The following is a 134508-nucleotide window of genomic DNA, read 5'->3' on the forward strand; positions in this document are numbered from 1 at the left end:
CAGATTACTCATGGTTCACAGCCAAGCTTCCCACAGACCCGATGATAACAGGATTTTTGAGTCTGTTGCACTCAGACTCTACAAGCAGGTAGTGCGCGTGCCTCACAGCAAGAAGGTCGCTGGTTTGATCCCCGGGTCGGGTGGGGGCCTTTCTGTGTGAAGTTTGCATGTTCTTCCCCTGCATGTGTGGGTTCTCTCCGGGCACGCTTCCTCGCACAGACCAAAAACATGCTTATTAGGTTAATTGGTGACTCTAAATTGTCCCTAGGTATGAGTGTGAATGGTCACCCATTGACAGCTGCAACCCCGCAACCCCGAAAGGGATAGTCGATATAGAAAATGGATGGATGGATGGACTTATTGTCATATTAAACACCTATTTGAGGACTGCAAAGAAATACTGGACAACCGCAACCTGGTACTAGTGACCATAAACAACACCAGCTGTAAAAATTAATTCCTCCTGGTGAATTAATTTTTACAGCTTCATACATTCACTTGAATCTGAAAACATGTAAAATAAGTTCCAAAAAAAAAAATTTCCCCTCTAGGCAGCAGGAACCGACTGTGAGTCATTACCTCAAGGGGTGCAGCTTCCTCAGCAGGTCCATTTGGCAGAATAATCCCTCCTAGAGGCCCAGGACCTACCATCTGAGCCTGTTGGACATGGACATACAGTTATGGAGTTCCAGGAACCTGAAAACCATGAGGGTGAAGTTTAACCACCTGTGGTTGAGCTGATGGACTAGAAATCCATTGGGGTCTCCCTGCATAGGTTCGAGTCCGACTGACAACTACAGACAATTTTGAACGGTGCACAGTTCCCACCAGGCAAACGGTGATGATATCAGAAGTTTATGACTGCCTGTACAAACACAATGCTGTTTGGAAGAACTGGCTCTCTGTCAAGTTATTTGTCACATGACCTAGAAAACTTTCTTTTCTCTGCTCCTCCTTGGTTCATATTCTCCTCCCTCTCCCAGTGTTACAGTGACATAGACTGCTGAGTTGGCAGTCAACATCAAGGACAGTGATGGTGGTATAGTGGTAAGCATAGCTGCCTTCCAAGCAGTTGACCTGGGTTCGATTCCTGGCTATCGCAGCATTAGACAATGCCTTGGGAAAAAATGACCCCATAGTGGTTTTAGTTGTATATTAGCCAGTATTGTGGCTTATAGCTTATTGTGCTATTTTCATCATTATTGTTTACCAAAAAAAGAAGCTCAATCAGAACAAAAATATAAGCTAAACAACAAATTGGAAACTTACCATGGGGAGTGTGGTACAACAAAGGGCTGTATTTATGGTTATTAAGTCATTCGGGATCCCAGCCAGATGTTCTGTGTTTAGCTGTATTTTTTATTTCTTTTGAAATTTGCGTGTAAAGGTTCCGAAACGTCACAACATGCGACTGATCTTTTCCTGTTGTGCCTGTGCACACCTAGGCCGGGCTTAACAACTGCCATACTGACTTTCCCTGTTTTATCGACAATTTCTTCATTCGCTGCAGCACAACCGATGGCACAACCGAACATGTTACTGTTACATGATTGGCGTGTTAGCGTGTCACTCCCACTGATCAGTGATTACTTCCTACATTGCTTGGTTACCTAAGAGCGAGTGCCTTTGTTCATGCAACCAACCTTGCTTTGCAACTTCTGATTTCTTCCGTAGTTAATCTTGCAGTCATTGTTTAGAGATCATCTGTCTTGGAGTGGTGCTGAGGATGGGGCAGGGTGATGTTGAACAGCATTGTGTTTGTACAGGCAGTAGAACTCTTCAATGGTGTTGTGTGACTGTATGACTTCAATGAGTCAATTAATTGTTTAGTCTACACAGTGTGTACAATTACAATGATTCACGATGATGTTGAACAAAGAGAAGCAGCAAATCACAGCACAGCTGAGCAGATAGAGAGAGAAAATATTGAGCACTTTGCTCTATAAATGCCTTCAACATATAATCACTATAATAATAAAGGGGTGATTCCTTTACAGTGATGGGAGCCATCATTCGGCCTGGCAAGAAGTCCCTCCAACAGCTCCACCTTTCACACATCACACTGATTTAAACATGGCAGCATTTGATTTGTTCTTTATATGAAATTTTGCTCGGAGGCGTGGAATCACCACAACACCAAGATAAGCGCTCATTATCCAAAATTGTCAATCGTTGTCGGCAGGATTCGAACCTGCGCGGGGAGACCCCAATGGATTTCTAGTCCATCGCCTTAACCACTCGGCCACGACAACTTGTGGAACGTTGGCCACGACAACTTTGTGGAAAGTCCAACAAAAGTCCTTCCAGTAGCACCACCACCCTCCACTCATTACATTGATTTAATTTAATCCGACACAAGCAATTGTACTTATACTATGAACTTTGCCTGCAAATAGCTAATCCATCTGCAATGGCCAAGAACCGACTGTGAGCTGCCTGCAAGCCAACTATACTCACCACTACCTACCTACATACAAAGTCTGAACTACCAACAAACTAATAACAGGAGTACTTCTGGTGTAGTCCTACTACTCGTACTGGCAGAAAGGTAATCCTTCTGAACAGCATTGTGTTAGTACAGGCAGTCGATCTCTTCAGCTTTGTTGTGTGACTGTATGACTTCAGTTAATCAACTGCTCATTTAGTCTATACAGGGTCATAACATAGAATGTCCACACTGCTTGTCATATGGAACACAACTGTGAAAATCAGAAGGTATTTCATTCACAATGACATCAAACAAAGAGAAGCCGGATATCCTCACAACTGAGCCAGATAGAAATCGAAAATATTTTGCAGTTTATTCGATAAATGACAATTGATCACCTTCCAAATTAATTGTTGATCAGCCATCTTCAAGTTAGCCTGAGGGCAGTCATGGGAGTTGTTGAAAGCACATAAACTGAGGTATAAATTGCTGTAAAATTGGAATGTGAATCAAATTGTCATCTTACACAAATTTTGAGAATTTACCATTGTTGCATGAAAAGAAAAGGAAAGCCTTCTGCGATGGCCGGGAATCGAACCCGGGTCAACTGCTTGGAAGGCAGCTATGCTCACCACTATACCACCATCGCTGTGGAAAACACTGAGATTCCACTGCGCACTCAGCAGTTTATGTCAGGAATTCTACAAGGAGAGGAGGGAGGGAGAAGAGGAGGAGGAGTGGAGGAGAGGAAAGAGGAGGTTATATCAGAAAGAAAACTCTAACTAACAGTAAAAACTGTTATACTGTATGACTGTTAACTAAACTGTTTTCTACATAGTCCAACCTCTACTTAATTGAATTGAGTCAGCTGGGGCTTAGCAGAAACATACATTTCTCTTCCTGCTCCTCTCCCTCTTCTCTTATGTAATATAGCTACACAAGAAGCATTCCAGTGATATGTTGGCAACCTTTGGAAAGTGCGAAATCTCTGGGTTTTCTGACATTTGCCCTGATATTGGTAGAAATGACAAGGACAGTTAAATCCAATGCATAGCAGGTAAATATCCTGTACCAGTGTGCCCAGGGCAAGTAATGGGTTAACAAGTGGAAAGATGCTGGGGCACAAGAGATGAAGAAAACACTCACTCACCCCTCGAGGAGTTTATAATCATCAAGTGCCAGCCAGAAAAGAAAACTGTAACTGCTGTTCACTCTCTGGTAACTAACAGTAACAATACCACTGAGTGTATAAACCAACAATATCCCCAGTTATCCCCAGGCAGCAGTTCCCCTCCCCCACTGTAAACAGTGTGAGCGAGTTCTTCAGCCTGACGGCTCTCCTCACCCCTGGTGTCCACCAGCAGGTTCAGGGGTTACTGTCCCAACGAGCCCCAGCAAGTAGTTCTGTAGTTCTGAAAAGAACCTTGTGCTTTATTTGGAAGGGTTTGTTTTATGCAGCGGAGTGCTGTCTATTCACACTCCTTAAAAGTAGGTACCAATAATGCCATGTAATGCTAATAGACACCCGCCATTTCACCTCATAGAAGAAAACCCATTAAGTTTGTTTTCATATGCTAATTGAGCATGGCGAAATGCAAGTACGACACAGACTACATGGAATATGGATCTTGTCAGCAAAAAACATCCTCAGGTCTATGATGTCAGTGTTACACCTAAGGTTGAAGTGAGTGCTGCTTAATTTTCTTCAAAGCACAATGTTTCAGTATTTACCTACTGAAAAGCTAATCAGTTAACTTTGTATACTTTTTTTAAATTGCACTTTTCGTTTAATTTGTCTTGAGTTTGTGGATAAAAACTGCTACTCAAGACACTGATTTTTTTCCATAGTGCAGTGTTCATTGTCACTGATTCAGTATTCTCAGTTAAAGCTTGAAAATACTTCTCAGTCGTTGGACTTTTCTATTTCATGTTTGTGCATGAAAGCACTGTTGAGTGTGTTAAAAAAAAGGCTGAAGTTACTGACTTGTTATGTTGTCTTATCTTGTGTCCCTGAGATGCACTTCTTGGTTTTTAATGAAAATGCAGCTAATTTTTGTGTTGGCATATCATGATATTCTGTACTATCTCGGGTTCAAACTGCATCATTTTTTCATTAAATAAATTTGAGAAGTTGAAAATTTTCCTTGAGTTGGGTCACGGCTTGACTGTCCTAGGGTCATTTGGGCCCTCAAATTGCTCCACCATGTTAAGGTGGCAGCTCAGGGTGGAGGTTTGTACTACCGACACACAAAGAACAGGAGTACTTCTAGTGTGGACCTACTACTCGACTGGCAGAAAGTTAATCCTTTCGAACAGCATTGTGTTGGTACAGGAAGTCATAATCATCAGATACATAAACCTGTACTCACCACCGTATGTCTACTGTATAGTACTACTAGTATATGACTACTTTAATACCACTACTTGTACTGGTGGAAAGCTAATCCTTCCGAACAGCATTGTGTTGGTACAAGCAGTAGAACTCTTCAGTTTTGATGTGTGACTTGACTTCAATTAGTCAACTGATCATTTCTGCACAGGGTCATAACATAGAATGTCCACACCGCTTGTCATATGGAACACAACTATGAAACTCAGAGGGTATTTCATTCACAATGATATCAAACAAAGAGAAGCAGGAGATCCTCACAACTGAGCAGACAGAGACAGAATATTTAGCAGTTTACTCTATAAATGACTTCAGCAATTAATCACCTTAAAAATAATTGCTGATGCCATTACAGCCATCTTCACGATAGTCAGAGGGGAGTCAAAGGAGTCATTGGAGGCATATAAACTGAGTTGTAAATTGCTGTAAAACATGAATGTGAATCACGTTGTCATCTTACACAAGGGATACTCATTTTGCTACAAAAACTGCATGAAAAAAAAAGGTGCACTTTCTGCGATGGCCGGGAATCGAACCCGGGTCAACTGCTTGGAAGGCAGCTATGCTCACCACTATACCACCATCGCTGTGGAAAACATAGAGATTCCACTGCACACTCAGCAGTTTATGTCAGGAATTCTACAAGGAGAGGAGGGAGGGAGAAGAGGAGGAGGAGTGGAGGAGAGGAAGGGGGAGGTACATCAGCAAGAAAAGAAAACTGTAACTCCTGTTCACTTTCTGGTAATTAACAGTAGCAATACCACTAAGTGTATTAACTGTTTTCTACATAGTTCAACCTCTACTTTATTGAGTCAAGGCGGCTGGTGTTTAACAGAAACATACATTATTCACAATTTTGCAGTGTCTGTTAGTATTCAAATTCCTTCTGGCCCTCACAAACAACTTGACTGAATGCAAATTCCCCAAAATAGCCTTGTGTCTGTGTCAACTGATCATTTAGTCAACTCACTGTCATAAAACAAAATGTCCACTCTTCTTGTTATGTGTCAGGCAAATTTCCAAAAGATATTTAATTAAAAACGGCATCAAACAAAGAGAAGCTGCAAATCCTCACAACTGAGCAGTTACAAAAAGAACGAATTTAGCACTTTGCTCTGTAAATGCCTTCAACAATTAATCACTATAAAAAAAACAGCCATCTTCACTTGTCAGAGGGAAGTGATTGGACCCATTATGAGGTGTAAACTCCTACACAATGAATTGTACTCGTGCTGGAAGATTACCTAATTACTCTGAGATGGCCAGGAATCAAACCCAGGTCAACTGCTTGAGGCAGCTATGCTCACCGCCATACCAACATTACTGTTCAAACACAGATGTTGACTGCCACCTCAGCAGTTTACGTCACTGTAACACTGGGAAAGGGAGGAGAGTGTGAAACAAGGAGGAGCAGAGAAAAGGAAGAGGGAGGTGCACCAGAGGGAGGAAAGATGAAGCTTTCACCCTACAGCTCTGTAAATGCTGATTATTCACTGATCACCTCATTGAGGGAGGATCATTCAGGAAAGGTTTTGTGGAAGAATGATTCTTCTGTTATTAAAGTCTGACAAAGTTAAAAAACAAAAGACCCAAACAATTTATAGTCAAATCAACACCATTAGATAGCATTTTACAGATGAGATCACCTCCAAGAGCAGATGGGTTTCATAAGAGCAACAATGTTTTTGATATGATTAAAGGCTGCTGTCTCTCATTTCCTCCATCAATGCTTGATCTTTTCAGATGCTTATAATTTTCGTAATTACAACAGAAAGTTCATCAGCACGAAATAAAAATGGTCTTTAAATTTTAAACATTTTTCCTCCACCAGTACTATACTATAGTCCCTCTAGGTCACATGTGTCAAACTCAAGGCCTGCGGGCCACATCTGGCCTGTGAATGAATTATCTTTGGCCTGCATGACAAAATTTATTTACTATTAGAGCTGGCCCAGCAGTATATCGCAAGCACCACCATAAAATCACAAATCCAACAATGCACTGCCCGTGCGTCGGCACGTCATGGGCCCGGGAAAGCATGCCCCACTCATTCATCAGGAGTCCTACAGTATTACACACCGCTTGTGTCAACTTTCAACTAACCCTCTCCCCAAAAAATGGCTAAATGAAAGGTGGACTTGGAAAACAGGGGTTTTTAAGACAGGTAGGAGGCACAGTTTGCGGATATAAAGGGCAAAGCTGTGTGTCTCCTGCGCAGAGACAGTGTGGCTGTAATGAAAAAATACAACATAAGAAGACACTATGAAACAAAGCACCACGACAAATATAAGCATCTGGAGACGACACAAAGGCTACAGAAGGTAGAAAAGTTAAAAAGAAGTCTGGTGTCACAGCAGGCTATGTTCACTAAAGCCAAGTCACAAAGCGAGGCTGCTGTTAAGGCCAGTTTTATTGTGATAGCAGAAGTTGCAAAATCAGCCTGGCCTTTTGACAGAAGAGTTTTTGGGATTACACTCAATGCATGGCACAACTACGGGGAAAGATCTCTTTGAAGAGGTGTCCAGATTCCATTTGCAGCTGACATGGAAAGCTCACCATCAAACCTCCAAATGGAGCTGATTGAGCTCCAATACAGTGACACACTTAAGGCAAAATGTGAGTCTGTAGGCGCTGCAGAGTTTCCACGATTCATCCCCGACACAATGCCCCAGCTGCGCTCCCAGGCTGCTCAAACGCTCTCTATGTTTGGCAGCACATACTTTTGTGAACATGTTCTCTTTGATAAAGAGAAACAAAACTTCACACAGGAGTCGTCTTACTGATGAACTGATGAGGATTTCCTCAGCTCAGAGCCTGACCTCAGACATTGATGAACTTGTATCCATGATGAGACACCAAGCATCTGGCTTCGACTAGTGAGCGTCACAGAGCAGCAAACAGTGCTTTGACGCATTTCCAGTTTTTAATGCAGTTTAATTTTGGCATTTTTTTCTCTTGCTACTACAGGACATTTGATTTTTCTTTGAAGTAAGTTACTTTTGGCTGTTGTTCGCCTGTAGAAAATGTTTTCACTTGAAATTACTCTAGAACAACTGCAGATAGAGCCATAAGAAATTAATGAAACTGATTTTATTTGTTTTATTTTTATTTATTTATTTATTATTTTTATTTCATAATTAATGTTTTATAGGCAATAATCTATAGGCCTTGTTAGTTTCAGGTTCAATATGTGCAATAAGTTTTCAATAAATGTTGAACTTGTCCGGCCCTTGACTTGTAGCAATTTTTTAATCTCGGCCCACTGTGTATTTGAGTTTGACAACCCTGCTCTAGGTTTTCATGTCACAAACAACTTCACAGACAGCCAGTTCTTCAAAAACAGCATTGTGTTTGTACAGGCAGTACAACTCTTCAATGGTGTTGTGTGACTGTATAACTTCAATGAATCAATTAATTGTGCAGTCTACACAGTGTCATTTTACAATGATTCACAATGATATCAAACAAAGAGGAAATCAAATCCTCACAGCTGAGCAGACAAAAACAGAAAACATTTAGCACTCTGATGATATCTTCACCTTATTTAGAGCACAGTGATGGGAGTCATCAGACATGAACCTAGGTACAAATTGGAATGTCTATTAAGCACTAATCCCATTCAAGGAATTGCCATTGTGCTAAAATCATTGCATGAGAAGAAAAGGTGCACCTTCTGCGATGGCCGGGAATCGAACCCGGGTCAACTGCTTGGAAGGCAGCTATGCTCACCACTATACCACCATCGCTGTGGAAAACATAGAGATTCCACTGCACACTCAGCAGTTTATGTCAGGAATTCTACAAGGAGAGGAGGGAGGGAGAAGAGGAGGAGGAGTGGAGGAGAGGAAGGGGGAGGTTATATCAGAAAGAAAAGAAAAGTGTAACTGCTATTCACTCTCTGGTAACTAACAATAACAATACCACCGACTGTATAAACTGTTTTTCAGGCCAGTGTGACCTTTTTGTTCCTGAAATGCAGCACAAACAAATTCAAATTCATCATATTGTTTTTCAGTATGGACTGCCTTCAGTTTGATTGTATAATGATAAATGTTGTTGTGGGCAGGTATGAACCTACACAGAGACCTAAATGGGTTTCCAGTCCATCTGACAACTGCAGAAAAAAAGAATTCCTCACTTTAGTTTGAGTGTATGACCTCACGAGTAATAAAAGACCCTGTTGAAAATATGACTTTGATGATGACTTTTAGAAGTTTAGGACATTAGAGTGAATGACTTTTCTGTAAACTGGAACATATGAAGTTGATCAAATGATTTTGAACTATGAATTGCTGAACTCAAACATATTTCAAGTTTGCTATGATTTAGAAACTAGCACAAGAGAGGGTGAGTTGTCGTTTTTATCTAGAAAATTCTAACCTACATAGGTAAACACACATACAGCTGTTCCTTCCTCTTGTTAACCAGACAGGAACAGTCACTTCAACAAAATCCCAATGAAATCTTAATTCAAACCCCCACTTTGTCATGTAGAAAGTTAGATTTCCCACAGTTCTGCCATGTCTATTAATTCAATGAAATTCCTTCCAGGCCTCACAAACAACTTCACAGAAAGAAAGAAATATTCCAGGCCTGTGCTGCTAGCTCTGCTTACTTTAGCTCTTGTTAATGGTAGACACTGACTCTGTAGTTACCATATACAGCTAATAATAACTGCAGACTGCGCAGCCGAAATGATCATACTCTCAAATGTACTCTTAAGAGGCACGTGATTGGCTACAGATCATTCCCCTTTGAAAAAGTACAGGAATCCTATAGATGAAACACAAGGCAACAGTGACACCAAGTGGTCAATAGGAGGTAGACAACTGATCAAATTGAATTAACAAAGACATGAACGTAACTGAACTGAAACAACTGCTCATTATATGAGAATACGTAGCATGGCAAATTCAGTTTTCTTCATTAAGCACCACCACGGCCCGTCCTCAACACCTGTGCAAGAGAGCTGATCTCGGATAAACATTGCAACATAAACTACGTGTACGCCAAAAGGGTCAAAGCTTCGTTATACAGAAACTTTGCATTCCTGACCTGTGCAAATTCCTTCTCACTGTTCAAAACAGACTGCCGTTGTCGGCAGGATTCGAACCTGCGCGGGGAGACCCCAATGGATTTCTAGTCCATCGCCTTAACCACTCGGCCACGACAACTCTCTCTCTCTCTCTCTCTCTCTCTCTCTCTCTCTCTCTCTCTCTCTCTCTCTCTCTCTCTCTCTCTCTGTACAATAATGTTAATAATGCATAACTGTTATTATCCATGATTTCCATCACTCAGCCATGACCATGTCCTAGAACTAGAAGCTGTTTCTGTGATAAAAATGCATAGTCCTTATTTATTCTTCACTGAAGTTCAGCCTTGTTTCTTCTTCAGATCATAAAAAAACCTCATGGAAAAGAACTTCTTCCACTCGAAAAAGGTCTATATTTGGAGATGTCATAATCATAAAGCCTGATGGAGATGCCGGGGATTGAACCCGGGGCCTCATACATGCAAAGCATGCGCTCTACCACTGAGCTACATCCCCTACACAAACTGTGTCCAAAACACAGAGATATGATGAACACACATGAGAACAGAACCATCTCATCTAAAAAAAACTTGAGCTGGAGCTGTGATTGAAATTTGTTACTTCTCACAACATACAAGGTCATTAAAAATAAATAAATACACCCATAGCTTTAAGTTCCATAACTTCACCACGAGATGGCAGTGGTTCGCATTCTTCTGTAAGTCACTTTGAGGTCTCCCATCAAAACATGAAACGGGAAAATATGACGTGTAATGAAGTGTACCTTGCAAGGCCCATGGAATGAAGCAGTTACATGTCTTCCACAGGCTTCATTAGTGTGTTGATCCCTCTCCTCTCCAAACAAAGTCAGAGTCTTCCCTCAAAAGTCTCTCCCATGCTGACATTACTGTCCTGCAAAAAAAAAAACATAAGCAAAATGTAAATTAATTCATTAGTAACGGTGCATTTTAGAGAGCTTCTCCTGGTGATCATGAGTGTGCTTATACTTGTATACAGTATACCAATGCATTGGCTAACCTATGAGACGGGAGATAAAATTTTGATTTTACTGCTAATGAGGAGATTATCAACCTGGACTCATGTCAACAAGGTCAACTCCAACCTGTATGGATGGGACGGATAAACATTAACTAAACCTTGTTTACACTTCTTCCTTCTCTCAACTGATTCCTTAACTAATTTTCAACAACGCAGTTAATCGCCTCTGAATTAAAGTCTGGGCTTGAGAGCAAAAGATAGAGGAGATCGCTGACTGAAGCATGCACAAGTCGAACTTTAGCTAGCTTAAGTTAGGTTAGGTTAGGTTAGGTTAGGCTATTTAGCTCGCTAACTTCGATTATGGGGTCATTGCTTACCTTTGGACACGCCGCGGTTTAACAGTCTCAGACAGTCTGCAGCCTTTAGGACAAAACAGTCGCCTGCCTGTTGTTTCGCTGTCAACTTTCGTTTATATTCATTTATTTGAGTTTCGCCGCTACTACATATCCTGTCCGCGTGCGTCGCTCTGTCAGGGGCACAGAGTTGAACCAAACCACGTGACCTCAAAATGTCTTAATTGACCAATAGGTGACATTGTTTCATGGTAGCGTTGAAGATGGTTTTTTGTTTTTTTTTTTACTTATAACACTGCATCACTGCGTATTTATAAGGCAATTCCAGTTTGAAATCGCACAGTAATCCTGCCCCCAGGTGAATGTGGTTTTAATGTATCTTATTTTCCTATGGTTGATATTGTTCGGGGACTGGTTAGGGTTTGGCTAAAAAGGAGGAAATAGAAAAAAAAAAAAAAAAAAAAGGTCAAGAGGACCGACAAATAGGCTCCTGTCTAAAACCAAAACATGATTCTGTATATTATAGTCTGTAATCAAATTGGCCAACAGATGCTGAGAGTCTGTGGGATTGATTACAAACTGGAGAACAGTGTGCTGCTGTCAGGAGCAGCAAACTGCTCCATCTAGGAAGCGAAATGTAGATAAATGTATTCAGAGCAGCTCTTTCATGGAGGACAGCTGACCTGGGTATGCAAAGGATAAGCAAATCTGAGAAGTAATCATTGTACTGTAATTTGGCAAAAATTACAACATCTAATTTGAATTTATGAAACTAAGAAAGGGCTTAAGACTCTGCAGTGCAAATTATCATAACCCCTCATCCTGCACAGATTTGTGCTCAAAAACAGCTTTGTCCTATCCTAAAACACTCGTCTATGGGCATGGAATGATGGGTTCCACCCATCTGTCCATGCAGGTGTTGGCAATGTGTTTCCAGATGTAAACACACATGTCTTCTGTGGCCTAAGTAAGTAGCCTGTGGTGAGAACACATACTGACTGCCAAACACCTGGACAACAAGCAGCTGGCTTTAAGTCCCGTTTTCACTTGATGCTGAGGCCACTGCAGGAAGTTTGTATTTCTGTTTACAAAGGATGATGTTTTTCAGCCAGTAGCAGGATAAATCCATTCTCTACTGAAAGAAGTTCGTCAGTGTTGCACAATCTGTCTCTCTACACAGTGTTTCAGCTCCTGACCACTGAGATCCAGCTGTTGTTAAACCACTGTGGTCTTTCCACTGAGGAATTTGACAGAATGTTTCCAGCATCTCAATAAAAGGGGTCGAGGGCTTGATGAAGAGGTTATCCAACCCCTGTAACTGACATCACCATCCTGCCCTCCACCCTTTCTCTTGCATGTGGCCAAAAATCAGAAAACTTGTTTTTGTTTGGTCTCCATCATGGCTAAGCAACGTGACACAGAGTCGGTTGCTCTGGTGAGAAGGCCTCAGAGCGAGCAGAAAGCTGCATTTTTTATTAGCTAGACTGACTGAGCAGAGGAGAAAATGCAGAATGAGGGCAACATCTGGCACAGATCAAATGAAGAAAACGAAGGACAGAGTTTTGATTTTCTGGAATGAAAGCTCGCAAAACAACCCTGGTTGAAATGATATTGCAAAATCATTTGCTCTGAGAGTTTTGGGAGAGTGGATTGCAAAACATTACCTCACTTAGGGAAAGTACACCCAGATGAGCAACATGAATTCCTGGCCAGCTTGGGAACTTTACATAACATACCTACAACAGCTGCCACATTCTTAAGAAAACAGTGTATGGTGGCCTCCACGTCCTGCATAGCCAGCTGCTATTTTTTAAGAGCCCTCCCTTTTGTATCTCCAGCTGACTGATTATGCAAAGGTACATGCTGTATGGCAATGTAGAATGTATGAATGGCAATGAAACCTCAGTCTGTAATTATTCATCTTAGCTAACAGTGGACCACAAACAGCACAGGGCCTTGCAGCCTTCCAGCACAGGCGTAACCATGAATTATGAGTGAACTGGAGAGTCCTTAGTGGCAGCAGAGTCTTGTTTAGGGAAACAAACCACTCAGGTTTGTCCTGTCAATACTTTAGATCTCAGTCATAATCTGCAAATACTTATAGTTCCAAATCAAGTTCAAATCCAACTTATTCATGTTTTATCATTCATGTTGGCCTTTCTCACATCTGTTGTAATTTTAGGGCATGCATATGTCACAGCTAAAGGAATTTCCCTTAAAGAAAATACTGTGGTTTCCCAACATACCATAGCTTTGTAAATTAGTGCACATTGCATTTGTTATTCCCAAAGGAGCAAGTCCCGCAGCACCATCCTCCCATAACCACACTAGATCTTGAGTTTGGAAAAAGAAAAAACAAGATACTTTATTGCATCAATGTCATGTTGCACACCATTTCACATCTTTTAGGTTTGTCACATTAACCAGGATTATAGCGATGTTCTGCTTACGACGTCTGTTTTTCCTAAACCCAGAGTTAGATGTACAGATAGATAAGTCTTATCCTAAACTTCAAATAAGAAAAGCATTTCATTTCTTACAAGTGTCCATACTGTCAGCTTCTGTCACTTCCAAGTTTTCACAAGCCGTTCCACAAAAACTTAAAGCAGATAGAGATTTTAATGTCATCTGAACACAGTCAAAATATTTAAATTGAAAAAATTACAATTTTGAAAATTATTTCAGTTTGTATTTTCTTTTTCCTTTGCAATGTTTTTTGTTTGTTTGTTTGTTTGTTTGTTTGTTTTTTGTTTCATACTGTCATTTTCTCATCTTTCAATTCAAACAGGGTAGAGCCATAACTTCCCTTTTTGTCTGGAAAGACTTGACGAAAAGAGAAAAAAATCACTGGAAAATAAAAGTGACTAGAAATAAATAATATATTATCTCAAAGGATATAACATAATAATTATAGAAAATAAAATAATTCTAACAATGAGCCTTTAAGTTTGTGCAAAGTTTTTAAAATATATGGATATTAATTCACATTTTCATGGATATGTATTTTTGTCTGTATCTATATCATTTTTTATTTATTCAATATTGACCACTTTAAGTCTCCATACAGGCCCTGTGTCTTGGTGTTGATTCATTCAGCATTCAGTCAGAATGTGTTATTTCTGTGAAGTCCCTTCTGCTAGACACTACTGCTCGCTGCCCATTCAGAGCTCCAATCTGCTGCATGGACACTGATTCCATTCAAATGAATTCTTCTTCACAGCATCCATACTATACACATACTATATAGTAAGTACAGCATGTACTGTGCAGTATTCTATTTGTGATGTACATTGTGTGCTCATGTGGGTTGTATGCATTGGAAACTGAGCTGTATTGACCATACTCTACTATAAGCAAATTCCAGCCATGGCAGTGTGGTCATCAAACTTGACTTCTTTCCACATAACTGGCCAATAACTGGGTTGACTGTCTGTGTGCTTCTCAGGTTGATCACGCCACTTGTTCCTGTCTGCTGCACTCGAGGAGCAACTCAAATAAAGCACCAAGGCCTGAAAATCCTCCAGTATGATCCTGTTCAGTTAAATGAAAATGAATAGATGTAAACCTGAAAATAGTTATTTTGACTGATAAGATGAATTTAGGGAACTCTTGAAGAACATCAAGAGGTAAGAGAACTGTTTTCTCTTGCGGTTTAATTTCATCTAAAAGGTCTCTCACTGGCAGATTCGAGTGTTGTCTGTGTCTGGCCTCAGTAAGTTGGCTAAGTTACAATTAAGTTACCATAACAACCGTGACCTCCAGTCTCTGGCTTCTCAGCCAGAGAAACAGACCAGCCACAAGATTGTAATTTTTCCCAAACCCCAAAATCTTTCCTTTACCTAAAATAATTTTTGTGCTTTTGGCTGCCCCATACATGAATTCTAGCTCTATTGCATGTAAGATCTGACACACCCAAATGAATAAATAAAGTCAAGTACAATACACAGTATTATATCTATTTCCTGTGTATGAAATATAAGATTCAGACATAATTCGTTGAAAAACGAATGTTAAATGCCAATTATTAAAGAAAGAAAGCTAAGTAAATGCCCTTTTAATATGTCTTTATGACATATTTATTATGACAGTGAACCATACATGAAAGAGAAATACATACAACAATGTGTATTATATTTCACTTTATTTAAGGATTTTAAATCTTCCATATGCTTGCACAGTAACACTGACTACAAATGATGTGTTCAGCAGTGGCAACAGTTAGATGGCACTACAAGTCTATGGAACTAGAGGCATATCTCAACATTTTGCCTTGTTCTTCTCACATTACATTCCTGGACTGTTGCAGTGTGTCTGCTGAGGAAAGAAGCATCTCACGCATACAATATGTTTGACATTTCTTGCAGGCAGAGAGAAAACATTATCTCTTTGTGAAGAGCCAGCTGCTCAGACATTAGTGGAAAGGGCATTTCCACGGCTGGCGTAAGTGGCAACAGAGAGATGAGAAGAGGAGAGTGAAGAGATAATGGATGGTTGGACTGAGGAGGAGGGAAGGAGTGAGGTAGTGCTCCTAAATCTGCATAATCCCCCTGACAACAAGGGCAGACAGGGCGGGATGAGTGCGGTGGTACGGACCACCCTGGATCTGGCAACAAACAGAAAGCAAGTGACCAGACAGGCCAAGCTGCTGCTGTGCTGCTGACAAGATCTGACAGTGACAGAGAAGCTATGGAGCCAGAGTGGTTGGATTTGTGTGGACTGCTGTCTGTTTGACAAACCCACACAGTCATACACTCACACAGACAGACACCAATAGTCGCACAAAATATATCCATTTAAACGTTCAGATACTGAGAAAAGGAGACATTAGTGCAAATTAATGTGACAAACACACACACACACACACACACACACACACACACACACACACACACACACACACACACACAAAACTGAGCCAATCAGAGGCTTGTAGGTGGGATTGATGCAGCTTTATAGTTGCTTCCAAATCAGCTTACAGAAACAATGCTAGTTACGCACTGTACCTCAATATTCTATGAGTATAGGTATAGTCCTCTAAGAGCTGTAGCTATGCATGTATGCGCCATCATGAAGATTTTCTTTCCCAACACAGTACACTGTACAGTTGCCTTTCGCAGGTACTCATAGATAATTAACACTGGCAGGCCCTGAGCTCTGCTCCCACAAGTCTTAGAGGGCTAGGCCTGTACTCATAGAACCTGGAGGTACAGTGCATAACTAAGACTCTATTTTGTATGGGCTTTGCCCTCTAAGAGCTGTCTCTAATGGATCAGGGGTGAAGCTGATGTAGTCAATGCCCACTGTGAAAACAACTTCCACAAGCAGATAACATACACCAGTTCACAACCCTGCAAGAGCGAAGTGTAATAAGACAAGGAGGGACCAGCCTATGCTAACATATTATGGCAAACATGTTAGCAAACAGCTGACTGAGCAATATTAGCATACAATTGGGGCTGAGTCTCAAGCCACCTGATGATCGCAAGTCCAGTATTCACTCTCCTTTAAGCTCTGTTTCATCCCCACTAACCGATGATGGAAAGTGTGGTTCTTTAGCTGCTACATGATCACCTATATTGACTATGACAATAGTGCATAATACGTACAGTGCTGGGCAGGTAGTGTAGGATTTATAGCTATGTTGTTCAGTGGAAATGGAATTGATTAGAGCTGTGAGACTGTATGAATATAGTAGTCTGTAAAACAAAACAATAAGCTGAAAGACGCTAAAACACTGTAGCGCTGAAGGGCATTGCAGAGTTCAGTAATAATTCATCACTATGAGCAACACCTTACACATTTCACATAAACACATGGTCTATTACAATACAAAAATATGGTTTAGTGCAGCTCTAAGTTACCTGCCTCTAGCTTACTGTCACTGTACTGACTGAAAATGACGTCAGCATCAGGAAGACACGCTGATGATTTGATTAGAGCAAAATAGCTACCCCTCCCTGACAGAAAGAGGCTCAGATGAATGTCAGAATGTCAGACAGAATAGCAAAAACAGCAAGTCAGTGTGATTATTCAGTCCGCTACACACCCACTTGCAGGGGAGCATTGCTATATTTGTGAGGAGTTTTCTTTGACAGTGAAAGTTAACCCCATGCACTGTGACATTAACCCTCACTAATACTGCACAAGCCCAAACTCCACCTTTACCCTTTGAAAAGGTTAGAAAAGAACAAGAAGGCCTCACATTTGATTTGTGTAATCTCAGGTTTGGTCCTCCCAATTGTAGAAATAACAGTGAACACACACACACACACACACACACACACACACACACACACACACACACACACACTGTTTTTGATCATCAGCTCACACAGCCACCTCTCGTGTCTTCTCCCCACTTTTTATGTTCTCATCTTGTTATCCCCCCATTCTTTCATGTTTTCTCCTGTCGTGTCTCTCTCGCGTGCAAAGCCTTCCATCAACACAAGTCTGACATGTGAGCAACGAGCAGATTGTTTTCTGTTTCTCTGTAATCTGCACAGCCTGCTGAGCCGATGCATTATTTATGTTTGTCATTATTCTTCCTTTGAACCGCAGAGGCACATGCTTTCCCAAATATTGTTCGCTTTTCCATGTGACTGTACTTTTGCTGGGGAGGATCACAAGGTGTGGTCAGATAGACACTGATACACCATGGCATGTCTGCAGGGTCTCAAAGGCTGCAAAGGTTGAGAATAATGCAGAAATGGCACAGTTAATTAATGCCATACTGCCATTTGCATTAGATCAGATGGAAAGTATATTCAGCTGCATCACATTAAAGACAAAAAGCAGCTCATTTTTTTCCTGTAACTTCTGATGGAGCCAAAGTTTATCGTTTTCCTCCACCCTGCTTTATTTGTGAATATGCTTAATATTAAAATGTATTAACTGTTGAAAGGTATGAGCAGGTTTTCTGCTATAATCACTGCTCAAAAGTCTATGATTATCCACGAACCATGACCTTATTAAAAATTACTGTGTGTTATATCACTCGCACTGGCCTGCAGCCAAGCCGTCTCATATAATTTGTTGTTACCTCACAATAATCAGTTGCAGATGTGAATATCTCATTGGTTGGCCTAGGTAATCTTAGAAAAACAGAGCCAAGAAAAAAATCTCTCTGACATACAGTTTCCCTAATTCAATAACACACAGTTTTTACACCTGTTTTTCATTTCTACTTCCACTCAAGGATGACTGTACAACAAAACCATGTCACATGGTGAGGTCGCGTGGTGCTGCTCGTGACATTGCTGTCAAACTTCGAGTATTTCTCAAGTCACAATATGAACAGAATATGAATGAAATGCATTGATGGCTTTGAATATAACCAAAAAAACATGTATACTCCATGTCCACATCTAAAAACATTTGTATATTGCTACCACATGTCTTTTCACAGTCTACATTAAATATCTTACTGAAAACACATCAGAGATAAACACTGTTGAAGTGCAGTATTGAGTTTAGACTTATTTTCTGCATTTGCTAATATTTGATATATTATGACATAAATTGCCTTTCCTGTTTAATTTTATTATTCAGTGTCATATGACTCAAAAGAAAACAGTGATGATTACCATGGAAACAAGTCAAATAATCCTGCTTGTTAAGCTGAAGATATTTTACAGTTCAGCCCTACCTCTAGCCATGCCTGCCTCCCATTGTCTACGCATTGTATATATTGTATGTATATGTTTATGATTAGAATTATTGTTCTTACTGGATATACAGTTTATGGCCTTTATCCAGATGTCTGTGTTGTATTAAACTAGCTTGCACCATCTATGTTTTCACTGTGGACTGAAAGTCTGAAAGAACTGGCTCTGCTTCTGTTAATTTGGTGTACACCCTCTGCTGATGATCCACTACACTTGTTTTGAGTCATGTAACATTGCGAGTGATGCCAGCCTCTTGAGAGATTTGCATGTTTTGTTAAGTCATTTTAATGCCTCACTTTAGCCAGTGTCTGGCTAGCTTGGTTTCAGCAGGTGCATCACACTACAAGAATCGGCTATTGCCAACTATAAGCCACCAACCGCGGCAGAAGTGCAGCCACCACTGTGCCATCGCTCCTCCACCACTGCCAGGGCCTGGGTTGCCTTGTCCACCACCAGCAGCTACCTCAGAACCGGAGGGCAGTGGTGCGTCTGTCAGTACCCTTACCAATCATCCTCATAACCCTCATCTTGGAGAATCAAGCAGCGTAATTCCACGTGTCCACAGGGTGCATAAACTGTTGTTTGATGTGTATTGCTTTCCATGGTGCTGATGCAACTGTCATCATGTTGCAGAGACTTTATTTTGCCCTAATAACAGACTTAGGCCTTGGACTAAATTCCAAGTTTAATAATGAAGTGAGACTGGAGGACTTAAGCATATATTGCCATTGCCATAAGTAACAGGCTGCACTATCAGGTCACACATCATATCAACTGAACTGAATTTCAAAGTGTCATCAAAATATACAGTAAATAAGCACATCATTCCATAGCTGACTTTTAATATATGCACATACATTATATTGAACTATTCAACATGAACCTGTTGTCGCATTAAAAAAAAGCCTAAAAAAAAGTGCCTTTCATTGTTAGGGCCAGCCCATAAAAACCAAGTGCCCGGCCAGTGACTCTGCTCTGGCAGCTGGACTGGGCCGTTTCCACAGGCCACTTCAAGCATGCACATGTAATTAGCAAGGATTTAATATGTAGAGGAAATTTATGGGGTCAGGCGGGAATTAAATTGAACCATCCAGGATCACATCCATCCTGGAATAGGTCACCCCCCACTCTGACACGCGCGCGCACACACACACACACACACACACACACACACACACACACACACACACACACACACACAGATTGTTATACTGTCTGTCCTCCAGTGAGCATTCCAGGATATGGCCATTAAAAGCATCACAGTGAGGGATACATAAATACAGCAGATTGGCAGTATGTATGTTTGTTTTCTTACTGAGCATTAGATGAGAAGATTGTTGCAAAGTACAGAGTACAGAGAGTACAGAGCTGGAGTTAGGAACCAATTAGCGTAGCTACACATAAAGACTTAAAGTCTGCTGCCTCTAAAGTTAAGAAAATGTGCAATGTCCACCAGCACCTCCAAAGTTTGTCACCCTGTTTTATCTTTTTTTGCTTAATCCAAAAAATAAAAAATAAAACACAAACCAAAATGTAAAAATAAGAATTTGTGTTTTACTGAGATTTTTCTTCTGTAAAAATGTCTTGGAAAACCGAAGCCAGGCCCCAAATTTTGACGTTTGCAGTTCCATTTGTGTTCAAAGTAAACAAATGACATACATGTTAATCAGTGAGCTTTACAGCTGTTGGTAGGTTTCTTTTTTTAACACTGGACTGAGCCTGGCTAGCTGTTTCCAGTTGTTCCACTGTTAACTGAACCGCTAAAGCAACACAGGACTTCTTTACAAACCTTTACACACGATTCACTCAAACTACGATTTCAACTCCCTTCACTGCTGAAACAAAACTCACACACTCACAAACGATAACCTGACACTTCAACTTTTCATTTCTAAATACACGCATGGTAAGACATGTTTTTATACTTTAAAACACTGTTTAACTGTTCATGGTATGAATCAAAGTGTGGCAGAGTTCTCCTGGCTCAGTGTTTGTCCAGGGTTATAGGACACTGCTCACACCCAGCAGCTTCTCTCAGAGATGTACGAGCCCTGGTGAGAGAATGCTATATGATTGCTGTGGGAAACCTTTCGCCTTTCTGGCGTTAAGAATTATACCAATTAGAGCACCTTGTTGGCCTCAGATAACATCTCATTTAGCTCTCCTGGGCATCCACTGTAATTAAAATTCAAGATATAGATTGCACTGGGTGAGGATTCTCTCACAGTTCAATGGAGCATCGTTGACAACTCTGTAATTTTCAGCAGGCTAGTTTGTCTCGCAGGTCATTTCCTGCTCTGAGGTTGATGGACTCCATCACCATCATTAGCCGTGTGGATGATGAAGAATGTTTTTCCACAGCCTTTTTCTCCTGTCTGTCTCTCACATGTGGTGATTATGAGCAGTTGCTGGCATGCACTGCGTCTCTCTCATGAACTCAAACAAAAGACAGTGCTACTTATAATCAATACTGGTAACGTAATTAAAAGTAATGACAGGGAGAGATCTGAAATATCAGCTCTGCAGAGGGAAACATGGTTACAAGGAAAACAGCCTCAGAGTCCAGTTCAGTCTTTGCAGAGATATAAAGAACAATGGAATAAAAGAGGGCTTGTTAGTGTATCCAGAGCTGCCAGAGTACACTGCAAGTTTGACCTCATTACTGGGCTTATGCTAGTCACAGAGTTGACGAGGGGCGGAGCGGCACAGTTAAATTCCCTCTGCAGACAAGACAACCCCGGTCCAAGAATGCACACTCATTTGCCATGCAGCAATGAGACAGACCCACACAAACTCAGCTCATTGCTCTGGATCCACACAAACATTGGCATGTTCATGAAGGAAATGACATCTTACAGAATATTTTGCAAGACTGGAACCAAGGTAGTAACCAGAACAGGCAGGGGGAGTATTTGCATGTCAAATATGTACAACTTCCTTGCAATAACCTTTCGCTTAACAATATTCTTTGCCTTCTTTGATTTGTACGTATGAAATACAGCCATTCTGAAAACCAGAAACAGAGACACAGAGGTTGCTGAAAACTCTGCAACAGGTGATAATAGTTTCTGGGCAACAAAGTAATTGTCCAGAAAAAAGTGGTAAAAAGTGATGTCATAGCTTTATGTAAAAGTTATGAAATTATTGCTATTTCTCTCCAGCATTTTTGTGAAATGTCAAACGAGTTTCACAGAAAAACAACCTGCTTAGAGTGAGAGATGTTGGATGATTTTGGATGGAAAAAAGAAACTTTGTAACTAAGACTCATTGTGAACTTTTATATGCCAGCAAACGGCCTGGATGTTGACAGCATGTTTCTTGGAAGACATTCAGTCCACCTTATGTAAGTGCTCAGTGAATAAAATAGCTCATGTAACTAAAATGATCTTAGATGAAGTTCCACCTTCTAGCTTACAACTGCATCTCTTGGTCTTCATTCAGCAAAGAGCGTTGGCTCTGCTCTCACTGTGTGACCTAAGTGTGGAACACTGGTCACATAATACCAGGAAATCAGAAAAATATGCATGAATTAACTCCATATTGGATAATTACATAAACTCACCTTACACTGTATGTCCAGTGCTAACGCTCAGTGCCAATACAGGAAGTAGTGAGGCATTAAGTACGGGTGTAGACTGCTGAGGTCAGCATGGTGGATGGGCATGTAGCATACTTGTCTTTTATACAGGATTTTCTGAACACAGATCTTTCTGTCACCCTACACAAGTGTTTTAGTTGCCTAACTTTAACCATATCTTAACTGCAGTTTACTTTCATAACCATAAATCTAATCTTAACCATCCCACGTTCCCATTGGCTGTTACTGCAGTGAGCAAGGAATTTTAAAGTGTTGACTTTGAATGTAATCTGGAATATTTCAGAACTGCCCTTTGAGCTTAAATGGTTTTGTTTATATATACAGTTCCCAAAGCACACTGACATAAAATCATTTTTCTTTGAATGAAAAATAGAACATTGAGCCATTAATCATTATGATTACATAAAGTGGTGGATGGATAAAATTAAAGCATTGCAGTTATAAGTCTATGGGTGGAGTGCAGTTATTAGACATGATGGATGGACCATCTGGTAAAACTGTAATATAGGCTACTTTCCTCTGCTAGCTGTAGGGACTGAGCATGGGTCTGTCCAACTATTGCATGGATTGCCATGAAATTTGGTCCAAATATCCATAGTGCCCAGAGGATGAATCTCTTTTTTCTCTTATACAGTAAAATAATTTGACTGTTTGAGAGGTTGCCATAAAATGTTACATAGAAATTTAATTGCTCCAGAGGATAAAGCCTACTGACTTTGGTGACCCCTACATTTTTCATCTAGCGTAGCCATCATCAGGTCAACATTTCCCTTTGGTTTATGACTAAATATACACTGATGAAACTAAAATAAAACTGACATTTCCATCAACTTTTGCTGTACCTGTTTTTAGAGCTAATTAGTGCATGTTAACATGCTAAACATGATCACATTGATACTGTAAGCATGCTAGCATATGGACATGTGTACTATGACAAAGTACAGATCTGGTTGGAGCGTAGCTGGATGCTCTTAGTCTTGTTTTTACCTTTTTACCTTAAGGCCACAATTTCCACTTACACGTGAGAAATACCAAAATATAATTGGTAGGTTGCCAAGAAATGCAGTGAAAATGTCTTTGGAAAATGAACCTTGTCTGTTTTGGATTCTCCATGTGCGTTACTCCTGTGCCACCTTCAGGCCAAAACATCACACAGTATGATCACATGATGGCATTGGTAGGTTGCCTTGAAATCTGTTGAGCAGATTCATAATGTAAGGTTGACAAATCCTTTTGACATTTATGAGCCAGTGGTATTTCCTCTAGAGACACCCTCAGGAAAAATGTTATATTTTTAGCCACGCTGCTGATTAAGTATGTAAAAATCATTGTTCACTGCATCCGTTCATAACCCCACATCCCATTGTCCCATTGGGGGCTGTAATAAAATGGCAGCCTGTGGGAGCCACTAGGTGGGCTTTAGATTTGAGAAACTCTTTGAATATTTATCTGCCCCCTAACTAATTGGCTAATAACCCTGAATAATAAAGGTTAAACTGATATGTCATATGGAAATCTTCAGTGGAAGCATTACCACCCCAGACTGACTCATAATTCTTATACTTTGACACGTCTGCGCACTTCGATGATGATGTTTTTCAGATGGCTTTCCCTCAGCCTGTCTCTGTTCTCTGTGATGTTTGAAAACCTCATTGTTGCCATTGCTGTTCAGTATATGCCAAACCCATGTGTGCAACGTCACAACCTCAAAGGCCTGCTGGAGCCACATGTGTTTCTCGTGCATCGAGCGTCTAATGGAATTGCCATCAAACCGCTCCTGAAGTGCTGGAGAACCTGGTCCTGTTTAGACAGCATAACAGATTGTATTTCTGTCAGAGGGGCTACGTTCAGCAACAACGTGGATCTTCTCACACACATGATCCCAGAGTCAAGAAAGTGAAATTACTATTACTGGCCTTCATCGTACTCCAAGAAACCATTATGGGATATCTGTCCAAACGCTGACCTTGGAGTCATGCAAACATAAAGTGTTGGATTGAAATGTGCCACAAGGGGAAAGTGAAATGAACCCCATATGACCTTCTGTGATAATATTTTGTTAAAACTGCTTCAAAGCCTGTTGTAAAGCCACTGGTAAAGTTAGTTTTGTTCATACAGGTCAATATCACAAATCACACATTTGTTTCAGAAGGCATTATAAGCTATACCGCGCACAACATGCTCCACCCACAGACCCCTGATTTAAAAGGAACAAAGCATTTAAAAGAAATAATGAGAAACTTAAAGCTGCTAAAATCAATATTTTTATATTAATAATGGTTCGAATGACTGCATGTAATGTGGAGGTGTGACTAACATTGTCGCTAACTATCAGATTCATTTCTCAGGAGTAGGAAACCAACTGACACAAAGCTCTGTGTAAAGGAAGGGGAAAAGGGGGAGAGGTAAACAGAGAGGAAAAAGAAGCAGACAGATTCCAGAATGGTTGTTGGACCTCTCCGAATGGGAATCTGGTTGGACGCAAGCTGGTCGACTCACTCAGGATTTCCAGTGACATAGACAAAGTCAGCTTGCGGCTTCAGGAGGATGTGGTTCCTCACTGTGGTTTTTGTCTGAGTGCTCAATGCTCTGTGGACAGAAGAGCTAATACAAATTTGTTGTTTTAAAAACTGCATGTTTCTATCATTTATTTCTGAATCAGACATTTATATGAAGTACTCCTGTAAGAGAATGCAGCTCCTCTTCCTCCTCCTATTCTGACTGGGGAGCATATATGCAAGTAGCTATCCCCTCTGCCAACCTTGCAGTCAGCTTCTTTTGTTGCGTTAAATATTTGTTGTGATTCATTAACAAGTGTCTGATTTACTACTTTCATACAGTAGCTGATGGTATTTATGGAATGCACTATTCAACAACATAACTGTCATCCTTTCAGCATTGCTAAAGGTATTTGGTAGCAGCTCAGCAGCAACAAAGCATTGTGTATGAGATTCCTCTTTTGTGAACAAAGAGTCCTTTATCTTTCATGGTTAACACATGATTGAGATACCAAGATCAGGAATACATTTGCAACCACAATGCTGCATAACTTAGGATATCATCACACTGGAGAATGGGTCGACTGAGATGTGTGGGCCTTGTTACCAACCTACAGGTCCAGCCCCTTCTCCTCCCAATTAACTACTCCTCTTTGTTTTCCATATGGCTGCTGGTGAGTTTCATGTTCACTACAGGCTCATCAGCTATTCTGACTGCGGCCGGGGATCATTTGTTTGCCATTGGCTTGTTTCCCTTGGCAACATGCCGTGAAAGTCACCACTGCGAAGACTACTCAAAGGAGGCGAAGTGAACAAAGAGCAGAGGTGACAAGCCAGTCCAGCAAAGTCACATGGTTACATGTCCTCCTCAGTGGCTCACATCTGATCGAAGACTGGGCCCTAAACCTCCAAATGATGCATCCATTCTTCACAGGCTTTGACAGCAACCGAGTGCGATCTATTCACCTCCAGTATTTTGCATTTTACAAGCACTGCAGTCATGGAGATAGAGGCAGCTTGAGCTGTGGTCAAATTGGATGTTTATCTGGGCTTGTTTTTAATGGACAGGAAATGTGGACTGTTAACTCTGCCATTAGAGCAGACTGAGAATTGATTGTCTATTGCACTGAGGATGACCCCATAAGTCACAGCAGGAAAAACACTTTTTGTGTGTGTGCATGCGTATAGGAGAGATGACTGTCAGGCTTGAGAACATTTTACAGACAGGTGAAAGCGCTGTGCTGATGAAAGCATGTTCAAATACACACCTGTAGCAGAGAGAGAGGACCTGCAGTACACATGGCTGATTTATTATGAAGAGACGAGTAAAGGTTTAGCAGACGTGACTCAGGTTTGTCTGACCACAGGTGAACACAATGTGGCTGAAAAGAGAGGATTCAGTTCCTTTAAGAGGAAAGAGCTGAGTCAAGCCAGACCAGAGGGCAACCAGAGTATCGAGATCAATACTAATGGGATCATGCCTTCAAAATAAAAGCCTGGATTAAATTACTGAAAATAGAGGCAACCTTTGTATACAGAATCGGAATTAGTGAAATATTGGGAGCTGTGTATAAGATTGAAGCTCACATAGTAAACTACCTGTAATGATCAGCTGTGTCAAGTACTGAGCTGAGACTGACAAGAACCAAAACTGGACAATCTCCAGAATCAGTCGAAAGTAAACGACTGTAACTTTGCATGGAAACTTCATGAAGATTTGTTATTCATTTTTCTTGGGATAAAAATTGTAGTTTATAAACCTTGATCCGGGGAAATCTTAGATTTGGTTTTTTCAAGGTTGGATTTTTTTTAACGATGGATGCATCACTGCATGCTTGAGCACAGCCAGTGGACAGAGAGCTATTCACAAGAGATTAAATCATGGGACCAAAAGGGTCAAAAACCACCTTCAGAAATCTGACAGGTGTCACATCTAAAGGACTCGATGAAAGCTTTGTATTGGCAATTGTGTCCCTTACAGTGCACAGTGAAAGGGCTTTGAAATGATTGAGGAAGGCAAAGGGGTCACAGTGTGGAAAATGGTTACCAGTGACATGACCAATCTGGAGTTTGATTTCATGTATTATGTTTGGAAAAGAAGAACAAAAAATTGCCCACAGTTCATGGAGGAGGCTTCAGCTTGTTGGTTTGGAGGAGGATTCATTGTGGATTCACTGGTTTTGAAAAGAATGAGTATCTGGCTTCTTTTACTACTTTTTCACAAATGGACATTAGTTCTTTCAAGATTGCGTATGGTATCACCAGATGGTCCTTTTGTCATTTTCATTCAGATTATCTGCACTTTCACTTTATTTCTTTGGTGTTGTTATTTCGCCAGAGCTATGAGTCAGTTTGGCCTTCCTGGATTTTAGGTGCAATGTAATCAAATACAACTTTACATGTAATATTGAGGGTATTTTGATCAGTAATGCAATAATTTTCATTGTATTTAGTACATATTATTCAATGCTTGTCTGTTTTTTGTTTACATGTTCAAGATAAGATATTGTGTGACTTCTATTGTTAGAGGCATACACTGTATAAGCTATGCCTTCAGGCTACACTTTTTCCATCACTCTGATCTCTTTTGACATTGATTATTTTTTGGTTGTGTAAGCATTTGGTTCCATCTCTGTTTTCAGTTTTTGTTCTATTTGTGAACTTCAAGACTGCAATAATGATCAATCAATGAATCAATAAGATAACATGAAATGGGATGCTGGGAGTTAACAGGAAAGAAGAAGTAGAAATATATGGATAAATAAACTGCATGGTATTGCATATGAATCAACATATAAACCACGCTGTGCTAAAAACACAAAAAGTCAGTTTCGGTGAGTTTGTTCATCAAGGAAGTCTGCTCTAAACCTAATTCAAGTAGGCTTTTATTTTGAAATTTCTAGCCGGCAGCTCGATGTGTTCTTTTAGTCGAGCTTGACAGAAGTGGAGAAGTTTACAGCGGTCGGCGGATCTCTGTGAATGACAGAGGAGCGTACGAGCTCGTGTGTGTCCATCGGCTATTACAAGAGTTTGTGTTCGGTGGTGGGTTCACAGCCATCAGAGGTTGTTTCCTGCAGGACAGCGGCGGTAAGTTCATTTGCCTGACTGTTTGTGCATGAAAATTCAGGTTCCACGTTGTTTAGTCAACTTAGTGGGTTTTCGCACACGGACAGAAAAAGAGGAGAAAAGAAGAGAAAAGTGTGAACAACCTGCAACAAAACATGTTGGTATTGTTTCAACTCACTGTGCGGCGTTTAAGTGGTGCTTTTAAGGACGGTTTGTCTTTTATAGAATTCTTAAAACATTAAGAACTAGTATGCTGTCACGTGAGCATGGAGATATTCAGCAGTGTCCATCCAGGTGAGCCCAGCCTCCCGACAGGTGGACACCATTCATATTGGGCGACAGCATGCACAACGGCTGACATCACCTCAACCAGAAAAGTAAAAGGTGGAGTAATGGGTCCGCGTTTAGACAAGCTGGGAAACAGGAGACGCAAGCCGAAGGCCACAATACACTGTTTTATTGTCTCTGAACGTAGGCCACAGCGCAAGATATATATTATGTTACACTGTGCATGACATCCAATACTACAGTAGAGAGGATAGGACATTGGTCTGCGTCGGTGTGTGCGTAGTTGTGGAGAGAACGCTCCGACAAACCGCATTGAAAAATCTGTTAATTGAAAGTTACCATACTCCTCGGCAAAAATACATTGCAAATAGTATATGACTGACAGATCTTGCTTAACTCAATACAATATGTCTTCATTTCGGCATGTATTTTACACACAATGCAATGTTTATTGGAGAGAAATTTAGACTTTTTGAATTGCCACGCAGGTTTCCCCACAGTGTTTTGTCCACTGAGCACCTCAGGGATGGGCTTTCATCAGCGTCTATCCAAATGCTACAACTGGGAATATTCTGAAGTGAAATGCTTGTGAGGGGGTTTTTCTGACCGCCGAACCTGCCATAGGATGCTAGTGAAGCCTTAAAAGTCTTAAGTCATCTGTCATAATCACCAGATAGTGATGATGAACAAAGCAACTTAAAAGCGCGTTTGTTTAAATGGTGTTTGGCACGGTGGATGTTTTACTGATACTTCTTTCTTTATATTTAATGCAAACTGCACATTGCCATAATTTGCAGAGTGTATGGCAAACACATCACTACACTGCAAGTGTGTACAGTAAATCAATGTATCTGTTACAGCTTATGTAGAATATGCCTGCAGCTGAGAAGTTGAGTAAATGCACATTTTGTGAAATTATATCACACACTTTATACAAACACACAACCACATGCATACACAGAGCACTGTCCAAGTGTTTTTCCTATCCTTCTTATTTGGCAGGTAGTCTGCTGCTTAGAATCTGCCAAAATAAATAACCTGTGGATAAATAAGAAGGCTGCTTCTGTGTTTTCCTCCACACTTGGAAGTGCATAAGGAAGCTAATTAGCAGCCTGTCCCCTCCAACCAAACTTTCAAGATGTGAGGTCAGTGAACCCAGACGGACTGTGACGACACTGGACGACACTTTTTCCTTTGTTCATGCTCCTCTTCTTGGAGGCCGTTGTCTTAGTCAAGTTATATCCACATCCAATCAGGGCTTGGCACAGTTTTTGACACTTGCTTGGAATTTGTAACCTCATGAATTGTGCATTCTGCTTTTGTCCTTTCTTACATGTGACATGGCTGCTCATTCTTAATGAAAACACACGTTTCCTTTTCCAAGTTGAACGTTGACTTATCAGCCTGACCTTTAGGCCAACGTAGCCTGCAGAAGAAGGAATGACATTCTGTTTTCAACATTCTTCAGTGCAGGACAGCGGACAAAACATTAACAGAACAACGTGAAGAAGGCTGGAACAGTTAATACAAGCCAGTTAATGGAATTTTGTCAGGGGATAATGAACCTTGGTGTGTGTGTGTGTGTGTGTGTGTGTGTGTGTGTGTGTGTGTGTGTGTGTGTGTGTGTGTGTGTGTGTGTGTGTGTGTGTGTGTGTGTGTGTGTGTGTGTGTGTGTGTGTGTGTGTGTGTGTGTGTGTGTGTGTGTGTGTGCGTGTGTGTGTGTGTGTTAGAAGGAGATGGGATCACTGTGGTCTTTATCCCTTTAAAAAAAAAAGCTGCTCCCCAACCCTGAGGAGGGACTGTGTTTGTTAGGAATGGACAATCAGTTCAGTCGATGTGGTGTTGGTTGAAAGGGGGAAGAAGCTGACCCAGTCTTCCTTCCTCATGCTTCCCGTTCCAGACAGAACCATCAGAGTGCTCTGAATGAGCCACCAGGGACAGAGCGGAGCATGGCTCCAGCAGTTCTTATATACCTTCGTAATGTGGTTGTGGAACAGTAGAACGGCATTCTAAAACCTTCCTCGTAGAGGACAGATACTGTCCATTGTCCTTTTCATTGCAGTATCCGGTGATATGCTGATAGAGGTGGTGATTAGTGTCTGCACATTTTTGGACAATGAAATAATAATGGATGATCCCAGCAGAGTGATGATTAAATCTTCAACCTTTCTGCTCCTTTCTAATTGTCTGCGGCGATTTGCTGTGCAGTGATGGCATTAAGATGTGGCGACACATTATATCCACTCCAGAAAACTGCCTGTCTATGAAGCTTGTCTGGTGTCCATCTTCACTTTAGGAGCCTTATTCTAGTGTGTGTGCATACATGCATGTATGATGGTGGTGGTGTTACACTAAAAATGTTGGTCAGCTACTATTTATTAAATACGCTTTCAGCTGAGAAGGTGACATGCCATGTTGGTAGTTCCACTAGCAACATATTAAGTGTCCCTTCCAAAGGCATGAGGCATTGAAATTATTATGAATAGTTATAGGTTACCTTGTAAAAATCCCCATTAAGGACTGAAACATCCACTGTGCCAGAGCCAAGATGCTCGTATATCAGTTTAGAGCAGGGGTGCTCCAACTTTTCCCCTCAGAGGGTCAGAACTGAAGCTTAATGGTGGGCCCTGGGCCAAAAGCAAAGCATCTATTGTATTATTAAATGCAAAATTGTCCTTGGGTTCTGCAATTATATTATAATTTTTTAGAATTACTTTTTTTTTTTTTGTCTTTTTTCTTTTTCACTAGTAAAACAACTTTGGCCCGCGGCCCCACTCTGGGCAGCCCTGGTTTAGTGTAACAATAGTGGCTCTGTGCAGCTCTTTGTTTTGAAGAAATTTACACTTAAGCAACCTCTACTATAGTATAATACTGTGGCGAACTTGCTCTATCTGCACTACAAAAACAATGCTGTTGTTGTTTTCAGCATTACCTTAATAGCACACCAGTAAGCTACTACACTAGCTAGCTACAGCTGATGGAGGAAACAACAGACACATCCATTCTGAATGAATGGAGCCCCGCCTCCAACGCTGTACCCACTTTTACTAATACATCCATGACCTCCTCTCAAACACTGTGTAATTTTTGCCATTGACAGTCTTTAGAGAAACTCTAAATGTCTGAAATATTTGCTTGTAATCTTAAATGATGGTCTCTTTTTGGCACAGTGAGCTTTCGGTGACATCTACAAACCAATCAATCGGTGTTCGTCAGAATAAACAGTGACACTGTTAGCTCCCATAGCTATCGGCACACAGATAACATTGGCCTGTATACAGGCTATCTAGTGTAAGTTAGAAAAAACAGCAAATGTGCCTTTTTTTGACAAAATAAAATTCCCTTCCCACATTTTATAATCACGTTGTATCACCTCTTAGACATGATCCATCCACTGTGTCACTGTATGTGTGTGCAAGTGCAGTCTTAGTGTATGTTTGCACACTCTGACTCACAGTCCAGTGTAGCTTTTTTGTTGTGTGTTCCCAGGGTCTCCACCTTCTTTGTTTAATGGTGAGAAACTGCCAGCAGAGGTTAGTTACATAAGCCTGTAGGGTGTTACATCATTGTTTTGGGGGTCCCGGTCCTGGAGTGCTGTGGCTCAGGCTTCAGATGGGTCCGATGGGTCCGCTGCCTCCCACAGACCCCCTCTGAGGAGGAGGAGTGTGGAGGCAGGGAAGCTATTGGAAGCAGATGCTCAGAGAGTCTCTCCTGCTGGGAGTCGTGGCTCAGCACCGGTGATGAGACCAGGTCCCACCTGTAACACAGTCTTTGCACACATTGTGTGGTTTTTGTCTGATGGTGTTTGCTGATTAGCTGACGTACGTTGGAGGTATGGTTTGGGTGGGCTTGGTTGCCATGACATCAAAGGGAAAACATACAAAACAGGAATGATTTATAGGTCTGAAGTCCTCAAAACAACCCCACCTCTTAGCTCTAGTAAATCAGCCTCAAGAAAAGTCATGAATATTCCTGATTTGTAGTAAACGCAGAATTGCTTACGCAGAAAAACAAAAGTAGATTCTCCTAAATGTCAAATTCAAAGAATTCTGTAGATTCTGTTTTGCACTTTGTTTCTTCTCTGGTCTGGATCAACAGAGAGACCGTGACGTTATAAAGCCCATCAGCCTGGAACAGCATGCTTTTTAGTGGCTGTGTGGACGTGTAGATCTGACTGCACTCATATTGAGTTCCAGATCACTAGATTGTGAAAACAAGCTCTTGCGTTGCCCTCGAGTTCCCCTCTCTACCCATAAAGGTCCCCCAAATTGCTGTTTTAAGAGCATGTGTGAGGTTCAGTGGTCTAAGGTGTGTGCTGTGTAAAATCAACAGTCTGGGCCTGAATCTGATGCAGGATCTCTCTTAGAGGGCTTCCAATTTAGCTCTCAGTCTTGTAGGATTCTTTTCTTTGAACTGTGTAATAATAAAGGCAAAAGGCATTTTTGAGTACTTTAAAACCTATTATCAGCCTCTATTGGCAGATAGAAGGAACTGCACCATTTCAGATTCAGTGTTTGAAGTGAAAATGTAAATGATCTGAGGATGAAGATGCTCATTTTGTGTCACCAACACAGGGGTGGAGCCCCTCTTACCACAGTTTCAAGGTAGTTAGTTGTCTTATTAGCATTTTTGGTGGGATTACTGAACAGGCCTACTGGGTAAAAGACACAAAATGACCACAAAGGGAGGCACAAAGACATAATTTTATCTCTCTTTCAGTCTGGGTCTTTTTACATGTCTTTGTCCAGTGGCTCGATGTCTCATAATCTTTCCATGGCTGTTTAGAATAAGAAATAGAGTTTGACATTTTTAATTTTAAAATATTTGATGTTGTATATTTGGCCTTAATTTCTAACCAGGGCTTTAAATGTGAGTTTTAACACATGTTTAGACATTTTAAAAATGTCAAAACGCTGTCCTAATCATGACGGACTGGTAACACCGCCACGTGGGACTTGAACGGAAAAAAGTCGAGAAAAAACAAAAAAACCCAAAGCGGCTCTCGCTCCGGCTCCCAGGCAGGAGGCTCCAATCGTCCACTTCAAAGAGCGGCTCTAAGAGCCGTTTCGTTCACGACACATCATACTAATATTTGAACAAGCTCATCTGAAAATGCAGTCAGCAGTTACATCATGGCGTGTAGATATTAGCTTAATGCTATCAATCAGTTTACTCACGTTAGCCAGGACTGAGTTGGCACCGGGCCCAATTAACTTAAAGCTACCAATATGTTACGTAACGTTAGCTGGCCATCAATATTTTGCGAATGTCTATTTAACTTGTAAAGCTCTTAGGAGTTATCTTAAGCTAATAAGTCTACCTTTTCTCCAGTAAGTCTCAGCCCTATTTTCCAAGACGACACTCCTCTGATTCTGTGACCTGGTGCCTGGGTGCTTGACCTGATGTCACTTTCAAGGCCGCGCTCTCGCGACTAATTAACGTCGGACTCTGCTGTGAAGGTGGAGACATGCGGTGGTGGTGTATTTGCGACAATAAAAAAAAAAAGAAGAAAGAAATTTGAAGGAGCGGCGGCTAGGATTTAGGAATGGCAGCCCGCCACTCCTAAATGAATGTACACTGAAGTGTACTATAGTACTAGTACTAGCACTAACTTATACTTTTGATAGTAATAAAGTGTGTGATGAAAAGTCTAGTTATATTTAAGTCCTTTGTAATACATTATAAGCATGCTTGATTAAAGTGCACTTTAATTTCCCTTCATTTTAAGTATACTTCCAACATATTGGTGATATAATACAATTGTTCTGCAAGTGTGTTTTGAATGCTCAGGAATCCTGATTTTCACCGGTGTACTACTATTTACACTTCAAGTATAATCAAGTATTACCCAAGAGGTACTCAAGGACTGCTTAAGTACACTTAAGAATACTTGAAGGGGACAAAAATGGCTTGTATTGGCTAATTTATGCCTGGAGCCGATAAGCTCAAGCAGAGCTGAGGTGTGGGCTGCAGACCTCCAGATTATTTACATTTGTAAACTTGCAGCCTTCATCTCCAACTGACTCTGACTCAACTGACATCACTTGAGGACCTTTATCAGATTTTGAGCAGCTCCCTGTGGAGCGAGAAAAAACAAAACAGACGTGCTGTCAAATTGCCCACCTGTAATTCCTGAGGTGACTTCATTGCAACAGGGCCACAGGGCCCCCGGGTTCACAGACCTTACATGGTATGTCATCTGTCGAGTGTAGGATGACTGTAGGCTGATATAGGTCACAGAGACAATGCTGCAGTGTTGCCCGCTAATTGACAAGCATTTTGCGTGTGACTAGCATTTGTGAAAGTTCGGCTCACTCGTTCATATTCGGTTTTTTGATGTGAAGATAATTTGTAGTAGTTGTTGATATAATTGGAATGTAATTCCTTCCTGGACCCCAGGAAGAATAAGAATGGGGATCCTTAATAAACCAAACCAAACCAAACCAAACCAAACCAAACCAAACCAAACCAAAGGCCATCCATTTGTTTGTTAATGAACAGTTAATGGAGGTATGCAGCCTGTTGTCCAACACCTGTCTGCATGCAGTCAAAAGTTACAATGGTTTTGTTGGTTTATTCCTTCAAGAAACTATCCCGGGGGACTAGTCTACATGTTGGATTTCTCTGCATGATATGCTCAGTTTCCAAAGTGTTGTTCTATCTTATGGGAAAAGGAGAATCTGTCACAGTTTTAATATTAAGATGAAATCCCCAACACACTGTGGTGACTTAGTGAATTTGTTTTTAGGACCAGGTGGTGTTCAAGGACTCGGACACTGGAGGAAGAAAGCTGAACTGTTCTGTCTCATTGGCCATGTTGTAAGTCAGTCCATTTGTTCCCCTGATAAAAGCAGATTATTCTGTCATTGTTTCTGAATGTTTCACGGGACAGAGCGACACATCGCCTGCGGCCAGGAGGACATAGTGTACATTGACATGCAGCGTGGCTCATTGGTCACAGTAGGAAGGTGGATGTAAGCCTTTTCCTTTCCCGGGGTATGTTGGGCATGAGCTGACCTTTACAAGGCCTCTCTCTGTTCTGCTGGTTCACTCATGGTGGCGACTGTCTGTCAGTGACATCATCTGTAGCTCTGATGAGGTGAATCAACAACAGACCTTGGCAGTGCAGACAATGTCTGCCTTTCCCTCATTGCTATAGTAACAGCTTCTTGTTTAGTTTGCGTGTTGGTGTCTTTTGTGTTTATAGTTATGACAGTTTTTGCATTAGTTGTTATTTTTAAGTACTTTTGGTCTCTTCTTGGTATTTTATGTCCAGTGTGGTTTTGGAAGCATGACTTTCACAAATGTTTATTTAAAGTAATGACTCCATTCTAGTTTTAGTGTTTTTAGTAGGGGTCATATATTTTTATGATTATAATGAAAGAACCTCAGATCATTAAGTATTTTAAAAATACTTTTATCCACACAAATTCAACATCCATCGCTATATCCAGACATCATTTTCTAGTTTTATCCCACTCACACAAAAAGTAACAAAAAAATCGACATTTTTATTTACAGTTGTCAGTCCTACAAAGATGTTTTTTTCCTGCATCTTATTTGTTTGGAACAGCTTTTGAAACTCTTCAGGTTTATTTCCTTCAGCATGCCAGTTTGTGCATTTAATATCAAAGCCAGCTGCTGTCCTAATGAGCTCCAGTATGGTAGGCAAAGAGTTAATTTATCTATTTCAAAGCACTTTGGGCCAAATTGGCGAAGTAAGATGCTCAAGTACCATTTAGTGCTGTCTTTAAAGGAGCAGTGTGACGTGTTTTAATATAGACTTACAGCGAAGAGGTTAGGTGAGGTTTAGATGAGAAGATTAATACCATTCTCATATCTGTATGTTAAGTGGTAAAGGAAGTACTCAAATCCTTACAGTGAAAAAATGTGCCAGTGCAAGTCACAAGCCAAAAAGGTTGAAAACCACCAGTTTTATGTTTAACTGTGTTAAACATAGGGTTATATATATATATATATATATATATATATATATATATATATATATATATATATATATAAAATCTTAATCTGAAAGGTAATGAGTAATAAGTATCTAACTTTCATTAAAACCACAAAGCTTTGAACAGAGCCAGGCTAGTGTCCTTCTCCTTCCAGTATTTATGCTAAACTAAGATAAACTAAGCTAATCAACTCTAGCTCCCCAGTTAAAGCTTCAATATGAGAGTGGTATTATGTTCTCATCTAACTATCAACAAGAAAGGGAATAAGTCCATCTCCAAAAGGCCAAACTATTACTTAGATGGTGGAGTGGCAGCTCAGTGTGTGGTCGTATATCAGTATTTCCTCATAAGGTCCCATCAGTTGTTTTTACTGTAGTTTCTTCGCCTGAGGGGAGCAGAGTTTACTCTGGAGGGCAGTCTTCTGCCAGAAGACCTCCATATTTCTCTCCCTGTTTGCTAAAGGTCTGGTAGTCTTTAACAGTCAGGGGGAACTGGAACCAGCAGCCTGTGTGTTTTTTTTATTGTTGGCCATTGGCCGGTCTACTCCGTCAGTTTGTTCTGAGGGCAGCTTGGCGCACACACACACACACACACACACACACACACACACACACACACACACACACACACACACACACACACACACACACACACACACACACACACACACACACACACACACAGAACCCCTCCCACCGCAGAGCTGGCATTCTTTCTTGTCTACATGGATACCTGGGTCATGCAAATCACATCAGCCAGTTACATGTATTCGCATTATCTCACACAGCTGCTAGCAGTGGATGGGATTGTGTTAGGTTTGCTGTGGCTATATTGAGCATCTGTGCAACTATATGAGCCATTTGTGATCATATCTGCTGCTCCAGGCAGTTCACGCTGGCATCATGGTCTTCTAATATTAATACACCAACACCTTCACAGGCACTGATGGACACACTTTCCTCTGTTTCTAGATGCTACAAAGATTAGACCTCAGCTGCTATGTTGACACAATAGGCAGTGTGTTGCCAAGCACACACACACACACACACACACACACACACACACACACAGGATTGAGTGGCCTTATTGTGTCAGTGAGTGCTTTAGTGGAGGCCCTGATGGACTTTGAACTGCTCACCAACATATTTATTTCTACTTCACTAACTCTGATATTCTCACACCAAGAAGCTTTACCAGCCTCTTCATCTGTGCTTCTCATAGATCTTGTGCTCAGCTGAGTATCCACAGGTCAAGCAGGTCTGCCAGTATTTTTTCAGTGTTTATCCTCAAAACGAGAAGAAGACTGGCATTTATGAAATGAAGAGGTGGTGGGTGAAAGGCCCTGGACACACATGATAAATCCACAATGGCTATTTCACTTATTTAGACTGATAAGTGCTCTTCTGAGGATCGTGTGTGCGTGTGTCCAGTGACCCCTTGTAGCTTTGTTCATCTTTCCTATCTGCACTCTTGCTCTGGTAACATCACTAAAGAGAATTCAGAAGGGCTGAAAAACACAAGCGGTCAGATGATCACTCTGAAACCGTCCTGTTATCTCTGTGTTGGATGATTCTCGAGCCAAGCAACGAGGTTAGCCAAACTTGTTTGGGAGAAAAGACAAAGGCGAAGTTATTTCTTCAACTGTGCACACATTTTTTTTAAAATGAGCCATTATTACTGTTATTTCTGTTGTGCTAACTTTACATTTTATCTCCAAATAAAATAGTTAACAGTTAAATCTGTGACCTCTCAAACCAAAGTTATGTCTCATGGACATGAGTGTCAGGCAGTTCTACCAAAGAGTGATTTTTTTTTTTTTTCTTTCTTGGATTCTTTCATCTGACACATTTTATAAGGCCACAGAAATGTTTCCTGTGTTTCACAAGAACCAAAACTTGGAGATTAGTCAGAAAAACAGTTTTTTGTACCAGAAATTAAGGCTTTTCACATCCCTTCAATCATCTTGTGACCACTTGCGTGGTCCTGATCCCCAAGTTGGGAACCACTTCTTCAGTCTAGCTAAACTGATTTACAACCTGGCTGATGGTTTCTTCTTCATGGACTCCTTTTTTTTGTTCCCAGATCTCAGCAAGGGTGTCATTTCAGCTGGCAAGCCTATTTTTGTCCCCACCACTTTTACAGTTGTAGTTAGATTTCTGCAGTAAAATGTCTGTAAACAGTACCCTTATACTGTCTAACCACCACAAAAGCTTGAGTTTATTGAAGAAAATGTTAGCAATAAGCTTTATGAGCAACACACACTTTTGTTTTTTCAAGTAAAAGTAAATCATTTACTCTATATATTGATTTACTGCTAACATTCCCATCAGAAATTGCTTGAGATCAGTCAAATATAAAGGACAATGCTCTTTTTAGTATACAAAAGCATAATCTAACAATTAAATTTAATTTGGTTACAGCAGGGATAGTGAATTGAAATTCAGTAATTTAACCAATTTCATACTTATTATGCTTGATTTGTATACATTGATATCATTATACAGAAATTCATTCCCATATTTTTTCTTTTTTTGTCTACTTCACAGTGTGCAGTCCTCCTCCTCACATCTGAAATGAAACTTAATAGGTTCTGAGTGAGTGAGTTCAATTTTATCAGAGCCGACAGAAATGATGACCAAAAGTCCAAAAATAAACTCGATGCACGTTTGAGCAGAGTAACATCTGCTGACGAGTTTCTTACAGCTTCCTGCTGTTTGCCCAAACTGTAATTAATCGTCATCCCTCTGAGCTCCTCACGACACTCTGTACATACTCTGACACACCTCCAGCACAAATAAACACTCCATCACCGAATCCACCCACTTTGTTCCCTCTATAAATTAGGATCATGTGTGTGCTGTGTTTCTGCTCTACAGTCTTATAACCTAGCAATTTCTGGCTTTTACCCATCAATCTTGCACCAAACTCTGTTTTTGCTTCATCCTGTCTTGTATATGTCAGCGAAGGCTTCATCGTTGACTCCTGGTGAAGCTCGTTGCTCTCAGAACGAGATAGATGTGACTCATGCTGAAACAGGATACGTCCAATGACAGCAGGACTGAATCAAATCCAGGTTGCTTATCGGTTGTGCCTGTTGTTTCCGTTCAGTTATTTGAAATTCACTTACTGAGTCACGTCTGATTGACAGCCTGCTGCTCTTTTGCTTGTTCTGTGCTGGGAAGGGAAACCCCACCCTTCTGGTACTCCACATGAGTTTACTCATCCATTGAAAAATAACAGCAACATACCGTTGAACCCATGTCTGATTCAAGTAACGCACCCTGATGCAGCCCACTGTGTGAGGTCACCGCGTTGGATGTTATCAGGTGGTTCCAGGTGCTGTTAATTCCCCCTCATGTCTAGCCAGTTAGTACTTATCAGAGGTTGGTGATGACTTAAAGCGGAGTCATCGTGAAGTCTGACTGGGTTTCAACTGTTTCGAGTTGACAGACGTGCATGAACACACACCTACACCTGGTGCTGCTCATCACTGCCCCTGGGCTGATGCCATGCGCGAGCTCAGAGCTTGCCTTTTATAGGAAAGTATTCGCACAGAATGCCAGGGATGGTCGGAGTGTGTGGCTGTGGGTGTTTACACGTGTACATGATGTACACACCCCCTAGCCCTGCACTTCTATGTGCAGTAACCTCGATGCACGCTCACATAGTTGCTGGATACTTCTCAATACATCACCAATGCCAATGTATCTATTATTGACCTGATTAGCTTAAAGCGTATCCTGCTGCAGGGACTCATGTCAAAGCCTGATTAGGCTGCAGCGTCTATAAACATGACAGTATAACTCAACCAAAGTGCTGAGAAAGCTCAATATTGTATGTAATTATATAGTTTTTTTAATGGTTACTAACCAGTCTTTGGCCCTGTTTTGCCTTTTTCCTGCCACTGACTCTTCTCCTGAATGGTTAACCTCTCTCCACCTGAGACTGTTGGTCGTCTAATTTGACTGAGATGATAAACTGCTCTGCTTCCATGTTTTCCAACTCAGTCATCACTTATGCTCTTAAAAGTATTGGACTCATTTTGGTTCTCTGCTGCTGCATCTGGTCGATATTTCTCATTTAAGCATCAGATATCAGCTGCGCACTGCTCTCCAATTCCTCTACATTGGAGGCTCCTTCCTGACCACAGCTATTGATATTCAGCTACAAGGAAGTGCTCTATTTTGTCCGTTAACCCCATCTAAACGGCAGCTGTTTGTAGCCCAAAAAGCTCATTTAAAGCTACTTTACACAGCCTGAGAGTTTTGTGTCAATATTGGCCTTTGCATATCAACTGTAGTATCACTTGCAGGTATTTTAAAACAAATAGCCTTCAGCTGCTTTTAGTCAGCCTTGCAGTCTGATATATATCACAGCATCAGCTCAGTCTAGTTAACCTCTGACCTGGGGGGAAGCTGTCAGAGGGAGTGATGCAGCACACTTGCGTATCTCTTGCAGGAACTGAAATGCTGTTTGTGTCTGCGTTTGTCAGTTACGGCCGTTGCTCTTCAGCCACGTGGGAAAGTTGTTCCCTCTGCCTCGAAGTTGTTGCTTTTTCTGGTTTACTGTCCCTCTGTTTGACTCATCAGGGCCGCTGGAAGGAATAAAAAGGAATTCCACCCCTTCCTATCTCTGCTCGCTGACTCGCTCCAACCCCCTCCCATCTCTTCGTCCTCATTCCTCGTTTGAGCTCATTAGGACCAGTTCCCATGTCTATTCATTGCTGTCATAATGTCCGTTAGCGCTGTTCAACACACTCCAGGTCTCTCAGTGATAAATTGTTGCCTGGGGTTCTGGTGACCCACTCCCAGATGCCAGCCTGACTCCCTGACTGCGCCTGTCGCTGCCTAAACGGGCCAACGCTCTTGTCACCGCCAAACCCACCCTGTGGTTTTGTGGGCCGTGGTTAGTGTTGAGCCGCCAGTCGCTTCCATGTGACTCCCAGTCCCTGCAGTCCTACCCTCGGGCGGTCTCGCTCTTCCTCTGTCTTCTTCTTCTCTGCTTTGTCCTTGCTATCTCTTTCTGCCTTCTTGCTGATTCTCATGTGTTCTGACTGTGGAGACTGACTTTTTGGAGAGAATCTATTCTACAAATAACAACAGCAGAAGCAGAGGAGCTATGAAAGGTAGAGTCCCCTGTTCATCCATCATCAAGTCTCCACCTCTGTTTTTCTCGTTTTGCCTGTATGTTTGCTCTCACGGCTCTCCGCGGTGGATGTATCCGCTCATTGATGTGCTTTGAAAGCCTATTTATCTGCTGGGAGTCTGGCTGGCAGGCTTTGGTAGAAAAGGAGGTCTGGTTTGTGTAACAGCAATTTTGCTGCTGTTGAGTACACATGTAGGTCATGGCAGTGTAGGATGAAGACTGGAGAGGCTGGATAGCTCCAGCCCCTCCGGTCCCTCCAACCATCCCCTGGTGCTGTCATCGATGAGGGCTGTCGAGATAATGCACTCGGAATATGAACAGAGCCTCCGTGTCCGAAAAGAAAACCCTTTTATTGTCTTCACTTTCTCTCTTTTCACTCTCTTTATTTCTGGTGCGGTGCTTTTATGACACTAATGTGACCTCTTCTACTCCCTGTTTCTTTTTTTCCTCTCTCCTTCACCCATTAACCTCTTCATCTGCCATCTCTGAAGCTCTTATCTGCTCTTGTGCTCGCTATTTGTGGCCACAGAATGACACCTTGAAATCTCGTGCTGATGGGAAAACTTTCCCCTGAGGCCTCGTCTTGTGTGTCAGCCTGGTGTGTGCTGCATCAGAAGTGGAAAGAGCAGTTTGTAGAATGTTTAGTAAAAGGAAGATGCTTCGATCAAAACCACTCCTGTACATCTTGAAGCGTACAATGCAGTCTGGAAGAGCACAGCTTGGTTGAATTGACTTTGTTGGGGTACTAATGGGAGGGAAAGAGCTGCAAGGTCAAGGTGAGGTTTTTACCTTTGGCTGTCAATCGCTGCTCAAGATGTGATTAGCAGAACAAGCTTGAGAGGCTTTTACACTTGGAAGCCACTCTAAAAGTTAACTGTATGAATAACATAGTGTGTCTTTGTTATTCTATAAAAACTACAAGTTTGAAATGAATTTAAACTTGAGGATTGTTATATCTGATACTAGGGCTGCCACAAACATTCATTTGTCTCTTTTCTCAATGAATCATCATTTCTGCACAGAAACCTTCAGACATCAGAAAACCGTGAAAATGTCACAATGTCCTGTAGCCATGAGTGACGTCTTCAGATGTTTTGTTTCATCCAACCAACAGTCCAAAACCAAAGACATTAAATTTACAGTGAGGTAAGACAAGGAAAAGAAGCATGAAACCAACCAGGAAGTGAAATGCAAGAGTTTCTATTGGCCAACCAATGCGATGGCAAAAACATTTGGATTGTTGTTTCATCTAAAATGAGCATTTGCTGCGCATACAGCTTGGCCACGGTACTGAGTTTACACTGATAGCTGGAGAGACAGTAGTTCACCTCCTGGGCATGCCGAGGTGCCCCTGACCAAGGCACTTAACCTCTTAGTCTGACATCTTTGCACTGTTGCACGTCTATACGTCTTGTTTGTGTTGGTGTGTATTTCCGACCAGTGTGTGCACGATGAAAACAAATTATTTAAAAATGTAATTTCCACAAGAGACATTAATAAAGTATGCCTTCTTCATTTCTTTATGAAACAACAATTGAAAACAATATGACAGTGTGAAAGGGGTAACTGTGATGACCGATATCACCTGAATCTGTAGCTCCCCTTGACTTAACTGAGCTTTAAAGTGAGTTTTATCTCACTGTTTAGCTGTCCAGTTGCAATTTTACTCTTTTAGTTCGCTCTCACTGAGCATAGTGTTGTTTACAGTTGAAACGGGCAGCTGTTTACAGAGAAGAAAGCTCTAAAAACCACTGCACACTACCTGTTCAGCACCAAACAGCAGACTGACACAGTTAGAGACCAGCTGGTGAACATACTGAAGCATTTAGCAGCTAAAGAGGCAGATATTCCTCTCAGAAGTTGGTGGAGACTAAAAACGGAGATAAAAGAGTGAACAGAGAGTGTACGAGTTTTAGCCTGAAATGTTGCTATTGTGTAAAACTGTGTGAAAATCAACAGAAAATTTGTCTGCAACTAAATTGCTAAGTGATCCCTCATTTAATTTTTTAAGAAAACATGAAACAGTTGATTCACTTGATCGTCCCTCTTATCAAATGTGAGAATTTGCTGCTTTTTCTTGTCTTACATTATCGTAAATTGAACACTGAATGTGTCACCTGATGTTTCCTAGACCAAATGATACATCAATAAATCAAGAAAATAATCATTTGATGAATCAGTATGAAAATATTAGTTGCAGACTTCGTATTAGTCTTAGCTGTGGAAAAAAAGACGTTATGAATAAACCATGGAACTACTAACAACCTTTTATTACAAATTCAACACTGCTGCTTCTGTACATGCGTGAGTGCCCTGAAGTTTGCTTCTGTGTAGGTATGATGAGTGTTTTTACATCCAAGATGTGCATTCTAAAGTGTACCCAGCATTTGAACCCATAAATCTACTATTGACCCTGAAATATACAGTAGTTATATAATGTAAAACTTAATGTAATGATGAGATGAATTTGTTTTAAATAACCAGATTGTTTTCTTTTGACTTTCTCTCTCTAACCTGTTGTTGTGTAGTTGTTCTCTTTCCCCATCTGTTATTTCTCTTCACAACACTTTAGCCGCTCTTTTATTGTGTGTGTTTAATTGGCGCTGGTGTTTCATGCTCAGTGCTCAGTGTGAATGGTGTCTCATGCTGCTGGATGGTTTCAGGGCTGAACAATCCCAGTCTTGTCTGTTCTGTTCAGTTCTGTCTCAGGGGTCGTCCATCATTCCCACGTTCATGGCTGTCAGGGCTCTGCATGTGATACAGAATATTCTTTTTAACGAAAGCTGCTGAGTGTGAGTTTGCCTGCATGGCTGACCCTCTTCAAAGGCAGTGAAAGAGGGGAGAGGACTTAATGGTACACATATTTCCAGTTTTTCTGCATCCCAGGACATTGTTGTGGTCTATCTGCAACTGTTTATGGAAAAACAGGAGGCAAGTTCTTTTGCCCTCAGTTTTCTGTGTTGTGCTGACAGTTCAGTGTGGTCTGGGCATGTTAGCAATCAGCATTCAGCTCTCGCCTAACAAGGGGCTAAATTGAAATCACATTTGCTCCGACATTTCTCTGCTGGCTTTGGAAGAGCTAATGTTTCTGCCCTGCTAATTAGCTCTGGAGTGGCTGAACCCCGTCGCTTTCAAAGCCTATTCAAAGTACAAAGGCACTGCTGAGGAACCTCAAAGCTTGGCGCCGTGCCCAGCCCTGCTTTCTCCATCAGATGAAAAATCATGAATCAGTTTTAGGGTTTACCTTTTCACACAGCCATAAACAAATCAGTTGGTGTGATATCTTGAAGAAAGAAGTGGTGTTAAGACTTAACAAAGCCAACAATGCAGACCAGAGGCCACTGAGGCCGGAGTGAACATTGTGGTTGTACCTTGTTGTCAACACTAGATGGTGCTCTCTGCTGTGAAGCTCCAAACCAGAGTGGAAGTCAATGTTTGTCCCGAATGACTGCAAGTACATGCCAGTTCAAGGGATTTTGTAGCCTATTTGTTTAATAGACTACTCTCCACAAAAAAACACATGTAATGAACAATCTCTCCCTCGTCCTTTTATGTTTTATGCTCTCTCTTTTCCGTCAGACTGGCAGTGTCCCAGTGTCCTCTTCTTTGCCTGGTGTGTCCTTTGTTCAGTGGCCAGCTGAAACAGAGCCCTGTCCTTATCATTGGGTCTTTGTGTGTGTTCGATTCCCTTCCTTCCTCTCCATCTGTCCGGTGTTGTCCTTCATTGTGCTTTTGAACTTCAAATGTGTAATCAGCATGATGAATGAGACATTTGTCTGCTAGTTGAACTGACTGTTCAAGTATTTTATGTCACTTTTTAGCATTTGGGAACTTTGATGTCTTTGTTTGATGCCCACTGTGAGAAAGGATCATACGCCGCATTCCACATATCAGGCGGTGAGGCGGTGTTTTGTTTTTTACGAGGACGTGCTAATGTCATTGCTAATGGTCAATGGTACTACTTCCTGTTGGTAGACTGTGACCCATGAGGTACGTGTCATGATGGAATAAAAGACCTGATATATCTGTTAATGCCAACCTGTGATGGGAGCAAAGTAAACTGTTAATAATGTCTTGGGGGTCCAGTAAGATGACCTGAGCTCTCTGGATGGCTGTGGCAAAGATCACTTTCATTTACACCAGTGACTTCATGTTTTATAGACTGATGTTTCCAAACCAGTAGATCAGAGCAAATAGAGCTGCCCCAATGAAAGAAATGTAGAACACTACCTAGTACTGATGGTTGTTAGAGACTGAGGAACCATACCATTATTTGTACAGCTGGACTGCAGTCACCATCATGTGTGCAGTCACGTGATGGTAGGAACAAGATACATAAACCTCCTACGAAAGTCAGTGAGCATCTCTTGTCTTAGAAGCATTCAGTTGTAAAAACGCCCGGTAACACAAACCCATTCTTCTGCCACTGGATCATGACTGTTTCCTGTCATGCGAAAGGAACACAGTCGCAGTCGTCCTCATTATTGTGCTGTATATCAAGCATCAATTACAGCTTTCTGTCTGTAATTGGCACACAGCATGTTAGTGTGTGTCCAGGTTGTGTGCATTTTGGAGAGATTGAGTGCTATCAAAACTTTAATGTCTAAGTCCTTGAAAGGACTCTGGCAATTTGGATTCAATTTGGTACACCTTTCATGTAAAGCAAGTTACATTTCAGGGACGCAGGTACACCTTAAACATGCAAGGCGCCCTCCACCTATTTTCCACAATATACTCATCATGGGGAGTTCTGTACAGCCTGTGACAAGAGTTATATAATGTCTCTGTTGCTCAGGGGGGAACTTTCTTGAATGATGCAGCTTGGCCCATACTAGGGACTGAGAGTAAGAACATCTCAGCCTTAGCTGCATGGATTTTGGCCATTTTTTTTAATCTGAAGAAGTGCAATACTACTGTGCTGTAGTACCTCTTACTGTTTTGGATAAATCTACAGTGCATTAAATACACTTATTAAGGCATATAGCTACATTGTGGTATTCTGTAATGTATTTAGGGCCTATAATAGGATTTCCTTTGTAGTCTTAAGCTCTTTAAACTGAAAACTTCAAATAATGTATTAATTTCATTATACTATATAGATAAATACATTTATTGAGATATTTGAGAAGTTGTAATGAGCTGCCATAGTAGGATGAAAAACAGTAATCAATTATCACATTTTTAATTGACTACATTTGGATGATAGACGTATCATTTCAGCACTTATCTAAAGTGTGTTGTGACTGCAGCACTTGAATTTGGGCAGATTAATAAAATATCCATTGTTCTCTGTGCAGAAATGCCAGAATACTCTGGAGCATTAAAGTAGCTTTTAATGGATAGACTACTTTCATTTCTAGCTTTTGAATGTAACTGAATTTTGAGGCCATCTTCCTTCATCTTGGCTCCCCACTGCCCCCGGCCTGATTGACCTAATGACTGTCACTTGTCACATTCGTCATTGGATTGATCTGGCCTGGCGGTCAGAGTGGGAAAGCACCGTTCTAAATTTATCACTCAACTGCCCACCCCTCTGGTTCATGCTTGCCGTGGATCTTGCCACAACACATGCGCCTCTAAAGGAAGGCTGCAGATAGAAAGTGGGTGGGGGGTGGCTTGTGTTGGCTGGCAGGGCCTGAGGACCTGTCAGTCTGTCTTTACGTCCCAGTAGTCCTGTCCCACAAGCCTCCAGAGCTCTGACCTTCTCAGGGACGGTGGAACCAGTAGACTGGACAAAACTGGAAAGTCTTTTAGCTAACTCCTTACTGTACCCACCTGAAACACTTCAGCTCTAAGACTCAGTGGCTCTATAAGAAGATTCGCTAAATTAAGAAGGTATGTGGCTTTCATTTGGTGACTGTGTGAGTTGTTGGATGACTTTGGTGGTTTAACATTTTTGCCTCAGTTTACCTTTTTTATGATTTTATCCATTAGATTAAAGGTTTGATGGTTTTTGGATTGATGCCCATGCAGGTAGATCCTAATGTTTAAGAAAAGCGGTTTGAATTTACTTTTTTATAATGTGCTTTCAGGAAAATCCACTCTGGATCATGCTAATGATTTATGTAATTACAGTCTAGTTCATTTAACTGTTTCTGATGAGGCTTTCAGATCCATGTTGGATTCTGCATTGACCTAGAAGCAGCTCAGCAGCAACTTACAGCAAACTCTTCTTGTATCAGTGGCTCATTACACCTTCAGATATTTATGTTAAAATGCGGAGTTTGTTCCAATCTCTCACCTGGAAGTGATTCACTGGATATCCGTACCTCCGTAAGTGCGTTTATCTGTATGTATGTGAGTTGAGGAAATGAAGAGTCTAAGTGAGATTTGGATTTTGGGGCTGCTGAGCTCCACCATCTGTGATTCATTCAACAGTGAGTGACTGGCTGGGGAGGCTACAGTTGTTCATTGTGCTGCACCTGCTCCCGCTCTGTCAGGACACACAGACATAAATAGAGTGCTGCCTAACAGGGCAACACACACACACACACACACACACACACACACACACACACACACACACACACACACACACACACACAAATTTTTCCACTGATGCAAGCCCTGTCTTTAATCATTACTCATATAAACTTAAGTTTTAACACCATACTCAACACCTGACAATCTAAATACATGTTAGAATTACTCCACTTAATGTGCAACAACTTTTTTTTGTAATTTAAGGACCTGTAATTGATTGTTAACAGGAAACAAACACTAAAACATGTGCTGCTGTTGAAGTGTCTATAATACATCAAGTTTTATTCACATGCTCTAGTATGCATCATTTAATCATGATGCCCTGAGCGATAGGTTTATTTTTACCATCTGCTCCGAATATAAATGAGCCCTAGTTCACAGTTACTTAATTGGCTGAGGTCTGATCTGATTTCCGGCTCTGGGGGAGTGGAAGCAGAGCGGTGATGTTGTGACTGTCTTCTGTTACACATCGGCAGCGGTTGACTTGCCTCTCTGACTGTGTGACTGTCACTTTTCTCAGCTGTTTGTCGTGGTGTCAGACTGCCGTGGAGGGAATTGCTGTGGCACAGATCCAGAAGAACCGATCACTTACTGGGGCTGAGAGAAAGTGCACTGTGTTCACATGTCATGTGTAGTGATGTGTCTGTGTTGTGTCTGGGGTCCAGGTAATCATTTGGAGAGCTGCAGTTAGTGCTTTATGTTCCTCTGGGGGGCTGAGCTCAGCCTCTGATGGCTTATTCACCTGTCAAGGTGGAGAGTTAGCCCTTGTTAGTTTACCGGGAGCTGCTCCATCAAAGGGCACATTACTATGATGAAGGCCTGCAGCGGTGTCTTTGCAGCATCCACAGAACACAGACAACAGAGAGACATGGTTGAGCCTATGTGTGGATTAATGTGCCACTGTTCGAAGCACCATGACTGAACATGTCTCATACTGCTGTTCAAAGCCTTATTTTAGCCTGAACGCCCTCTTCTCTTGACCAAACACAGGGTGGACAAGTTAAATAGGGCTTAGACTGACCTAAGGCTTTGTTTTGTTTACTGTTGTCGCCATAGCTGGACATGCACAGTGTGTCTCTGCTCTGTAGTAGACCTCACATCCTGTCAATGGAATCCTTTTTGTCAGACTTTTGTTTGTACCAGCTGGCTGCATTTCATGTGAACTGAAGGGGCTCAACTAACAAATACTTTCATTATTGATCAATCTCTTAATTATTTTTTTTTAATTATTTGGATAAGCAAATGCCCATCCCACCTTCACAGAAAGGGACTTTGAGGGGACTTCTTCAGATTCCATCAATCGAATTCCACATTTCATTCCAGATTATATAATGAATAAATAATAAATAAATTAATAAATGAATAAGCCGTCGTGTGTAGGATGCAGTGTTACAAAGTTAAGACATTACTGCAGTCCTGTCTTTAACATCTTAATTTCCCCAGTGTGGGATCAATAAAGTTATAGCTTATCATCTAATAAAATGTTTTAGGAACTACTGTAGCAAAGCTTGGCTAACATGTACATCTAGCACCATGTGGGATTTCTACTGCCAAATCCTACTGTCTAACCAAGACAATACAAGAGAGCTTACAGGTTGCTGCCCTCTGGCTGGGGGTATTAAGAAGTCCTATCACTACAGTGAACATGGATACTGTATAAAACAGAAAATGTTTGACATTTTTGTTTATTAAATGGCAGAAACAGTTAATTGATTATCACAATTATACTGCACTGGTGGAGTGACTAAACAAGTACAGAACAGTAATGACTTATCTGTCTGCTTGAAAGACAGATGAGGCCAAAGTGTCCCTGTCTACAGACCCACATAGACCTGCTCCAGGCTTTATGCGGGGGCTTAGTCCTGGTGGGCTCACGTGGTAGGTCTTAAGTGCATATTTGCTCCTCCATGACAGCTTTTCTTTATTTTAAACCCACCTGCCTCAGTTTAAAATCTAATTAGTGGTGATTTATAATGAACTGCTAATAGCAAGTAGTACTTTGAGCTGGGGTCTCTGCCCTTGGCATTGACCTCAGACTTAGGCTCTGACACAAGCTGCTGTGACTGAGATGCATCACAGACTGTGGATGGGCATTCCTGTTTTTGTTACCCCCAAAAATGCAAAGAAATGAGAGACATGAGTGATGCAAATACGGTACTTTAGAAACAAAGCCACAAGCCTTGTCCAAACCAAGCTCTGGTATTGGAAACTACTACTTTAATATCTTATTTACTACTTTAATATCTTATTTTTTACTAGATGTGTCATGCACCAACTTCACCAAAGCAAATTCCTTGCATGTGTAAAATCATACTTGGCAATAAACGCTTTTCTGATTCTGATTCTGAAACAGCCACAGCAAAGTGACATGCTTTATGTTGGCTGTTGTTTGGGCCGTCTTGAAGAATTGCCTGTATTTTGCATGATGTTGGCCTGGACTGTCTTGTTATTTTCTATTCAGATGTTGGATGTTATCTGCAGCACTGAGCTTCATCATTGGTTTGAGTAGATGAAAAGTAGCTGGAACGAAAGGACAAAAAGTGAGGGAGAACAGACCAGCTCATGTGACGCTGTGGGACCATACAGCTAGCTGTGTGACGACAGTCTGTTGACAAGTCTTTGGAGAGCAATTTATACAGCCTTTGGTAGGATGTACAGTAACTTCAGAAAGGAGGAATCAGCCTGGTTTGGATTGTTCTGTGAAAAAAATATCTCAGGAAATTGTGTAAATTTGAGGAGAAAAAAAGTACCATAAATGATTGTACGTACCATAGTTTTTGAAACAGTGGGATTTTGATTTGAGGTAGACAAAAGCAGCTTCTCAATTCTGGCAACAACTATCGATTTCATGGCTGAAATTACGACAACCGTTGCAGGGAAACTTATTAAACTAATTAAGCTATCGTTAGCTCAGCAGTAGATCGGCCCATAAGGTTTGGGGACTGAAGGCTGGCTTTTTTTTTTTTAAATCCCTCCACATCAACTAATTGCCATCTTGTCTGACTTTTTATTGCTTCAAGCTGACTTGAAGTACAATCCTGTAAATTGAAAGGATAGAGCTAGTTAGTCCTATGAGTATGACTAAAGAAAACATAATCCTGTTTGGCTGCTCATCTTACACACTTTTAATATTAATGTTACAACAGAGAAGGCTTCAGGAGTAAAGAGCATGTGTTGGTCATGATTCAGGCTTTTTTCATGTAACCTGTAGCCTCACAAACTAATGTAGTTTGTTTATGATACGCCCTTTGGCTTTGGAGGTAAGGCTCGTTTACTTGTACTGTAGGTAGCAAGCTAGTTAGCTGGATATGCTAAAGATTGCAACTTAAGTGGATACATTATCAATGGCATTAGTATTCATCCATGGTTGATCAGTTAAGAACATATTATTAGCCTTATATATAAATTTCACTCAACCTCTCCCCTGAACAGCGATCATCAGGGCAACAGTAACTAGGCACAACAGGCAAATTGCTTAAGAGTGATATTGTGCATTTAAAGAGCATGGATGATCGTGTATCCTTTTCAACACTGAAAACACAGAGACAACAGTGTTGGTTTGCTCTAACATCACAGCAGACCTGCACTGTGGAGCTCATAGTTCACTGAGTTCCCGACTCTTACTCTGGAAATAGGTGCATCCTGCCAGGCACCGATCACTGCAGCTACATTTGGTACAGCTTACCAATGGCGGTCTGTGCTCTGCTGGCTCACCTCACGCTCCATCGACTCTGGAGGGAAATGAGAGACACAAGCTTTCCACCACTGTCTCTCCAACCTGTTAAGCGTTCCCGTCCTCCAGCATGACAGTTCTTGGGAAGGTGTCCGCGGCGCCCGGGGATGGAAACAAATTCCCTGGCAAGTGGGATTGATGAAGAATTCTGATGCTGTAGCTCTCTCTCCTGACCAGATGTGCAGTGTGTATCACGCTGATGCATGCACATGTGTGTTTATTTAACAGCTGAAGACTCTCTATGTGTGTGCGCCGTCTTGGGTATATATCTTTCCCCAGGGCTCCGTTTGAATCAAGTATTGGAGATGAGTGTTTCAGGACTTCAAGGTGCATCACATGCCTCAAGGGTCGCATCATCACTGAGCAGCAGATGGTGTTGTATTGGTTTACACAATTACAAATTAGTCATGATTGTTATTATGGGTATGTCAAGTGTGCAGTCCACCCACTGTTGGTATTTCATTACTTATTCAGTGGCAGGAAAATGAAGAGTCTTTAAAAATCAGAGTGAAAATGTTTTTGGCATTCTTAAATCTTTTGGTCTGCTTTTATTGTTTGGTGTATTTTTGTTCCCGTAAAGAATTGGCCTGAAGTAGACAACGTGACTTCAAATGATCTTACCACAGTAACTGTGGTGAAGTTTAAAGGACCAGTGTGTAAGATTTGGGTCAATCTATTGGCAGATTATGGCAGAAATTGAATATTATAATTAGGTTTACATTAGAATCTCAGTAGAGTCTCTTGGAAATAAGAATCAGCCTCATCACTCTTGGAAAGTGGGGGTACAGCAAGGGGTATTGAGTTTGTTGCAATCTGTAACTTCACTACTAGATGCCACTTAATCCTACATGCTGGTCCTTTAATAGCAGAAAGAAAACGGTAATGGCAAATGCTGGGTTTTGGAGTCCCCATTGTAATCACAAAGATTCTTCGTAGAGTTTGAAAGGTGCTGTAAGAAATTCATGATAGGACACCAGATTGGTGATGCTTAACTGACACTACAGTTCAGGAATATATGTAGGTGGAGCTTTTCATGATTTTCCTTTATAAAGACACAACATTACGTTTTTGGACAAGTGAGCCCAACCAAACCTTCCATTGGGCCAATTGAGGTAGAGCTAATGTCTAGGACCAAACTTGAGGCACACAACACTATACCTCCACTTGGAGTCATTGAGTCACCTACTTAAGACCTCTTATCTGTGATATTTTGGGAAAGTCATGCTTAGGTTTGTGAGTGTTTCTGGGTGTTAATACATTGTACAGTGGCCAGAGAAGGTCAGTTGTCCCAGTGTAGCTATTTGCAGTGCGACTGTAAAGTTTCAAAGACTGGAGGCAGTTGTGAAAGGAAGTCGATTACGAGGTTTGAAGCTGTTGTCCAGTAGAATCTCTTGAAGTTTGAGGTGTGTCATGTCTGACCCTAGAGGCCCTGCAGGGTTTCAGGGTGCCACTAAAGGCACATATGCGCAATAACATTTAAGCTTGCTAGCCAACATTTACAATTTACGATAGGCAGATGTACTGGCTCACAGATCGTTCGGATTAACAGTTCTATTTTGAATGTGGTTGCAAGTTTGTAAAATATCTGGATTTGTTTAATCAAATCACAGATTGGATTTTTCAAATGATCACTGTTCCAAAATGGAAATGTTTTGAACTAAAACTTACAATTAACTGAAATAAAACCTTGAGTTTTAGGTCTTTCACTTTCACACCTGGAGTTCACGTCATTTGATCCAGACCTGTGGCCATGAAGTCAAATAGACTCAGTGGTAACTCATTCAGTTTTGATTACCGTTATCCTTCATCATCAATACTACATGGACCCATGTGGGGAAATCAAATATCTGACTGACAGCAGGTCATACAGCACTTCACTGTGCCTCTTGTGCTAATTTATCCTCTGTGGTGGTCAGCATTCATAGTCAGTGGGGAGAGTAAGACACACTCTCAATTGCTTTTCATCTGTAAAATGAAAGTTCAGCTGCTTTCATACTTCATCAATTCCTCACTTTTTAATGAGGAACCACCAAAATACATGGAGCAGAGCTCAAACTCTGCCTTCTTTTGTTTTAACCACTTAGCAGATAAACATTGAACTCCTCACATATCAAAGTGTAAATGAAACTTACCCAGAGTTCTTTTAACTTTTATTACCCAAAATAGTCAAAATTTGGACCTCAATAGATTCAATAAGGAATCTTAAAGTTCAGTAAGTGATACTGGATTCAAACTCAATGCTCATGTTTGACATCAGATGCATGCATATCCACACTTGTCACTGACATGTTGTAAGGAACTTTTTTTTTTTTTTTTTACCATTTTTACCCTTTGAAGGTCAAAGGGCACATTAAAGAATCTGTTTGCTTCATACTGAAATCCCATCATGTCTAGTAAGAGACATCAAACAACATTGCAAATGGAGTTTTAGCCTCAGTTTTCCTCCCTCTGACTCCCTTTATGTGTGCATATGAATATCTTTACCTTTCATTCTCTACCCCCCCCCTTCTGAATTTATGGCCATGGTGCAGAGGCTCAGACTCTGTTATGTGTCTGCAGAGACAGCATGGCCGTGTGCACTGGATCCCTCCGCCACTTTCTCGCCAGACAAGACGGATATCTTTCCTAGGGGACGCCATAAATCTGAGCTTTATTTCTAAGATGGCTGTGAAAGAGCCCAAAGCCGGAGACGAGCCCTGCTAATGCTTATTTCTCTCTCTCTTTCTCAATGCTCTCTCTCCTGAAAGATTTTCCGACCGTGAAGGTGATGCGGCCGTTAAGCACTTCTCTCCTAGCAGAGCTGTCGCGATGCCTCTGCGCGCTAGAGGTCATTTTAAGTGCAAACATGGACTGTCTGGAAGTGTTTATCTAATAATGACCCACTGACTGGCTGCACATGTGAGCTTGTCCAGGCTGGAATAGCATCCCCCCTGCATGTGTAGCTGACTGAACATCTGGGGGGATGATTAGTGGAGAGGTGTGGCTCTGTTGTTATGATATTAAACATAACCTGCCTTGCTGTTGGTGCTGTTTAATTTCAAGAACCTGAAGTGCCTTTCTTGTAGTGTTTTACATTAGCTTACCAATGCTGTATATCAGCCCAATACTGACTTTGTTACTATAATTTACTATTATTTAACAAATTAACATTTCAACTAATGTTTTCTGTGTCACACAGGACTGAATGTGTCATTAAATGGTATGTCAGAGACTGACAAGGACAAAAGCTTGGGGCTAACCCTAAATGCTTGTATGTTTTGGCATGAAAATGTCACCACTAAAGCCTTTGAACATCAGCAGGAATTATTGTCAGTTGTCAACTTTAATCCAAAAATACTGGCACTGTAATGGTCTTGTTAACCTGTGTGTATCCCAGTGTAGTTTCCTGGAATGCTCTCCTTAAATGGCTATAGATTTCCTGGGACATATCCCTTTCACTGCTTTGTCAAGTTTTGCAGTGTGGTGGCAGAGATGGCTTCAATTTTCATTCTTATTGACCTTTGATCCAGTTTCTGGTCTCCGTGCTGTCATTCCTCTAACCATTTTAGGCTGGTTTATGGTCAATGTGTAAGCATTTACAGAAGCAAACTTAAATCAGTTCCCACAGAGTTTCAGAACAAGATGGTCCCCTTGCAGGAAGGTTTGTCTGTGTCTAATAAGATTTATCGGATTTAAAGGATTATCAGTAGTTAAGAATTGAAGTTGGAAAACTCTTCTTCACAGCCAAATTAGATGTAAACTTACAGCATTTAAGGTCTTAACTGCATAATTAATATCACGGCTAACTCTTAAAGTGAAGGCTCGGCTTGTTTTCCTCAGTTTGTTTGAAGTGCAGCTTCCCATTCAGTTCTGTGATGTGTAGCAAAAGTAATCCCTCTTAATGCAGCACTACACATGCTCACATTCCTCATACCTGCTGCAGCATACTCACTAATTATCACTCAATATGTGAGCGCGGGACTGAACGCCAAATAAGTACCATGTCTTTTGTCTATCTGTGCATTTTTTGCTTCTGTACATGCTATTTACATGCCTCTTCTCAGTGGCCTGTACTGCTGTCTGAATGAATCCTGCAATCCACCACAAAGATTAAAGAACAAGAGCAGTGTTGCATCACTGCAGCGACCTGTAAGGTCTTGCCCATCCTTGGCAGTTAAGACTCCTCATTGCTAATAACAGGGTAGATGCCGTCGGGTGGTTTTGTTGGTCTGATGTCATCCCTGTAGCAGATGAGTCAAAGAAACAAACACTACATTCAATCAGACAGCCAGATGGTAGATGGTAGGCGGTACATGCAGAGGTGATGATGACAGCTTGGATAGTCTGACCTGTTTTGGTTGACGTTTCATTAACATACGCAGTGATCGTATTTTATGCCATTAAAGGTGCTTCACAGAGCATTTTGGCACACTCATTTAGAAATATTGCTTGTGTATTTAGAAGAGATGTCAGATGTTGAAAGATGGGCTGAAATGAGCTCTGCTTTCTTTTGCAAAACCACGAAATGATAGCTGCTGGAAAGGCAGACAATTAGAAAAGCTTATTACGTGACACATGTGCCAAATAATAACTGGAATTACTGTACTGTCTCCAACAAACTGTAGGAACAAAGAGAGAGTTCCTGTTGGTTTTACAAGGCCAACATCAGAACACTGAGGACTAAACAGTGCTCAGACTACCCTGTTACACCTTCATATCCACGTTGCATGTCTGCTCCTTGAGTCTCACACAGCTCAGTCCTCACCTTGGCATTGCAGAGACACGCGTGAATGTCAAGTGATCAAGAGAGCACTTTAAGTTTAGCACTTTCATTTTGACATCCCTACCCAAGGGGTCTGAGATGAGATTAAGACACGATTAATGAAATGATAATAGAAGACGAAATAACACAGTAAAAATGTTGCGTTCAGGTAGCGCTCTTTCCATCCACTCACCCCTCGTGTGAATTGACAGGTTTGTGATGTGTGCGTGTGTGTGTGCAGTTCACATGCTGAGCCAGATGAGCTCATCTCCGTGAAGGATCCAAACACACAGATTCTGAGATTTAACACACCCCTGTCAGTCAGGCAGGCAGGCAGTTGACACACCTGTGTAGCCCTTGATGGTGAGACTGGACAGATTTATGTGATTTGAGAAATGCTATGATGTGACTCCTGCTCTATATTGGTGTTTTTGAAACTGTACATCAGCCTGGCTTACATTTACACGAGGACTAGAAGTGCACTGAGAACTGTGTATCTTGAAACTCACAGTAAGAGAATAGCCTTGTCAGGCTTCTTCTAGTTGCTATTCTCGCCATTCTGCAGCCACTGAACTAAGAAACTGATGCTTGCGACCATTTCTGTCCACTAGATCTGCTTTATGTTGAAGCCAGGGTGTTCGGCGGTGACAGCTTTTGCTCTGTATGCTGCAGGAAGATAAGATACCGCTCACTGTTTTCCCAGCAGAGCCTGAAAAGCAGCATTGGGCTCTGTGCCAGCCTCTCCTGCGTTGCCCTCTCAGTACAATGATAAGCGTGTCACCGTCACGTTGATGCATAGGTGAGGTGTGTGTATGTGTGCAGTTGCTTTTGTGCAGTTCTTGGCGTTCACTGAGAGCATAATCATACTAGGAAATAGGTTTATAAGCACCATGACTCATAGGGAATATGGCTTTATGTGTGCTTTGGGACACACAAACACGTTTGATGAGTGTGTTAAAGGGAGAATTGTGGGGCAGTAAATAAATCAACCTGTTTTTCTGCTGCTTGTGCCTCTTAGCTGTTTCAGGAAAGTGTAAGCATAATGTTACCATTACTCACAAGTAGATATAGAGGAACTCCAATTCTCTGTCTGCCTCATTACCATTTGCACATCTCTTTCTCTTCCTCACTTTGTTTCACTATTACTTTCTCTCTTTGTCCCCCCCCCCCACCTCTGCATGCTGTTCCTTTTATTTTGTCCCTGCTGAGAGATGACTGGAATTTCTCATCTGGCTGAGAGGGTCATTGTAACTTTCTCCTCTTCCCCTGCTCACTTGATTTCCACTCCCATCCACCCTGCCTGTGCGCTCTCTCTCCCCTCCTTTTCTGACGCTACGCACCGGTTTCTTTGGCATCCTGCTCCAGTGTGTGAGCCAAGGGAAGGCAGCACTCTCCTGGGACACTCCTAACTATCTCTGCCTCTCGCTCACACACACACACTCCGCTTTTCTCTTCTCTGCCGATCAGGCTCATTCTGTACTGTACTACTGCACGCAGGATACTTTTCTCACATCGGTAGTAAGGATGGGGCCTAATTTGCTTGCCTTGGCTAATGAGCTTAGCCCATGCTGAGCAGCTTTTAGCCCTGCAGGTTGTTGTAGTGGGCAGTGTTTAGCCCTTAGCAGTTAGCGAGAGGAACCAGAGCAGAGGAGAAGAGCTGCTTCAGCTCTCCTCTATTTGCCTACCAGGACCACCTCTACTTGTACCGGCACTGCGGCTGGGACGACTCTCTGCTCTCTCCCCTCCCTCCCTCCTCTGCCTCTCTCTAACGCTACCTGACTCCCTCTGTGTCTGTCCCGGAGCACTGACAAACTGCTTTTTCTAGCTGCATCACCTCTTAGGCAGCTGCCCCTCTCTTTACCCAGTCTTTTCCATCTCTTTCACCCTTTTTCTGTCTGACCCTCTCCCCTGACTTTGTTGCCAAAATGTATCGGAACCCATGGATCTCGAATTACCTGACTCACGTCAAGTTTTGCAGCCAAGGTAAGAGCAGAGACTTGGGGCTGTGCGGCTTGAGGCAGAGCAGAGATTTGAAGCTCAGACTGAGAGCTTTGGAACAGGTTACTCTGGTTGAGGAGTTTGGAATCGGAGATCTTAGAAGTTGGCAGGCAACGAACTGCAGGCTCCCTTCCTCAATGCTCACTGTCCTGCTTTCTAGCCAGCTGTCCTTGCACTGCAGCTGTAGCCTCCAAGGACACTACGCAGCAGAGATAAGAGACTTTTAACAGTGCAGGAGGCTGTTGTAGGGAAGAAGCTATTTCTAGGCTCCACAGCTACTTGGACTCAGATTTAGGAAATTGTAGTTGCATGTATGGATGTGCTCTTAGACTTCACAGTTGCCCCACTGACATGGTATGTGTGTGTGCACTGGGGCTGGATAACACAGCAAAATCAGTTTGTTTAAGTGGTATTGGCTCAATCAGTGGAGTCCATTGTAAGGCCAAAGTAAATCTGCTCAATTGTTTTTTTTTTGCATTGATAGTGCATATTGCACATTTGATCTATTGACCAATAACAAACCATCGTGACAGTGCTAACCTTTGAGGAATGAGAAAGACGGAGAGTCCAAAATGGACAAAGTTATTGTAGTTTATAAGCTGTGCTACACTACCACATTAAACTGCTCTACAAAAGAGCTGTTGGCTAACTGACAGTTAGCAGGCTAGCTAGATTGTAGAGTCATGAGGTACAATCCTGAGAAGAAAATGCCAGGGGGAGTAAGAGATACTCAAAAGAAGCTTGAAAGGCTTCTGTGACTGCCTAGTGCCACCATATTCCTGGATTGCTGGTTTGCAGTTCGCTGCATCACTGTGTGCAGTCACTACGTCACCAAGCTTATAGAACTACAAATGCTCGTTAATTTTGCTGTGACCTGTCATACTGTAATTAATGAGAAGAAACATGAGTCAGCATGAGAGAGGAAATGCTTTAAAAGACATTTACATATATTTATATTTTATCATGACGAAGGTTATGGATTCTATCCGCCTGTTGTGAACGACCTTCGTGTTTGATAGATGATGATGCAACACCGCCTGGCCACAGGTCCATGTCTGCGACTCAGCATGCTTTTCATTCCCATCCTTCTCTGTAATATTTCCTGAGTGAGAGCAGAGTGTTGAGATCTGGGCTCTCCATGCTAAACTGGCTGGGAATCCACAACAGGTGGCCCACGGTTTCAGGGTTTTACACAAGCAGTTTTGGAAAAAGGAGGGTGTGCATTGACATTTGTTTGAGGTCAAGATATGTCGCTGTAACTGTCCTTTGCACTCTGTTTCCTCCCCAGAATTTGAGACTGTGCTGCTTGGTTATTTGTATACACATACATAATTGGTTTATTGTCACACAAGTCGACTGTTTGTAGTCTTGGTCTCACCTAACTTCTGATTCTCCATCTGTTTTTTTAATGCTTTAGGTTCTTAAGCCTCTCTGAATGAGGTTTTAGTCTAACTCCATCTCCCAGCATGCAGGGTGAAGGCAGAGTAGGTGGGCAACTCTTGGGGGGGGTAAGACTTAAACACACACACGCATATGTAGCGTGATGTAATGCAGACAGTTAAAGAGTGACACATTTCCTTTTGGGCCTGCTGTAATCCCAGGAATTGAAGTTAATCCTGTATCTCAACTTGGACATATGCTCAGCCCCTGATGCCTCTTAGGTTACCACACTGGGAGTTTTTGTGTGTTAGGACATGGAGGAAGTATTGTGGTTTGATTGACATCCACTTCAGTCTGCTTGTAAATGGTCTCCCATTTGGATTTCATGTCTTATAACTGTGGGGCTTGACCTTAGCCTCAGGTTAAACTCGGATTTGTCAGAGCAGAGCATTCTCATTGACAACTTAGCTTCTTTGTGTGACAGTGTTAAACAGTCTTTGTGCTTCACACCTTTGATTCCTTCACATAAAAGGCTTTCCTCACTTCAGAGCCTGAATGATACTCCACTGAATCATGAAATCATTTTATCCTCATGTTTTATCAGTGTCAAGCTTTTGAAGCCTCATCAACACACACGGGGCACGGTGCTGAGGAATTCCTGCTGTATTCCCTCCCAGCTATAGCAACCATAGTGTGTCTGTAGATTACAGCCAGCATCAAAGGCTCTGCCACATCTGTGATCATTGTGGAGGTTTTTATGCCTGTGTCTGGAATGACGAATGTATTGAGGCACTTGGGCTTTCCAATGGGGTCACCCTGATGGCCCACATGCCACTACATATAGGTTATATGAGGTGTAAAAGGAATACAGATCTGGGTTGTGGAGAACTCTATATGTTAGACTTGACAATAGCCTCGGACAGCTGCCCCGAGGGAGTGATGCTTTTGTTATTTTCACACTAGCAGCTAATTAACCTGTACTGTTGCATCTGGTTTTGTTTCACACTCTGTCTTAAAGGGACATTCTGGTATTTGTCAACTTGGGTGTTATTCTAAAATGTTTGACCTTTATGAGTTTTGGTCATGATAACATTTTGCTTGCCACCTACATCGTAGGGATCAGGGAAACACAGGCTTTGGTAAAAAAAAAAAGAAAAAAAAAAGTGTGTGAACCTCCTACAGCTTTCCAAAGATCATCAGTTTCTCCTGTAACTGCTATAGCAAACTGTATAACAATTGTAGTGCAGATGCTGTAACTACAGCTGGATTCTCCATTTATCATATAGTGGCGTTGAATAAAAACTGCACCTTGTGTACTTTTTATTTTTGCAAGTTGTAAAACAAGAACCATCTCATTACATTTGCTACGACTTTACTAGCATGCACATATGTTAAGTCAGAGGAGGACTACAGCCTCACAATAGTATGAACAAGCCGTTGTACACACATGAATACGGCAGGTAAACCAGCTGGCAAGCAGACAAGCAAGTGGATCCACATGCTGTGTAGTTAGCTGAAGCATATTTGGGGCCTTTGTACCTATGTAAGGCCTGCATTTGCAAATCTCTAATGTCATCAGAAGTAATGGTCATACTGGCCAGAAATCTGAGAAATAGAAATAAATTGACTAATTGCTCTTGCTGGTTTTGATCGTTACTAAAATTTTGCACCGTTTCCTATGAGTCATAAAGTAGTCAAAGCTGAACACACGGGCATCATAAATGCATCGCCAGAATCAGGACGACTAAGATGCCAGCTTAGAGTAGATGCTCCTTGTAACTTTGGATCTTGCTTAGTCATCATCTGATTGGCCTCTTATCACCTTTTTGATTGCAGTCTGTACGTCCATCGTTAGTGCAAAAATGAACTTGAAAGAACTAGAAAGAGCTAATATAACATGTTTTTTAATGATGTTGATCTGCCTTCATGAGACATGTAGTGACTGTACCGAAAGACCAATAACAAGGCAGTGAAAAGGAGCAAAAAAGGAAAGGGTTCAAAAGGTTAGATGTGAAATTTAAATGGTAATTTATGTATTGTGTAAGTTCTGATGAGCCCAGAGCTCATGAGGCTCGCTCAGTCTTCTAGTCTTAGATACTGTATGTGTAGATGTTAGTGGGGGAACCAGCTGTTTTTCTTCAGTCCTTAGAGAGTCTTCACAGAGCTTCACCTCAGATTTTCATCTGCTCTGGTTAGTTATTAGAGATCCCTGCATAATAACATGTTGCTGTTGCAGTTAGTCGAGGGTATGTGTGCGCAGGATTTATCTAACCATTGTTTTATAGTTTGAAATATCTGCTAGAATGGTGTCAACCTAATCTTTGGATCATTGTCAAATGAAAACACAATCTGCTCAGATAAACAGGATTATCGGTCAGAGCTCTCAAGGAATGAGCCGTGTTTTCAACAACCGTATTCCACCCAGCTGAAACAATACACGACTATCCCCAAACACATCCAGGCAAGCCGCCCTCTCCAAATAAGCCGTCTTTCTTCTCAAATGATGTTTTGCTTAAGTAGGAGGGATTTAAAGCATCAACCCAAACATCCTTAATAAGGACTAACAGATCTGGAATGGGTGGTTAGGGGTGGGCGACCTCGGGGGAGAGGTTAGGGGTTTGGGTGGAGCGGTGGGGGAGTCAGGGGTGTCACGCGGCCCTGAGGTGAACTCAGAGAGGATGGAAGTGGGACCACATGTTTGTCCCAAAATTGCAAGGCTCTGGCCACTCTGAGGTCCGAGGGCAGCCAAAACTGCACGTTTGAGGTTTGGAGTCAATAACTGGGGCAGACGCAGACATTCCTTAAAGGGATGTTCCACAGAACGCGCATTCTTCACAAGACTGTTTATGATGCTTAATGACCACTTAATGCCCTTTTTCTTGGTAATGAGGCTGTATTTCTCTCTGGGCAGGTGTTTATGTCACATTTTGCCCTCGTTTACTGACTTTGGCCATTTTCCTAATAGACACCAGATTTTATTAGGTTAGATTGTTAACTCTTGATTGAGTGTAATCACAGCTTCATAACAGTGTGTTTGCGAGGTTGGGGGAATTTGACAGTATGGTTTCTCTGTCTCTTCATGCTGTCGCCTATCTGTATTCATGGCGGTGCTGCACAGCGACAGCGACGCGCTTGGCTCGTCCTGGCAGCGTCCCAGCTGCACTGCACTGCAACCTTGACTCACATGCAGTCAGTCCTCTATCAAACCTTTTAAGAAATGACCTCATGCACGGCACAAGACATGATGCTTAACACATGACACTTAAGATGGAGACAGTCACCGTCTCTGGATGTAAGGGCAGTAATGATCTGTGTGCTGGTGTTTGTGAGGGTGGGTTTTAACTGCACAGATCACTTATTATTTGATGTGATTCAGCCAGGCAGGCAGATTATTGTTTTCCACATCATTTGTTTTCTCTGTGGAAGTCCACTTAATTAATGTGGGTCTGTGCCAAGGACCTACACGCAGACTGGTTCATCATAAGGTGCCTGGCTGCAGTGTGTGTCTGTGTGTCAGAAATGCTAAAACGGAGGGTTAGGCTGTTCAAATTGAAATTGGTGAATGAGCATTGTGATGTAACTAAATGTTACATTCTTTTCTTCTGTTCACAGGACTTGCGAGTGAGACCCCTATTAAGCTAAGTAACCCCAGACTGCTTCAGAAGAGAGCTTTGAGGTAAGATATACTGAAAACCTAGGTGTGTTAGCCAGGTTCATCAGGGTTTCTGAAAAGCCATTGTAAAGCTCAGTGACATCAGTGACAGCTAATCCAAAAAATGGCCAGAGGTGGAGCATGGGTGGAGCCAAATGAAACCTGGTTGCTGAAGGTTCAGAGTGGCCATGCCCATAACAATGCATAGCTTTAAGCCCTTATATAATTTAAACTAATGAGTTATATTAAAATGAATCCCTCATATGTTTGTCATAAAGGAGGAAATTATCAACAGACTAAACCAGTTTTTTGTACTAGGCTGTAGTTTATTTATGCTATAAAGTTCTGCATTTTAATATGGCGGTCAATGGTGATTGACTCACTTTTGCAGTCTCAGGTGGCCATTCGATGAACTGCAAGTTTAGGCATTTCCACGTTGCCTTCATTTTTGAGCCCCAGACCTTATCCTAGACCAAAATGGAGATATCCACTGAACACGTCCTCATTGTTTGAGCATACTTTGATTGTGGAAACAAACAGCAGGGTATTGGATAAAGCTGGGGTGCTTTGACAGGGTCAGTGTCCAAACTCAGTGAGAAACTGAAAGATGAGCTCACTTCGCTGCTTGGCAGTGTCAGATCTCTCTGCTGCAGCATTAGTAGGATTGCTCAGCATCGTGTTATTGGCCATTTGTCAATACACCAACAGCTCTACATATCAGCCTTCATATAGAAAATGTCCATTACAGCAGTGAGGACGTTGGACACGGTGACACCAACTTGGTTCCAAAGAGTGTGGGTGTGGTTTTGATTTTACAACATTGTGCAAGTAGGAATTAGATGTTGGAGGCTTTCAGTCATGAAAACAGATGCTGCTATGTTAGAAAACGATCCACAATGTCTATGTATATCAGTGTGTTCACAACTCTGTGGTTGCTGGAATGGGCTGAACCGCAAAGTCATGTTTTCCCAATTCTTGACTGTTTCCCCACATGAATAATAATCTGGCAGTTCTTTTATAGCTGTATTGTAACTCTGTGGTTTTGAGTCAAATCCAGAAATGACTTCAGTATGTTTCTGAGAGACATTTGCTGTGTATATGTGTGAGGCAGAGGGTGTGACGAGGGTAAAACCATCTCATAATTTCTACATAAATATTTGGGAATTCAAGACTTGATGAAATTTTCAGGTTGAAATCTAAATGTATTGTTTAGATGATTAATTGCTTGTTTTTTTGGAGCTCCATCCCCAATCCATTGGCTGATTGACCAGATTTTTGTACATCTTTCAAACCAATGCTGCTCCCAGCAACGTTTTTTAATGATTCGGACAACTGTTTGATCAAATCACATTCATTCACTGAGCCCCTTACAACTGCTTACACTGTCGGTCTATAAACAATCTGTGTTTCCCACAGCTCAGCCCTGTTTCAATAACAGTTGGTATTTTTCCTGCACCCCTCAGCTTCCAGAAAGAATTCTCCTTTGACGAAAAGGACGACTCAGCCAAAAGCACCAAGGATATAGATGTTAGTCTTTTGGCCAGTCTTCCCAAAGGTGAGTAAGGGTTTTTTTTCTGCCTGCTTGCAAATGGCCCTCCAATGTCAACTTTCCCAGAGTTTTTGAAAGTCACTGTTGTGCAACAGCAGTCTCTGTGCCAGGTGGATTCATGTCAAAATTTCTCTAAAACCAGTTTTTCGACAAGCACAGTCCTCAAATATTGTTTGCCGCTTCACTCTCTATGTTCTTGACAGGCTCCATTTCCTCCAAAATGTAGGTCCAATAAAGAGACGTGGCCCTATAGAGGTTTGTGGGTCTGTCAAGTCCCACTGGATGGAGAATATAATAGTTTTATGAGCTTGTCCATAACTTTGTCTGCAGTTTGTTGCTGGGCAGTTCATGTGCAGTGGGTTTTTAGAGCTTTTTTGCTGAAAACAGCTGCCTGCCGCAGCTGAAAGCTACGCTATTAGAGCACTGAAAGTGAATCAAAGCAGTAAAGTTTTGAGCTTGAAAACCAAACAATGAGTAAAAAGATGCAACACAACTATAGAGCCAGATGATAATTCAAAATAAATAAATGATAAAACCAAAATGAATGTCTGTGACTGTTTTAAAGCACAGTTTGGTTTGGTTGAGATGCACTGCTGAGACAGGTGGTTTCCTTCCACTGAGCTTTAATGGTATTCTGTTTTTTATTCTTCCTTTAGTATCTGAATTAAGGAAACGATTTGAGGGCATTACCACAAGCGCAAGTGACTGGGAAATGAACAGGTGAGAGGGTGATGATATGTGGAAAAGGCTGCAAGCGTTTTTGATAATGATAACGTTGGGGCGGGTAATAACATGTCTGAGGTTGACTACTTCTACTTCCTTGGTTGTGTGTAGAAAGGAACGAATTGCTCGGCGGTTGGAGGGCATAGAGGGTGAGGTGCATCCATCTCTGCTGCCTAGCTTGGTGGCCAACCGGCTTCTGGAGGAGGACACGCCACGATACACCAGGGCCTCTGACCCCTGTGAGCCCTGTGGTGGTGAGAGATACATGACCTAGACAACTCTTTGGCTCTTTCTTTGTGTGTGCTTCAATGAGAATGACTGACTTGTGTCCTCTCTGCGGCCTCTAGTTACAGTCCAGCGGTATGGCACAGAGGGATTTGAAAGCCCAGAAATGCAGCTTACGGCTCCAGAACACCCGTCCAGAGCACGATGCAGACCTGACCCTCAGTCCTCCATCCACACAGAGCCTGTCTACAGTTCAGCCTCTACCACCAGTGCCCCAGAAGGGGAGTCCAAGGCTGAACGTATCGCCCGCTACAAGGCGGAGCGGCGCAGGCAGCTGGCGGAGCGGTATGGCATCTCTTTGGATCAGGAACCAGACTTGGACTGTCCCTCCCGCTACAATCGCACCCGGAAAGAGTCAGAGGGCTCGGAGAGGCGAAACAGAGCGGAGTCAGTCGGGGAGGAAGGGAGGGATATCACCCTGACTTCTTACAGCAGTACCTCCGTCACTAGCCCAAGAGCAGGACGCACAGCCCCGCAGCACAGCCACCCCGACTCTGGTTACGAGATGGGTCGAAGCAGAGTGGACTCGTTCTCAGAGAGGGAGAGGCTGATGAACCTGGAGAATCAACGCCGAGCTGCTCCTCCTGAGCCACCATCCTCTTCCTCATACATGGATGTGACATCGTTGTCCTCAGTTGCCAGGGTGCCTGCCAAGGACCACTCAGTCACAGGGATGCCACCCAGTTCCCCCAAGCTGAGCAGGCACCCGTCCCTGTCATCACCCAAACATGGGGTGTCTCCTGGGGACCTATTCATCGAGCAGCAGGCCCACAACATCCTCAGCAGACAGGGGTGAGCGGTCTCGATCACTCTTCCTCTTTGCATTCATCTTTTGTAATCCCCATTTATCCCCCACATAGGGTCTCTCCATTGTTTCACAAAATGTAAGAAATAGAGTTTATGTGAAGCCTCCTCTGCTCTGTATTTGATACCTCATTGGCAGAGCATTCCTTGCCTAAGGTCCAGACTCCAGCTTCCTTTCAAATCCATACACACAAGTTTTGAGCAGGGTTTCCATGTGGCCAGAACACTGCTGCATCACTCTTTAATAGATGGACTTGCTGTGACAGCGTTATCTATCAGATTGACTCTCCTCTTCCATCTCTGTTACTCATATCCACACATGTCCAAGCATGTCCTGTTGGCAGGAGTGTGGTTTCATACCAGGTCAGGTATCCTGAGCTTTGAGCGCAGACCAAGCCCTGCAGTTGGACTACAGTACATGTGCAGATTAATACAAAATCTGAGTTTGTGTGTGTGTGTGTGTGTGTGTGTGTGTGTGTGTGTGTGTGTGTGTGTGTGTGTGTGTGTGTGTGTGTGTGTGTGTGTGTGTGTGTGTGTGTGTGTGTGTGTGTGGTGTGTTTCTATTCCTGAGATCTCAGGTGCATCTGTTGAGAATAGCACATTGCTGTACTTTTAAATTCCCAGAGGAACGCTTACTGGCCAAGCTGTTGCTGTTTTGTTAGGAAGCGCTATAAACAAGGCTATTTGGATGACGTAAACCTCTGGCTTCTACATAAGAGGAACACAGTTCAGTTTTTTGGTTCTGGGCTACATGAATTGTGGGAACAGGTCAGGGGCCCATAGTTCTTTGGTGCCCTGTGGGCACTCAACACCTGCCACTCACTGTACAAAGAGAGATTAAGTCCAAATTATACTTTCCACATCTACATGGCCACCTGTACTAAGGTGAAAAATGTCATTATCTGCCCATAGTCCACATGCAGCCCAAAAGTTATGATTGTATGAAATGCACAAGTGGACTTTACACACTTAACTGTGAGAACATGCTTATGTGTCTAGACACCAAATGTAGTACATTGTTAGCTGAGTACATCCTTCTGTTTATTACCTCCATTCATTCCTTTGTTGTGGTGATGTTGTGCTGCTCCCAGATCTCAGCTATTACTTTGGTTTTTGTAATGTTATCATAACTTAAATGAAGGACAAAACTACACAAATGAGATCCAGGTTGTAATAAACCAGAATTTTACTTTAATTAGTTCAGCCAATAGCCTGATTAGCAGTTCCAGTGCTCACTACATTAGGAATTCGTTAAATTCTTCTGAGCATGAAGTGTGTTTATTCCTATGGTCAGCATTTCCCAAACCCTTTGCACTCATATAGCCATAAGTATTGCTTCAAAATGTGCCTTTTGTGTTTTTAATCATCTGATTTTGCTCTTTTTATAGTGCTTTTTCTGAACCAGCAGTCATTTCTGCTGCACATGCTGAGTTCTCAGGAGTGTACAGTACAGACAGTAACAGCTCGCTCACTTCTATATATCTGTCTTCCTCATTTCTGATGTAAAAAAGGGCTGGTCCAGTCCAGGTCCTGATCAGGCTTCAGCCCTGAAGTCCATGTTTCTACTGAACAGACGAGGATGGTTCTATGACCACGCTGTCATTCTCTATCCTATGTCCTGCCTGCAGGGCCCACTCTCGCTGCTCCTCAATCCCTCTCAGGTTGCAAAACTTGGCTGGTGTGTGTGTCTGTGGTGCAGGCAGGGTGTTGTGTTACTGGGCGGCTCAGTGTGACTCCACGGTCAGATCTCTGACCCACAGCTGGGCTTGATCAAGACCAGCAAGGCCTGATGGGGAAGAAGCACACAGGAGAGTGTCTCCTCACTCTCCTCTCAGGCTGTCTGTGGGCTCCTCCAAATTCTTTGACAGGCCTGACACGAATAGCTACATTTTAGGACTTAGTCATAAAATGTCATGAACAAGGGCCATCCTTTTTTAACCACCTAATGACCTTGACTTCATTATTGACCTTGGAAACTGGTTTCACTAGGCATACTTTAGCATAGTTGGCCATCCTCTTTACATTGCTGCTGATGGTGTCTGCACAGTGTAATTGCAAATCCTTTCGAAGAAGCTGTTTGTGGCTATTTATGCTTGACAGTATGAAAATCATCTCCCATAGAGTAAGGACATGGCCATCAGGACATTTTCTTAATTAAATGTAGCACTGAAAAATATTATTATGACAGTATCTCTTTTTTTATTGGGAGTGTTTTGGTTAGACAGCAGTTGAGTTGAAGTGAAATTGGTTGTTGCCATGAACCCATTTAAAAGCAGCAAAAAACAACATGTGACATGAAATGATTGAAGGGATTGAAACAGGAACATTGCAGTCATGTAGAATGCATCTTAATTACTTGCCACTCGGACGCCCTGTCCTATAGCGGTTATGCCGTGCCATGTGATCAGAGCTGATACTGAATGTGCTTGGATCCATGCCGTTCCACTCAGGTGTTAGACGTATTGACACATCTGTGGCAGTTAAACCCCTACCTGACCTGATTAGGCTGAGTATAATTTGGAACTGGTCCAACTCGGATCCGCTCTTTCTGTATTCATGACTGCGGGACATTCTCCCGGATTTTGTTGAACTCAGGCTTCTGCTTAATTAAAGTAATTTGTCTTCATGTAGCATCAGAGGGCCAGCAGGGTTCATCTGCCTTTTGGCTGTGGTGGAGTGAGATGGCACTTCCTCTGAATACCTACAGTACTTCAGTAGACAAGACCTCAGACAGGTCTGACTTTGCCAAGTTTTCTCTCTTAATACAGTGAAGCACTAATAACATGTTTTATTCCACATAGCATAGATTCAATCTGTGGCCAGATCTGATCTAATATAAGTCAGAAGATATATCCTGTTTTTCTAGTTGCTCTTAATCTAGCAAACAATAAAAAAGAAACATATAGTTCATATTTTATTGAGTGTGATGTCAGAAACCACAGTAACAATGAAATGTCTCACAGGGGAGTCAAACTTGTGTTCTTAGCAGGATCCTGCTGGTGGCCAAGCCCATTCTCATTCTGGTCAAGCTCAATGTGAAGTCAGTGGTGTGTGTAATGTAGAGCTGTGTGCTCCAAGAAAAAAGGCTGAGTGCTGAATCTAGACTTTGACCCACCCACCCACTCACATGTCTCCCATTGGGTTTCCATTGGTACAGTGCAAGGGGGACCCTGAGCAATGATTGGTTCCTCCAGACTGATGCTGAGGGCGACACCCATTCCCTCATCAACTGGCCCTCGAGGTACCCCCAGGCTGGTTGTGTCTCACCCCTGTATCACCCACCATGTTTCATTCAGCTGGACTTACCAAAGCCCATCAAGCCTCATGAGCAGTGCTTCGTTGGTCGGAACAGAACCCAATACTTCCCTACATTAGTATCATCTCGTTTCTCATCTCATAGGGTTTAACCTCATTTACGATTTGGGTCCTGGGCTGATTAGAAGACACAAATGTTGCCAGAGGGTCAGCTGACATCACATCATGATCATCCTCATTGCCACAAGCTGTTCCCTTCGCTTTGGTCCATAACTTCATTTCCCATGCACATGTTGCTGTGTTCAGTTTAACCCCAATGTGAAAACAAATGTTTGAAGGAACATATTATGTTGAACATCTTGAGGTAAAATATTGGGTGCTGATGTTGCCATATTGCTTCTTTTCCTCAAGTTATGCTGATTTTTATCAGTAACTTGAGGTTTGGGGATAATTAGCACCTTCCAATCTGATTTTACTTCATTGTTGGTCCTTTTTAATTTGCCATGGTCTACTTCAAATCAAAAACTAGGTGCTATATCAAATAAGGCTGGATATCATTTCAAGTTTTTCAGTTATGGTACTATGTACTTTTTTACATAGAGTAAATTCAGCTACAAAACTTGTTAGATTCGGTGTGACTTACACTTTCTGGGGGGAAAAAAAATACATATATATATATATATATATATATATATATATATATATATATATACACACACACACACACAAATATTGATTAATGTGCTTAGAAATCATAGAATAAAGATAAGCCTCATAACTTCAGATGTTAATGCTCAATCAGCAGGTTCGCCAGTTTTCTAAGTTTTCTAATAGCTAATAGCTATTCCGGCATGACTTTTCATACTATAAATGTGCCCATTACAAACTCACTCAGTCCATGGCAACATTATATTTCCTGCTTGCATCCCCCTGTGGGAAGCTGAAAACGTGATTATCCTAAATATAAGCAAGAAAAAGGAGGCCCATAGACCACATGCAGATATTTCCCCTGTGTTCACAACCTGTGGCCATACTGGCCAAAAACTGTCCAAGAACATGCAAAGTACAACTAACACACAAATATATGACATTTCTAAGTAGCCCAGCCTATTCTGAAAATATCAATATATGTCATGTAGTGGCTCTACTTAAAGCCTGAAAGGAACTAAAGGGAGTAAAACCTGAGCAAAATGTCAAAGGGTTGATTGACAAGTAAAACATGTAGCTGCAGCCATAGTCTTAATACCTAAAATGTTTTTCTTCTAATCCGCAAAAACATGTCAACTTTCTCAGTGGATCAGGACTTAATGTCTTAGCGCAAGTAGCCAGAACAAAGGAAAGTTGATAGAAGAACAAGAAAAAAAAATATGATTTAGGAACTGTTTGATCAAACAAGATAAGAATTCTGACCAAGCATTCAAGTTCAACTTTCAACATTTGACAAGAATCACCAGAGGTCAAGCTGAGTGCTGTGTGTGTTTGCTCCTTTAATCAAATCAAGTACAACATTCATCTTTATGAGTGTGAGACACATATGCTGTGTCTATTCATGTAACGCAAATGCTAACCAGCCCTTTGTTTCCCTGAAGAATCAGAGTTAGGGAGAGGCTTGCCAAGGAGGAGGGCCGCCAGCGAAGCCCAGAGCCGGGACATGTTGCAGAAACGCCGGCATACCGCAGACAATTTCAACACCAGCCCCAAACTTCTACACACTACCACACAGACCTACCAGGCCCACAGCAGGCTTACTCCCATCCCCACCATCACCCCCAGGCTCAGCTATCTCGACATGGGCCACCTGGAGGACAAGAAGTTGGCGGGTACCCCAGTTACCTGTCCATGGCATCTGGTCCCACATCCAGAGCCGGGCAGCAGCAGCAACCCCAGGAGGAAGAGACTGAGGAGTCAGAGGACGTGAAGACAGCAGGCCTTTTGAGGAGTAGGAAAGCAGTGTTGCCCTCTGAGATCCGCCGCAGGGAGAGGAGCACTGAGGACCCATGGAGAGGAAGAGGGGAAGAGGAGCTAGGGATGTCCAGGGCGCTGAGTCTCAGCCAGGCAAGGGAGGCTGAGGCAGTGCACCCTGCAAGAGGAGGACCCAAAGGCAGATCCAGATGGGACGAAACAGAGCACACTTCCCATCTGCAAGCATCAGATTGCAGGCCCAGAGAGTGTGAAAACGCCATTTATATCCACAAAGGGTTGGCTGCCACCCACATCCAGCCCAGAGTGGCACATGCAGGCCCAGGAAACTCCATCTCCAACACAGCCGTGAGGCACTCAATGTCAGATACAGGAGATCCAAGAGTGCCCAGTCAGAGGAACCTGCAGCACCAGGCCCACGACCCCCGAGAGGTCAGGGAGGGTGAGGCTTTCAGTAACCGAGAGAGTCAGCATGACTCCCGGGTGTCTGTGGCCCAGCTCAGACATTCCTACATGGAGAGCACCACCACCCCACCAACCAGCCGCAGGAATGAGCTGTAGGTGGCAAAGTGAAATGCTACTCACTGGCTGGCTTCTCAAGAACTCATACTGGTGCTTGTTACCTAACATCCGCTGGCTTGTGAATGACTAACAAGCAGCTAAGCCTGGAGAGAAGCTAACACCAAAGCATAGTTCTGTTGCAGAGTTTCTAATCTGTAGAGATGGCAGTCATGCGTTAATCGCCCAAGCTTCCTATGGTGTCTGGTTTTTGGCGCTGTGACTTGCTTAGTTACTACCTGGAGCCTGTGAATGTGTGCATGCTTTAACCGCTAATAAATCTGCATGGTCTTCCTCATGTACTTCAAAACCAGGGGTTGACTGCGTATTCAAAGCTCCACCTCTGCTTTTAAACGTCTACATTTTTGCTACCAGCTCCTCTCTGTCTCTCCCTCACCATACTGTATTTTCTCTTTCCTTTGGGTACTCTATCTGATGGACCCTCTCCTTGGGTGGCCCCTCCAGTGAGCTTGAGGAGGACAGGGCACTCATGGGCTATAAGGCCCCATGGAGAGGGGAGAGGGACAGGGGGCGCAGGCCCCGGCAGTATATCTGTCCCGGGGAGAGTAGAAAGACCTCAGAAAGGTTTAGGACGCAGCCCATCACGTCTGCTGAGCGCCAGGAGACTGATAGGTACTGCTTTGGACTCAAGAATGCATGGCTGAGAGTGAAGAATGCTGGGAAATATCCATATGATCCTGCATGCCAAAGAAATCATAATGTGATCATGATGTTTGTTTTGTAATATTTGATGCACAAAATTGTTGGTTCCAATCAGGTTTTGATGCACTATACTGGTTAATCATCAAGTATAATGTGTTTAGTGTACAGTAAATAATTCTGCAGTATATAGTAAATCCATAATCAGATTAATGTCATGAGCTGGATCATGCACACACACACAAACATGTACACTCTCTCCTTGATTTAGCCCTCACTCTAACAACATTAGCAAACAGGGAAGCTTAAAGGCCAAAGGTCTCTCTGATTTGGCCTTGGCTGTGGTCATCACATGTGACCATACCAGAGAAGAATGAATTGGCCTTTGTTGGTAATCACTCCCTGAGACCATGGAGCTGAACAGACTTCTGTAATGCTGTCTAATTCTCGAGCTTAGTCTGCTTTACTAGACCGTGTTTCCCCCTTTTCATTTCTTCTCCTAACACTGGCTGTCACATTTCCAGCGTAACAGAAACAACAGCGTCTCCTCACCTCCTCTGATGAGCTTTCTCACCACCACTGAATTTATGCATTGTTGCATGGATACTTGTAGCTCTTGGTAATTTTCTTTTTCTTTTTTTCTTTGTGAAGGTCCTGTGTGAGTTCAGAGTTTGCTTCCACTGAAGGTAAGTCATTTTTCACCTTAGAAGTAATCCACCGATTTTGTCATAAATGGTCAGAATGCAAGTGCATTTGTTGATAAACATAGAATCATTTAGGATTAATTGCACTCAACAAATTTCTTACAAACATGTGCTGTATGAGCATCAATTAAAACATAAAGCTCATGAACTACTGTAGCCCCTGTACACAACTGCTGGTGGAGTAATTGATTAAGCATGGCCAGCTTTAGTGGAATTATCGGCATGTCTGTAGTATGCGTTTGACCAATGAGATTGCTTCTCAAGCGCTTCCTGTTGCATAATATGTGATGGCACATTTACAGCAGTAAAAGTGATGCAGTTTTGTTTGTGACTGATGAGTCGTGGTGACAGTGTTTTTAGTTTCATGGTGTAATTTTGACTTATGAGTTAATGCGGCCAAAAGCTGACATTCCCACTATATTTAAGTTCTTTTAAACAGTAAGAATGTTAACAAAAGCTGACTGGAGGACAGGTAGCAGCACAGTTCTGAGTGAATTTAAATTTCATAGTCTTGTCTTTGGAGGGGCTGAGTTGATTATGTCAAAAGCAGAGTTTCAGTGTGGGGCACACACTGTTATCTGAAGTGCCAAATACTTAGCTACTGCTAAACAACATCTGGTCCAGCTGCCAATGAAAACAACATGATTGACATGATTATCTGGAGCTTTGCAGCTGCAGCCAGCCTCAAATGAATAAAATGTGGCTTTCTATCAAAGCATGGAGAATAGACACGAGGGTGGAGGCGAAATGACTCAAATCTGCCTTCTTAGCTTCTTGTGTCTTGTGTTTTTAACAGGAAAGCACAACATTTTGAAGCGGAGTTTATAGAGTCGTTACTCGTGCTCACAGTAGCATAGCAGCACAGCAGCTGAGGGCAGAACAGGCTCATCTGCTTCTTATGAGCACACGCTCTGCCGGGACGCTTTTGCTACAGACAGAATTAGAGGGAGCAGAGCTCTACACGGCGGCGTCAGTCAAAGTGAATAGCTGTTTGGTGATGTCATGTCATATGCCTTGCAGAGAGTGTGTGAGTGTGTGTGCAGCCATGCCTCTCACACCTGTCTGGCGCTGCATAGTCTCCCCTGTGACGCCATTCGCAGGTTTTGTGGTTTATCTTTGCTCCCAGCTATGAAGCCAGATGGTTCTGGTGGTGTGTAATAATGAACATAAACATCATGATAGTGATGAATGGATTTGAAATACATTACAAATTTCTTGCTGAGAAAAAACTCCTTTTATCACAGTAGATGGAGCACTTCCGAGACTGACAAATGTAAATCAGTCAAATCTCTGAAGAGTAGTGAATGTGCTGTCGTATATATTTGGAAAAAGTTACAATATAACAGGATTGTTCAGTAAAAAGTAAAGTAAAAACTATAGTAAGTGTAACTGGAAGGCTGATTTTCCACCATTTAGAGTGTTTTGAAAATCAGGATTTCCTATTTTTTGTGGTGCAAGGATGAATAATGGGCTGCTCACGAAGACCCGCCCCCCTTATTTACTGATGCTACACCTGGTTTAGAAACTCTGGTATCTGCAGTGGAAGTGGATAAAATAAATTCTTTCAAGTTGGAACAGTGTGTAAGTAGGTCAGGTCAGCACTAGTTGGACACTTGCTTGTTAATGAGTTGTTCTGACCATCATTTTTTATGGAGAAGACATTCAAAGTGTCTAAAGTCTTCAGTCTTCTTCCCTCTCTGCCTCTCTCTCCACAGCTGACGAAGAGAAGCTAGATGAACGAGCCAAGCTGAGCGTAGCGGCCAAACGCTCCCTCTTCAGGGTGAGCTTCATCTCTCGCCTGTTTGCCCTCTCCTTTCTGCACAGTGCATGGTGCTTTCAGACACCGAGCGTGGAGAAATGTGCTTCCAATCAAGGACACAAACATTGACACGGTCTGCTTTTTTCCCCTTTCTGTCTTCTCATTCCTGTGAGGATTTAGAGATGAAAACTTGGAAATTCTCATAATTTGGTTTCAGTGCAGGCATTCCAGTGGAACAAGCATTTTAATGGAGCACATTTCACTCCACATCTGTGAAAGTGACCTCAAACATGTCCTGTTGTCTCAGTTGCTTAAGCTCACTTCAGTAATACTTTAATTTCCAAACAGCTGTGACAATTGATCTTAATGTAATCAAAGCATCTGTCTTTAATCACTGTTATGCTAATGTCTTGAGCCATATGGTCATCTGCTCCAGAGGCCAGTTCACACATCAAACCCACTGTCACTCAGTGCAAATATTCCCTGGTTAAAGCCTGTGCAGCCCATGTTTCATCAGTCTTTCACTTGTAACCCAGCCTCACGTCAGCTGAGGGAATTTATCCCACTGGAGTTAAAGTGAGGTGAAATATTGATTTAGAATGGTTTTCCATGTTTATCCCAATGTTTCCATTCAGGAACTGGAAAGGAGCATTGATGGTGCAGCTCCTAAGGTACGGTCCAGGAATGCAGCGGTGGACAGGAGACTAAGACGGACACAAGACCGATCCAGAACTCAGCCAGTCACCACTGAGGAAGTAGTCATCGCTGCCAGGTAAATCTTTGCAAGGTCCTTTGTTTTTTTCTTTTTATTTACAAATTAAACAAAAGTATAGGGTGTGATCTTTTCTAGATGTATTTGTGAGCGTCAGAGAGAGGCTAGCTGTTTCCTCTTGCTTTCAGTCTTCCTGCTAAGCTATGGCGGTGCAACGACTGCAGGCACACATGGCCCAAGACAAAATTTTTTTGCTCATATGTCACTCAGATCTGTTTTTTTTTTTTTTTATGACAGTGTGAACAGCACAAATCTCATGGGATCTGATCTTTTCCATCCTGATTTGAGCCACTTCCATATGTGGTCCTAAATCAGACACAGGTCTGATGCTTTCAGTCTGAACAGTCATTTTGGAATTCGTGCGACATGAACGTCACGCTCTTGCCTGGACTTGTCTCTTTCTGTCTTGCAGCAAGACCGTTGGAGAATCACTGACAGATGTAGTTAAAAAAAGTTGGACCTTGACATCCTGAAATTTCAGATGAAATCTGTTGCTGTTAAGCCTTCCATGTCACGGTCCCACCATCCCAGTTCAGACTTCACCTCCACATACATTTAACTTCTACCCATAAGCTTTATGATGCAACAACATTTTCTTATGTTGTCAACCTGACAGCTAACCCATTATATTTTCTGTCACTCTGGACGTGATTCAAAATTTCACTGTCTGTGAAATTCTTCATGAATTCTGAAAGTTTACTTTAAGCCTGCAACCATCTCTCTGAACACCTTTCTGAACCTCCTCTTGATTTATATTCCTCTCCCTTAGGTTGAATTGACTATTTTCATGTGGTTCATTCCCTTCTGTCACCTGTGTGTCTCCTCTGTCACCTCTGCCTCTCTTTGTGTGACTTTGTCCCCGTCCTTGGCTACTGTAGCGTCCCCACTCACGTGCCACAAACAGTGACCGTTCACACTGCTGTAGCACGCGTCCCCAGCCCCACCCTAGTTTGCAGCACTGTCCCGCCACACAGGTACATGGCATGGATATGAATGCCCACGCCGACCTGCATTGTGTGACTAACATGATTGACATTATTGGCATATAGAGCTTTTCAGGCTGATATTCTCACAAGTGAGTTTTACTCTACAGCAGGGGTAGGCAAACTGTTCCACAAAGGGCCGCTGTGGCTGCAGGTTTTCTTTCCAACCAATCAAGAGCTCACAGTTTGACCAATCAGCTGTCTGAAGAGTGAGATCAGTTGATTGAATGAGTCAAGTCTGGTGTGCTGCTGCTTGGTTGGAAAGAAGACCTGCAGCCACAGCGGCCCTTTGTGGAACAGTTTGCCCAGCCCTGCTCTACAGGATGTGAATGGATGTCAGTTCTTAGTAGTGTGACATCCTCATGCACAATGCCTTTTTGAGTTTTGGTGCCCTCCTGTGTGACTGCAGGAAACTACATGAACTACATTTTACTTAATGTCTTTTGGTTTCGGTAGGCATGACTGTGTGTGTGTGTGTGTGTGTGTGTGTGTGTGCGTGTGTAACATCCCTTTTTTAGCGCTATGTTAAACCTCGTATTGGATGTCATTGTCACATACATGCCGCACCACGATACTGCCTGCCATGTAGCATGCCACTTGCTAGCTTGCATGAGCTCCTCCCCTGCTCACCAGACGTCTCCTTTTCTTCTACTTCTTTTTCTCTTGGGTGTTGTTCCCCCAGCCTGCAGGCATCCTCACAGCACAGCACCGCGGCCGAGGATCCGGCGTGGGAGGCCAGGCAGGTGCAGGATATCCAGGAGAGCCAGGCCGTTAAGCCGGTGTCCACGATGGAGGGAAAACGCCAGATCCAGAGCCAGAGCCAGAGCCAGATCCAGGGCCAAGGCCAAGGCCAAGGCCAAGGCCAGAGCCAGAGCCAGAGCCAGAGCCAGAGCCAGAGCCAGAGCCAGAGCCAGAGCCAGAGCCAGAGCCAGAGCCAGGGTCAGGGTCAGGGTCAGGGTCAGGGTCAGGGCCAGGAGGAGCCTGACCTCTGCACCCTCAGCTTGGCAGAGAAGATGGCCCTGTTCAACAGACTGGCTCAGCCTCCCACCAGAGTTACCCGCACCAGAGGGGACACTCGCCATCGCAGGGCCAACGCTCGCTATCAGACACAGCCCATAACACTGGGAGATTTGGAACAGGTAGGGGAGGAGCAGGGTAATGTGCAGTTTATCCTGTAGAATAACTCTATCTTTCTGCTTGAATTTCAGTCTGTATGTAAACTAACATGATTCCAACTCTTTACCTTTTATTCTAATGAGAACATATTCTTGTGTCCTAAGTTTGTAAGGTTTTGGAAAGCAGAGGGATTAAACAAAGCTGGAAAGTGTCACACATATATCATTTTAAAGGAATAGCTAAATGATGCACTCGTGTATATCATGGCCATCATGATATCTGCCTGGAGTTTTGTGACTGTGAGAATGCCAAGCAAAAAGCAGACCTCAGGACCTAACTGCACCCTAAAAACAAAGACCATGACATATAACATTAAGAAAATATTAAGTGTGTAAGAGTTTCAGGCAGGTACAACATGACCCATTCCTGCTTTCAAAATAGGCTACATGAACCATGCATTGTAGCACATACGTGTCTCTGCTCCAGGAGTCTTCAGACATAGACCTCAGTGATGAACAGGAGCTATGTGACAGCCCAGTAGAGCACCTGCAAGTAAGGTTCCTCTAAACTATCACCATGCATTTGCCTGAGACATTGAGGCTGACACACTCTTCTCAGAAATGAGCACACATTTCTGTGAACAGCACGTGCTGTATGGCATCGCATTTTGGGCCTGTGTCCATGTTGTGTGATTTCATTCTGAATGCACAGCGCATGGCCCAGCTTCTGAGTAAGCTCTGACTCAGTTCTCATCATTCTGTCGTGTCAATAAGGAGGCTGTGGTGTGTGGATGGGTGATGCTGCAGGCCATATTTCAGCAAGACTGTGGGCTTGGAAGATGCCTCTGGGGTGAACGAGAGGAGAACAAAAGCACTTCAGCTCCCGTTCACCACCACATGGACTGAAAGCGGCTATTTGTAATCTGCTCGTATGAAACTGCCGACTGTTTGAGGGAGGGGAGGCATGAGAAAGAAGAGTGAGGCTGGAAGAAAAAGGAGTTGAAGGACTTTGTTTACAGAAAAGATTTTTCTCAGCACTTTTGTGGTTTCCATGGATGTTTACTGTTGCTGCGCATTTGTTACTCAGCAGAAACTCCAGGTTAGTTCCCACGCTTTTGGTCCCAATGTAATGAAAGTAATGGTTAGAAATTTGAAAAGTGTCTTCTGGCTACAGCTGGATGCATTGTGCGTGGGGGGGGGGGTTGCTGGCATGGCTTTGTGATGTGGGCTGCAACGGACTGGCGAGATAGGCTGCCCTTTGATGCTCAGGAAGTGCAGTGAGTCAGGCAGGCGGTGATTAGTCAGCGTGATTCTCTTCATTTTGTGTGTTTGCCCGACCTGTTTCTCAGCCTCTTTGGCAAACTGACCCACTTCTTTCTTTGTCCGTGACTCTTTCTGCCTCCTTGTTACACAGCTTCAAAACGGGACGGGCTCTCGGTTCGAACACCTCCCGGCTTCATCCTCCTCCTCTGCTCTGAGAGCAGGAGGCACAGTCTCCACTGACCATGCCGGGGACATCCACATAACCAGAGCAGCGCCGAGGCTTGAACCCCTCCCTCCCCCCAGCTCTGACATGTCTCTGCCCCCTCGCCATCCAGATGGTCCAGCCTGCAGGTCCCAGGACTCTGTGGACCACCAGAGGCACCGAATCTTTCCCGAGGAGGAAGCCAGAGCTGATCTGGGAGGAGGGAAGAGGAAGCTGCCCTCTCCTCAGGGAGCGGTCAGACAGGCCGCTCTGCCCCAGCCACAGACTGGAAGAGAGAGGAGGGGGGAGGAGGAGGAGGAGGAGGAGGAGGAGCAACAACAGTGGCTGACCAGACAGGGGGGGGCCGTGCAGAGCTCAAAGAGCCACATGCTCCAGGAGTGGCAGGAGGCGTTTCTTAGGGAGGAAGTACAGTACCCAGACCGTCAGAGGAGCAAGGCCATCAGTGGAGGTAAGACAGAAAAGAAAAGGATCTGTTTACCTTTATATTGAAGAACTGCTTCTTTGTTGCACTGGATGTGAACTTTGAACATCTCTTCGAAAATTTTAACAAATTTCATCACTTAAAAGTGATATTCTGCTCATTCGTGCCACAGTTTGTACAATATCAAGCTTTGAGCAGACCTAAAACAACACTGGTCACATTTTTTTTTCATGTATATGAATGTACTGACAAGATCTTGTGATGAGAGTGTTGTTGTCATGTTAGTTTTCTTAAAGAGAAAAAATGAATGGAACTGACTAATAATAAAATTAACACCACTGTCAATTTCAGGCTGTGTGCTAATTAGCTAATTTTAGAATGCTCACATACAAAATTAAGATGTTAAACATTACCATTACCATAATGCCATAATGTTACCAAGTTATGATGGTCATAATGTTATCACGTTAGCATTTCGCATCAGATTTTTCATGTATATTATCCACAAAAAGTGCAAAGCATCTTTTTTGTGCAGTGTGCAAATTAGCAAATGCTAGCATGCTAAAATTACACCTGATAAGTTTCACCATGTTAGCATTGTCATTATGAGCATGCTGATATTAGCATTTAGCATTTAAAGCTCTGTTTTGTATGTACTTTATACTCTTTTGGGAGCACTGTGTTTTTTGGGTGGTTTTGGATTAAGCAGAAGGTCTAAATTTCAGTAAAGTGGGCTTTAAATATTTAAAGAGCAAACTGCAAGACTGACTAAACCCCAGAATCAATTCCAGTTCACAGTCAACAAGTTTTTTTCATTGAACCACACTTCCTGCGTCTGTCACAGTGTTACATGCAGATTGTGGTTTCAGCCTTCCTTTATGTCTGAGCAGCAGTAACACTGATTGGCTCTGTATCAGCGTAAAGCCTATCAGAGAGCACAGACACCAGCCAGACGATTGTTGTCGATTAGAGGGGACAGAGCAGAGCAGCGTGGACGCACAGACGCAGACAGGCGGCGGTGCCTGGACGAGTGAGCTTCAGTGTTTCTCCAGAACAGCGTGGGTGATTTGATTACAGCTGTGGCAGGGAGGTCTGAAGCTGTGAAAAGCATCTGCGCTGCTTCTCACAGGCAGATCAGAGCCTCTTGGTGAGCATGAAAGATGTCAGCTCCCACGCCGTTTTGCGCTGCTTACTTTGCACTGTGAGAGTGATGACTGTGCTTAAATATAAAAGCCTGTAGTCACTGAATTATTGGAATATTGTGTTATTTAGAGGGGTGTATCCTAAACAGGGAATACCAGGGAGTTTCATAAATGGATCCATTTGTGCAATGTGTTTTAAATCCTGTTTCACACCTCTTTTTATTCACATAAGCCCTTCCCAAGCAGAAAAATGGTGCCATCTTAAACGTAATCCACCGTGGGAGCCATGTTAACATTTCTCTAGTTGCTGTCATGCTATTGATTTTTCTCACTCCTTTGTGTGTGTTTGTCTGCTCATGCTCACAGAGCTGCCGGAGTCCACTGTGGTAACGTCCAGAGCAGCATCTGGTTTGCCCAGGAGTGTGTGTCAGCCTCTGGCGGCAGACACACACACAGACGGCAGCGGACACACAGACGGCCCGATTCAGCTCGAGCAGGGAGATGAGCTGAGCGATATGATGACGGCCAGACACATGTCCATCAAAGAGAGGTGAGCCCAGCGGCGCGGTCAGCTCTAATTCATTTTAAGCTCTATCAGGACATCATTTAATCTGAATGCCAGTTACATCAGCTCGACTTAAAATGTCCTCTTTTTGCATCAGTTGGTCAGTTAGTAAAGCCAGCAGAGGTAAAGAGGAAGTAAGATGAAATTCCACTTCATTCTTGCTTGAGTTTTGGGTTAAAGGGAGACAATAATTGAGAGTATGTTGTGGGTTGTTAGTCTGCGTGGATAAGATAAAGATGGAACATTAAGAACAGAAACAGAGTAGATAGAGTGGACATTGTCCTTCACTGAAGTTTGAATGGTACTAAACTTAATACACGAGGCTACAAAAGTTAATTTATCGGGATATAGAAAATAGATGTCTTTTATAATTAGAATTTGGTCAGCAATCCAGTTCTCTTGGAGGTCTCTCCCATGCTTCTGCAGTCTGGCTGGGCCACTCCCAAAGCCACTCCTGTGATTACTCGGCGGCGTGGTTTGGGTCGTTGTTGAAATGTAAAGGCCGACCCCAGCCTGAGACCTTGAGCAGTCTGGAAAAGGTTTTCTCTCAGGATTACTCCATGTTCGTTGTAATGAGGAATGGCTTCCTTCTATCATAGTGGCCTGATTGGTGGAGTGCTGCACTGATGGGTGTCCTCCTGTGAGGTTCATCCATCTCCACAAAGTTACCTGTCTGTCTGAGGCCCTTCATTCCTGATCGCTCAGTTTGGCTGGGTGACCAGATCTACGCTGGTGATCCCACACTTCTTCGTGCTTTTGTGCACTTTTTCTTGTACCCTCCCCAGATCTTCTGCATTAAGACAATCCCGTCTCTCAGATCTGCAGAAAGTTCTCTTGACTTCATGGCTTTTCACTCCGACACACTCCATCAGCTGTGAGACCTGATATAGACAGGCCTGTACCTTTCTTAATTCAGCACAGGTGGACTCCAGTCGTGTTCTAGAAGCATCCATCTTTTTTTTTTAATTGCTCACATACTGTCGCGTAAGCACACGCCGTGCTTACATGTTGTCCATTATGTTTATGGTATAATATCAGTGCAGTGCATTTTAAAAGTACTTGTCCACCGTTTAGCTTTAACTTCCCCTTTTAACTGAAGCTCAGTGTAGGATTCCCCAACAAATGAAATGATTACATAAGTCTAGTTATGTCACATTGTGTCAACAAGCTCAGTCTACTGGTAGATTGATTGATGACATAATGGGAGTGCATTGAGCTAGGGTTAAACAGCGTGCGTTGCCTGATCTAGTCTGCTTGTACTTTCCGTCACATCTCATTCTTTCACCGTGTCTGCACGTCTGTGAGTCTGTTCAAAGGATTTTCCTGCAGGCAGGATCTGTATCCCAGCTGCAGCTGGTGACATCTATTCAGTGTTACTTTCATCCTGTTATTTGGAGCCCCCGAGGCAAAACAGGACACCCCCTCACTGGGTCACAGAGGGCTGGTTGTGAGAGGGGCGGAGGGCACTGCCAACACCCTGACCCCTCTATTATGGGTCTTGCTGCTCCCGACTGACACACGAGAGCTCAATAATTGAATCTCTGTTCTTGTCACACTATACTTCAGTTTGTGACGTTATCATCCTCCATGTGCTTCATGTATCATCCCAGTTTCTCTCATTTAAAAGCTGATACATCCCAACAGTGATTTAAAGTTAGTATTTGTCACATAGCCCACTTCCCTCAGTGTCGGACCCTCATTTACTGTAGCCATTTTTTATTGCTTTAACTCCTTGAGTGTGTCAAATACTGGTTACACTGACTGACATATCTAAGTGATCTTTATGTCTAATTATACTTCAGCTGTCAGCAGTCTGTTTATCCATGAAGCAGAGCTTTACAGTATTCCTGACTGCGGCTGCTAAGTGGCATGCTGTCTGCCTCTGCTTAGTGTCCGCTGCCTTCACTGTAAACAGTCCCGTAGATGAGACTAAAGACAGATGTAGATGAGACAGGGAAGACGGTGTCTGGTATCGTCACTGTAAACAGTCCTGTAGATGAGACTAAAGGACACGTGGCAACGTCCCTGTTTCTTGTTGGCTTCAGTGTTGTGACAAGTTGAGTTAAATTTATTTTAACAAGTGCTAACCTTGCAGCAACCTCGTGCAAAGGGCTGTCTGTCATCTTTCATGTACTCTTGTATTGTCTGTCCACTGTTTCTCAGTGACACTATGTAATTGGAAAATAAATGAATGAATGAATAAATAATTAATCAACACTTTTGTTTTTAAGATGTCTTTTTGGTTTTGAGTCATGACAGTGAACCTTTGAGTCAGATCCAGCAATATTTATTGTGTTTTTTCACTTAACACCTCAGTCTTTCCCTCCCTCTGCTCCGTCTCACCCCTTAGGGTTGCTTTGTTAAAGAAGAGCGGCGAGCAGGACTGGAGGAACAGGATCAATAGGAAGCAGGATGTGGTGAAGGCTGTCACGGCTGAACAGCAGGCTCAGCTCTGGGAGGTGGAGCAGAGCTTCATGACGAAGGTAACAACCTGACCTGCACGCGCACTGCTCAGGCGTTCTGTGGCTGTTCTGTCTATCATGTGTTACATTATGCTTTTCATGCCGCTCTGACTGTATGCTCCGTTCATGTCATGTTTCAAAGATGTGTCCCGTTTGAAGTACTTCCTACGAAACTTCAAAACAAGTTCAAACACACAAACACCTTCAGGGAACTGCTTTTAACTGTCACTCCGCCGTTTTGTGCCCATGGGCCTTGAAGGCAGCGCTCATGCAGTGCTGTGACATGCCACCGAGGCGCCAGTCATTCGATTCTTTTTATCCACATTACGACAGCAGGCATTTCCTGTATCAGCCGCTGAAGTCGGGCTGTTTAGTAAACAGATTCTGCAGATGTTTTTGATCATTTGCTGATTTGTAATTCTAGAGTCAGGAATGTCAGAGGGATGACAGCCAGTGAATCATTTTTGCAGTAGAAACCTGCACATGGTAACAGTTTTGGATATCTCTAAACAGAGAGGTTGCATGTTGTCCGTGTGTGTCTTTTGATCTCTTTGTCTCTGTCCTATGTTCTGTCTCATAAACAGCTGCTGTGTTTTTGTGCTTGGAGTGTAAGAGTTAATCTGCTTTTATTTCAGTGATGCCAGTAAAATAGATACCATTGTATCTGGATCAGTTGCACATTATTTCATGGTGAATCATGTTTTCCCTCCATGGGTAAAGAAGTGTATCGCTGCTAATATTGAAATGAAATCATTTCATTCAATTAAACAGTCATTTTTAACTTTTGCAGGACATCATCTGTATACAAATGGAAAATCAAATTTCAATTTGATCGAATGATTTCATTTTGAACCTTTTCAGCCATACATAGTTTCATTTCAATCTAGAATATCTGTTGTATATTTGTTACAGTTGTTTTGGTTAGAGATTATTAAGATCAGAGCACATTAAGATGAATCTGAAAGCCTGATTTTGTGTAAAGTACACACACTGCTCAGTGAAATGTGAATTAGTTTGTGTGCACTTTTGAAACAGATGTTAGACAAACTGTCAGGGTCAGTGACAGGAATGACTAACTGTCCTCTGTAATGTAGCCTCTGTGTTTTGTCTTGCCTGGCTCCAGCTCTTCTCTCCACTGACATGCATGTTAATGTAACCTTTCATCCTTCTCTTTGCCTTTGTCTCTGTCTGCATGTGCTTTACCTTTAACATAAAATAAACCTCGTTTCATCCTCTGCATGTGGACTGGCTTTGTGTGTTGGCATCCTCTGTTTGTTTTTGAAGGGAGGGTTAGGGTGGGACTGTACCTCTCTGTTTAGACATATTCACAAGAGCTACCATCCTCATCAGCTGGGCTGTTTGTGTTTCCAGCTGCTTATCAGGGTTTGTTCAGCTCGGCTCGACAGCTCTGCCTGTGCATATTCTGACTTCAGGTTTTTAGTTCATTTCACGTCAGGAAGAGTTTTGTTTTAATGATCTGAGCTGTCAGGAAAATTCTGCTATGCTGTGTTGAACTGCCTTTTCTCAGCGTTTTCCACAAAAAGCATGATATTTTAATCACGTCAGGAAAAAAGACTTTTGAATCAAGTTCAAGTGATAGCTAAGTAGCTGTCAAGAGGAAGGGCAGTTGATGTTGTTTGTCTGGTTTTCATCCTCCTATTCACCAGAGTCAGTGAACACAATTCAGCCAATTTGATCTTAGATCAAAGAAGAGCAGCGCTGAAGATCAGGCAGATAGAAAACTCAGAGCAGAGCAAACAAAGACTGCCACTGTGTTCCAGCCCGGGATGACAGTTCTTATTGCACCACACACACACACACACACACACACACACACACACACACACACACACACACACACACACACACACACACACACACACACTGTAGTCCTGACATTTGCACAGAAGTACATACGCAGCTACTCAAAGTTCCTTAAAATGCTTCAGAAAATGTTGCATCACACAAGTCCAGTTCAGGATTTATGGGGATGATCATGTGATTTGGCCATGATCTGAATTTCGGGACAGCAGAGCTTTCAGAAAACTTGTCCCTTCTCTCCTGCGGCTGCATGTCTGTAGGACGATGAAGCACTGATGATGATCGATGAGTTTGCTGTGTCCGACCAGCTTTGGGTAAGGCCAGTGTTCAGGGCCAAAATCACACACACTCACACACACATACACACACTGCAGGGGTATTTATCAAGTGTACTTAAATTGGATTGGATTGGATTAATGATCTAAATTCTACATCCTTAACTGCATTTCCTGGCTGCTAACACACTCTCTTGGTAAATACATCCTGGGTGTAAGACATCCACACATCTGTGTGTGTGTGTGTTTGGTGGTGGTACTCTGTGTGAGTGTTTCCCTTTGCAGTCATGGTGATGGTGTTGTACTTACGGCGTGTGCTTCTCTAATTCATCCCACGTCTGGCTTCAGAATTTTGGAATTCTCTTCAGTCTCTCACACTGTGGATGTGTTTTCTGCACGCTCGCTGTGTGTTTAAAGTTTCACATTTGGTCTTGATTTGTCTCAACAAAGCTTTGCTACATATATTTATTGGTAACATGAGGTATGTATGAAAGCTGGAGTCGGACTCTCCTCCTTATCCCTGCTCCAAAAGGCTGGAACTGTTGTTGACATTAAATTGAAACAGTTTGGCTTCTTCTCTCTCTACCTTTGTTTCCTCTGCATTCCAGCTGCTCAGGACTGTATTCAGCACTTAGGTCATGTCCTTGGTAACAGTGACGTGAAGAAGAGGTTACGTTCTAATAACATAAATATTATGCATGATTTTTTTTAAGGCTGATTGTAATCGAAACTAAAAATCTTAAAATTTGAATTTTTAGACAAAAAACTATTGAATTAAAGCTGCACTAATCAATATTTTTATACCAACAATTGATCGTATGACTATGTATCATGTGATTGGGGTCACTCGCACTGACAAACACAGAGAATTTTCAACCAGCAATTTTCAATAGCACTAAACAACAGGCAAAGTTAGCGACTAGCTGGTGATCATAGGGGGGCAGCTAAAGAGCGACGTACAGTGATTTCACTCAGGAATTACAGAAGAGCGAGTATTGAACTCCAAACAGATACTAATGTTTCTGGATATTCAATAGACATGGCTTGCTTTGTTACCATAACCACTTAATAAACTGGTAGTATGTCAATGTTGTGTTTGCTGCTTGTTCACTGCACACAGGAGGACAAGACAATTTAATTAACACTGGGTTAAGTAAAAGGTAATCCACCCAGATTACACACCTGGCAGGGTAAAGACGGCTTTAAAACAACATAAGGACCATATTGAAACCTTAATGTAGGGCAATAATGTTTAAATTAAATGTAATGAAAAGACTGAATTGTGATTTTTGAAGGTCAGTGATTTAGTATTTGACCCTCATAAAATCGGGGGATTTGCAAGAGACTGGTGAGATTGAGATACCTGACTTTTGGTCCCTAGCAAGGGTAAAGCTCCAAAAACACTGGATCCTACACTGCCCAAAATGCATTGCCCACCTCTCTCTAAGTCTACACCCCCTGTTTGTTGCACAGGCCCTCTGTTCTATATTTGTAGTCTCCAAACCCAAACTGAGGTAACCCTGATTATCACTATCACATCATCAGGGTTATTGACAGTTTTCACAGGCTGCCCAGTGTTACCTTTACAGAGAAAGTGATCTTCTTCTGTGATCTCATGCCCCTTTAAATACTAGCACAGTTTTACTGTAAGTAAGTGGGGTTCTGCTTGGAATTCAGACCCCATGAGCTCAGTATTTCTAAAAACCTTGCTGTGCTCCTGCAGCTGCTGCATACTTGATGATGGTGTGTGTGTCTCTATAGGAGCCGGTCTTTGCCTCTACTCTCTCTCTTCCTCCTGAGCCTCCTTTCTTTACTTCCTCCCCTGATGAGTCAGCTGGCCAGGTAGGAGGTTGCATCTGCCCTTCCTGCATGCATTGCTTGCCCTTTTCTTTGCTTCCCTGCCTACTTCACTGAGCTCTGTAATCCATGCACAAATCACACACCCCATTGTTTTAACATGCAACTTCGTTCATTGATTTGAAATCAGCGATGGAGGGGATCTGTGAAATACCCCGTACAGGGAGTGAGGCTTTCCAGAATGCTTGTCGGCCATCCCCTTGTGGTTATTTGGCACTGCATTGTGTGACATCACAAGTCCTTTCATCCCAAACCCGCACCTGCAAAGCAGCAATTGTCCATAATGATCAGTGGTGCTCTGCAGTCTTTCACAGCCACCCTGCACCTGCTTCATGCCACCCAGTGTTCATGGCCGTCCCAAAGCTTTGTCACTTTGCCAAAGAAGTCAGCATGGCAGTCCCTGTAGCTTCGAATACCTGTGCAGAGCTTGGAGATTTCCAATCATCTTTTCATCCTTATCTCTAAATCCTCATCCTTTCTTACCCTCCTCATCCATCCCTCTGGTTGTGAAGGCCACCAGATCCCCCAGACCCATGCAGGTGGATGAGAGACACCCCTGGAGACGGAAGGTGACCTTGTCAATACTGAATGCCGTGCTCTGGCAAATCCCCAAAATCCCTAGTTGGCAGCCTTTGCATGCACACACACATACAGTCAAAGCAACGGCGCTGGAGTTATGTTATAGTCAGTCATGTTCTTTGTCTTCACTTTGTTAATGGGCATTTCTTTCAATTTAACTTCATCGGTGACATTAAAACGTCTTTAAAGGCATGTGCATCCAGCAGATAAGAAAGAAAATTCCCTTGGTCTTTGTTGGTGAACAGCTTGTTTTCAGTGTGAGGCAGGGATTCATGTATGTCTTGTACATTAGTTACCCCCTTTGGTGTACTTGCTTTGCTCTGCTACTTTGTCTGTTTGATGTTATCCTTGCTGTTAAAAAAAGCACATGGCAGTGTAAAATGCAGTCTTTTTGGTGGTGTAGTTTTCCTTTTGCTTTAGTGTGACCACATGCTTCCAAAGAAGCTATAATGAAGCCTGATAGCTATAAAGTTTTTTTTTTGTTCCTTCTGTCCAAGTCCAAGTGCCCAAGTCATTCCAGGAAAATTCTAGCAAAAGTTTTATTAAAACTGGTTCCTGGAATGCATCAAACATCACAACCTGGTAATATATTATAGTGCAGAAGTACCCTAAAGTGGGTTATTCTGTTAACTTTCAGTCCATCAGCAGCGTTCAGTCGCACTGACAGTAACCTCTCTCTCTTTTCTCAGAGAATAGCTGAGGCTGAGATGGAGTGCCAGAGCATCGATGCTCACATGTCCATCCAGGAGAGGAAACAGCTGATCGTGGCCCAAGAGGAGGCCTGGAAGACCAAAGGCCATGGAGCTGCCAATGACTCCACCCAGTTCACTGTGGCTGCACGCATGGTGAAGAAAGGTCAGAGGGCATCATTGTGATGAAAAACAAGACAAACACCTTCTCTACAGTCCTCTTTTTCTCTCAGGAGTTTTGCACACACGCTGAATAGCATTGAGTCATTACACCACAGAGAGTTACGTCCTCAGTTCAGTCTCAGCTCTCTGCCCTGAGTCCTCCAAAGCCCTCGTCTCAGTGAGTAATTGGAAGGAAAATTACTCTGCTTTTCCTTCCATCAGGCCCAGACTCACCAGGCCAGAGAAGCTGCTGAGAGGCTCAGGCAGAAAGTGATTTTATGGTTGGAGATATTCCCTGTTAGCTCCAGACTCTGCCAGTGGGGGCAGCTTCTGGAGGGTTTCGTTTGGGTTTTGGCCAGATTATAGCTAATGGAGATTGGCATAAAAAAGATTAGCATCAGAATTTTTTTTCCCTCAACCAGCTTTGAAGGCATCTTAGACAGCTCCTTTGTAGCTTTGGCCACCGTTGAGAGCGGTGATTGTTTACTACGTCAAGGCTGCATCGCTCCAACAAAGGGGATCTTTACTACTGCTGCACATCATTCCTCAGTTGTGTAGGATGTGACACACACCTTTTGTTTTGACGGACACAATGCTGGCCTATCTCCCAGCACTCATACACTGAAAAAGGTCATGATGCAGCAAAAATGAATAAAACTCTGTATAGCAAAGGGGGAAACAGGGTACTGCTTGTTAATCAACCTGCTGTGTCTTCATTCTTTCACCTCTATTCAGTTTTGACAAATTGTGATTCAAACAAAGAACGTTTTCCTATGTGAAGATGAGAGAGACAAACTAAACCAGCGAGACAACTTCCCTCCAAAATATGACATTATGTCATTGATGAATATTCATGCAAACGTTGCTTATATTTAATCCGATTATTAAATGGCAGATTAGAAGATGAGCTAATCTCCAAAAATCATAAAGTTAAAGCTGAAACATTCTTTTCAAAACTTCTGAGTGAAAAAAGGGGAAGGACGACCACAGAAAAGTTTGGGCACCCCAAGAGATTTGAGCTCTCAGATAAGTTTTACCACGTCTCTGACCTTAATTAACTTATTAGGTTTATTCACAGTCATCATGGAAAGGCCAAGTGATGCAAAATTCAAAGCTTTGTAAATACTGTGACTCTTCAAACCTTGTTCCAAGAATCAGCAGCCATGAGCTCCTCTAAGCACGCTAGCAGTCTGAAAATTAAATATTGATGCCCAGAAAGCAGTAGCAGGCTATAAGAAGTCAACAAAGTTTTTTCAAGTAGCTGTTTCTTCAGTTAGTAATTTAATTAAGGAATGGCAGTTAACGGGAACAGTGGAAGTCAAGTTCGAGGTCTGGAAGACTTTCTGAGAGAACTGCTCATTGGATCTTTAGAAAGGCAAATCAAACCCTCCTGTTTCACTGCAAAACACTTTCATGAGGCTTTAGTTGAGTCTGGAGTGGTGGTGCACTGTTCTACTGTGCAGCGACACCTGCACAAATATGACCTTCATTGAAGAGTCATCAGAAGAAAGCCTTTCCTGTGTCCTCACCTCCAAATTCAGTGTCAGAAGTTTGCAAAGGAACATTTAAACAAGCCTGGTGCATTTTGGAAATAAGTCCTGTTCACTCATGAAGTTAAAATAGAACTTTTTGGCTCCAATGAGAAAAGACATGTTTAGAGTGTGCAGAATTTCAGGTTTGGGCGTGTGTTGGAGCCAGTGGCACAAAGAACATTTAACAGGTAGAGGCAAGAATGGATTCAATTAAATACCAGCAAATTTTGGAAGCAAACACCACACCATCTATAAAGCCTCTGAAGATGAAGAGAGTATGGCTTCTATAGCAGCACAATGATCCTAAACACACCTCAAAATCCACAATGGACTACCTCAACAAGGTGCAAGCTAAAGGTTTGCCATGGTCCTCACAGTCCCCCGATGTAAGCATCACAAAAATGTGTGGACAGACCTCCCAACAGCAGTGCATGCAAGACGGCCCAAGAATCTCAAAGAACTAGAAAGAAGGAATCTCCCAAGCGAGAGCTGAAAGATGCTTAGCTGGCAACAAAAAGCCTTTACCAGCTGTGATCCTTGCCAAAGGGGGTGTTACTAAGTACTGACAATGAAGGGTGCCCACAGTGTAATTTTGAAGCCATAAAAGATGGAACTAAAAAAGAAAGCAGTTTAAAATATGAAAAAAGGTGTGGCTTCTTTAACTTGATGCCTTTTGGAAATCAGGTCATATTTTGCTCATTTTAGCTGTTCACAGTGCTTCATGATACGTAGTACATGGAAACGCCTACATTTTGATTATATTACACTGTGTATGCTCCTCGACATTAGCTGGCAGTGAGCAAAGTGTTTTCAAGTATGCCATGTAACAGTAAATGACCTGGTCTGTGGTGTAAAGTGAACCAGTGTTCTGGCAAATTCATATGAAATGAAACTAACCTATGATTTTTCACAGATTGTACTGTACATGTCATACCACATGTAGAGCACATTAAACATGCGCTGTTTTGTGGTTCCTGTCTGTGTTCATACAGGGCTGGCCACCCCCTCAGCTCTCCAATCTCAAGCGTCATCCAAACCCAAGAGCAGCAGCCCTGCCATCTCTAAACCACAGGAAGGTCAGTCTTACCATTGTGTTCCTCTCTGTCCACATTTCACACTCCTTCTCTGCGTCCTACGCTCTGGTATCCTCTGGTGAGCTGTTACGTCACACTGCTGTCACGTGGAGCCGTTCAGTTCATTTAGCCGGGTTAATGAAGACTGGAGGCTGCTGTTCCAATCTGATTTAGACTTAATGACAGGACTTACATCCTGAACTGTCACCTGACACACATTTTCCAAGATGATTTCTGCATACAGCTAATGGGCTGAAATGTCTTTAACTTAGATGGGTGGATACCTGTCTAATATGATGAGCTGAGCTTGTCCACTCGTACTAAATGTACACATTTTGAAATGACTCTGGGTCTGATCTCATTTGAACACAGTGTGATTTATTGTCTGTGCTTCTTTTTCAAAAGACATGGAGGAGATGTCTAATAATGAAGGTGTATTCTCTTTATTTTTGATGTTGCACTGAATGCAATGCTCATCATCATCACCAAAACCACAAATGTCACTGATACAAATGTGGCTGATGTTGCCGTGAGACTTCTATTATGCTATGAAAGCCTAATAGAATATGCTGTAAACCATGGAGTAGTGTTTCCATTTGTGCATGAGTCTGACATGCAGAAGAATTCATATTAAGTGGCTGTTGAAGATGGGGTGAGTCATTCTGGAGGGAGATGTCTCCTCACGGTCCACTGGCTTTCTGCTCTGTGTGTACTCTGCACATAAAAATCCGTTTTTTGAACTTAGCTCTGGCTCTGTAGAGAGTAGAAGGACTCTGTAGAGAGACACAAAGAAAGCGGTTTGGACCAAGCTACGCAACATTATTCTAGCCAATCAGCAACAGGTGGCATTCGGGCCTGTGCACAGGATGAGCGATGGGAGGGAGAGAGGAGGATGGCAAATCTGGCATGCTAACATGTAAATGTGAAGACAGAGAGATGGAAATATCAGTCTTTCTCCAGAACGACTCGACCCACCTTCAACTGTTGGTAAAATGCTTGTGACTGACATCTGTGGCAGTGAATATACATGTTCAGATGAACTCCATTGAGTCTGTATGCAACTGTTCACCCTCAGTCATTGTTCAAAGTCAACAGTAAGCATCAATGGTGCCGAATGTGACTGAACCACAGAACCTCAGACTGCCTGCCTCTTCAGAGATGGATCTTTGCTTAAATCAGACGCAGTAAATTTAAGGCTCTAACAGCTGTCTGTGTGTGACTGTGTCTGTCTGTGCAGAGATCAAGGCCGTCCCAGACCTGAACCTGGAGTCGGACATGAAGCTGGATAAACTGGAGTCATTCCTTGGCAAGCTGAACAGCAAAGGTCAGTCTTGTTCAGCACTGAGTGTAGAGTCAGGCCTGTCACACTGTTGGAAAAATACAGTCAATTATCCATTCACACTCGAAGTTCTTCATCTCATTCCTCATCTCATGTGATGTAAAACTGATGCCAAACTTCATGCATAAAATGCAGCATTCTCTGTCTGTTTCTCTGTGAGTCATTTGGGGTGAGAGAATCTATTCGTGTTTTCTCCAGATAGACATTGTATTAATTTCATGACATCTGTTTTAATGTTTAATGTTATTCAACATGAGACCAACATTTTAAATTGCAAGTGCCAGAGTCACTAAAAAGTCACAACAGCAGTCTTACCAGGACAGACATTGAATTAAAGGCACTCGCATTAATGTAAAGTCTGCCACAGCACAAGGTTAAATATGCACAGAGAGATTAAATGTCTTGTTCAGCCCTCTTAAGAGCACTGTCATGAAAAGATTAATTATCATCTCTTATGCACAAAGAAAGTAAATCAGCTTAATAAACCATGAAACACTGTGAATGAACCAGATTTAAATTGTTGAGGAGATTGCTTTCGTCTCAGTAAAAATGTTTTCCTCTTGTGCTGTGAGGCAAAAAGATTTTTATTTTTTTTTTTTAAATCCCAACAACCTTCTGACAACTTTTCCATACGGTTTGTGAGCACATAGGGATGAAACTAGAGTCCCAACTTAATATTTTGATGTTTAATGATGGAATACCAACTCCCAGATGCCAAATATCATGCAGTCATTGCAGCACTTTCTTTAATAGTCTTCTCAGGTCTGAATAAAGCCTCTATAGAACAGACTCCTCTGTCTGAATGACTAAAAGGGATGGCAATAAATTCAGTTATGTGTATTGATTGCTGGGCATAGTAAACATGCCTTGAGTGGCTTTCCTGTCAGAAATGCACCACAAGTGGGGCGTCATGGTGAAGCTGGTTAGCAGACACTATGATCACAACATGCCCAGTTCAGTCTCTCTTTCTCTCGCTCTCCCTCTCCTCAGTTCCTGTCACATTTCTAATGTCCACTTTTTAAAAAGACATAGAATTCCCCCTCCCCAAAAATGTACATAAATAAATAGAAAAGTAGGCCAAACAGAGTGAAAAGAAGAAATACAACAAACTATCAACTCATGTATCTGTTTACAGCGCAGCCAAACAAAATGTGGACTGAGAGGATTCATCATGTCACTTTGTTTAGTAACAACAGTCAATGAACAGCGAAGCTTCCACAAGTCTAGTGCGTGCATATGTCATTTCCTGGGAATCCTTTGTGCATTTGTAGGCAATTTCAGTTGTGTTCAGAAAAAGATTCAGCCTGCAATTAATACAGAAATCTACCATTTAGAGAGGCCAGAAATGCTACTAGATAGTATCAAAAATGGGCTTCGATATCATGAAAGTCTGCATGATTGTAATGTAAAAGTGCCTTAATACATGCATAGAAGTGTGTCTTCTGCAAATTTTATGTAACGTTTTCTTCATGAAAGAAAGCTGCTATGTAAATTTGATGTTTATTTCCAAATATATAAATAAAAAAGCACATTATACAGCATTCATTAGCAAAACATGAGCACAGTGATGCATGCACAGGCTCTTGTCTCGAGCAGAATAAATGAATTCTGAATGTCGTATGACTCAGCCTCTTCTTGTCCCTCCTCAGTGTCTGGACTGCCAGAAGCCACCATCACAGTTACAGAGAAGAAAGTAAAGGAAGTGATGACCCTTGAAGATGAAACATTTTCCAAGTTCTACCGCCAAGTGGAGGAGCTCCCCACCATGACTAACAAGGTGGAGATAGACGACGACTTTGATGCCATCTTCGGCCCCCAGTTGCCAAAGTAAGTGCTTACTGCCAGAGGTCATTTTGAAGGAACAACCCAAACTAAATCATCACTGTCAGATCTTGTTTCTCCCTGCTGATCTCTGACCTCTGACCTCTCCTCAGGCTGACCTCGGAGATGGTGCAGCACAAGCGAGCAGTGCGCCCGGCTCGTAACGTCCAGGCGTCTAGGAACCCTCTGAAGATGCTGGCTGCCAGGGAGGACATCAGACACGAGTACACAGAGCAGAGGCTGAACATCGGCCTGCTGGAGAGCAAGAGGATGAAGGCTGAGAAGAGTGAGTGAGGATGGATGAGGAGCTGGAACGATGCATGAGAGCAAAACACTCAGGGATACAACTTGTGACAGCTTTAAATTTGCACAATAAAGCCAAATATAATACTTCAATAAATTTAAGAAATGTTGTTTTCAAGAGAAATCTGTACAGTATTGAATTTGGTCCAGTTTGTATAGCAGTAGGCATCAAATTGTTCTGAGTAATGAGTGTCCAGTCTTGGACAGTCACATGGGAATGTCATATTCAGAATAAAATGCAGTGCATGTTTGTGTGTGATCTTGTCCTCCCCCTCATGTCAGACTGTGCTGTGTTGTGAACAGTCACTGCGTGAGCTTTAATAGATGCGTCCCCGCTGAAATGCAGTGACAAACACATATTGTAGTTGTAATCAGCATGTGCAATAAATGTCTGCTTCTGTCATGTCTCTCTAATATTGGCAAAAAGATGCATTCACCTAATCACTATCAGTGTTTGAAACAAAGGCTCCTGTTTCCAATGCAACATTAGACAGAGCAACACATCTCAATGTCAGATAGAAAACCAATCATCTCTGTGTTATAGAGTGTAAATGATCTCTCCATGCTGTGAGTTAACCCAGTCAAGCTATGGGACATATGCTGACCTATATCTGGGGCTGGGGTCATTTTCCTGTCATTGTACAGGGCAGTCCTGAAAAGCTCAGTGTTGTTTTGTAGCTGGACACAAAGCCGATGTCATGTTCCTCCCATAACTCCCTGCTTCATCTTCTCTAACAGCAATAAAAACACTTAAACTGTCTGGAGTGCTTTATGTTTGTTGCAGTCATGCAAAGACCTTTAGTGTCAGGCATGAAAGGTCACGTTGTCTCATCTGTGTGTGTGTAGGGGCTGAACGTAATGACTGTTGTGTGTTATGTTTGTTTCTTTCCATCTCATGTCTCCTCTGCTCTGTTCTGTTCACTGCAGTGAATAAGAACTCTGGTTTTTCTGATGTGGCTCTTGCCGGTCTCGCCAGCAAGGAGAACTTCAGTAATGTCAACCTGCGCAGCGTCAACATCTCCGAGCAGATGTCCAACAACAGTGCTGTGCCTTACAAGAAACTCATGCTGTTACAGGTCAAAGGTCAGTTGAGTGAACAGGAACCTCTGAGGTACACAAACAGAGGCACCTGCACTCACAAGAGGGTCTTTTTTTATTTTTGTTTTTTTAGTTTAACTGCACCATAATTCCATCATCTATGTAATACTGTCAGTTGTCATGTGGTCCATATTTCTGCAGGTTTTTACAGGGTTTTCAGAAATGTATTATCAGTAGTACTTAGTAAAACAGTCAACACGTCTACATCTGATTTCATGTTTTAAGTGAACACCCATGCATTCTGTCACGGGGGATTTAAATTGCTGTTAACTCAAGTGTTAACCCCTCTGCTGCCTCTTCAGCATTAAAACAAAGAAATTAGAGGAATTGCTAGTAGAGAGTGAAATCAGAACAAATACATAAGGCTATTAAAAAGAACAAGATCATGTGCTGTTTTCTAACAGAAAAAAAACAGGCTAGCTTTTATTTTCTGTGTCCAGTGTAGGTCATGCTAAGTTTAATGGTGTCTTACTTGTGTTTCAGCCTGTTGTATTCTGCCAGCAGTCTACAGTCATGGTAGCAGCTCTGTGAGGCTATACTTAGGCACACTAGTGCTATGAGCTAAATGCTAACATCAGCATGTGAGCATATGTTTACTATGTTCATCATCTCAGTTAATCTTGTGAGCAGTAAGCTGTATTAGTTTTGCAGGTATTTAGTTATAAACCAAAGTGTTGGACCAGTGTGAAGTTTGACCTGATGATGGCGCTAGATGAAGAGTGTCATCGCGTGCATTTCCATCACTAGAGTTCCTGTCTTCGGGAATAAAAATACACTTGCTGTTCAGAATTCGGAGTTCAAAATTCACCACACCTCAAAATAAATTACTTTTTGTTTTTTTAATTCAGAATTTCGTCAGAAATCATCCTACTCAACTTTTGAACCAGAACCCACCAGCTGGGAGCCTGGGAAGGCTTACAGCAGGGACTGTAGCCATATGTCAGACAGCCCCTTTATAGAATAAAAGGGACGAGGGCTGTGTGGTGGGCAACTGTAACTGTGGTACAGATTTGTCCTGAGAGGGCGCAGAGGCCATCATATCATACCAAAGTCCTCTGAGAAAGCACAGTCCTTACAAAAGTCAAACTGAGGGCAGCCTCCTTGAATGGGATGTTGTGTGTTTACTATGCAAACAGTCCAAAAATATCTATGTGCATATTCCTAATCATTTAAATTTGTTTATTTGTTTTGTGTATCTACTGTATAGAGCCTGTGGGGCAGCTTCTTTACCAGCATTTACATTCAGCTGTTTAAGAGGATAGGAAAATAAATACTCCTGTTTGAGACAAAGCTTTGGAGGATACTGCTTCAAGGGTGTCCTTTCCAGAGGATATCTAAAATTGGAGATGAGACTTGGTCTATTTCGGTGTCTTTGCACCTCCTCCACTCGTCTGCCGGTGACAGCTGTGGCTCTAAATCATTCTCCCCAGGTCACCTCACACTATCCTGGGCTGATCCTCTCCCCCAAACCTTACTGTCTGTAATCCAGAGCAAATCCACGTTGCCGGGGGTACCGAGGTGTTTGGAGGTTAGCTGTCCTAACCCTGAATGTGTTGAGGGTGGTGCTTTAGAATAACTTCTGCTGGTTTCTGCTTGGATCACCTGAAGGGCCAATAGGATCACAAGTCACTGAGGCCCCCAATGGCTTATACATATCTATGGTTTGATGGAGAGTACATACTGTCATGGCTACTTTAATTAGCTGGAAAGAGGTTTTTAATAGGAGGGGGGAGGGGAGTTGACAAGGCTGCAAGCATATACATGTGCATACATGAACAGGGTCATATAGTGGCACAGCGTTGCCCCACAACCATAGTATGATAATCCAGGCAGGCCAACAATGATAATTGGAGCTGTCACTGATAAGCCACCTGTGTGTGTGTGTGTGTGTGTGTGTGTGTGTGTGTGTGTGTGTGTGTGTGTGTGTGTGTGTGTGTGTGTGTGTGTGTGTGTGTGTGTGTGTGTGTGTGTGTGTGTGTATGTGTGTATGTGTTTTTGTTTTTTCCTGTCTGTGTGTCTCCAGGCCGACGGCATGTCCAGACCAGGCTGGTGGAGCCCAGAGCGTCCTCCCTGAACAGTGGGGACTGTTTCCTGCTCATCACACCACATCACTGCTTCGTCTGGACGGGAGAGTTCGCCAACGTCATCGAGAAGAACAAGGTCTGCCGTCTGAGCGCTGCAAAATAACCTAAAAGATGAGAAAACAAGCTGGTTTGGGCGGACTTGAATTTCAGCCATATCAACACAGGTGGAGTCAGGGTGCTGTTATGTAGGGCAGACTTCACATGCAGGATGTAAACACGGCCGTGAGAGGAAGCAACAGTGGCACAGACAGCACAGGAAGAAGTGTGTGTGTGTGTGTGTGTGTGTGTGTGTGTGTGTGTGTGTGTGTGTGTGTGTGTGTGTGTGTGTGTGTGTGTGTGTGTGTGTGTGTGTGTGTGTGGGGTGACAGAAAGGAAAGGGGTGTGTGTGTGTGTGTGTGTGTGTGTGTGTCTGTCTGTGTGAGTCAGAGACTGGGGGTTGTTGCAGGAAATGGACACAGAACAAGGTTATTGTTTAAAGCCTAGACTGGTCTGCTGACCTTTGATTGGCTGAACAAAACACTGACCTCAACTGGACAAAAAGGAAGGCTCTGAGCCATGGCCCAGTTTATTTATGAGGGGCTATTCGAATTTAGTTCATTGAATTTTGACATTTTGATGAATTAACTTGAAACTTCTCCCCCCAAAATGACAAGGTTTTATGAAATGAACCTAAAAAATGTGTGGATTTGTTCCTCAGTGTGTTAAATGTGTCTGATATTTTCTTAACAGAACTCATCAGTATAACGTAATAAAAGTTTTTCTCCTGTCATTCAGGCTTCAGAGCTAGCAAACTTCATCCAGAGCAAGAGAGATTTGGGTTGCCGTGCTAACCATGTGCAGGTCATCGAGGAGGGTGTCAACACGCACAGCCATGCTGCAAAGGATTTCTGGAAGATTCTGGGAGGGCAGTCGAGTTTTCAGTGTAAGCATTCATGTCTGACAGAAACCCTTAAAGAAAAAGTCCCTGAGGCCTTGACGCGCAAGCTGATGTCTTTGTTCTTGCAGCTGCAGGGACACCAGACGAAGACGAGTTGTATGAGGGGGCCATTGTGGAGACAAACTGTATTTACCGCCTGATGGATGACAAACTGGTTCCAGATGATGATTATTGGGCCAAGATGCCCCGATGTTCCCTGCTCAACCCCAAGGAGGTCAGACACCCTGGCATGTCTGAACATGCTGGAAACGTTTATATTGAATATGCTAAGCTGCTGTTTTAACATAGGGATTTAAAGCCACTGTGTGTAGGAGACAGCAAAGCCCGCTGATAATGTTGGCCTGGAAAAATAAACCCTGTCTGTGTTTCTGTGCAGGTTTTGGTGTTTGACTTTGGCAGCGAGATGTACATATGGCATGGAAAGGAAGTGACGCTGGCACAGAGGAAGGTGGCTTTCCAGCTGGCCAAGCACCTGTGGAACGGCACCTTCGATTACACCAACTGTGACATCAACCCACTCGACCCGGGAGAGTGCAACCCACTCATACCCAAGTATGGAAACACAGACTGCAGCACACACGCATGATTAGATAAGTATACGCAGGATATCATTTATGAGATGTGTATTTACACTAGAGTGTGGCTCAGATCGTATATTTCTGTCTGAACCTGAGCTGATGTAAGCAGTTAATGTAAGCTGAAGCACTGAGTTGTTAACCTGTCATGCAATTGTTGTTACCATAGTTTGCCTTTTTACCCTGATTACACGTGCTGTTATGATGGATGTTTGTCAGTTACCACAATAACTTGATCAAATCTGTAAAACCTGCAGTGGAGTTTGTTGCAAATGTTCTGTTTTAAATTCAGTTGTGTGTGCAATAGTTCACCGTACTATTAAATTAGCTGGTAAAGAAACAGCTGAAGCATAAATAATGTTGTTACTGTAGTCTGAATGTGTTCCAATCTCACTTTATGGTCTAAATGCTGCTAATATTTGTCCTTCCTGAATGCCACGGATGACTGCTGCTACTACAAGAGTGTCTGACTGAGTGTTTTCTCACCTGCAGGAAAGGTCAGGGCCGGCCTGACTGGGCAGTGTTCGGCAGACTGACTCAACACAATGAAACCACCCTGTTCAAAGAGAAGTTCCTGGACTGGAGCGACTCCAGGAAAACGCCCAGCCCCACAAAAAACACCAATGACCACGTCGCTGATCAGAAGGTATGAGGAAGCACTTCAGTATCTCAGAAGTCGTATTGCTGTAGTCAGTGTGACACAGAGGATGAGATTCTGTCCCTCTCTGCCATCACTCTGCACCCCAGGACCAGTCCACCTCTGATCAGCCCCACGCGTACGACGCCTCCCTGATGCTGGCCCTCCATCAAGGACCCGTCTCCACCAGACTGGACGGGTTCAACGTGGGCCGGGGCTACGGCCTGGTGGAGGCGGAGGACTGGCGGAGCTACGAGATCAGCACGTTGGCGGTGGAGGTGTGGCACATCCTGGAGTTCGACTACAGCCGCCTGCCGCGCCAGAGCATCGGCCAGTTTCACGAGGGCGACACGTACGTGATGAAGTGGAAGTACATGGTCAGCACTGCAGGTTGGTGCCATCTATTTTCACAAAAACAACAGTTACTTATAATACCACATGGAGCATTTTGTAGTGTTCCAGAGCTGTAGGCACGTTTTGGATAAACACATCAGTGTCTCTCTAACAATCTCTTGTCATCAGTTGGGAGGAGACAGAACCCAGATCAGGTGAAGACAGCGGGGCCCGGGAAGGAGAAGTGCTGCTACTTCTTCTGGCAAGGCCGCCACGCCACCGTCAGCGAGAAGGGAACATCAGCACTGATGACAGTGGAGCTGGACGAGGAGCGGGGAGCACAGGTTTGTGAAAGAGTGCGTGTGAGTGTGTGTGTCATGTGCATTAAGAAAACATGAAGCCGGAGCTGCTGAGGGTCTACAGCCAGACACAGGCAAGTCCTCGATGATGTTGAGTTTGTTGCTCAGGAGCCTTCTTGTGTGGAATCACGTGTGCCTGTTCAGCATGTCGCACAGGACCACCCCCAGCTGCCACACTGTAGTGGGAGCAGGCCACTGGTACCACTCTGGTGGGATGTGGGCTGAGGTACGATAGAAGATCCTTTGTTAAGCAGCTGAGGCTGAAGTCATCTTCAAGCGTGGCACATCAGGGCTGGTCTCAGTCAAGATGTTTTCCACCTTGATGTCCCAGTGGTAAAGATTTCTTGATCGAAGTGTCCAGGCTGCTTCTACCGGCTGCTTCAGAATGACTCTGGCCTTCTCCTCCTGCAGGGACCCTCCTGTGACCTCAGTGTATTTAAGGGGGTCAGTGGAGGGGACTGGATGGTCCAGGACCACAGCGAAATGATCTATTCTCCTGTAAGCAGCATAGACTGGTCCATGGCTTCCCTCACCCAGCGGTTTCAGTTGCTGGTATTTAGCCTCAAACTCCCATTGGCTGGTTTCCTCTGAGGCGGTTGTGGTGGTGTTGTTCCTCTTCCTGTTGGGTGTTGCAGCCTCCACAGAAGATGAGGCAGCTTCCTCATGTCTCTGGTCCAGTTCAGAGACCCTCTTTCTCTTTCTCAGTCCATCTCCATTTTTGGTGACTTTCCTCTTTCCTGGCAAGGTCCCCAGAAGGTTCAGGCTCCAAGGTCCTCTTCCTCTTTGTGGTCCCTTCTTTGTCTCTGGAGGCATTTATGTTTCTGGGCCCTGAAACTCAGAGAACCTTTTCTTCTTCTGTGGTGTATCTCTGTCAGCACCAGTCTTAATGTTTCCATTCCTGGTCCTGACAGAGACATCACTGGGCTCTGTGTTGTTGTTAGTGTCTGTGAATGAGAAAATAAGTGTTGTGTAGGATGAGTTCTTCTTCAGTATTATGTTATAGAAATATTACTATTACTACAGCAATATTGTCTACTGTCTACATAAGATTAAGTGTTCTGGTATGAACACCTGCATCTTTAATTCATGTGTCATGAATTATGTCCCCAATACAACAATGCCCTCATGAAAATAATCATGTGTTATAGTCTTCAGAGTCACTAGATCTCCACCCAGCAGGGCACCTATGGGAGATGCTGGAGCAACATGTTAGACAGCGCTCCATCATCACCAGTCTGAAAGAGAATATCTTTTATGATTGAAGACTGTGAGCACTGAAGCTGTTGTGAAGGCTCGTGGTGGAACAACACCTAATTATTCATCAAACTCCTTGGTTTGATGAATAATTCTGTCAGACGGCTGAGATATCAGCATGCGAACTGGATTTTACTGTTGTCCAAGCAGCATGGAGTACAGACTGTTACCTTTTTAGTGGATTGTTTCCATTTGTTGATGAGCCAACTGACTCCTTTCATGGCCACCATCACAATATGAATAAAAAGTTAATTATCATTCTATTTTTACAAAACGCTGACACGATGAGGCCCGTTATGACTGGCTGTGAGCAGGTCTTAATGATTTAGGAGTCCCCTGGATCACCTCTAACTTCTCTCAGACTAAGGACCTACTTTTAGCACTAAAAGGCTTTGTGAATCACTCTTACACCAAAAACTGCTAAAGTTTCTCGTTTTAGCCTGAGGATGTTTGGTATATAAACCCCAGATTTCCACCCAGTCAAGGAATAAAATAATGATCGGCTGCATTTTCACCTCACTAACGTTAAAATATTTTAGTTACCGTCATCCACCCAAATGAATTTGGGCTTGTTTTTTTCCAGAGAGCTACTTCAAAATAAAGTAGTCTGATTGCAGATTGGGCTTGTTTTTAACTATCCATACTGTGTGTGTGTGTGTGTGTGTGTGTGTGTGTGTGTGTGTGTGTGTGTGTGTGTGTGTGTGTCTGAGTAAGTCATCATCGGTTTTTGTACATAGTGGTTGTGTAGGCTTCACTCCTGTTTGATCTCCCTCCAGGTTCAGGTCCAGCAGGGTAAGGAGCCTCCGTGTTTCCTGCAGTGCTTCAAAGGAGGGATGGTCGTCCACTCAGGGAAGAGAGAGGAGGAGGAGGAGAACTCACAGAGTAAGCCCACGTTACTGCTTTAAGATCCATATTTTCTGAGTTCTACTTGATCTATGGCGGTTCTGAATGAACGAGACTCACAATGGCTTCTTAGACTTTCATTTACAGCTATGACTTCTGCAGCAGTCATATAAATTCATCATCTGCCCATAATGAGTGAGTCATTTATATGAGAACTGTGTTGTAGCTTAGAGAACAATTGGATTTCAAGAATAGAAACCATCCTGAGGGATCAACACTCCCACTGAAGCTTTCAGAATCTCTGTATTTTCCCACACCTCAAACAACTGAGCTTTTCCCCTTGAGGCTACAAGTTATATTTAAGTTAATTTTCACTTTTTTTTTGCTCATGTGTCCGTCTCCCTGGCCTCTCACTCTGCCCCTCTTCCCCCAGATGACTGGCGTCTGTACTGTGTGAGGGGGGAGGTGGAGGTGGAGGGCCACCTGCTGGAGGTCGCCTGTCACTGCAGCAGCCTGCGCTCCAGGGTCTCCATGGTGCTGCTGAGTGTTAGCCAGGCCCTCATCTACCTGTGGCATGGCTGCAAGTCTCAGACACACACACGGGAGGTGGCACGTACCGCCGCCAACAAAATCAAAGAGCAGTGAGTGGAAAGCTGATTTTCAGTTGGCACAAGTCAAAGTGACACGAGAGGTGCCATTTAACGTGTGCCAACACTTAAGCAACGCAGTGCCTGAAACCTCAATTGATTATCTTGCAGTATGTATTGAGATACATCCGTTACCATCAGTCAGTATGACACCTGTTGTCTTTGTGCAGTTGTCCTCTGGAAACTGGCCTCCACAGCAGCAGCAAGATGACCATCCGGGAATGTGACGAGGGAGCGGAGCCCACAGGATTCTGGGAACCTCTCGGCAGGAGGGACAGGAAGGCTTATGACTGCATGCTGCAAGGTGGGGGACCAAAGAGTGTGAGACCATTTTTATTTCTTTACTGTAATCAGAGCTGTGGATGGTGTCAGTAACTAATGTCCTTGGTTATGTGTTGCTTGACCTTTGACCCTCAGACCCAGGGAGGTTTAACTTCACACCACGTCTGTACCAGTTGAGCAGCAGCTCAGGGGAGTTTACAGCTGTGGAGTTTCTGTACCCTGCCAGAGACCCAAAGCTTGTCAACTCCATGCCTTTCCTGCAGGAGGACCTTTATGCAGCTTCCCAGCCAGGTACACACATCTGACAGTACATGTAAAGATAATAATAATAATTTATTTATAGGGTGTTTTTGACCCACGCCCATTTCTTCACTTCACCCCTGACTTTTATATTTGTGACTTGAAAGCTTTGAGAATAATATATCAGGGGATACATCAGGTGCATAACACATAACCAAAATGACTGAAGTTTGGTTATTGTTTAATTGTGACCAAAAGTGCACTGAGAGGGACATTTTACAATTGGAAAATAAACTTCTCAGCAACTCTAAAGCTATGTTTTCAGGAATTTGAAAGCGTATTTAGTGTAGCATAAATAGTGTAAATAGGTTTTCTATCTAAAAGATAGAAACCCATTTTGAAAATCTAAAAAGTTTCTGGAACTACTAGGAGGGTGAAGGTGATGGCCTGGATCACTCCATGATCAGTTTGGTATGTGCTAAAGAGTTACCATGTGTTTACATTAAACTTGAAAACCTAAAACCAACTCCTACCCATAAACTAGCTACCTGAAAGAAACAATGAGGAACCACTTAAACCACTCTGAGGGTGTAAAATGGTGTTTTCTTTCTCTGATGTTCAGGCCTGTTCCTGGTGGACAACCACCATGAGGTGTATCTGTGGCAGGGCTGGTGGCCTCAGGACAGCGAAAGCACCGGCTCCGCCCGAATCCGCTGGGACTCAGACAGGAAGTGTGCCATGGAGACTGTGCTGCAGTACTGTAGAAGTATTCTCCTCCATTCTTCTTATAATAAGACACATGCAACACTTCACCACTCTCTATTGCTGCAACATTTGCTGGAGCATTTTAGCTAGTTCTTTCAGAGCTAGTTGTTGAGTGCAGTGCAAAACAGCAGCAAAGACTGCTTCACACTGAAATAAATAAAAAAGAAACCGATGTTATGCTGTGTTGTTTCTACAGAAAAGAATGAGAAGAAGCCTCCGAAAGCGTATCTGATCCACGCTGGTCTGGAGCCCCTCACCTTCACCAACATGTTCCCCAGCTGGGAGCACAGAGAGGACATCGCTGAGATCACTGAGAGGGTGTGTGGATCAAATCATCTCATCCGATTACTCATAGCCGCATCATCTGACATGAGGCAGTGCTGCTCACAGTGTCTGCCTGTAGCCATTAGTGTGTACTGTACTGAAACACAAGTACCTATTGTACACAAGTAGAGTGTACAAGAGTGTTTCATAGCTACATCTCAGTCCAGGTGTAGGCAATTATCATCTGCTATCCAACTCTCTTTTATATATACTATGTGCATATGTGTGTGTTCTCAGGAGGCAGAGGTGTGTAACCAGATTATTCTGGTGGAGGACGTGTTGGCCAGGCTCTGTAAGACCACATACCCCCTGGCGGATCTTCTGGCCCGGCCGCTGCCTGAAGGTGTTGACCCTCTTCGCCTGGAGGTCTACCTGTCCGATGAGGACTTCGAGGTGAGAACAGACGGTGATTGGATGTTGATGGCCATCAATCACAGGCTGAATATCATAATGTGCACAAGTCAGACTACTTTCTGGAAATGTTTTATCTATGGTTATGTATCAGTCACTCGGCCTTTTCAGATTTCCCTTATGTTCATTGCGCTCTTCTTCTTTCTTTTCATGGTCTTGTCCTTCATCATGTCCCACCATCTTCTCTCCATCTTCTTGTCCTTTTGTGAACTTACCTGTTTCAATCACTTAACCCTCCAGGGTGTAGGGGCTTATGGGAAGGTGAGTCATCTGTCTTGAGCATGGGTGACCTGGACTGGTGCTCCCGTTGCACAGCATCCTCACTCAACTTGACCATTGTCCGTTTCTGTCCAACTCTACCTCATCACAGCTTCTCATTTTCTCTCTGATAAAACATTTAACATTTGTTTAGCATGCTGTTCACTCACAAACTGGTGTGGACGCCGTATCCTGGAGATATGAGCTCTTTGTCATCTTTGAAACAGACTATATTTTACTGAGGACGTGAATTGATGAGTGATGTCTGTGCTGTTAATCTCACAATGCATGAGTGTGTCGTCACTCTTCACCATGCAAACAGCAGGGTTTGTTGGTTTGAAATTCTGTACGGTCATCTATCATGTGACTGTGACTGCTTCATGCTGATGGTGTGCACGGCTGCTCCCACAGAAAGCCCTGGAGATGACCAGAGAGGAGTACGGCGGTTTGCCTGGCTGGAAGCAGGTGAACTTGAAGAAAGCCAAAGGACTTTTCTAAATGCTCGAGCTGACCTGAAGACATCAGAAAAAAAGCCACCAGGAGGTTGTTTTGTCTCCTCTTTTGTTTACGTCTGGACACAACAGAGGCTCACTTCTGCTGAGCCAGCTTTCTTATGGTGGCCTGAGGGCAGACGAGGGGAGTAATGAAGGTGTGGAAGTGGTGAGCCGTGAATGAGAGGTGTGCCAGCTTCTTGTGCTGCAGATTTCCTTCCCGTCTGTGTTGGTGTTCTGCTCGTGTAAGTAGGAGACAAATGTAGGCGGCTGCACCTCTGAGCGGATGTGTTAATAGTTCTTTAAAGTCACACTCTGTTAATGTTTGTACATATGTACCATACACAGAACAGCCAGTGCCGTTACGCTGTCAGCCATGCAGCCATCTGTTAGAGTGGGAGCAGGCCTATCAGCCTGTTCAGCACACCCCACATCAGACTCTCTGTATGCCTGTGCATTATGAATAATTTATATTTATATCAAATCTATATAGGAATTAAAAAAAAAAGCTCCATAAATATTCACTGAGTTAAAATGATTGAATAAACTATATAATGAACGTTGATGAGGTTTGTGTCATGTTAATAAATAGTGGGTATTACAGAGGCTCTCTCCTGCTGTACAGTTCAGCATTCGCCATAACAAATCAAATGATGCAGCTTCGTTTGGACGCGTCTCGTTTTAATATGGTTTCAGATAGAAAAGAGGTTAGAGGCAGACAGAGCGATGATTAAACGTATTTGATTTGTAAACCCCACGATGTATAGTGCCTTGCTTTGTGTACAGTTTGTATACAGATCCTAGTCTGCATTTTGAAGACTTTTTGTGATATAAAGAAATATTAGAGAAATAAACCCTGAAAGTTGGATATCAGAACAACTTGTTGCCTTTTATTGTTCTTAACTAACATGCTGTGTAGAGTTCACTGCATGGTGGCACAAAATGCACTTCACTCATATGATGTGTTATACTGTGGCTGAAAGGTGAATGTCATCATCCAGTAGAGGGCAGTATAATACCAATTTTTATGGACTTTGCACTGGTCTGCATCAGACTCAGATGATCAGTTGGGCTCATGGTGAGTTTCATTTAAACATGTTAGTCTGTTACTATGAGTTACACTGAACACTGTTTGCTCCAGGCAAACAGCTGAATGTTGCCTAAACAGACCTTACTGTACCCAGACAGACAAGCCGCACATAAGCTGAGTGGTTCCCAGATGATTACAAGTACAGAAAGCAGAAAAACACTCTCAAAGTGTCTTCTCCTGTTTGTTTGTTTGTTTGTTTGTTTGTTTGTTTTTTGTTTTTTGTTTTTGTTTTCTTATGAAGTACTGGGGAATGTAACTTGAGTCTGCATTGTATTTATGTCTATCGTCTGAATAACTTTTTGGTCAGACAATAAAAATAGGGAAGTAAACCACAGAAGTGGCTCATATTGATGCCATTTGCTAAGATTCCCAGCATCAATCACTGACATTCTGGGGGTTGTCCTGCAGACACTGGTGTCAGGCAGGTCAGTGGTTCCCAAACTGGGGGGGTAATCAGCTTTTAGAAGGGTTATGCACATGACGAGTCATGACAAATGTGGACAAAAGCTTAAGCTGAATGAATCTGATTCATCAGCAGAGAAATCAATCACAGGTGATACTAATAACGTTAATAATGACTCTGCTCTGTTCAAGCTTCCCAGTAAGTCATGACAGTGTGACAGTGAACCAGCATGCATGACGCTGGGACCCTGAGACCGAAGCAGCTAAATGGAACTTTTATTTTATCATTTATACCTGAGATTTCCCAACTGTGACACATCAAAATGTCTTTGGTGAAAACATCCTATTTGAGAATAATAAAGAAACAGAAGTGCTCTGATGTTGGTTGAGGTCAGAGGTTTATTCACAATTTATTCAGTGATGGTCATTGATCAGATGTGTCAGTCAAATCCAGTATGTGAAGTCCGTCTTGTTGGGTTTGTTGTCAGTGTCATGAGAGAACCTTGTCTTCAGTATCTAAAAACCAATGGTAAACATCAGTAAATTTACTCAGTTACTGTATTTAATTACAATTTTGAGGTGCCTGTACTTTACTTTGGTACCTCTTCTCCCCTACAAATTTATATAACAGCTGATATAACTTTAGAGATTTTTTTTAACCAAACAAGAAGAAAATATGATGCATGTTAAATATTAAACTAGCAGACATTATTAAAATTGGCTTTATTTCAAGCAGCAACAGTAAAATGCTGCATATGTACATATTAATACATCGGCAGTAGTAATCTGATAATTAAAGTACTGTGTTGCTACTTTTTCCCCACATAAAAAGATCAGAATATTTCCTCCACCACTGCTCAAAACTCCTAGGCAAAGTTTAACTTCTGTGTTTACATTTGCACAACAGAAACTCATGAGAAACGTGTAGGGAAAATATGCAGTTCATGTTTTTAATAATGTTATTTCAATTGGATTCATCCTGGTTTTTGTGGCTAGTTTCCCCTTAAAATGCAGAGAGCGTATAACAGTGCAGGCCCTTCAGTTTTTTATGTTTGTTTCCAAAGGGTGGCATGGCAGAAAATGTTTGGGAACCACTGATCCGGGCAGGCAACCCCTAACAAAGCCAAAGGAGGTGCTCAGTCATGAAAAACACACAAGAGTGACTGAATGTAAATTCGCAGTGACTTTGAAACATGAGGGCAGATCAGTTTCTGTAAGTAAGATCAATGCATTAATACTGGCAACCATCCTGAGGAAGTCACTATGTTTTTATGTTAGTCTCTTATCAACACGTCTGATCATGACTGCTGCTCGGGGTTTTTATATGAAGTAACAAGCTACCATTGGGTCTGCTTGGCCCATACATGGCAGCTTTATGGATTCTGTTAAAGCTCAATTACCTCGCTATGTGAAGTCACATACACACAGGTGAAATCTACAATCAGCCATCCAACCTGTCAAACCACACAGCCTTATTTTCCAGGCTGTCCTCCAGCTCTGCACACACACACACACACACACATGCACACACACACACACACGCTGAAAGCTCTCAGATGTTCTCAATATCAGTCGTTGGCCTGTGTTGAGGAACAAGAGCAATTATAGGGGAATTTCATGCAATCACAGTAGAACAATATACACAGCAGGTTTCTGTTCATCCAACTGTTGCTTGAGTGTTGCTCAATATTTTAACAGCCTTACTGACAGCCTGCCCCGAAACAGCAACAAGAGAAAGAAGAAGCTGCTGCCTGTTCCAAAAAGCTTGGCACGGCTCTGCATGGTTCTCGCTGCTTTTTCATCTGCTCGCCCTCTCTTGCATGCTAAGTTGTTGGATTTTGAGTCTGTACTGGATTATTCTGTTACACATGCCTCCTCTGAACTCCTCTGGCCTGCGAGAAGTTTGATGTGCAACACGGCACGTATCCGCCCACCCGCTCCTATACACCTACTCAGTGCAACATGTTCCAACACCCCCCCCCAACCCTTACCATCCCTCCACTCTCTGTCTCCAGGAAGACAGTAGGATGTACAGTACGTTGCTGTGCACGCACTGTCAGGTGTGTGTAGTATCTCTGAGCCCGTTTTGACTCTGAGCCCAGTTTCTGTGCTGAGCTCCAACCAGCTTTTCTTCTGATGCAATCCCTTTACAGGATGCAAAGGCATGAATGCAAAATATGACACACACACACACACACACACCTGTACAGTACAGTGTGTAGGTACACACGCAGACAGAAGCTTGCAGTTATATTCCTATGTATAGTAAATGTACTGAAAGCACGGCCAGAATAGAGTGCAAAGTAAAGGCCAGTGAGCAAATCAAAAATGGAGATAGTTTAATGGTGCCTTCAGTGGTGGAAATCAAGTACATATATTTATCTGCTTAAGGGTTCAGTTCACTGAAATTACCAATAAAAAAAAATCATGCGGTTTTGCTTGTATTTGCCTGGATTTTGAGATTCCTGCCTCCACCTCAACACAGTTTAGTCACTGCTGAAAAGTACATTTAAATGTGCTGTCGAAAGTTTTCAATGGGACTGTTTCTTAAATATTTCCATTTTCCCATCAATTTCCTGTGAGATGTGAAATTTTATTACTCGGGTCAAATAATGTCGAAATCCCCTTGTAAACTTTTATGTGTCACATAAAGCACAGTAAAACATTCCTGCAGTTAATTAGACGGCTTACAAGCCCATTTAGTAAAATTGGTAGAGCAGGGAAATCACCAGGACACACACTCAATTGAAAACAGTACAAAGACAATATACTTAATTTTTGACCTCATCATCTTACATTGATTTCTGTAAATATATACTTGTTTTGAATTAGATGCAGCAAGACGTTTCAAACAAGTTAGGACAGGAGCAGCAAAAGACTGGGAAAGTTCTCCAAAAACACCTGTTTGGAACATTCCACAGGTAAATGTGCATCCTCATGCACAAAAAAAAAAAAAACAAGAGTCAGACTCACTCATAAAAATATTGCTCCGTAGTGCTACAAATGGTTAAAAACTCAGCAGGGAACCTTTAAAGGGATGCTCCAGAGATCAAGCACTGCCCCTTGATAAAGATGTGGGACTTGATGGAGACTGGTAAGAGATAATGGTCAAAAGTGAGGAGACGGAGGCTAAGACATCCTGACTTTTAGGTCCTAATAGAAGTATTTATTTAGTGTAGTAGAGCCTATGTAATGTAACCAATCTCATCATTATTTCAATCCTCCCTGCCTGGTAAATGACCATCTCTTTTGGCTCTTTCGTTGTTATAAGCTTTTAGTCTCCAAGCTCAAGATGAGATAACCCTGATGACATCATAGGGGTTATTTTTTAGCCTTCATAAATTGACAGTGTACTCCTGTTTTAACAAGCTATAGCACTCCTCATGACAAGTGACCTACATGTACAAGATATATAGTTAAAGTAGTTCTACCTGAGCCACAGGCAACATGAAAATAACAATGAAATAACACATATAACACCATGGAAGGGGGCATTTGGCATCATGAGCACTAATCCAGGGCCTCATTCATAATGCAGTATGTTTATACTGTTGTATCGCTCCTTTAGCAGAAGTAAAGAATCTGAATACTTCAACTGTGCCATTAGAAATAAACGGAAGCTGGACAAAAGCGTCCCAGCTTTGATCAGCATGTGACAGCACGTCACACTGTGTCTGCACTGTGAGGGATTTTGAAGCTCTGAACCTCTGAAGGAGCGGGAAAGGTGAAACTGTAATGTTTGTGATTAATTATTAGATTATGCAAAGGGTAATTAAAATATCAGTCAATATTTACTGGGCCATATGCCACGGGCGCTTTTGCAGCCATGGCTCGCCAGTGAATTTTAATATCCCAAACAGGGGGTGAAAGGCACCCTTTGGCAGGTATCTCCCTAATGCTCTTAACCATCTGCCGACGCTCAGCCCACTTCCACACTAACATAATGTTTTGTTTATGATAACAGTGTTAATTCAACACAGGCTTAGGTGCAAAGTGGCACAGTTGAGCTTTAGCACCATTTATTCCACAATATTTGCATTTGGCGGCGTGCCTGCCCAGCAGCACTCCTCCCCTCTCCTCCTCTCTTCAATCCACAGATGATGACAAGCAGCGAACAATGAGAGTCCAACGAAGGCTTAGCACATATTCTTCTGCATGCTGTGTCTCCTTTTTGTTCGGAGTTTCTATTTATGTGTGGATTATCACTTGCTCACAGCATCACAATGGATCTATGGGTTCTCCTCTCCTCTCCTCCTCTCTCCTGATTCCTCTCCTGATTCATTTCCTAATTCCTCTCCTCTTTCCTTTCCTTTCCTTTCCTTTCCTTTCCTTTCCTTTCCTTTCCTTTCCTTTCCTTTCCTTTCCTTTCCTTTCCTTTCACTCCTGATTCCTCTCCTCTCTTCTTTCATCTCCTCTCTCACGTCCTTTAGGTTTCTTTCCTCTCCCCGCCTTTTCTTTTCTTTCATGATTGATTTCCTGATTCCTCTCCTCTCTCCTTTCCTCTCTTCTCTCCTCCATCCTCTCCTCTCTCACCTTCTTTCCTTTCCTCTCCACTCCTTCTCTTTCCTTTCCTCTACTCTCCTGAATCCTCTTGTCTCTCCTGTTCTCTTCGTTCCTGATTCCTCTCCTCTCTCCTCTCTCCTCTCTCCTCCTCTCCCTCTTTGGATTGGAAAAAAGCTCTAAGCCCCACACTTCCTGTCCAAAGTCTAGGAAAGCCACTTCAAAGACTCGGGCCCGGAATGATTTATGGGAAATGAATTTCAGAAAGAAGACTTTTTTTTTCTCTTTTCTGGTGCCCTGGGCTCTTAGTGGTAAGCTCTGCTTGTTAACCCAGATTTAGATCTCTAGCCCGATGGAGCCCATAAAAGTGGTGTGGATTTATAAAATGTGGAGTGCCGCCACGTGCCTCAGGTCCCTTCGCTCACTGCGTCTCTCTGCTGTCTCCTGTCCAATTTAGACGGTCACCTTTAAAGCTGGATGGAGGCTCTGCACCACCTGGGGCACATCAGCCCGAGAGGACCACACACTCTACAGAGTGAGCGCTACAGAGATCCAGATTTAATTCTACAGATTTATGATGGAATTAACCTCTCGATGGAAAATAATAAGAAAGTTAAAACTCAGTTGTGGGCATGGCTGCAATTGAGGATTATTTTTTGACAAAATAATCTTAAACTCAAGGTCGATTTAGTCACTTTTTCCAGCTATTAACTGCATCTCAGACCATGATGATCCTGCCTTCCATCTTGCCAGCTTCTGACAAATACACAGATTATTTTTGCGCAAAATCTTCTAAACTTGTGGCTTCTGTATGCATATGTAAAACTTTTTAAGGTAATAGCTTCAACAGAGTAGAACAAATGAGGACTGTCACTGCCGCTTGAAATACTGTGTTGACTGATGAAACTTAGGAAGCAGAATTCTTCCAAAACTAGACACACTGCAGACAGAGAGACAACCTGCTGTATTTTACGGGTCTGTAATGTCCTAACAGTTTCCGACTTATTTCCTAGGAAGTTTCCAAGAAGGAATTATGTAAACTGGTACTAATTATAGGGAAAATTCCTGGAAAGAACCGCTTCATTGAAACCCAAGTAAATATTAATTCACAATTCAACTATTATTGGGAATTTTTATTCTTCTTGTCACACTGTTTTCTCTCCTTTAGGCAAATTTAGAATTTTTGCATGTGAGCTGTGCTGGACAGCCTCGGCATTGGGGAGTGGAGAGGCGGTGATGCGTCGGGCAGATTTCGTCACTCTCTGCAGTGCTTTCTGGTCTGAGACAGAGCAGCTGCCAGAGCATTGTGAGATGCAGTTGATATGGATGCTCTTGACGATGAAGCGGTTGAAGTTGACCAGTATCCGAGGAGATAAAAAAGCAGTTGATTCTCTGACAATTTCTGAGTGATAATTTCTAAAATTATCAGCTTTTTCTTTCAATGCTGAACAACGGTTGGCTTTTACTCTTGCTCAGTCGATACTATAAAAGCATTTTCGTAGGCTGCATATTATTTACTGCATTGTGCATGAGCACTCGCCATCTAATCTAAACATGGTCAAAGAGAATATTTATTATGAACTGAGGATGGAAGTTGAAAGCAGAAGTCACATTACTCCCTCCATCCTGGATGAAGATGGTGCCTGCTGTACTTGAAAATTCTGCCAATCACTGAATCACTCAACAGTATCTTAGTACACTTTGAGAGGAGCTCCCCTACTACGCACTTCACGATTAGGTGTTCACTCAGTGTGTGTGCATGTGCATGTGTGCGTGCACTTCCAAGTGTGCAGCACACCTCCAAATCGAGGCCTTTGGACCAGAGTCAAGAGACTGCCCTCCCACCGCCACCTGGCATCATTAGAGGCTCTGATCCTCTAATCAACACCAACAAACACACTCCCCTCCCTCCTTCTGTTCCTCCATCCATCCTCGCCTCCACCTCTCCATCCTGCGGCCCAGCCCCAGGTCTGGCAGCCTGCTGTGGAGAGCAGAGTAGTGGATGTTTTTTGGAGGGTGGGGGAGGGTGCTGCTAACCAGGTGGGTGATGATGAGGGCAGAGCCGGCAGACAGCCGGCTGGATGGTGGTGGTGGTGGAGTGATTTAGAGACGAAGTGCAGTTCCACTCACATATATGATGCTTGTGGTTGTTTTCCATCCACCAGCTCACTGTTGAAGTTATTTTCTGCTAGACTTGTTTTTGGCTTTTTGGATTCGTAAAGCAGGAAGAGGTTGCTTGTATCATCTAGAAAACATGAACCGCTCAGAACTTAAATGAGCTCGACATCAAACGTTTTTGGTGTGTGTTTGCAGGGAAAAGAGGAGGGTCAGGTGTATAATTTGAGACGCACAGCAATCCAAACAAAAACACAAAAAGCCGTAACCAAGAGGAGAGAGTGACTCAGCCTCGGGACTCGCTGTTGTGCTCTCCAAAACCCAGAGCCAGGGAAACAAAAACACTGGGCTTCTCTCTTTAGTTCAACTCCAATCCTGCTCCAACTGCTCTGTACTGCATGTAGAGAGTGATGAGGAGACTCTGGGGCCCCTAACAACACATTCCCATTTCTGTTGTGGCACAGTTCACCCTCAGGTGACAAACAGGCTCATTTAATGCCCCCCCAACCGCCCCACATACAACACAACACACCACACCCGGACGGTAACTGGAGGGAAAGCTGCAGTGTGTAAACAGCTGGCTGCTGTCTGAAGCATAATTAGTGGTTAATAAAGGAGGCTAATAAGGACTTACCTTCAATAGTCAATAGCTAAATGAAATTAGTCAGGGAGAAGAAGAGGATCAACAGAGTCAGCTGAGTGGACCGATGCAATGAGTGACCTACACCTGTCCTCCAAAGCTGTTTTAACAGGCGGAGCAAACTTCTCTATGTCAACAGCAGTTGCAGCGCAGTCTCAAGGGCAGTAAGGAAAAGAGATTGAGGAATACAGTTCCTGTGCAAGAACAGCAAACAAAAGTGACATTCCCATCAGTCTCAGCTGCACTTTGCATCAGTGTTAAATAGCAACCACACTAAAATAAGAAGGTGGACATGGTCAACATCAGCATGTTAGCATGCTGACATTAGCATTCAGCATTCACAGTCTGTATCCCTGTCCCTCCTCTCCTGACATGTTCCTGTTCCTCAGGCTCTTACTTTGCCATTTCCATCCACCCACCCACCAGATGCCCTTAGACTTTCCATCCTTTCCGCATTACCTGACTGTCCCACCCATCTACACACCTGTTCCCACTTCCCTCATCTGCTGTGCGGTTGCATGACTTTCTCCGCCCACCTCCTCACCTGCATCTCATTTCCTCGTCAGCCCTGCAGAAACTTAACCAGACCATTCCCATTCACACTCAGTTCATCCTAGTTGCTGTTGCTGTCATGTCTGTATTTGCTTTTGAGCTTCCACCACCCAACCCTTAGCTGAACACTGCCTGTATCAATACCTGCCTGCCAACCAGGGGCCATTAAGATCAGTTGTACCTGGCATGTTTTCATTTTCAGTTATTCTGAACGAGAGCCTCCAGTGTGAAAGAATGAGCTGCTCTGCAGTGAGCCATACAAGCTTCTTCATCCTTGTGTCTGTTTAACTTACAGCATCAATGAAACAGCATTACCTGCAACCTGCATACAATTGCAGCAAACTTAAATACCTCAAATCTCCTATGATCCTGTAAGACAACCAGACTTTTAACAAAACACATAAAGAAATACCTGAATAAAATTAATCAATTAGTGTCATATGGTTCCAGGTATCTAAAGATCAACGGGGTGTATTTAAGGGTCAAATAAACATACATATAAGTAATCACAGTTACAACACTGAAATTGTGACAATGTCACAATGTGAGCATGCAGCATTTAAAACTGGATAAATCTATACCGGCTTTCATCTCAGCTTCTTTTTTCTTTGTAACACTGCTTTTATATCAATGTTTTTGCAGATATTTTCACACTACTTTAAGATGTATCTCACCTGTGCTTCAGTATAGCACACTGTTGCAGTATGCTACTATTTCCTGCAAGCATATGGCCACAGTCCCAGCTTCACAAACACTTCATCAAAGCATCCTTTTGTCAGGTCTATATAGTACATAACTGGGAGGTCTGAAGAAAAACACAATGTTATTCTCTGCATGTACATAAAACAGCTGTTACGAGCTGAAATATTACTTCAGAAGCATGACATTAAAATTTTAATTCGCTAACTGCACAGTTGCCAAATGAAGTCTTCACATCCAGTGCTTTCCAGAGTTTATTACATCATGTTCTAATGAGAGTAACAATCATAGACTACTTTATGTTACCATAATGATGGTCTATAAACACTCTATCCACATTATTGACTTGAGATATCAAATGACACCTCATCTTTCAGTTCATCCACCCATTGCAGTTCCCTGAAAGATATACAGTATCTCAAACTTAAACCTGATCCTGTCCACTCTCATGCTGTCCTCGCTGACCTCATCTCGACCACACTTCATATCTACTCTGTGTGTCCAGCTCTGCATGCTACCTGGCCGGTTGTGCTCACTGTAGCTGTTGCCTTCCCACAGCCTGATCACTACTGTGATTTATCCTCAGTACCCAAGGGCCAGAACACATAAATATATATTTAAAACCGGTAAACTCCTACCATCCATAAAAATGATTAAAGTCCATGTTTTGTTTAACTCTGTGCCCTCCCACCACAACTGCGTTTGATTTGTCAGTGTAAACCAGATGCAGGTGATGTTCCGTGCTCTCTTCCAGAGATGCAGTAAATCAAAACCAGGACAAGTCTGAATCTGATGAGCTCTGCGACAAACCTGATACCCACTCAGGTCTTGGCCAGGACCTGTAGACATACCTATGGGCTTAGGATTATAGATTCCTCAGAGGTCTGTAGTGTGCTGTCTTCACCCTGAACTCAATGTTACAGCTCACAGCTTTATTACCACCTAGTAAGCACTAATTCAGCCAGGGACGCAAAATGATGCAAGCCAAAGCAATCCTCTGAGTGTGGGTAGCTTTCATTGCATTTCCATTTACCAGATAGCTGTGATCCTGCTCTGTCAGCTTTAAAAAGCTCATCAGTCGAGGAGCCACAGAGCAGTGTTGAGCTCGAGACACAAAAAATTAAGATGTTTTTCATGTTAATAGTACTAAAAGTTCTCCCTGGGAGCAGTTAACTTGCTCCATGAAACTGAGGATATCCCAAATTTAGGGTTTATATTCTTTCCATTTGGTTTACCTTCAAATCAAAATAGATGTATTTTTTTTTACTAACTGGTCACTTACAGGTGGAACAATACTTAAATAGAATAATCTTTTAAGAAAACCTGAAAAGTTTTTGATGAAAAAACAAAAAACAAAAACACTTCTTCCATTCATCCATCATTCAGGAAAAATACAATGCACTGAGCTCTGAGAATTTAAACGTGAAATATGCTTTTTTTTTTTCTCATTGTAAGGCTTTGCATGGGCTTACTCCACCTCCTTAAATGAGTTCATTAAACAGAGGGCTGACAGTGATATTAGCACCAGCACCAGCATTAGCACAAGAGGGGACTGAAGTACCATACTGGCACACCAAATCTGGGCAAACTATGTTGTCAGTAAAGTGAAATAAATATTGGAATGGCGAGCTCTCTTTTGCAATGATGCCATGATTATAACACAATAAATACAATATGTCTAAATATTACAAACCACATAGACCAAAAAAAAAATAATTAAATTATAATACATATCAAGCAACAGACCAAGGACAACAACACCTACATTCAAACATCCAAACCAGTATGTCTATCAAAAGAGAATTAAATTGATGTTAAGGGATCAGTTTACTAGTAGGACTAGTTTAAAGAGTTTCTGCAGGTTGTTCCATTTGTATGGGCCACAGTATTTTAGAGCCAGTTTCCCAGTCTCAGCACTGACATGGTGATCCTCGAGGACTGAATAGTCTCGGGACCCAGTGCAGTGCAGCCTTGATTTATAGTCAGGAGACAACATGACAGATACTCAGGTTGTTTGCCAAGAAGTACTTAAAAAAAAAGAATGCAGTGCCTTTCTCCTCTGACTGCTAATGACTGCCACCCAACTTTCTCATACAGTAAAGATTGCTCTAAAACAGTCCTCAGTGATTAACCTAAGGGCAGAATGATAGACTGCATCTTCAGCTTTAAGAGTGGAGGCAGAATGCATAAAAATGATATGAAGAAGAATCAGAGGGACAATCCCCTTTATTTGTCACACATTTACAGACACGCTGAACACGCCATGCATTTGGTGAAATTTGTCTTCCGCTTTTAACCTATCCTGGTCAGTCTTTCCTCTGCGGCAGACCAGGAGTGATGGGCTGCTATCCGACCGGTGCCCGGGGACCCAGTTTCTTTTGTCACCATTGGTCATGTGGTGATCTTCTTGCATGTCTTTAGGGGGGGTTCTTTAAGGAGGATACCCCAGAGAACATTCAATCTCCACACAGAAAGGCCCCTTTCCTCGAGCAGCAGGCACCAAAGGCATGGTGGAGGACATGCCCCCGGCGCCCACAGTGTGAATTGAACCTGGGACCTTCTAGCTGTGAGGCGACAGTGTTACCACTTGTTCCACCATGCCACCAATATCACCATAATTTGAATGGGCAATCAGCTCTGTGAAGTTTTGACTAATATAAGTGTTGTTTCTATGAAGAAAATGACAATTTTCTTTTTGAAGAATTCAGTTTATTATCTTTTAAAGCACAGCTTGTCTTCTAGACAGAAACCTTCTAGACAGAAAAAGTTATTTATAATGGAACAGCATAGTCTTAATTGGAGTCCCCATTGTTAATATTCACTTTGTTAGTTGTTTGTTTTCTCAAGAGCAGCAATCATTCTATTTTATCTGGGTTTAACAGTGATTTACGATCAACTAAAGTTTGTTCTACTCTACAGAAATCAACCAGCACCCTCCTGTTGTATATAGAATGTCATCGTCCACATACAGATGAATTATACTGTTTCCAACTTTTTCACCTAACTTATCTATGAAAATTGATAAAATTGTCAGAATCCTGAGACACTCCCTATGTTCTACCACTTTTGTTCGACAACCATGTTTCAGAGCATACAAAAACATCACAGTTTGTTCTCCCCATTTTGGATATAATACTACGAAAGTTCATGCAGACAATTCCCAAGTCCCTGCAATGAAAGAATCTGCTTATGCCGAAATCAACATTATGACTTTCATCCAAATTTATGTCACAACCTCTGTGGCCATAGGTGGCGGTACCAACTGTAACAGTCAGACTAAGGACGGCTAGAGTTTTCTACCCACACCAGTAGAATTGAATGTGGTAGCTGGAGACACAAAGGTTTGAATTGAGTCTTACTGTGGTCTATATCAGGAGTTATAAACTGGGTAAACTTTGTGGTCAATTGCTGTTTTCCTTTCTCCACCATCTGCTCTGTACAGACTTGAATTAGTCCAAAAATAATCAAAGTTTGAAATGAATGAATGAATGAGTCCTACCACCGACCAGAAGTTTGTTAGGTGGTGGAGGCTGAGGAGTCCATTAAACGTTCAGAGCTTTTGAAAAGAGTTGGAGTGGGACCAGACATAAGACACCTTCCCAGCCTCTCAAGTGTGTAGCACTGAGGCCCAAGGTTGGCGTGTAATTTGCTGGAATTTGTAGCCATGACATCATTTGTTTCCACATGTTAAAACAGCTTTGATACAGGTCAATTAGTTGAAATTAGCTCAATTTGGTTGACTACCTTGCCTCCGGACCATTTGATCTTGGAGATAAACGAGGAAGATTAAGATTAAGATTTACTTTATTGATCGCTGCACACACGCTACAGGGAGGAGACTGCACACACGCCATGCTTCGTGAAATTATTTTCTCCACATTTGACCCATCTTGGTCCATCGTTCCTCTGCGGCAGACCAGGAGCGGTGATTCTGCCAGCCAACGCTGGTGCCCAGGGACCCATCTTTTTTCGTCACCATTGGTCAGGTGGTGATCTTCTTGCATGTTTTTAATGGGGGTTATTTAAGGAGGAAACCCCAGGTGAACACAGGGAGAACATGCAAACTCCACACAGAAAGGCCCCCTTTTTCCTCAAGCAGCAGGACATGCCACCAGCGCCCACAGCGGGATTTGAACCTTGACCTTCTAGCTGTGAGGCGACAGTGTTACCACTTGTGCCACCGTGCTACCAAAGTGAGTAAGTGACCATACTTGGAGATATACCCTCAGTTTCTCTGAGAATCCAGAGCATGCATCAAAGGATAGCAACAGGTGAAAGAAGAGAAGTCCATAAACATCCTAAAAGCTTAAAAGAATTGATAAAAGCAAATGGCTAGCCAAGCCCCCAAACCACGAACAAGCTAGCAAAGCTAGCAGCAGCAGTCAAGGCAGTCCAGTAAGATGTTACCAGCTGACTACCAACTTAAAATAATGTGTAAGATCCAGGTGTCTGATGTGTAAAACCTTTACCTTGTTAAAACACAAAGGTAAAACAATCTCTATAAATATAAAAATGTGGCTTAAAAAGTGGATTGAAATGATGAACAAAATGCAGACTTCAGCCACAGGAGGACAAGTTTGCCTTCGGGCCTTTCTCCCAGAAAGTCTTTCTTATGTGTACTTAACATTGTGAAAGGGTCTATTTTAACCCAAAGCATGTTCTTTTCCTAAACTTTACTTTGCCTAAACCTAACCAAGTTGTTTTTGTTGCCTAAACCTAACCAAAGTGTGTAGGTCAGCTAAGTCTAAAAATAAGTCAACACTGACTTTTGGCAGAAAGAGCTTTCTGAGAGAACTCACCAAAGGCATTTCTCCCATATGCGGGGCACTTCAGTTTCTTGTGTCTGAAATGAACTACAACAACAAATACTAGAAAAATTATCCTGGGAAAAAAAAAAAAAAGGTTTCACTTGCCAATACTTTTTTCACCTGTTTTTATAGATTAAAAAAAAAAACTAAGAAAATGAACCTGGCAAAACTTTTTTCAGCCTATTTCACAAATGACAAAAACAGTTAAGGAACTTATTTTCATTTTTATTTATTTTTTTAGACTTTTAAACCTTTTTTTTCTTGGGGCAGAAGAGGAGACATTTTAGATCAAACTTAGAAAATGGATCACCAGAAAATTCTTTCTCACTTGCCTCTCAGGGCTTCTGTACATAACTAACACCACATCAGACAAATTAGAATTCAAAGCAGACTATTTTTACATGTCTAAAAACATGTCTGCAGGGCATCTTTAATGTGTTCTGCTCACCTTGTATTTTGAGTCAGCCTAAATAGAGACATCCTGTTTCACAGGAAGGTGTCACTCGCAAATCATGCTGCTCACAGGAACCAGGAATCTGGCTAGTATCAACAGCCACGCATACTGAAATTTCTTATCTATATTTAAAAATCTTTTATGTGAAGGAACAGTTTGTGTGTTTCTTTCGCACATAGTCTGAATTCATGTATTTGTTATTAGAACTGTGTGTCAGGGTGTAATTCGCTGTTTGCCCCAGAGAAAAGATTTGATGATACATCTGATACTGTAAATACTAAGCTGTCTTGTTACAAAGGGAAAAAGTCACAGGGATACATTTCCACAAGTGTCAGTCAGTAGAAAAACTGTTTAATGAAAGATGACAGAGAGAACTCTTCAGGCAATCGCATACCCAAATTAACATGAGCATCATTCCAATTGTCAAGCCCATTCTCTACTTTATTGGTATTTTTAAGTCAGAATAAACCCGAGGAATGGAACAACCATTAAAACAAAACAATGATGCTGTTTTCTCTGGCAGAGAGTTTCTTTTCAGGGGGAAAGAGAAGAAAAAGAGAAGAAAAAAAAGGGGAAAGAAAACAACCACGGCTGCTTTTCTGGCAGGGGCGTGAGATGCGGTGGTAGGGAGCTGAGAGTGGTGCTCGTGCCAGCACATCCACATGTCATCTCTGTTTAGACACACCTTGGAGAATGTGACCTCTTTCCAAGCCTGGCCTGGCAAGGGGTCCATGGTGGAGGGAGGAAAAGCCCTAGATTGTGGCTAACCTGCGCCAGAGAGCTGCCTCCCACTGTGTGCACGCACGCATATGTGCGCTCATGACTCACTTCATGTGCAGGTTTGCAGATTAATGACGTGGGCTCTGGCACATCAAGCACTCACTGGCATCGTTACTTTATTGTTACAATTGGTGAGCCTTGTCACAGAGTCGCCGCCACACCGTAGCTCAAAAATACTCCCCTATGCCAACTTGTTTTGGCAATTGTGACACTTGTTTGGGAGCAGAGACGGCATGAGTGAACACACCCTGCCGATGGTAAAATTCTTGAGGGGAAACCTTGTCAAAAATTACCCGTCACAATAGTGGATTTGAGATGGCAGCTCAGCAGCGAGGGGGCACCCACGGTGTCCTGGGGTTGTGGGAAAACAGTGGGGGATGAGGTGTAGAGCAGACAGGCAGGCAAAAAGGCATTCACCTGTGTACGAGAGGGATAAGCATGCTGCCAGCCAAACAAAGTACAGACACAGCAGAATCCTACTCCCTGCCCGCCATTTGGCCTCCGGCAGCGAGGGATAACTGAATTACAGTAGCAGCAAAAAGCTAATCTCACTTCCTCTGTGGGGGTCGCATGTGTGTGCACTTGTATGCCTGTCTGTGGGGTGTTGTGAGTGTTCGTTTGTGAGGCCATGTGCATTCGTTCAGGCTCAGCATGGATTTTGGAAAGCACGTTACCCTGACAGTGAGAGTGTATGTTTACTAGATGAAGATGAAGGCTCACATCCAACTGTCCTGCAGAGAGCAGAAGGTGAGGAGTAATAGAGGTGAGGAGCATGCAATTGCGTGTGTGTGAGTGTATGTGCAGCTTGTTTACATATTCTGTGCATGTATCCACCTGTTAAAGCACACTCACTGCTGTCACTCAGCTTGACGAGCTGTCATCTAACATGAGGCTGAATCAACTAGCATTTGTAAATCCTCCATAGAGTTCTTAGAAACAGATGGAAAACACAGAAAAAAAAGGAAAAAAAACACAATTCTGATGTTCGCTGTGACTTGAAACAGGCTTTGTTTGCATCAGTCTTACTCTACTTATGTTTCTATCATTGATCTGATTTTGTTGACCAGCCACATGCTCAATGCTGGCCATGGCCACAGTGGAGAGTATGCAACAAAATGTCACAGGTCAGCGAGTTCAGTTGCATATTCAGAGTCTCTAAAACCTGTAGATGAGCTGAAACTTACACAGGCTACACATCCATCCATCCAATTGGGCATACAAAGAACAGGTATTCAACACCTGGACATGGGGGTTTGCATCCTGCAGCACACATGTTGTAAGGTTTGGGTGACTAGGGGTTCTTTCACCCCTAACCTGAACTCATTTGCCTTTTGCTGTTGATTGACTAAACAGCAGGACTGCCTGGAAAGGTTGGCCTCAGTCCGGTTCCAGTTGTCGCTGGTGGTGTGAAAGCATATGTGCGTGAACACGAGTGCCGGGATGTTTCCTGATCACTCAGAACGTGGAAAGGAGTTAAAACAGATGTGTCTTGTGCTTTTCTGAAGCATTTCCTCAGTGAATAGGAGGTGAAATGAAACTATCCCCCCGTAATATTATGGTAAGACGCCTTTTTTCCCCTCCTGATTCTGTCTGGTCATCGTTATTCGACACATGAGGCCCAGCTGCATTCTTGACTAACAATGCTCATAATCAGCTTTTTCTTTGTGAGCGTTTTGTATCATAAGAGAACATAAATAAACACATATGGTTTAGTTAAGTGCAGCGTGAGGCTCATAAAATAAATGCAGCCAATGAATGACTTACCTGTCAGTCTATGTGTATTCGTGTTTACTCCTCTTGGTGTGTTTGTAATAACTCAGTGTTTTTGTCCTTGGTCTGGACCAACTGAACCAAACTACAAATACTACTGTGACAAGCCATCTCGTTTTGTTTTTCCAATCTGCGTCCACTTTTTCAGTATTTAATCACGACCATGATCTCTCACTGACAAGTGCTTTGAGCTGCCTAAACAGAACCATGACAATTTTAATCACGTGTTTGCTGCCAGGAGTAGATGTTTTTAAGGAAAGGAAATTAAATTCATTTGTTTTTTTCAGAAAGTATATTAATGTATATGACTAATCTGTAAAACTTCAGAGCTTTTTGTGTGTTGATCCAGCAGACGTGTTGGATCACATCAGGGCATCAGGTGTCTCATTAGGTCAGAGGTAAATCCTGGCTGCACTCACACTGTGCCACTGTTACAGCGGATGATCTGGAAAAGCTGCACTTTGGAGCTGTAAGAAACGAGCGTACCTGTCATCGCCCGTCCTGGACATCCAGCCTCACCTTGGAGCCTGAGCAGCAGAGTATTGCCGTTTCCCTTCTGCTCCAGCAGCGTGGTCGGAACCGGCTGAGCGGGTTAGGCTGGAGCTCAGGTTCTCGTCCACTCCTCTGAGAAGTGCACTGTGAGTGTGTACAGTTCCACCACAGTCTCGCTGTAGTTTTATCACGGGTTCAAGCATGTGATGTGGTTGTGATAGAACAGTAGGACACGTCAGCGCCCTGCCACACAGAGAACTTGGCTGTGTGATATTTGAGTGTTTGTCTATGTGTGAATGCTCTCCTGTGTGTTTACATTTGTGTTAACATTGTAAGCTGTGATGTTTGCCGCTAAATGTCAGCAGCTGGCAGATAAATGGAGGTGAGCGAACGGCAGCAAGCATCTCCTGAATTCCAAACCATTTGGTTGGCGAAGATACAGTTGGCCACTGATTCGACCATCAGACTTCTGGAATGTTCAGATATAATGAGATGAGGGTGAAACGATGGAAATTACACTATTGTGGTAGAACTTTGACTATAGCTGCAAGGAGACCTAGAAGTACTTCATCTACACTGGCTGTGTTCTAGGCAGCATGCACTGACCAGCAGAAACAGATTTTGGAATCTTTAGTTAACTTCAGCAAAATGAGAGATGTACTGTGAAGTGTCTCTGGTGGCCAGCCAGTTAAGACACATACCATGAACTGTGACCACAACATACATTGTTTTTATTCTGCATGTCACCGCCTTCCCTCTCCCTGTGTATACACATATGAATCATGGTGTACAGTATGTGAAGCTGATGTTACGTTTAAATCTGTGAGCCATCAGATGCTGTGAACTGGAGGGTCAGCTACAGGAAAAAAGCATAAAGGTTGAGAGAAGAAATGCTAACATGGTGTCAGCACCGAGAGCCTCCGATGGGATCCAGAGGAGCCGTGTTCACTTAATGCAGACATGACGCTCTCCACCCCTGTGTGTTCTGTCCTCACACAGCTTCTCAAGCAACGAGACACACATGTACAGAATTTGACCTGCACTTTCCTCACCAGTGCGATCAGACTGTTTATCATACGGTCCTATCTGAGTCACACTTGTTTGCACTGCTGGTCATGTTGGCCGGAGCAACAGAGCTCCAATCTGTTCAGCCTGTTCTCAAGCCAGGAGGTGAAAAATGTCTCCAGGTCAACGTTTCTTGCTCTGAAGGTGCAACTTTATGCTATACAAAAAGCTTACCTGGGGTTGACAGAATGCAATCAGAAAATACGGCACTTGAGGCGAATTCACTGAAATTTCTAATATTTCTAAATTCACCTGTGATGAATGGAAGTTGCTGCAGCTGTAATGTCTCCATTCACTTCAATAACAACACTACAAACTCAAAGCAGATAGGCTCCCTTTCATTCACATCATACAGAAAAATTGGATGCAGAAATAGTGAGAGAGTTCTTTATTTTCCTTTGATTTTTATGCTACATCTTTTTAATCTAATTTTATTCATTTATTTCTTTTTAGATGAAACACTTTTTACATTCACGCCCCCCCTCCTCACAAGTTGATAGCGGGCCAAGAGAGCAGCTCAGAAAAGGCTTCTGTGTATTTCAAACGGCCAGATTGAAGGCAGAGAAATCACCAGAGGAAGAGAGAGCTAAACCCCGCGCGATAAAAACGTCCTCTTAATCTTACCATGAAAGCCACGACAGAGGGGAGCCTCCCCTCGGAAAGAGAAACAGGCGGATTATTTCCATTTGAAAGAACATGCCAAATTACACAAACGTGTTTTCAGCCGCTCTTTTCAAAAGTGGCAACAGATGGAGGCCGGTCGGCGTTGTGAGCAGGTTGGAGTTGACGGTCCGCCGCCGCTGTGTTTCCTGTGTCTGCTGGTGTTTATCAGCACACACAGGTAGCCCAAGAATCCATTATACAGAGTGCAGATCTTATTCAGCCATACTCAAAGAGAGATGCCTGCCCAGGTGTGTGCCGTCTTTCACAGATTTTTTTTTTTCCATTTCCCTGTTTTGAATACAGACTATGGGCTTAAAATGTAGCAGCTGCTGCATAACTTATCTCTACAGGAGTTTGGAACAAAGTGCAGAGAGTGATTAGACAACTGAGAAAGGAAGCTGGGAGTTAGGTGAGTGGTGGTGGAGATAAATGAAAGCTGGAGGTTTATTTTCGCTGCTGTCAGGTGGCCAAAAACCATGAATCCCCACCAACTTTTATCACACATGTACACACCAGTGCTCATTTTGACACCTGATTTTGATTTAGTGACGGGAATGCATATTTCAGTCACATTGTAGTCTTTTGATTATTGTTTGTTTAATTGTTGTGAAATTGTAATCTTTTTAAAAATCTGTTTCATCAAGGCTTTTTGTGTCTGCAGCTGTTGTCATCTTTACAGCTTCATGCTGCTGCTGCTTTCCTTTGTACTGCAGAACAGTCGTCAAACTGGCTGTTTAATAACTTTAGCATAAATGCTAACGGTATGCCTGCATTTGTGGTTTGTCCAGAGTGGGATATTATAGCTTGTTGTTCATTTTTCAGTAGGACTGTACATTAATTTAGGCCTTAAATCTGTTGCTTTTGCTTCCAAGAACTGGTGATGTTAGCTAACATAAGTAAAACGCAAGACACTGCCGATTAGTGCAACACGTCAAACTGGAATTTGGAGAGGTTGTCGTTTTACTGCGCTGAACTCAACTGCATTAAAACAGCAATGAGTCTTTGTAGATTTTTTTGTTGATGAAAATGACTTAAAAACAACTTTTGTTGTAGTTCTGTTTAAATGTCATTTTTGCTTAGTTTAGTGTCGTTTATTCGCTACATTTCTATTTAAACTTATCACAAATTTTAACTGAATTTCGAGAAAATAAAAAAAACAAAATCTGAATTAAACATCAGCGTTATATGATCATTAGGAGTCGGTTCGTCAAGATGAGCAGCAGGTGGCACCAATTCTCCAGTCGGTTGCAGAGAAGACGTGGGCACAAAATTAAATGAGCACCAGTCAAACCTCAAGCACTGAATGGAGAGAACATGCTGGAATATGACTTTTGTGTATTTCATGTATTCATTTGAGGTCCGATCATTTAGACTGCTGCTATGTTTCATCTCTTCAGTGGAGCAGAAGCCTCAGTGGATGTTTTAGAAACATGCTTCATGCACAGCATTTTCTGTTCACTGAGTCCCTTTCCGTTGCACATCGCCCTTTGCCAAGTTTTCAACATCAGCCAAACTTATTTGCGACAAACTTTTCAAATTCTTGGCATTTCCGCTCAGTGTCAGTAATGCACGATCTCAAAGGGTGCATTAAACGGGTGGATGGAAATACACTTATTACCTAAAGTAACACTGATACATGAAGCGCGTTCTCCCGGCTCAGGGAGGCCACTCTTAAGATCAGAGTGTTTGCAACAGACGGCTCTCTACACCAGTGGTCCCAAACCTTTTTTGCGCCAAGGACCGGTTTAATGTCAGACAGTATTTTCATGGACCGGCCATTGAGGTGTGGTGGATAAATACATCAAAATAAAATGATACGACCGTCTGCCCCTCTGCTCTCTTTATACATCGATGCTCTGCCCCCTAATGCTCTCTGGTCGCTATGGTAACATTTAAACATGAACAGATACACCACAAAAATTAGTAAAAAGTGCATGAGTAATCTAACTCACCTTAACGCAATTGTGTCTCAATGTCTTCTGCTATTTCCTCAATGCGCTGAGTAATGGTGCTAGCCGACAGAGGCACCTGTGCTATCTTTTTAATCGCATCCTCTCCTAGAAGTTCACGACAAATGTCTTTAGTGGCGGCAGGATCAATTCTTCACCAACAGTGAATGGCTTCATAGCCTTAGCAATACGGTTAGCCACCAAGTATGATGCTCTCAGTGCACTCGCATTTGTTGATGTGGTGGCCCTTAGTAATTTTTGGCCCTTAACATTTCTGTCCTTCTGTTCCCGCTTTTTTCTTTCAATAAATTCCGAAGGCTTGTCTTTTAATGCAGGGTGCTTGGTCTGCAAGTGGCAAAGCAGTTTTGAAGGCTTCATTGCCTCATCAGAGAGTCGATCGCCACATATAATGCAGAGCGGGCTTGGTGTGTGGGAATCACCTGTCGCGATAAATCCATGTTTTAAGTAGGACTCCTGGTACTGTCTGTTAAATGCAGCTTTCTTTCTCTTTGAAGTCGTAGGCTCATCCTCTGCCTCCTCACTGGGCCTTTTTCCCTTCGCAAAGAAACTTTCTAACGATGTCTGTTTTCTGCTCATTTTACTAGCTTGACTGTAAAATTTCAGCAGCAACGTGTCACGTGACCGAGATGTACCGGAAAGAATTTTGAAATTATTTTTTCAAAATAAAATGAAACGGAAATAATGTAAGTTATTTAGTCTTTCTGTGCGGCCCGGTACCGAATGACCCACGGACCGGTACCGGTCCACGGCCTGGGGGTTGGGGATCACTGCTCTACACCTCCTGGTTTTAATTATTACACACACACACACACACACACACACACACACACACACACACACACACACACACACACACACACACACACACACACAGACTTCCCTTTTCTTTGCCCTCCATCCATTCTCCTCACCAGCTTGGATGAAGAGTAGTAATCAAGAGTTGGCAGCAGACAAGAGGCCATTTACTCAGGTGAGGAGCAGGGAGATGGGGCCACTTCAGGAGATGCAAAGCATAGCCTAAGGGTGCCACTCCATCATCTCCAATCAGGAAAACCCCCAAGAGGCCTCAGAGCAACATATCGCATCCCTGCGTTCGTCTGATATGAGTTTCCAAGGTGAAACATGCCTTTTTGATTACAAGAATCTTATTCACAAAACTTGCTTTTAATATTTTCTGGTCTCACATGGAGAGAGCGGCCTGATAAGAGGAAACGCAGCGAGGGCTTTCCAGCAGAGCTGCCCCAGGCTGCAGCAGCAGCACCAGGCCCAGCTGATGAAGATACAATCCAGAGGAGGCTCTTCTCCTCTTCACCCTCCTCCTCCTGCTACTTCTCTCCCCCCTTCTCCTCTCATTGTGGCATTTGCCAGGAGAGGAAAGAAGAAGAAGAAGAAGAAGAAGAAGGGGAAGGAAAAAAAAAGACAGGCATTGAAGTCGATCCCTCTGTGAATAAAGCAGCCTCTGAATCCAATTTCGGTGAAAAGAGACAGAGTCAGCATGAGGGTGGTGCCGTAAAGAGGCAGGTACAGGCAGATGAATCAGGAACAGGAGAAGCCTTGGGTTGGAGAGATCAAAGATAGTGTGAAAAAGAGAAGAAGAAGAAGGAGAGGCTGTTGAATTATTTTGGAGGTGTTTGAGGGGTATTTTCCGTCTAGCGTGTCTAACCTCAGAGGGGCATGTTCTGCCAGCTCTCAGCGCATGCAAGCCGCACTCACACACGTAACCAGAGAAACACACACACACACGTACACACAAGGGCTTTAGCTTCTGAGTCTTATGTGCATCGCTCTTCTGGGAGACTTTACCTTTCGCTTTGCAGCAAGTCAAATTTCCTGGATGACGGGAACGGCAGCTTTTCGAGCCTTTTCGAAAAGCCCCTTTGACATGCAGTCCTCTGTGCTGAAGTCGCTGACTGTTACAGTAAAGAGTCAAATCGAATCAAAGCAGGCTGTATACTGAAGGTGGGATGGGACCAGGGTTGTGGTGGGCTGTGTCTGCTTAAATCCGGTTAAATGTGTCTAATCTAATGTCAATGAGAGATGAGGTACCTCTGAACCCAGAGTAGAGGTGGTGACCCAGAACAACCATATGGCTCCATATCACTTATGGCCCTGGAGAGCATCCGACCAGACATCATGATTTCTTCTGTGTGTGTGTGTGTGTGTGTGTGTGTGTGTGTGTGTGTGTGTGTGTGTGTGTGTGTGTGTGTGTGTGTGTGTGTGTGTGTGTGTGGACAGACTAGCTGTAACAGCTGTCTCCTGCAGAGCTCTCTGGGGAATGGCTGACCTTATGCTTCTCAGGTGATCTCAGTTTTTTTTTTTTTTACTCCCTTTTTTCAAAGTCAATGAATGCAATTTTGTCATCAGACTCCGCCGAGATGTGAAAGATTATTACTTGATTCACATTATTTCACTCTCACATTTTTGTTCTTTTTCACAGAAGACAAGATCCCAAAATTGAAGTGCTTTCTGAGGCTGCAAGATAAAAGCTCTACTGTGATGAATATACATGTAATGTTTACGCACATGACAAGCTCTCCTTATAAAACACCTTTCAAAAGAAAGTTACAAAGATGATTTCAACAACACTATACTTCAACACCACATTGAGTTAAACGGAATAGAACATACAATGTAATAAGATAGAAAGATAGACAATACATACATATTAGGACGGAAAAAATACCTAACATAAATGGCTTCTGAGGGGATTGGACTATGAAAAGCTTGGACACCTTCTAGCTGAACTACGTGTGTACATACATACTGTATTCTACAAACTGCAACATTTCAGTCATTGTTTCATTTGCCATATTTGGTTGACAAGTGAAGTAAGCAGTTGTAGGACAGGCAATAACAGAGGAAGTGATATTTGATTTTCCTTCATGCAATGACAGTATTCAACACACTGCTGGGGTCGGCACGAGCTAGCTGTTGGCCCAAAAACAGTGTCTAGTGTTGTTTGAACTCTTTTCACCACTCTGCTTCGCTGTGTCGTCGTATCTACATTTTTGCCCAGTGGTGAGAAATCTTCTGGTGCACCTTTTGGTTTCAAACTGCCGACTGCAGCTCTCTCTAAATGACCTCCTCTGCCCAGACTCTAATGAGGGACTGGATACCTTTATATTTCTGACAAGTGTTCTCCACTCTTCTTCTTTTTAAAAGGATTGATAATCATCTCCTGAACAGTACTTCCAGAAACTTGGAAGAACTGTAGAAACAAAAGCAGCAGCACCTGTAACAGTGGCTACATGATGCAATCCGTTAAGCTCCTGCACAGAAAAACAACTCACACAGAGTGATACAAGGACTTAATTCCACAAGTAGAACCTCTCATTTTTGTGCCAAGTCTGAACAAATGTCAACATTCAATATTTTCTGCCTTCACTGCTGTTTTTCTGAATAAATTATTTCCAACTATGAGAGTCACCACCATCTTCTACATAACATATGAGGACCCGTCAAAGTAGCAAGCAGCTGCTGTCAGACAGGCACGCTTCATTAAGACCACAGTAAATTCATCATTTAGAAGTAGGCTGGTTGGGAAATAAGGATATTCTTGCCTGAAATATTTGATGAAACTCAGTCTACCACTTTCTAAAGTTTTAGGAGGGAAGAGGAGGAGAGGAGAGTTTTAAATTTCCACTATAAGAAGTTCAAATCAAATTGGTGCAATACAGTGTGTGGTGAATAGAAAAGCCCTCTTATTAGCGACTGTATAGTGCTTGATGTTGCTTCTGGGATCTGGTTTGTGATCTGCCACCACATGGTGTCTCTGTGGTGCAGCCCAGAAAGGTGTGAAGCAAGTCTGAGAGAACTGCAACTGTAACCTCCTTCATCACCATTCAGAGGCCGTCCATCAAACGGAACGCAAGGGGTTAACTGGGTGAAAACTTTTCTGCTTATCTTCAGCTGTGACAAAAGAAAAGGCAGGGGATAGTGGCGCTTTGTTTTTGACTCTCGAGTGTCATTTGGGAATGGGATCCAGTTTCCCAGCCTGGTAGAAAACAGGTGCTCTCGCCAGTTGTTCTTTTGTCCCATTACGCCTCTTGCGGATTGAAAGTGGAGCCAGCACCTGTTAACATTCCTCAGTGGTTGTGACAGAAACAGAAATGCAGGAGAAAGAAGAAGAAACACTGTAGTGAAATACAACGAAGGAGCAGAAAAGAAATAACTGACATTCCACTAAGTCAATTGAAAGAAAATGATTGTAAGAATTCAGTTTTTCCTTTTATACTGTAGGCTGCATACCAAACGCCTGTTCACTGGAAATGAGGTTAAAATGTGAGGTTAAAATGTGAGGTTAGTGCCGTTTCAAACCTACTTGGTCTTGATTGTCTTGCCTCAGTGCATCATTACAATCCTTCTAGTTAGCACAGTGCGCTGCATTTCCGCAGAAAAGCATTGACTGACTATGAAGAATAAGAATCTGAGTTTAAATGTCTCCGCTAAGCAAGAATCCTGGTTGCCTGCATTGTTTTTTGAGGATGTCTAAGGTGGGGTGGTTCCTGGGTGTTGCTCAGCTCTGCTCTGGCCACAGCTGTCGAGAGGCTCTGATGTCATGTATAATGGGAGCCCACAGGGATGGAGGGATGAGGGAAGAGTGAGGGGCCGAAACCAGATCCCTGCCCTGCGCTTTGCTGTACTGCTCAGACTGTGGGCGAAGGTTAATGTGGAGCCACCTGCTGCATGCCCACTGCACATGTGATACTGTCGCACAAGCAGTAAGAGAATAAATGGAGAGCAGATAGGGTTCCTGTCTTGATTCCTTTACATGTTGCATAAAGTGAATGTCAGTTAAACTGAAACAAATTCACCGCGCGTGATTGTGTGTTAGTACTTATGCATGTGTGGAGCAGGAGGAAGCATGAGGAAGTAAGGAGGCTGACAGTTATGGTGACTTAATACCACTTGATATTTCATGGCTGGGGGAATGTGGCGGCACTCC

At 42.7% G+C, this 134508-nt stretch overlaps 1 protein-coding gene and 7 non-coding genes across 8 annotated transcripts; 2 read left to right on the forward strand and 6 right to left on the reverse strand.

Annotated features, from left to right (window-relative positions):
- The first annotated feature begins 1030 nt into the window (after positions 1 to 1030).
- On the forward strand, positions 1031 to 1102 carry trnag-ucc (transfer RNA glycine (anticodon UCC)). Its single transcript has one exon. It is a non-coding gene; the product is annotated as a tRNA-Gly (tRNA).
- Positions 1103 to 2170: 1068 nt separating this feature from the next.
- Positions 2171 to 2252, reverse strand: trnas-aga (transfer RNA serine (anticodon AGA)). Its single transcript has one exon. It is a non-coding gene; the product is annotated as a tRNA-Ser (tRNA).
- Positions 2253 to 3005: 753 nt separating this feature from the next.
- trnag-ucc (transfer RNA glycine (anticodon UCC)) lies at positions 3006 to 3077 on the reverse strand. The gene has a single exon. It is a non-coding gene; the product is annotated as a tRNA-Gly (tRNA).
- A 2255-nt stretch (positions 3078 to 5332) lies between these two features.
- trnag-ucc (transfer RNA glycine (anticodon UCC)) lies at positions 5333 to 5404 on the reverse strand. Its single transcript has one exon. It is a non-coding gene; the product is annotated as a tRNA-Gly (tRNA).
- A 3087-nt stretch (positions 5405 to 8491) lies between these two features.
- Positions 8492 to 8563, reverse strand: trnag-ucc (transfer RNA glycine (anticodon UCC)). The gene has a single exon. It is a non-coding gene; the product is annotated as a tRNA-Gly (tRNA).
- Positions 8564 to 9909: 1346 nt separating this feature from the next.
- On the reverse strand, positions 9910 to 9991 carry trnas-aga (transfer RNA serine (anticodon AGA)). The gene has a single exon. It is a non-coding gene; the product is annotated as a tRNA-Ser (tRNA).
- Positions 9992 to 10293: 302 nt separating this feature from the next.
- Positions 10294 to 10365, reverse strand: trnaa-ugc (transfer RNA alanine (anticodon UGC)). Its single transcript has one exon. It is a non-coding gene; the product is annotated as a tRNA-Ala (tRNA).
- A 47471-nt stretch (positions 10366 to 57836) lies between these two features.
- On the forward strand, positions 57837 to 108425 carry svila (supervillin a). Its single transcript, XM_070985784.1, has 45 exons — positions 57837 to 58364; positions 63372 to 63435; positions 64875 to 64966; positions 65617 to 65680; positions 65795 to 65937; positions 66031 to 66760; positions 69930 to 70013; positions 71617 to 72504; positions 72971 to 73138; positions 73817 to 73851; positions 75585 to 75649; positions 76264 to 76400; positions 77279 to 77374; positions 78066 to 78196; positions 78329 to 78522; positions 78986 to 79051; positions 79913 to 80432; positions 81914 to 82097; positions 84463 to 84595; positions 86656 to 86709; positions 88432 to 88512; positions 89040 to 89096; positions 89796 to 89961; positions 92482 to 92565; positions 92968 to 92994; positions 93800 to 93886; positions 95551 to 95728; positions 95836 to 96008; positions 96953 to 97108; positions 99147 to 99283; positions 99982 to 100129; positions 100213 to 100358; positions 100521 to 100696; positions 101212 to 101365; positions 101467 to 101746; positions 101879 to 102033; positions 104079 to 104184; positions 104579 to 104786; positions 104963 to 105096; positions 105210 to 105365; positions 105937 to 106080; positions 106276 to 106397; positions 106641 to 106796; positions 107055 to 107075; positions 107484 to 108425. Exons 1-45 carry the CDS (start codon positions 58307 to 58309, stop codon positions 107568 to 107570), a joined length of 7245 nt encoding a protein of 2414 aa, XP_070841885.1. The 5' UTR covers positions 57837 to 58306; the 3' UTR covers positions 107571 to 108425.
- The last annotated feature ends 26083 nt before the right edge of the window (positions 108426 to 134508 follow it).

This window comes from Chaetodon trifascialis, chromosome 18, assembly GCF_039877785.1.
Source record: "Chaetodon trifascialis isolate fChaTrf1 chromosome 18, fChaTrf1.hap1, whole genome shotgun sequence".
NCBI lineage: Eukaryota > Metazoa > Chordata > Actinopteri > Chaetodontiformes > Chaetodontidae > Chaetodon > Chaetodon trifascialis.

Coding starts and splice junctions, on each gene's coding strand:
- svila (XM_070985784.1), top strand. CDS start 58,307: ATGTATCGGAACCCATGGATCTCGAATTACCTGACTCACGTCAAGTTT. Junction 82,098..84,462: donor CACATGTCCATCAAAGAGAG/GTGAGCCCAGCG, acceptor CTCACCCCTTAG/GGTTGCTTTGTTAAAGAAGA. Junction 100,130..100,212: donor AGGGCAGTCGAGTTTTCAGT/GTAAGCATTCAT, acceptor TTGTTCTTGCAG/CTGCAGGGACACCAGACGAA.